This window comes from Bos mutus, chromosome 14, assembly GCF_027580195.1.
Source record: "Bos mutus isolate GX-2022 chromosome 14, NWIPB_WYAK_1.1, whole genome shotgun sequence".
Classification (NCBI taxonomy): domain Eukaryota; kingdom Metazoa; phylum Chordata; class Mammalia; order Artiodactyla; family Bovidae; genus Bos; species Bos mutus.
Window position 1 is genome coordinate 34271607 of NC_091630.1, and position 121896 is coordinate 34393502.

Below are 121896 nucleotides of genomic sequence, written 5' to 3' on the forward strand. Positions count from 1 at the left end.
TCACATCCAACAACTCTTATTTGATTCAGAGATCACAGTCTATGACTGAATGATACTTACATTAAGAATGATGATACAGAAACCATTATGGCTAATATTATCCTTTAAATGATTGGAAGCATCTCATAGGAACAAGAAAGAATACCTTTTTCTATTTTAAATTTATCTCAGTAATTGGATATGATAAAATTTTATTTTTTTTTCAAGCAGAAAGAGGATAACTGGCAAGTGAACACTTAATGGGGGGAATATATAGCTTGCACAATTTAAAAATAAAATCTAACAGTTTGCATGTTTAGCACCTTTCATGCAAGAATTTCAGAACGATTTTGTAAAAATGATTTACACTTCCTTCCCGTCCTCTACCACCCATGAAGAAGCTTGACTTTACAACTATGAGAAAAGGCTCCCGTGAGAGCATGACAAACCTGGAGTGCCTGGGGAAGTGGAGGTGAGATGCGGAGGCCCTGAGTTGAAAGGAGGGCTTGGGTTGATCTTTTGAACAGGAGCCACTCACACATGTCAGCCCGTCTCCAGGGAAACAAAGCCCCTCCTTTGGGACCTGCTCTTCTCTCCCCACTTTGCCTCAATCACTCTAACCCTCCTCTAGGATCCTACATCTTCTTCCCCCTCAGCACCTGAAGTCAGATTATATCTGGTTTATCTGGTTTCTTTTGAATAGTCCTCAGAGAAATGATGGGAAGAAGTTCAGCAGGGATACAGGCTTTGAAAATCATGTCCTTGAGGGAGCACCTACAAAAATAATCAAACCTTCAAGTGGCCATGCTAGGCTTCATCTCAGCCAAGCTAAAGTGGGCTCCATCCATTTGCCCAACAAATATTACTGAGTAGTTATCTAGGCAGTACTGTTCTAGAGACTACAGCAATGAATGGAACAGAGGAGAATCTCTGCCTTTATGCGTATATATTCTAGTCAAGGGAGAGCTGGTAATCCAAACAGATTTTTTAAACCAAATTATATGATATATTAGAATGAACTAAAGATTATGGAAAGAAATAAATCAGGAAATGGGGCTAGAGATCTTAGAGGTTATTTTTTTATTTATTTTAATTGGAGGTTAATTACTTTTGTGGTGGTTTTTGCCATACATCGACATGAATCAGCCATGGGTATACATGTATCCCACCATGCTGAACCCCCCTCCCACCTCCTTCCCCACCCCATTCCTCTGAGTTGTCCCAGAGTACCAGCTTTGGGTGCCCTGTTTCATGCATTGAATTTGCACTGGTCATCTATTTTACATTTTAAATTGGAGGATAAATGCTTTACAGTGTTGTGTTGTTTCTGCCACACGACTTGAACCAGCCATAAGTGTGTGCGTGTGTGTGTGTATGAATAAATACATATATATGTATGTGTGGGTATGTGTGTGTGTGTGTATATACCCCCTCCTTTCTGGGCCTCCCCCGCACTCACCCCCATACCACTGCTAGATCATCACAGAGTGCCAGACTGGGCTTCCTGTGTTATGTAGCAGCTTCCCACTAGCTAGCTACTTTACACATGGTGGTGTACACGAGTCAATGCTACCTTCGTAATCCGTCCCAGTCTCCTTCCCCCACTGTATCCATAGTCTGTTGTCTATGTCTGTTTTTCCATTCCTTTCCTGCAAACAGGTTCATCGATACCACTTTTCTAGATTCCATATATATATATGTGTTAATATACAATATTTGTCTTTCTCTTTTTGACTTACTTCACTCTTTATAACAGGCTCTAGGTTCATCCACCTCAGTTCAACTGACTCAAATTCATTCCATTTTTATGCCTGAGTAACATTCCATTGTATTTATGTACCACAACTTGACCCACTCATCTGCTGTTGGACGTCTAGGTTGCTTCCATGTCTTGGCTATTGTAAATAGTGCTGCAAATGAACACTGGGATACATGTGTCTTTTTGAATTATGGTTTTTTCAGGGTATATGCCTAGTAGTGGGATTGCTAGGTCGTATGGTAAATGATATTGGAGCAAAGATCTGAAGGAAGTGAGCAGGGAATGAGAGAAAGGAATAGTCTGGAACGATGGGCTATAGGAATAAAGGTCTTGAGTCAGAAGGAAATCTAAAGTTCCTAGAGTGTGGCTGAAAGAGAGAAAGTGAGGGGAGCAGCAATCATAGAGGTAAATGTGGAACAGGAGTTGGCAGATTGAGTAGGGTCTTGTGGGTCACTAAGAACCATAACTTTTCTTCTGTATCAGATGCAGACAAACTGGAATTTTTGAAAACAGCAGTGACATCATCCTAGAATTTAAAGAAATCTCAATGTAAGGTGAGAGTGGAAGCCAAGGGTTCAGTGACTGCAACCATCTACATAAAAGATGATGGTGGCTTGGACCATCACCTTCAGAGGTGAAGGTGGAGAAGTATTAGGATTCTCATTATGTGTTGAAGGAAAAGCCAGTAATATTTGCTGACAAATTGGATATGGGGTATGAGAGAAAGAGAATAACTGAAAATGATTCCAAGCACTTTGGCCTGGGCAATTGGAAAGATGGAACTGTCAATTCCCAAGATGGGAGAGACGGAAGGTGCAGCACTTTGGGGAGTGCACTTTTAGCAATGTTTCATTTGAGATGTCTACTAGACATCCAAGAGGTGATGCCCAGAGTCAGCTGAACATATACATCTAGAGTTCGTGAAGAGGATACAGTTGCAGATTGACAGTAGTGAGAGTGATGAAACTAGATGGGAGCAGTGAGAATGGATGTGGGTTACTGAGAAAAGGAATGAGCACTGAACCCATTGTATGCTGGGGAGATGGTGAAGAAGCAGTAAAGGTAACAGGAGGAGCTATCAGTGGTATAAAGACCAAAAATGAGTAGGATCTGAGAAGTCAAGTGAAGAAACTGTTTCAAGGAAAGGAAAGTGACCACTGTGTATAAGCACGGGCTCTAAAAGAGGACCAATGGATTTAGCAATACAAGGTCATTGGCAACTTTGAGGAAAACAGTTTTTGTGGCATGATGGAGGCTTTTATTGGAGAGATAGCAGTATACTTGTATACTGATGGGAATAACCCAAGAGAGGGGAGAAAACAATGATATGAGAAAGAAAACTAGTGGAGCAATGACCTAGAGTAATGTGAGAGGCTATGGAATCCAAAACTACCTGAAGTGGCTGTCTTTAGATAGGACTGTAGACACTTCCTCTCTGTGGTAACAGCAGGGATGCAAGAATAGGTTGGTACACGTGCTGAGAGGCAGGTAAATACGGTGGTGGAAGTCTGTGGGAAGTTATCTTTTGATTGCTTCTAGGCTTCCAGAAAAGTAGGAAGCAAAGTCATCTCTGCTGACATGGAGATGCTAGAGGTTTGAAAAGGAAAGAAAGGACGATAAATTAGCTGTCCAGAAGAGTAGGGTGAATACATTAAGAAAATGTAGTATGATCATTGGGAAGTATTACATATTCACATAAGCTTAACGATTAGACCAGTCGGGGTGTGTGTGTGTGTGTGTGTTTTCCAGCCACATTCAAGGCACGGGTATAGGCATAGAATAGGCAGAGTTGGATTTAATCAAGGATAGGTTCTTTCCAAGTTAGCTCAAGGAAGCCAGAAATGCCAGAGAACTGAAAGGAAGTACAAGCGTATGATTACAATGACTGAGAACAGGATTTAAGATGGGAAGGGAGGAATGTGATTAGAAAGGAGGGTAAGGGGAAAGGTTGTAAGATGCATGAATTTGAAGAGGAATTAGGATTAGAAGGGAGGCAGGGGGGAAACGTGGTTAAGATCAATAGACTGCAGATCCCAGAGAGTTCAAGGAGTGATGGCGTCAGGCCTCAGAGGAATTAAGCTGAAAAGATAGGAAGTGGTGGTCAGATGGTAGGATGTTTGAAACTGAAATTATGGACAGGTCACTGGAAGCCTAGCTCCTAGAGTAGAATCATGGGAAGGAGTAGTTTAGAGGAAAAGTGCTAGGATGAGATGACTGGAGAAAAGGTCAAGGAATTGAGTGGCTAGGATGTTAGAAGAAGCATCTGGTTATTAAATTAAGGGAAAATTAAGAGAGAATGACAGCCAACAGGAGTTTAAGTCTACAACAAATGCACAGGAGTGATCCAGGGGTTTACAGACAAAGAAGGTGGTGGCTACGATTGTCTGATGACAAGGGAGTCAAAACTGCAGGGATTGAGGGAAGAGGGAGGGAGAATTAATGGTGTGGAAGTGGAAATTGTGAACTAAGGAGATACCCAGATGCACCTCCAGGTCCAGTGGTCCAAGAGGTGATAGAGAAAAAGAGTTATAACCAGAGAGGGTTTCAGGGAGAGTGGTAGGCTCAGAGGAAGTCCAAACCTAAATTAGTCTAGTGCACACACCGTGCATACAGGCATACATTCTCATGCACACACACACACACACACACACGCGCGCGCGCGCACACCTGGAACCATACAGATGGATGGATGTTTAAATGGGTGGATGTCATAGCATGTGAAATATCCCTCAATAAAGCTGATTTTTTTAAGGAAGTACATAGAGATCTTTAAGAGCAAGGGAATCAGATCCATTTTAGGGGAGGTCAAGAAAAGTTTCTTTAAGGAAGTATCTGATGACAACGTCCCAAAATGAAAAAAGAAAATCTTATATTTGTAACATATAATGATTTTACCTTTTCCTTCTTTGGATTCACTGTGCTGTGAATTTGATTCATGGCCCTTCCATCATAGTCATTTGGGTCTTAAATTGTCTACAAGCTTGTAAGGCCCCATGTGGAGCCAAAGAAGGTCTTCCTCGGTTTGATATCCTCTACAGCAAGGGTCCCCAACCTCTGAGACCTAATGTCTGATGATCTGAGGTAGAGCTGATGTATAATAATAGAAATAAAGTGTACAATAAATGTAATACGTTTGAATCGTCCCAAAACTAACCCCTTGTGGTAAAACTGTTTTCCAAGAAACTGATCCCTGTGCCAAAAAGATTGGGAACTGCTGCAGTCCAGGATGTAAAACCATGTCTAACTCACCAGAGGCTCACGTAAATATTTCTTCAAATGTGTTGAATTAATTTAAATATTTATTATTTCAAAGTATCTAAGTAACACCTCATGAAGGCATTTTCAAAAGAAACAGGAAATAGTTTTACAAAATTATTTATATGCAAAGTACATTTTCATATTTATTCATATGAAAAGTAAATTAAACATAAATGAGAATATTTTGTGTGTTATTATCATTAGCTAATAGTCATCTTATAGTCAGAGGCAGAAAGAAATGGTTGAAGTAAATATCAAAAGTATGTCCAATATGCAACTTTCAGAATTATATAGTGAAAAAAAACTAGTATATAATTGCCAGGAAAGCTATTTAAAGCAGAAATATGAGATTAAAAATGCCAAAGGTGTAAACAACTTTAATCTGCTAATTTATTACACATGCCTCTTAGAGCCAAGTTTTATTTTAAGCTTAGATCTTGGATATTTTCACTGTGTTGCTGCAAATGAAACTAAAATTTTCTAAACTCAAATGCTATGCATGTTTCATCTTTTCAATGTCACTCATTTCCTCTGAAACTAAGTTCATGTGTACAATTCAGGCATTGTGACTATATATATGCAATCTTTTCTCATAAGGACATTCTTCTAGAGTCCAAAAGGCACTATGACAATGCTTACCCACGTCTGTATTCCATCAACATTCTGCATTAGGGAACAGGCAGGCTATAGAAATAAATAAAAGTTCCTTTTTTATTATTAGAATAGCAAACAGGGCTTTAACTAATAAAGATGATTCAGGGCCAGTTGCTGAGGAAAATCATCCTTTCAATCATAAATGCAGGAGGTGTGAAAGCGTATTATGGACCCTATATTACACACTGGACCCAATTACCTGCAACTCTTTCCCCTCTTATAACCCAGATCCCACTTTGGTTTCTGGACATATCTAATTCTGACTGTTCACTTAATCCTCTAGCTATATGAGGGAGCAGTCACAATAAAAAAACAGGTCCAATCAGTTATTGAAGAAGTGATTCACTACCGAAGGTAAGTGGCTTTTGACTAGGTCTATGTTCTCAAACTTTCCAACAAGGCTCTGCTACCTCTATCCCTAAGAAACACAGTTCTCCAATTACACCACCATGAAATGTGACCTTTCCCTCCAGCTGGCACTGAGGTTTAGCCGTCATCATTAAAAAAGTACAGGTGTGCTGACAATTCAAGCCAGCACAACAGTGGCATGGTATGAGACTTGGTGGATGGGAAGGGGAAATTTACAGGAAGGCTTGCACAAAATTGAATCCTTAATATAATCGTAATAATGTGAGCTCTTTAAGCCAAATATTTGGCCTCCTCCCACTTCCCCCGTGAAATATCATGATTGACTGCGAGCTTATATAAAACTGCCGTTTAGGGATATTGCACGATTTGAATGCATGAAGTGCAAGTATTTGCTACATGTATGACGTGTCCAGTTGGACCTTGCCTTGTCTCCTTTGGCAATGCAGTCCCCAAAAGGGTGTTGAGTACCCTGACCAGTGACTGTTAAACACTAGAGAAGCTTCCAATTGTCCAGGTGACAAGGAAGGGCAAAACTAGGACCCGTGATGAGAAGAGAAGATGGATTCCATTTCTTCCTATGGAAGGACTACAGTGGGCAGCTTTCCATCACAGGAGGTGCTGAACAGAAGATGAGGGATCGTTTGATAAGACATCTCGAGGGGCTGAGACTAGTTGACCTAAAAGGCCTCTTCAAGCTCTAAGGTTTTATTCCAGATCCCCAGGCAAGACACTAATGGTGCTGGCATGTTTCTTGTCCGATGCACCATCTTCTCTCTCACTTCTGGGTCTTTGCACAGCCCATTCCCTGGGCCTTCCACCCCCTTACCACTTCAAACATGAACTTAGATGTCACTTTCTTCACTTCCTTTACTTCCTTCCAGGAAGCCTTCACTGTCCCAACAAATTTAGGTAAAGGCACCTTGCAGCATGCATTCACAGCACTCTACCCCTCTGCTGCCATAGCACCTACTCTTCTTGACCACAGTTTAATATGGGTAGGGAACATGTCCTTGTCATAACTGTATCTTGACTACAATTTCATATGGGTAGGGAACATGTCCTTGTCATAACTCTATGTCCATCACCTACACAAGGGCTTCTTAGGTGGCGCTAGTGGTAAAGAACCTGCCTGCCAAGGCAAGAGACATAAGAAACGCAGTTTCTATTCCTGGGTCAGGAAGACCCCAGGGAGGACATGGCATCCCAACTCCAATATTCTTGCCTGGAGACTCCCATGGACAGAGGAGCCTGGCGGGCTATGGGACATAAACTCGCAAAGAGTTGGACATGACTGAAGCGACTTAGCACACATGCACCTACAAAAGGCCTACAACATAGCCAGTTCTCAATGAATGTGTGCCAAATCGTTTGGGTTGGCCATAAGTTTCTTTGAATTTTTCCATAAGATGTAACAGAAAAACCCGAATGAAATTTTTGGCCAACCCAATATTTTCTCATTGAAAACCTTGTTGTGTCTTCCCCAGAAATCCATTGCATCTAGAAATAGTTTAACCAGAGATACTTTATCTTGTTCAGTTACTCTATTTTATGGGTCTCAAGTCCTTATCCCACCCAAGAAGTATTCCCAATAGAACACTGTTATCAGCTATATAGCATCACGGACTCAATGAACATGAATCTCAGCAAACTCTAGGAGACAGTGGAGGACAGAGGAGCCTGGCATGCTATAGTCCATGAGGTTGCAAAGAGTTGGACAAAACTTAGTGACTAAACAACGATCTATACACCATAGACTTGTGCACTGTCCTATTTCAAAGGTATCTTGGGGCTAAAGCTGTTAATGACTACTTGCTAAGGCTGCACATGCTTCAGTTCAGTTCAGTCACTCAGTCATGTCTGACTCTTTGCAACCCCATGAATCGCAGCACGCCAGGCCTCCCTGTCCATCACCAACTCCCGGAGTTCACTCAGACTCCCGTCCATTGAGTTGGTGATGCCATCCAGCCATCTCATCCTCTGTCATCCCCTTCTCCTCCTGCCCCCAATCCCTCCCAGCATCAGGGTTGTTTTCAATGAGTCAACTCTTCGCATGAGGTGGCCAAAGTATTGGAGTTTCAGCCTCAGCATCAGTCCTTCCAATGAACACCCAGGACTGGTCTCCTTTAGGATGGACTGATACGATCTCCTTGCAGTCCAAGGGACGCTCAAGAGTCTTCTCCAGCACCACAGTTCAAAAGCATCAATTCTTTGGCGCTCAGCTTTCTTTATAGTCCAACTCTCACATCCATACACGACCACTGGAAAAACCATAGCCTTGACTAGATGGACCTTTGTTGGCAAAGGAATATCTCTGCTTTTGAATACGCTATCTAGGTTGGTCATAACTTTCCTTCCAAGGAGTATGCGTCTTTTAATTTCATGGCTGCAATCACCATCTGCAGTGATTTTGGAGCCCCAAAAAATAAAGTCTAAAGGCTACTAAATAAAAGTGATTTAAGCCCATCCATAGCAAAACTATCTTTATGGCCACCATCTATATGACCCAGGTTCTCATTTTGAGTGAAAGGGGCAGGGTTCTAATTAAGAATCTTCATGCTGCCTTGCCAGGGCCAGGCCCTACAAGGACCTACCACTCTTATCACAAAATGCTCTGATGGGTGTGGAGTACAAGACCCCTTGCTTGTACTTCCTGAAGCTCTCTCCTGGGGCTCACATGGATACATCAAAAACTGCAAGGAGTGTGTGGACACCCATCTAAGACTCTTAACTAAAAGAAACAGTTCAAACCACTTTTCCACAGGATATTAAAGCCATCCATTAGCAATAATGATTTAATATCATCAAACAAACTCAAAATTGAGTCACTTACTTGACTAATAGTCAAATCAACAATTTCATCATTTCTCATCTACTTCCTCCTTTTAAACTAAGACTTCTTTATGGCTATTATGTGAAAACTACTCTAGTCATTTGAAACTCAGTAAGTATAGGTGGTTGATAAGAAGAATCAGGCCCCTGCCCACTGACCAAGACTAAAGATGAGAAACATTCACAGTTAACTGCTCCAGGTCCAGCCTCCAGCCATCTGCCCATTTCCTGATAAATCTGAGACTCTGTTCTATCCCATTCTTCCTCTTTAACCACAGTCCTCACTATCTTCATCCTCTGACACTTCAACAGCTGCACACATTCATTCCCTCTTGGCTACTGCCTATTTAGACTAAACTTTCTCAAGCTGTAATGTGCTCCGGCTTCATCTGGGCATCTTGTAAAATGCAGATTCTAATTTGATAGGTCTTGAGTGGGGCCTGAGATCCTTCTCTTGTCAAAGCTTATAGAGATCACCGATACTGGTGGTCTATGGACCATGCTTTAGAGTATCAGGGACTAAGGGCAAAAACTCAGCATAGAATCTGCTAATCTCAGCAGCTTCAGCAGGTCTGAGGTTTTTCAGCAAATTTTCTAGGGACAGGGTCTGTTAACTTCCATCTCAAATGACTTTATGCAAAGGTTAGGAACCATTGGCCAAGGCTTCTACTGTTCTATTCCATGTCTCCTTCTGGTCTTCTTCCCCACTCTGTCCCACTAGCTGTTCCACAACCATTCACTCAGCAATCCCACCAGCAGCTGGGTTTCCATGCCTAAGCAGATTTACATTATTCGAGGTACTTGGTCTGCTGGAATCATTCATTTTAAGGAACACCAACAAAAAATGAGATTTGGGGTCAGTGACTCTGAGATATAAGGGCTACGACAGCATGATGCTGGGCAGTGAAAATCATTTTGAAAAGCAGAAAGACCTGAGTCTGACTCTTGGGTCTGCATCAACCTAATTCTATGACCTTACATTAGTCAGCTTCTCCAAGCTTCGATTTTCTCCTCTGTAATGAGATCTACTTGTAGGAACATAAAGTAGCCAAGACAAACTTCCAGGCACATAGCGTTTACACAATCAATTGGTTATCTGTTCCTTTCCTTTTTATCATAGAGGAAGAGCAAGGATAAATTAAGAGCTAAATTATTAATAAATACTTTTAAAATAAGATCTCCTAAGCTAAGACCGCATTTTAAAAAGATCCATCTAGACTTGGATTCTGAATAATAAGAAAAATGACTAGTTTTAAAATACATTTAGGTTGGGTTTTTTTTTTAAGTATTTTTCCTCTCAGATCTAAAATAGACAAGAACTGAAAGTTTTGGAGGAATTTTTAAGGGAAAATAAGGAATTCTAACACCGTATTTCAACCTTTTTTTGGTTTAAGTAAATTGTGTTAGAAAATGCCTGCTAACCAAGAACTCACAGCAAATATGTATCCAATTTTAATACAACACTATAAAACTGTTCTGGAAAGTTAAAACTAGTTATTAAGAGAGTCTGGGTGGGAAAAATATTCTCTAGGGGTGAAATGATTTCCCATGTGAAGAACTCGGCTTAGGGACTCTTGATCATAAGCCTTTCAGATATTACATAATAAAAACGCCATTGGTTCCTTATCAAAGGACTACTCAGCCCTCCCTAGCACATTTTCATTGAACCTCAACGCAGCTAATCACGTAGAACTAATGTAAAACATCCCCCATTTCATGCTCAGTGTGATATTACACCTTCACTTGTTTGTCCCAGAAAGTTAAGCATAGAAAAGATTTCATGGCCCCTACACAGGCTCTTAAGGGCATACTTATTATTTTATCATAGTCTATTTTTAAAAACTACTGGAAGAATTTGGAAGAAAAGCTCTCTCTTTGGTCCAATTTGTCAAATAACGAGAGTTCAAAGCTCTAGTTATCTCTTATTCTAAAATACTCTGTTATCCCTCAAGGATAAATTTTCCATTTCTGATAAGGTCCTTGTCCAATTCAAATTACAAGCAAAGGAAGTCTCCGGGGGAAAATGTGTTTACTTATTTTTCCACGTAACATCTTCAAAGAAACTGAAAGGAAGAAAGAACTGTTCCTAAGGATATCTTCCAGAAGTAAAAAAATTCAGTAAGACATTCTCCTCATCTTTCTAAAACAATCTTTATCTCCAAGGAAATTGAACCAATACTCAAGATCTTACCTCTCAAAGCAATGTTTTTCCAAAAGAGTTGTCCTTATTCATCTCATATAAATATCATCTGTGGAGTCATTCTGTATACCCCCAGAATTCACATTAAAGCCAGTTTAAAAATAATTTGCCATTTACATACGTTTTCACTAGATTGAAAGTTGAAAGCTCTTCAACCCTTGCCATTCCGGCAACAAAAGACAGAACCACATTATCTTCAGGGTCTCATTCAGCAAGATAGAGCCCTGGGCCTCTGAAAAAGATACGTTTCTCGTGGTGAAGGGTTAAAAGAGGACACGGAGCCACCCTCTGGAAGTCATTAAGTTACAAAGCCCCAAGAAGATAAAAGTTTCCATTTTCTAAAATGTAAATCAAAAACATATTCATTAGTATTGCAAAACAAACATGCAAATCTTCACCACTTGAAAAGCTCGGCTAAATATGTACAAGGGCTAAACCCAAAAATACATCTGGTCCTCGGTTACAGAACTTGCTTTTTTGGTTTTATCTAAAGAGTTTGTCTGTCTTCCATGGTTGGCTTCTTGGATTATTGCAATTCATAATAAGCCTTTTAGCTAAGGATGAAATAAACAAAGATAAAGTCTATGTCCTAGTTTTAAATGGCCCAGATGGGATGATTTTTCCATATGTTTAGCACACCCACTGTTTATTAATCATTGCTAGCAGAGCTTAGAGGATTACTGGGTTTATTGCCTGGGCAAGGGCTGAAATTTACAGTTTGTATAATCTCTGCACACCTTTTTAATATTCCATCCTTTCCTGATTGTCCTTTGCGTCTCACTCAGGTTGGGTGTGCATCCAAGTCTCTGTGTGTGTGTGTCTGTGTCTCCGTGTGTGTGTGTGACATATTATACTGCAGGGAATCTCAGCCAACTGATCAAGAGGAGGTTTTTGTGCCCAAATTTGGATACAATATCAGTCTCCAGGAATGTGTTACATCATAACAATGACAATGTGGGTAAAACTGGCAATACTTGACTCACCACCCTTTATAGTGATTTACTTAGTGTCTGGCAATCTGTTTTTCATATGCTGTTTGTTTCTCATAAACAGTTTCAACATGGGAGAGTATGGTGTCAAGATAACAGTTATATCATTTGTCACTGCAGAACATCTATTGGGCTTGCCAAGAAAACAAGAGTCTTTTATCTTAGGCTTCTTACAAGTGCTTGAGTTCTGGTGATTCTTTCTCATCAACGTGCTGGATTACTTCTTTGAAAACTGACCATCACCATCTCAGTTACATTATCATTTCAATTTCTTGTAAGTAAAATGAAATCTGCAGAAAAGTTAGCATAGGGGACTGTGGAAAAGAAAATACTGAGAGAGAGAGGAAGAGGAGGTGATTCTCAGACAAGGCACAGTCCCTGAGAAAGGAGCATCCAAAGCAATGAGTTAATAATATTAAGTTCAAAAGCACCTTGCCTGTTTCCTGTCATGTTTTAAAAGGAAACAGTCTCGGATAAGGTATATGACCTCCATTTTCATCAGTGTACCAAATTCTTAGGCACATTTTTAGTTGTCAAATGGCTTTTGTGTGTGTTGGGGGGGTGGGGAGGGGAACAAGGAGAATCTTTCTATCTTTTTATATCACGATCATCAAGCCACCCTGTCAATCTGAGGGAATTCTGACAGAAGGCGTCCATATTTGGAACATCCCCTAAAACTTGGAAGGAGAAAAAAGGGGGGCAGATATTCTTTAAAATTTCTTTTAATAGAATTGGTTAAGACAGTTAATGTAGAAAACATTCTATTAATCATGGATGCTTTTTATAGTATTTTTACATGGGTTTTGAGATGTGGTTTTATATCTTCAACAAATAGAGGAAGGGAAGGTCTCCGTAAAGCATAAGAATAGACAGCTGTGGGCTCAGAAAACTGAATATTCGGTCATTCAAAAAGGCTTTGAAATCACTCTGCTGGAGTCTTGTGTACAATAATTAAACTCTGAACAAGAATCTTTTATGACATCCTACCCTATGCTGTGGGCATACAACATTTGTCCCGTAAAAAATAAAGAATGTGCTCAGGAACCAGCCATTTTCAAACAACTTACCTAACAGAGGAGCATTTCGCTTATTATGTCCATGAATGGAAATGATCTGACTTGTACTTGGAATATCAGTTCTGTGACCCAGACAATGGTCAGATATTCTGGGAAATCTACACACACAATCTCCTCCTGATAGCTCGCCTTAGTCTGTGTAGCCAGGAAAGCTGCTCCGTTTAAAGCATAGTTGGCAGGCAAGTTGGTACCTCAGCCTCATCCAAGGTATTTAGGCTAAGCCTACTTTTCTATTCAAAGAAAAAAAATGTGACTATGACTAACCAAGAGAGGAAAATATTGTTCCTTTTAGGGATCTGGTGCACAAAGCACAAAGGGTGGGCTGGGGTAGGAGGGGGAGCAAAAGATGGACGGGATGGATGTACACCTAGAGCTGATCCACTTTGTTGTACAGCAGAAACACAATGTTGGAGCACAGCTAGACTCCAAATTGTAAAAAAAAAAAAAAAAGAAAGAAAGAAAAAAGAGCAGGTCTAGCCCATTACCCTACCAACTTTGGGGCCCACTGCCCCGCATCATGCCATATCACTTTCTCATTCCCCTTCTCTTCACCTGTCCCAATTCTCCCTAACTTCAGTTCTAGTTCAGGCCATTTCTACTCCATGAGACCTTTCCCACTGCCAAAGTCCATATTGATGTCTCCTTTCTCTGGACCACTAATGCTCAGTCTGATTGACTCTAAAAACAGATACATAACCATACACAGCCTTGCATCATTAATAATAGCTTCATGTCTTTTTTCTGTTCACTTTTCTTGACTATATGCTCCTGGATGACAATGATTTTTTTTTCTGAAATGTACGAGAAACTATTGCAGGGATTCCCAGGTGGCTCAGTGGTAAAGACTCTGCCGGCCAATGCAGGAGATGCAGATTTGATCACTGGGTCCAGAAGATCCCCTGGAGGAGGAAATGGCAACCCACCCGTTCTCTTGCCTGGAAAATCCCATAGACAGAGGGGCCCTGGCAGGCTACAGTCCATGCGGTCTCAAAGAATCAACATGACTGAAGTGACTGAATATGCACACACAGTAACTACTGCAATGAGCACTTGTTATATGCCCAGCACAATGGTAGGCACCTTCCCTAAGTGATGTCACTAACTCTGAAGTACAGATTTCATGGAAACATATCTGTGCTGCCCACACACTGCCCAGAAATATGAACAGGGCTCCAGTGCCTAGATCAATGTGGAAGGCCCAATTTTGAGAATAATTCAAATATAACACAGAAAGTCTTAAATATATAGACACTTTGGAGCATTATAGTCAATGACCAGAAAAATTATTCTGGTAGAATGAAATTATTCTCTCCTCAGAACATTGGTTCATGTTGGGTTACTTTAAATGATCTTTTGTGACACTTCATTATTTGGCCGCAATTTTCCATGGCTCCACCTAGGAGTTTCAGTCACTTGTTAGGACTTCCTGAGAGGACTGGCTAGAACTCCAAGTTTCTGAGTGGTCATTTTGTCTTTTGAAAATACCTGACTGCAGTATACCATTTAATAAGTTATTTTCCTCTCTCCATACTTTCAGGAGTTCAGTTATACTTGGGAAGAAAATAAGGTTCCCCAAAACTGCTTCCACTGTTTCGTGCCTCATTCCTAGGTTCCATTCCTTTGGTGTTGAAAGAACCTTTATACCCCTGAGGAAATGTAAGAGGGGCCCATCAGAGACAGTCAAGCTGCTCCCTGACAAGCAAAATGTTAAAAAAAAGAAAAAGAAAAAAGCTGAGGCTCAAGGCTCCTATAGGATCAAAATGGAAGTTCAGAAGTCTGGATGATTCAGATTATAGATCTACACTGGTAAGGCTATCCACACAAACCCCACCCAGGGCTGTACTTACATCTCTCAGAAAAGTGAAAGCCATGGATGCCAACTGAAATGAGAAATCATAAAGCCAACCTTGGCCCAGCACAGAGATATATTTTATCCTACCACATTTTTACATTTGCATACATGGCACCCTTCAAAGCCAGGAGTTTATATTTTCCCACCAAGGCTCAGCATGTGTGAAAAATGCTTTCCAAGAAACAAAGGCTGGCAAAGATGCAAATGTGAACTTGTGGGCAAGCAAATGCAGTTGAACTTAACAGAGATCTTGCCTCCATATCTTTGGATGAGCTTGGTAACAACCCAAGTCTCCACCAGATGAGAACCTTGAACCTCAAAGTCAAAAAGAAAAAAAAAATGGCACAAGGATAGAATCACTGGAAAAGCAAACACATTTCTCAATAAAGAACACTCTATTTAACTTGAAAAGGGGGGGTGGGGGTGGGCGGGGATTCGGCAAGAGATAAGCATGCTCGAGGCTGGGAATTATTTGCTAGTTCATTCTTCCTATAAAAAGGATTATCTCTGTGGCCACAAATAAATTCCAAAGCCTCTGATTCCATGAGAGCTTTTTTCCCTTGGAAAAGAAACAGGTCTAGGATTCTACCCTACTGCTTTCCAACTCTAAAAGAATTCTCAAAGCAAGGATGTAGACAGAGGACTTGTATCAAAGGAGGTGGCTGTATTATACAGAGTGAATGAAGTCAGAAAGAGAAAGACAAATATGGTATATTAACACATATATATGGAATCAAGAAATATAGTACTGATGATCCTACCTGCAGGGCAGCAAAGGAGACACAGACACTTTGGACACATTGGGGGAAGGAGAGGGTGGAATGATGTGAGAGAATAGCTTTGAAACATATATATTACCATATGTAAAATAGCCAGTGGAAGTTTGATGTATGACACCGGGAACCCAAATTCAGTGTTCTGTGACAACCTAGAGGGATGGGGTGGGGAGGTAAGGGGGGGCATCAAGAGGGAGGGGACATAGGTATACCTAATGTTGATTCATGTTGCTGTATGACAAAAACAATCACAATACTGTAAAGTCATTTTCCTCTAATGTAAAAAATTATAAAAATAATACAGGGGGTGACTGGATTCACCTATTTAGTTTCTCTTCCCACCACCCTAATAAAAAGTTTTTCTGTAGGTTGTCAAATGTATATACAGGTGTAGGTCTTAGAGGGTATAAACTTGTATACAATACATATCAGAACCAGAAGGAAGCAGCTTATTCTGGCTAGAAGATGTGGAGGAAGTCGGGACCAGTCTGAGATTCCTGCTATACTGAACTCCATCTTTCCAGGGCACTGAACCTAGACCCACATTATGTCAGCCTTGAGCAACTCGAGATGATTTATGCTCAGTGGCATTGACTCTTTCTTTTTGTGTTTTTGGAAACAAAAGAAAAAAAGATGTCCAAGAGAGATTACTTGGAGATTTGAAAAAGTTATTTAATGCATGGTTATTTGCCTACATATGGCCTAGGCCTGTTGGGCATAATCTGCCAAGTATCTTAAATGGTTCCCAGGGATCCCAGCTTGGGCTCCACGGCCATGGCTTTCCTGTACCATTTTAATTGTTCCAATAAGATGCCACATGATGAACAGCCAAGCACTGATAAACCAGTAATTTCCCAATCTGGATGTAAAAACCAAACAAGAAATACAGAGATATTCCCTCCTCAAAGAATGTCTTTTCAGTGATTATTCCGCTTTTAACTTTTTTTGCAAATAACATTTTATTTGGATCAGCTTCAATTGCCACACATTTAAAAAAAAAAGACAAAAGCAGGCAGGGGAGAGTGGCACTGTGCCTCTCGTCTCAGGGTCCTCAGAAGTAAACCAACATTTCTGCGGTATGGTACCATGCCAATTCACGCAGGGGGAGCCAAAATCCTAAATGATGGCTGAGCTCATAAAACTGTTCTCTCTTATCAAGATGAGGTTTTAGGCTCTCCGATTTCAAGGGTTTGCTTTGATTTTTATTTTTCTTAGACCAGCACATGTAGCTCTCACATGTTTTGCCTCGGGTGTTAATTAATCTGGGTAACCAACACCTCACGTAGGAAAAAGCAAAATCAATGAACAAATAGGAGCTATTTATTAACTGCACACTCTGTGCAAGGTTCTAGGCTAGATGCTCAAAGAACACACAATGCAGCTGCATCCTGAGCTTCTCACAGGGCTAATTGAAGAACAGAGATGAGAGATAATGACAATAAAATACACGCTAAGTGCCAAAACACAGTCAGACAAACCAGTGTTTTCAGAGCTGGAGAAGGGCCTGCATGGCCAGTTAGGAAAGGCCCGAGAAAACACTTGCGATCTGGGCTGAATCTGAAAAGGAAGAAAACTCAGACTAGCGGAGAAGAGGATAGACCTCCCTGACAACAGTAAACATGTTAAAAAAAAAAAAAAGGTATTGCTGAATCTGACATTGTAATAGTTAAAGCCTATACATCTTCTTCTTTTCTCTAAACCTGATATAAAATTTTATGTTTATGCACCTATAAAGGCAAGCAGTCTTCAGGTAAATCAACAGTAAGCAGAAGGGACTTCCCTCGTGGTCCAGGGGTTGAGAACCCACCTTCCCGTGCAGGGACTTAGGTTCAGTCCCTGGTCGGGGAACTAAGACCCTGCATGCTGCAACTATGATCTGACACAGTCAAATATAAATAAATAAATGTTAAAAAAAAATAAAGAAAGAAAGAAAAGAAAAACAATAGGTGGAGATTGACCAAGGCCAGGTAAAGAGTTTGTAGATCGTATGGGAACTATGAGAACACTAAAGTGAAAAAAAAGAATAAAGAATAATCCTTGAAGGTGGCTCAGCTGGTAAAGAATCCACCTGCAATGCAGGAGACCTGGGTTCAATCCCTGGGCTGGGAAGATCCCCTGGAGAAGGGAAAGGCTACCCACTCCATATTCTGGCCTGGAGAATCCCCATGGACAGAGGAGCCTGACGGGCTGCAGTCCAGGAAGTCACAAAGAGTCAGACACGACTGAGCGACTAAGCACAAGGAATAATCAGTAAAATGAAGGAAGGTAGTGACTGTGACATACATTTGACCTGAAAACTAGATTCTTTCACAACCATGTTAAGAGTTACATGTAGAATTTTTCATCCTTGGGAACAAAGCTTCTCATGAGGTCTTTGAAGATGGCCTCTGTCATCCAGTTCTACATACTACATGCCTGGTAAGCTTTCTGGGTTTACTATAAAGGTGCTCAGTTAGTATAAAGGTGCTCAGTTCAGACTGAACCGGTCTAAATCACATTTCAATCTGATCAAAATGTAGATATTTGTGAGCTGTCATTTTTCCAGTATTAATTGGTATAAAGTAAACTGTGCCTAGAATAACCTCAGTAAGTATTTTCTTATAACGTTATACTTTTAATCTCCTCGTGTTAATACTCTTTTACATTGTGGTTCAGTCGCTAAGTTGTGTCTGACTCTTTGCAACCACACGAACAGTAGCACACCAGGCTTCCCTGTCCTTCACCATCTCCAGGAGCTTGCTCAAACTCCTGTCCATTGAGTTAGTGATGCCATCCAGCCATCTCATCCTCTGTCGTCCCCTTCTCCTCCTGTCCTCAATCTTTCCCAGCATCAGGGTCTTTTCCAATGAGTTGGCTCTTCGCATCAGGTGGCCAAAGTATTGGAGCTTCAGCTTCAGTATCAGTCCTTCCAATGAATATGCAGGGTTGATTTCCTTTAGGATTGACTGCTTTGTTGATTATAAACATTCAACCCATTTATGCCATCTCTGGACATAGAGAGAGGAGTCAGAATTTGTAGGATTCCCCTTATCTTCCTGGGTCCCTAATATATTCCTTAAGTTCTTATATAAAGAAGAGCATAGCCCATGGCCTAGGGTGCAGCTGACCTCAGCATGATGGCATTGATTAAAAAAAAAAAATGATAAATTAGTGGTGTGTTGTCAGGGTGGCATTGGCTTACAGAGGGTGTAGACGCAAATGAGTTCCAGTCTCTCTCAAAGCAATAACAATTCACAATAGAAATTAGACAACCTTCTGAGGAGTAATTGAGCCAGTCAGAAATTAAAAGAACTATGTGTACACAACATAATGAACAGATTTATTAGAAGGAAATAACACAGCTGACAAGAGAACTCTTGAGCCAGCAGGGAAACTATGGAAAAGGTTGCCCAACACAGTTTCAAGGCTTCACACTCACTTCTGGACAACCTTCTTGGTCTCCCAAAGACATAAGCTCTTCAGATCCTGCTTTTGGCTACTTGGAGATCCCAAGCCTGCATGTGCTACCAGATGACATGGGGAGCATATCAAAGATAAGAAAGTTCAAGAGCAAAGCAGAAACTCAGCTCATCAGTAGCCCTGCACTCATGTGACCACCGTGAATTTCCACCTGGGTCTTTAATGAACATATTCATGATTCATGACCACTATTTTTCACTTTCCTGGCATACCCAGAAGTCTGGCATCATTCAATTTCCTATCCTCTGAGTCTTCATTGAGCAACAATGCGGTACCAGAGCAGTAACTCCACCCCCAGGTCCCACGGATGCGATCATGAATGAGCCTTTGTCACTCCTCTCAAGAAGCTCATTATGATAGATACGATCAAATCAAAAATTATCCTCCTGGCTGTGGACTTACAATCAAAGAGAAGATATTCGCTTAACACACAAATGGACATAGAATCAACACAACAAATTATGGCAACCTGCATGGATTCATATCAAGAGAAGGTTTAGCCTTTGGGACCAAAAACTGAGTGTGATGATCTTGTGAGAAGAGTGGGTTCTGGGACTGTAGAAGGGAATGAAAGCTCGAGCAGGCAATCAGTGAGATGGACTTATTCCTTCTGGGTCCTGTGTAGCCTTTGATGACTTTCCCACGGGTGTTATCTCGTTACCTCTGGGTGAAGCGCAGGGGGGAGCCAGGAGTAATGTTCATCTTTGTCTCCACAGCCACACCTAAAACCACAGTGAGAGAACTCCCAGGCAGAGGGACCCACCTCAGACACAAAGGACAATGCAGTAGATACAGAAACAAGACTCCAGAGAAAGAGGAAAGGGCTGGTCAGCAGATGGGGCCAGGACATGCTTTAACAAAGCCAGCAACGCCTCATCCAGAACTTTGCGGGGTGACTATCAGTAAGGATGAAATCATCCCCAGGCTGCCCTGAGAGACAAGAGGAACACTTAAGCCACCGACTCTTTAATAGATCACACTGACCCTCATTTAAACTAAAAACAGGGACTTCCCTGTTGCTTCAGTGGCTAAGACTCAATGCTCCCAACACAGGGGGCCCAAATTTCTGGTCAGGGAACTAGATCCCACATGCCGCAACTAAAGATCCTGCAGGCTACAACTGAGACCTGATGCAGTCAAATAAACATTAACTAACTAATTTAAAACATATCTATATGACCCCGCAAATGGTTTGGCAAAATCACTAGATCTTCCAAATGCATATTTGGCCCTCAAATATAGATGAAATTCCGCCAAACAATGGTGCTTCCTCACCTCTCCTGGTGTCCCCTCTTCTCTAGGTAAGATGTGCTCTTAGCCAATGGACCTATACCTCTCCATCAGACTTCCATGGGGATTAGGCATTTCAGTTCTTTCAAATCTTCAGGTTATTCCTGTTGTTTTGCACCGCTGGCTTTTCAGCCTGGGGATTCTGAGCCAGTGCTAACATTCATGACCCGTTCGGATGCACCCTTGGCCACCATGAAAGAAGGAGCTTACATTCTCAACCCTCCACTAGGCCTCCTCCCAGCCTTCCCTTTTCTATTTATCCCTGGAGTAGGGGATGACAGAGACCATCCTAAACTTCTGATGTCATTTCTCTCCTCCTCTTTCCTCCACCCCTACATGGCTCCCTACCTCCCCAATCTCCTAAGGACCCCTCCTTATGATCATTAGTTTGAACTGACAAAAGAAAGATTGCTCTCAGCTTAAGGCTTACTCATTTGTTAATTCTCTCAAGGTACTGATTTGATTCTTCAATTATTTTATTTAAGTTCCCCTTGCTGGTACTCTCTCTCTCTCTCTCTCTCTCACACACACACACACACACACTCACAGAGATCATCCATAGCCTCCTGCTTTTAAGGAATGAACAATCTAGCAGACCTACCCAAAATTAAATATAAAACGAGATGCCACCATCACAACTAATACCTGCACAATGCTTTGTGATGTAACCAGCATTTCCTCTTTTATCTCATTTAATCCTTAGGAAAACGCTACCTGATAAGAAGAGGACAGTCAACAGCAACCAGCCTTGATTCCAGGAATTCCAACCCCAAACCCTTTGTTCTTTCCCAAGTGAGATGATATAAGCAAAGTACAAAGAAGGTGCTGTTGGAATTCAGAGGAGGAAGTGCCATGAAAAACCGAAACCTTCTCAAAACCACATCACAGAAGAGTTTCTCCCCCGAGCATCTGGCTGCGCTGTCTCTAGTAACTAGTTTATCAAACAGTTGCTGCAAGTTCAGCCAACAGGGTCCTTCCCTTGAGCTGCTTCTGTCACACAGACGGGGCCTTTGTGGCCTCACCGTTGTTCTCAATTGCTTTGGAACATCCAGTTCATCTCTGTAATTGCAATGATGCTAAGGTTGCCAGATTTCTGTACTGAACAAAAGCATCATGAATTATCAGATTTTTACTAGAAGACATGGGAGGAAAAGAGAGGCTCACAGGCTTTGGGGCTGACTTAACCATCTCTAAACCAGGAATTTACAACATCAGAATTTCAATCACTTTATTCATTCATTCATTCAATAAATATCACTAATTCCCTACTTCATGTGAGTCAGTGGGCTAAGCACTAGGGTTATTACAGAAGTGAGCTAGCTAACGTGCAAGGTACATGCACAGAGCATGCGTACCTACCTCTGCAGTATTTACTACACATCTGAGACATTCCACTTTCCTGACAATGGGAGAAGCCATTGACAAACCATTTCAATTCAAAATAACTCTGTCTGGGGACTTCTCTGGATCCAGTGGCTAAGACTCCACACTCCCAATGCAGGGCACCTAGCTAGGTTCAGTCTCTCGTCAGGCAATTAGATCCCACACACCACAACTAAGACCCAGTGCAACCAAATAAATAAAGAATTTAAAAAAACAAAAATAAGCCTGTCATAGACTCCTGGCAAGGTGAACCCTGTTACTCAGTCAATGGCATTTTTTGTTCAACTTTCTATTTTGTACTGGGGTAGAGTCCATTAACAATGTTGTGATAGTTTCAGGCGAGCAGCAAAGAGACTCACCCATACATATACACGTATGCATTCCTTCCCAAACTCCCCTCCCATCCAGTCTCCCACATACGACATCAATGGCATTCTGTTCTCTGAAAAAACTTTGTCCAGAAGTTTCCTGACCATGCACTTTGGCAATTCCCACTTTGATGGACTTCTGAGCCTTTCAGGGCTTCCCCTCCTTGGGAGGAAGGGACACCTACGTCAGATCTGTCCTTCCCCTGCCCCTGGGAAGCTCTCTCTCTCTGACCTTCCCAGGAAGATGGTAATCATACATTTGAAAAACTAAACCCAAACTCACCATAGCCTCCCAAAACAACTGCTGATAAGAAAGTTGAAAAGCCATGTTTCAGGCTCTTCCTGTTTCTGCCAAGAAAGAAGTGTATGCTGGGAGGGCCTCCCACCACGCAGAAGTGGAACGGAAAACTCCATGTCCTGGCATTTTCCATCATGCAGGTGAAAGCTTTCCTGTCTTCAGGTCCCAGCAACTGGGCTCTGGAAAAGTAGGTTCATTATTCCAAGGAGCCCAGCTTTTCTGTGATCTCTCTCTCTTTCCTTCTTTCTGGTAATTTCGGTTTCTGCATTGCTCATGATGCAAAAGGAATTAGGGTGAAAAAAAAAAAAAAAAAACACTTTACTCTAAAAGCTCCTTTGCAAAACCAAAAAGTCCTCAGTAATAAGTGTCATTTTTGCTGAGTTTACAAAAGCACCAAAGCCTCTGGATCAGACCTGTGTGTGTGTGCACTTAGTCGTATCTGACTTTTTGTGACTCCATGGACTGTAGCCTACTAGGCTCCTTTGTCCATGGGATTTTTTCCAGGCAAGAATACTGGAGCGGGTGGCATTTCCTCCTCCAGGGGAGGGTCTTCCTGACCCAAGGGTCAAACCCACATCCATGTCTCCTGCGGCTCCTGCACTGGCAGGCAGATTCTTTACCACTGTGCCACCCTGGAAAGCCCCGGAGTCAGACCTACTCTGTTCTAAAGTGGGAAGACATATTTACCACAAAGACGCTCTGAAAAGCTGCAGGGGAAAAGAAAATGAAAGGTGTAAGGGGAGATCTTCAATGGAGCTGTTGTCATATTAGCAAATAAAATGAAATGACATGAAGTAAAATAAAACAGATGTGATCTTGGGTAAATTATCTGACTCTACCTGGGTGTTCATTTCCTTAAGTTCCAAGTAATATTTACGTGTGTCTAAAGCTACTGTGCTTACTGATGACTATTATAGAATGACTCATTCTGATAAATGCAAGAAGACAAACCCAATAGAAAAGTTTCCATGAGAATTCAATTCTCAAGGCAGGAAAAAATTATCCCAGGAACCCAAGGAAACATTCAAGTGGCACATGCTTAATGCAGGGAGGACACCAAAAGGCTGCTTCTAAACCTGTGTTCCTCAGAACAAGGATCCTCCACCACACTCTCCCATCAAGTGCTCCATGGTCTTGTAAGACCAGGATACTCAACAGAGTAAATGCCCAAAGAACACAAGAACACTACTGTAGAAAAACCATGAAAACCCTCATTTTAACCTCTTTAAGTTCACTGAACCCTCCCTTTTAAAAATTTATTTGACCCAGATATCAGATTTTTTAAAAAGCATGTATTAATATTTCATAGATGGGGAACACTGCAGAGAAGGAAATAAATCCACCTTGAAAGAAGAATGGTTTCCCAAAACTGAACTGACTTCCTCAGCATGTAACTGGCTTAAGGGTACAGCAATGTCGTTATTACATGTCTGTCTAGAGCCTGCCAGGCTGAAGTCATGGCTAATGCATTTTTCTTTCTCTAATTGGCATTCTAAGCCTTGGCACCTGGTCCTTAATCTGAATCACAAGACCCCACCTCCCTTCAATAAAGTAACCTTACTGAAGCCACTTCTGCCTTGCACACAGCCAGCCCTTAGACTATTTTTAATATCCTTCCACACTTGTAGTTCCTACCCCCAGATCAGGTGACCACTGCTCCAGCCATATTTCATAGAAACCAGTATTTGTCTAGAACACATTAGCCCCACGTCAGGAAGCAAGGCTGTCAATCAAAATCTAACTGCCTGGAAATCAGCAGCCATTGAAGGTGCTTGTTTGAAAGATGGCTAATGGGACATGCAGCTGGCTAGGAAGCAATGGCGATGGGAAGTTGGACTGGAAAACCAATGGAGGTGCCTTCCTCCTGCTCAGGAAACCAGCCTGTTAAAATCCCATGACTCCGGCTATTGCAGCCTAGTAGACTTGGAAAAATAGTTGCAAGGCTTGACATGTGTAGGAGATGCCTCTGTAGATGGGGATCATGTCTGGGTCTCCACACTCTCTCATCATCAGCACCCTGATGCCATGCCCCATTCACCAGGAGAAGGATACGCTCTGGTGTGTTACAGGTTTAAAGCATTGTCCTCTGGGTTTGCATCTTAGTTCTGCAACTTCTCAGAAGTCACTGTCCTCAATGAACTTTAGTTTTTCTCGTCTGTAGGGGAAGAACACTGGGCCATGCGACAGCTAGGATTCCTTTTTGCTTTTCATTCATTAGATCTTTCAACACAAGAATTTGCTGAGCCCTCCCCAAGTGCCAGGCAGGGTGCTGGACACAGAGAGGTGGCCCCTACAGTCTGTAAGGCAGGTGGATGTTCGATAACATAAACTAACCGACAAACACAACCTTACCCGATCAAAATTGTTTTCAATAAAATATATAGGGACTCTTTTAAAAAGATTTTTTTGATGTGGACTATTTTTTAAATCTCTGTTGAATTTGTTACAACATTGCTTCTGTCTTATGCTTTGGATTTTTGGTCACAAGATATGTAGGATCTTAGCTCCCTGACCAGGGATTGAACTCACACCCCCTGCATTGGAAGGTGAAGTCTTAAACACTGGACCACCAGGAAAGTCCCTAGAGGGACTTTTAAGAGGAAATGGGAGAGAGAGAGATCTGAACTCCACAGTGCTCCCAACCACCATGAACAGAAACAGATTGGGAAATTTAACTTGTTGAGATACTAAGCTGGTCCCAGGCTGTCACTTTCTCCTCCAACCCAGGGACATAATTCACTGCTTGTAGCCCAGCAGGGAGGATGTTCAGGTTTTGAAGCTGCAGCTGCAAGCACTGTGATTGAGAAAAGATGAAAAGGAAAGGGAAGGGGGAGAAAAAGAGAAAGAAAAGTGCCAGCGCCCCCCCTTCCAAAACCAAAAAACAAAACCAATCAATCAATCAAACAAATAAAAAAAAAGCCTCTCCCCATCTGCAATCTGGTTTGGCCTGACAGCCAGATTGAAAATCTAGGGCAGAACACAGGGGACCTCCCACCAAGAACTATAGCTGATTATTCCATTCTACATAAAAAAAAAAAAAAGAGGGGAAGAAACTTCTCGGAAGTGCGAATGAGGACTGAGTTGCAATAAAGCACAATGGGCCACCATTTCTGAGCAACAGGGATTTCGTTCCCCGCATGGGAATGCAGTCTGACAAGACAAGTTCACTGCAGTTCACATCACGGTTGAGCACAAGGGCCCGGGAGGCTCACATCTGGGACTCACCGTGCACACGCTCTATCACCGTTACAGCTGCGGGTCATTATTAGCAATAATAATAGATAATATTTACATAGCCCTTTTCAACTGAAGATCCCAAGGCAGACGACGACCCCTCCACATTTAGGTATGCACAGCTGCCCCCAACGACCTGCTGAGGGATGAATTCCCTCCACTGCCATGCAGGTGAAATGTGGCAAATTACCACCAGACACTCCCAACTCGGCAGCAGCTCAGGATGGAAAGCTAAAGCAGTGAAATTTAAATATTAATTTAGGGTTTGAAAAAGAACATGGTTTCAGTCCTTAAGAAGAAGCAAAGAGGATGGTGGATGCAGGTCGGCACACATGTGCACGTTCAGTCGCTCAGTGTCCGGCTCTTTCTGACCCTGTGGGCTGCAGCCCACCAGGCTCCTCTGTCCGTGGGGATTCTCCAGGCAAGAATACTGGAGTGCGTTGCCATGCCCTCCTCCAGGGGATCTTTCTGACCCAGGGATCAGACGTGGTCTCCTGCGTCTTTTGGCAGCCGGATGCTTTACCACTAGCACCAGGTTGTCATACGTTTGTCCAAATCCACAGAATGGACAAAACACCAAGAGGGAACCTGAAGGTAAACTCTGGACTTTGGGTCATGAGGACAAACTAACGTAGGTTCCTTGATTGTTACAAATGGGCTGCTCTGAGGCAGGCTATTGAGAGTGGGGAGACTCTACTTTCAGTGCAATCTTCCTGTGAACCTAAAATATGAAAAGTGAAAGTGTTAGTCACTCAGTTGTGTCAGACTCTTTTCAACCCCATGGACTGGAGCCTGCCATTCCATGGAACTCTCCAGGCAAGAATACTGGAGTGGGTTGTCATTCCCTTCTCCAGGGGATCTTCCCAACCCAGGGATTGAACCCGAGTCTCCTACAAGGCAGGCGGATTCTTTACCATCTCAGCCACTAGGGAATCTAAACATGCTCTCAAAAATATAGTCTATTTTTTTAAAGCAGAGTCATAGAATTTCTTCATGGGCTGGGCTGGCTGGTTCAATGTAACTCCGATGCATTCTACTTGAATCCCCAAATTACTTCAGAAAATGTTCCTGAGGATTTCTAGATTTCTTCAGAAACAGATTCTGGGATTCAAGTGCCAGGAGAGTGGTTGGGAAAACATCAGTCATGAGCTGGGAACTAGGGCAGGGAAAGGGAAGAAGCATAAAGAGTGCTTTGTATGGGGAGGCAGCATCTGGAGCTTGATCCTATGCAGGACCCTGGCAGACAGTGAGCATTCTCCCTGAGAGTTATCTTAACTGAGGAACAAGGAGGCTGTGGCTTTTATGCACCAATTCCTCCTTCTTCATTGGTTGAGGGTGCCTCTGGGGAAATCAGCTCCCTAGAACTTTCAACTTACCCCCCAGACCACAAGAGAACTTCTGCAGCCCGAAGAAAGAGTCCCCAAGCAGAGAGTGCACAGATGCCCCAGTACAGATGCCCCAGCCTCTTGGAATACAGGTGAATACCAAAGAGGGCATGGGCAGGGTGGGCCCTGAGAGCCTCTGCTGCTCTGCTTCAGCACCCAACAGATCATCCTTCCACCAACTCCAGCTTCTCTGGGCAGAGGGACTCAGATGTCATAAAAGACAAGAACACTCAGGTCCCGCTCTTAAAAAAATAGAAACATCTAAACTGTAGATGACAAAAGGCTTCTAATATCCATGATGGCATACTGTCATGCCTATCCAAAAAGGGTGGTAAGTTATTTGTTTTAGTAATTAACAGAGATCTCTGGTAAATCATTAATCTCATTCTGTAAATAGAGCAGGGTTTGGCAGCATTGCACATGGAAATTCTCACCATGGAAATATGTGGATGCCTTTAAAGCATTTCAGATTTCCAGGAGATATGTAAGCGGCCCTGGTGGCACATAATGAGATTGGTCTCACGATGTCCCCTTAAAACCACCGTTTCCTTCAAGGGGGTAAACAGTAATGTGAAACACGTTGCTTTGTGCTGTGAAGCTTTAAAGAACAGCGTTAACCACAATAATACTGAGGATTTTCCCTTCATTAATATGCTAGTTAAATATACACCAGTGACAAGCTGCCTTGCCTTGTGATGTCCTGGGACAATGTTAAAAAAAAAAATTTAACATTGTCTGCTCCACCGATTGTGTGTTGAGCACGAAAAAAATTAAGGAAAAGGCTTTTGTTATTAAGAAACACAACAAAAGAGATTTAAAAAAATTCTTCTATTTATAATACACATTTATGTTAAAGTATTAAGGTGCTGGGCTTCCCTGGTGGCTCAGTGGTCAAGAATCTGCCTGCAATGCAGGAGATGTGGGTTTGATCCCTGAGGTGGGAAAATCCCCTGCAGTAGGAATTGACAACCCACTCCAGTATTCTTGCCTGGAGAATCCCACGGACAAAGGGGCCTGGTGGGCTACAATCCATGGGGTCGCAAAGAGTCGGACACGACTGAGCAACTAAACAATAACATTCAGGTGTTGCTTAGAATGAGCCATTTGATATCAAAGCAAGATCCCAGGTTGAAAGTGAAAGGGTCAAAGGGGACCTAACTGCCCAACTAGCTCTTCCAATCAAAAACAACCTTTTCTCTCCCTTTATCTCTGCTTTCCCTACCCACCCCACTCCAAACCTACCAAGCTGAGGCATAAATGAGAAAAACTGACAGGTCAAGGACACACGAAAAAGAAATGCTGTTTAAGAGATGGTGGCCAATGCTGAGTAGCCTAAAGAAAGAGAGACTCTGGAAATTAACACGGAATTTGACTCTTCTTAATGTAACTAGACATACCTGGGTTTCTAAACTACACTTTGGACAAGTGCAGAAATCTCCAGTGAAAAATGCATCTCAACATGTTTAGCTTGTTTTGTGTCTTCTTGCGCTTCCCTTGTGGCTCAGCTGGTAAAGATTCACCAGTTCGACTGAATCACTTCCAACTTCAGTAAAGAACACTCCGCTCCCCTTTAAAGACTTAAATTCATACACTGCATTAAGGGATTGATTTTTGGTTTTGATTTTCCTACTGTGGAGGCCAAGGATTTGACAGGAAATAAACAACCTTATAAAGGCCGGTCTTAAAAACTGCAACTTAACAAAGAGATGGTAAAGGTAAACATCATACCCATATGATGCTTCTGCTTGAAGCCAGTGTGGGTACCACTCATTACTTCTTTATCTTCCTCAATAGTATTAAGAAGGATGCCTACAACAGAGGGCAAAGAGCACTGGAGTCCTTTGTCTTGCAACAGGTACTTATTCCGTTTCAGAATCGAAACATTAGAATAAATGTTTTTAATCAATCGTCTGTTTGTACACCCAAATGTTTACTGGGTGCTCTTTCTAGACCATGCACAGTTCATAGTATGAACACAAAGACTCCACCTTTTATGGAGTTTGTGTGCTGGTGGCTCAGGTCCTACAACAGCTCCTGTAGATACCTGACTGATGTTGGGTCTCGGTTCACAATGGAGTACAGAGGTATTCTGAACACTCACAAGCTCTCTCTCACCTGCTTCAAGGCCATTCTGCACTGACTCTGACCTGTATCCACCCACCCACCCCCCGCCACCATCCCCACCCTCGCCTGGTCCATCTTCTCCTGGCCCCCACTGTTTCTTAACCCTGGAACCCAGCATTGCTTGTCCCATGGCCCAGGGAGTCTCTTCTCCAGAAGGCACATTCTTTTAGAAATAAGCAGCCTAAACACAAACCTCAAATCTTTCCCACAGATCCACTCCATGAGATTTAAAAGAGATTTTGAAGTTAGATCTGGATTCAAATGCAAACTCAGCTACTTTACTTTCTAGTTTTTTATCCTTTGGGAAAGTTACTTAACTGTACTGAGCTTACTTCTTCTTCAGAAAGGATAATAATACCAACCTCATACGTATGTTGTGAGAACTGAAGATAATATTTATATGCATTTAGAATAGTTCCTGTCACTTAGAATTCTCTCAGTTAGTGATGTTACTATTAAAAGGTAATTTTAATTTAGAGAGACCAATTCATTTACATTGACTGGTCTTGTAATCTGGATAAGTCATTTTCACAATATTATAGAGACATTTTTGGTCAATAGATGTGCAGCTTTCATCATGGGTGCTGGTCAGGAAGGATATTCATTTGCTTATTACCTAATATTCATTTTTATGTGTAAACTATTGTGATTGGGCTAGAATTTAAGATCTACATATATAAAGCATGTATTCTAAGCCAGGTATTGTATAACATATTACATCCATCAGTTCACTTAAATCCCATTGGCCATGATTATTCCTATTTTACAGATAAGCTAGAGAACTCACCCAAAACCAGTCCATTGGCTGGAAGTCAGAGTGTTAGTCCAGAACTACCTGACTGCCCAGCAGAGGGACAGATTCATCATGGCAAAATTGCAAATTTACATTCTTTAGCTCATGATCTGAGCAAATTCAACCCAAAAAATGGATATTGAGAGAAGTTCCAATTGTAGCCTAAATCCACAGGCCTCAATTTGAAGGAAACTGAGCTGAATTGCAAAAACATGAGGTTTTAACCAGGAGAAAATTCTATTTCAAACTGAAAGGTAATAGCTTTAGATTCTTTCAGACCACATCTCTCTAGGACCTGTGTTTATGATGCAGGTAAGGGTGGAAGGAGCTGGGAGATATGAATCTGCTGATGAAAACGACTTCTAGCTGTTCTTCAATAAACCACAGATTTAGGCTCTGGTATTCGCCGCAGCTGTTGGCAGAAGGCAAAATGTTCTTTTACAGGCTGTTTGCTAGATGTGAATCAAAGTGACTTAGACTCAAGGCTGTCCCCTGGAGAAAGCAGAGGATGGTGAAGAGCCACAAAGCCATCTTATATTATCAAAGGCCACATGTGTTTCCCATTTAGAAGCAGGCCAGACAAGTAACACAAGGTAGAGTTGTTCTCTTGGGTTGTGGGATCTTGTCTGGCCTCCAGAAAGCTCTCATCCCCCCTGCCCTGATTCTATAGGGTCTCTTGGATGCTCTCAGCCTGTGCATTAACCAATCCTTTTATCTGGAACTCACCTCGGCTACTTGCCATCCCTCTAAATAGTAGACTCCACTCTTCTGCTAAACTCTCCTTTAGAGAGAATTCTCCCTGCTTCTCTAGCAACTCCCTGGCACGAACTCCTTCCTAATTAATGGTCTCTGGTTTTAAACTCTCTTTTGTCACTCACGGGCCCTTGTATGACTCTGGCAAGTCTGGCTTTCCACCGTGTTTTAAGACACCGTCTCTGGCTTAAGTTCCAGACCCAACCTGGATCATCTCTTCAGTTGAAGTTATAGAAACAGGAGAAATGTTTGAAGAAACAAAGATGTACTATAATACCTGGAAGAAAGAGGGTCCAAGGAACCCACACCCATTGTCTTTAGATAAGTTAAAGGCTACTGAATGGAAGAAAGTCTAGACTTCTCCAGTGGCTCACAGTAAAGAATCCACCTGCAATGTAGGAGACTGGGTTCAATCTCTGGATCATGAAGATTACCCTGGAGGAGGGCATGGCAACCCACTCCAGTATTCTTGCCTGGAGAACCCCATGGACAGAGGAGCCTGGAAGACTACAGTCCATACGGTTGCAAAGAGTCAGAGACGACTGAAGCGACTGAGCAGGCACGAACGTGGCTACGGACAGAAACAATGAGGGAAACAGCCCTTTACTCAACATAGAGAATTTAATGGCACCCAACTCCAGTACTCTTGCCTGGAAAATACCATGGATGGAGAGCGTAGTAGGCTGCAGTCCATGGGGTCGCTAAGAGTCAGGCACGACTGAGCGACTTCACTTTCACTTTTCACTTTCATGCATTGGAGAAGGAAATGGCAACCCACTCCAGTGTTCTTGCCTGGAGAATCCCAGGGACGGTGGAGCCTGGTGGGCTGCCGTCTGTGGGGTCGCACAGAGTCGGACACGACTGAAGCGACTTAGCAGCAGCAGTAGCAGCAGAGAATTTTCTAGTAATTATGGTTGTCCAACAGTGGACTATGCTGCCGCTGTAAGTAATGTTTCCCTATAGCTAAAGACACTCAAGCAAATATTTTATGATCACTTCTGGAGAATGTTGTAGAAGAGATTGAAGAATTAAATAAGAACTGGTGTAAGTACAACTGAGTCCCCATCAAACCTTGCAATACTGTGATTTTAGTACTGAAATTGTTCTTCTCAGCTAACAGGTAACAGTACAATTCAATAAAACCCCTTATTGCTGCAACATTCCACAAATTAATCTTTTTTTTTCTTTTTATGAAAAGAGTTCAGCATGCTGGGGAGTTCCGCTTATTTCCAGGGCAGTTGCTATTGTGAGGAGGGTGGAAACTCACATCGCTCTCCCTGACACAAACAAGGGCTTTCAGTGCCCTTTTCAAGAAGGATGAGGCAAAGGAGTCCCACAAGGGCGCTCTGTTAGAATCTCAGGAGAGAGTTCTGAGCATCAAACCCTGAATCCTGGCTATTGTGGGAGACGGCAGTTTGTTTGTTGCCTGGTTCCCACCTACAGTGGAAAATGTTTTTGATTTCAAGTTACCATCACTTAAAATGTCAAAACTATCTTCGCAGCACATAACCTGAGGCTATATTCAGAAAGCAAATGAAATTCCACGGAAGCCACTCACACCGCTCAGTGGATGGTGAACCCTCCCTTAAACAAATGTTCCTTGCTCAGGGAATTTAGAACACAAGTAGAAACACTTCTCTTAAGTTAGTCACTCAACTTTACTGCCTGCTCTCTGCCTCAAACACCAAAGAGGCCACGTGGCATTCCAACACCTCAAGCTTTAAGATGCTTATAATGATTCTTTAAGCTGTTATTTTACGGCAAAGGTTTTTATTACCACAGAGTATCTCCCTAAAGAACTGCGCCACTTCCATCTGATGGAATATTACACAGGCATTAAACACTATGTTCCAGACTTCTCTCACAGTCCAGTGGTCAAGACTTTATTCTTCCAACACAGGGGGGCGTGGATTCAATCCCTGACTGGGGAACTAAGAACCCACATGAGGCATGGCATGGCCAAAAGACAAAAAGAAGAAACATCATGTTCATAAAGAGTTCATAATGACTTGGAACTACACTAATGTTATCTTTGTCAAGTAGACAAAAACCAATGATGCATATTTACTAAGGAATAAAATCTATGCATTAAAGACAGATTTCTGGTCAAGATGCCATGGTAAGTCCATTCATCATGCCCTGTGCTCTAAATGTATAAAATGATTAATAAAATATAAGAAAGGAAAATCAAGAAGGCAGAGATGCTTCAAACACAAGATAAAGACATCTGTATATCTGTGGACTACAGATGGGGCAGAAATGCAAAATGCAGTCCTAGGAGGGACTGAAATCATAGGTCTGGTGGGATCTGGGTTCAAACCAGGCAGCAGTAGGTAGGTAGTAGGTAGCAGTAGGTAGTAGGTAGAGGTTTGTCTCCTTAGGGGTAGAGGGGGATGGGATCACAAGTCAGGCTCACTGCTTGATGTCAGGGATGGACTAGAGTGGCTTCTCTCAATCTTTTCACTCTAGAGGAGGCACAAAAGTAACAACAGTTCAGGCCAAACTCTGGAGCAAGTGCATATCCATAAATGTGAGTCCAAGAAGGCTGGAGGAAGCAGCTGCCAACTCATCTACCCTCTGCCCCTGTGACGGAGCCACAACACTGCCAACATCACCCCAAGAATAACCCAGTGTCCTAGGGCTATCATAACAAAGTATCACCTGGGGGGGCTTAAACCAACAGATATGTCTTCTCTCACGGTGTTGGAGGCTAGATGTCCAAGGTGTCAGCAGAGTCTGCTGCCTCTGAAAGCCCTGGGAAAGACTCTTTCCTCGCCTCCTCCAGCTTCCAGTGGCCCCTGAAGTCCCTCGGTTTATGGTGGTATAACTCCACTCTCCGCCTCCATCTTCACAAAATTATTTTCTCTTGTGAGTGTGTCTGTGTCTAAATCTGCCTCTCTCTAACAAAACATCAGCTACTAGATGACCTCATCTTGAGTACATCTGCAAAGACCTTATTTCCAAGTAAGATCACACTCACAGGAACCAGTGTTAGGATTCCAACATATCTTCTTAGGGGACATGGTTTTACTCACAAAACATCATGAGGCAGGAATCCATACAACCACCTTCATCAGGCCTGGCTATGGCTGGGGGACTCAAAGAAATGAATGAAGGAAACTGAAAACCCATAAGAGAGAAATAAACAAAACTAAAATCCCCTCTACTGAGAAAGAGCACAGAAAAAGATTTTTCAAAGTGCATGGGGAAATACAATGCCAAAAATGACAGCCAACAGATAAATAACTTGAACACAAATGTACTCCAGTATGAAAATAATTTTATAGAAATATCAGACTTTAAGTTGAAGTACATTAGAGAATAAAATGGAAGCCAACATGTCCATTAAAAACTATAAGGACCCAATAAGCAGCCAGAAATCAAAAAAGAGTAAGAAGCTATGAAAAAGGATCAATGAAGCCTAAAAAAATAAAAATTGTGGTCATTGAAATAAAAATGCCATGACAGAACAAACCTTGGACTGCTCCTAATCGAAGAGAGAATTCATTCATTAGAAGACGGTCTTGAGGGAGTCACCCAGAAGATGACACAGAAAGACAAAATGTTTTCTTTTTTGTAAATTAGGACAACTAAGAGCTTTTGAAAAGAGAATGAGAGTCTCCAGTATTTAACAGCAGTCCCCAAAGTAGGGGCCTCCCAGGTAGCTCAAACTGTAAAGAATCTGCCTGCAATGCTGGAGACCTGGGCTTGATCCCTGGGTCAGGAAGATCCCCTAGAGAAGGGCATGGCAACCCACTCCGGTATTCTTGCCTAGAGAATCCCACGGACAGAGAAGCCTGGCAGGCTACAGTCCATACTGTTGCACAGAGTCGGACACGACTGAGCGACTTTCACTTCACTTCACTTCCACAAAGCAGAGAACACAGGCACTGGCAAAGAAGCAACATCTGAAATGACATTTGCTGAGAACCTCAAAGTGAAACAACGTGAGTTCTCAGAGCAATAATGCCTTCTGATAACATAAAAATAAATCCAGCCTGGCAGGACATTAAGGATCAGGGAATCATCTCAAAAGGGGCAGAGAAAAGATACTGAGTACACAGAAATGAGCAAGAACTTGCCCTCTAAAGGGCTTCCAAGCAACCAGCATAGATGGCACGGAACAGAGCAGTGGCGCCCACAAAGCGCTGAGGGTGGAGTAGCACTGATCCAGACAGGAGAGGCTTCCTGTGGTCCGGCGTCTAGGAGCCCACCTGCCAATGCTGGGGACACGGGCCTGATCCCTGGTCCAGAAGGATTCCACACGTCACGGAGGAACTACGCCCATGCGCCACAACTACCACGCCCACACCCTGCAATTAACTACTGAAGCCCGCACACCCCCGAGCCTGTGCTCTGCACCAAGAGAAGCCCCCCTGCTCGTTGCAACTAGAGAAAACACAGCACAGCAACAAAGACCCAGCACAGCCAAAAATAAATGGAAAAATAAAATAAAATAAATCCAGACAGCAGTGTAATGGTGGAAGGTTGAAAATGGTTGGCTTCTGGAGATATTTTGAAGGTAGAGATAAGGAGTCTGTTGATCATTACCTATAAGCTGAGAGAAAGAGACTAAATTCTACACTTGATTTTTACCCAACCCTCCAGGACATAACCAATGTTTCTCCGTGTCTTCCTAATCGGCAACCATGCTCTAGGCAGAGCGGCCCCTTCTATGGTCCTCTGGGACGCAGAGCTAGGCTGCCCCTCACCCAGTCCTCACGGCTGAGAGAGCCTGAGAAACAGACTTGGAGGAAAAAAAATAAGCCTTAAAAAGGTTCAAACTCTGACTTGTGTAACACCATCTGCCAAATATAAAGACAAGCATGAGAGAAGTTATTTCTATCTCTTCAATTGCTTTTACTTAAACGCACAGAGGTCCTGGAGGAGAAATGCTACCTGAAGCGCCCTGTATAATCTCTGTCTCTCCCGTCTCCACTCCCTGCATGATAATCAAACATTTCCCAAGAGGAAGAAGAGCACGGTGCAACGAAATACAATATACTCTTTGAAAACTCTATCCCTCTCCACGATCCTCTGAAGGATGCACTGCACACATCTGCTTTATCAAGGCGCTTCATAGGCAGTAAGTACTCTAGCATTAGAGATTAAAAACAAAAAACTAGCTACATCCCTATCTGGTTTTTGGTCCTCAGAATTTCTTTTTCCTTAGTAAACACCCTGGTTAACTGAGGAAGGGAACGTTTTATTTCAAACCCTAACCAGACCTCAGTACTTGGAACTAAAGCTATAGTCTAAAGAAGAAGAAAAAATCACATTATCGTTTTATATCTTTTTCATTTGAAAGCATGTTCTAAAATGGATAAACTAGCCAAACAGTTTAATATTTCAGAGGGGAAAAAAAGACAAAGAGCCATTTTAGATAAGGGGGAGGGGAGAATACTTACTATAGGTTGTTGGCAGGCAGCCACGCTGTGCACGTTTTTACATTTTTAAACAGTACTTACCCAATGCTCTCCTTAATCCCATTAAATGAAAACTTTCTCTAATTTTAAAATTAAATTTCCTGTATTTCCTGATAGGTTTCCAAGTTCTTCTCCCTCCCTCCTCCTCTCTGAGTCCCAGGGTATTTCTACAAGAAGAGGGGTATTAGCCTCCTGGACAGATTCCACTTGGCATAATTGCCCTTGGCGTCGCTTTACCCCTTTGGGGTTTTCCACTGGGCACAGGCTGTTCCCTTACTTCCTGTCCGGAAGTAGTGGAAGTATTGCCCTGAAGCTGAGGCTAGGAGGCTGTGACCATTCCCCCCGCCACTGGGGGGCGTGCTTCAGACATGTGCTTGTCAATAATTCAAGCATTGTACTCCAAAATTATTTAATCCCTCACTCCAAACATAAATAGATTTTGAGCACACAACTTCAACATGTATATATTTATTTATAAACTACATCCTTGTGAACTACATCTTATACAAATAAGTTGCATGTTCTTGCTCAGTGGCTTCAGTCGTGTCTGACTTTTTGCTACCCTATGGACCACCAGGCTCCTTTATCCATGGGCTTCTCCAAGCAAGAATATTGGAGTGGGTTGCCATCCCCACCTCCAGGGGATCTTCCCGACCTAGGGATAAAACCGCGTCTCTTATGTTTCTGGCACTGGCAGACAGATTCTTTACCACTAGTGCCACTTGGGAAGCTCCCATAAGTTGTATGATTTTATAAAGTATAATGAAAAAAAATTAAATAGTGTTTTAATATGTTTTATTTTAATAATGGAACCAAATAATTCAATTATTATTAATAATATTTTAACGCAAGCAAAGGGATTGAGAATCTGACACTACTTTTTAAAATTTTAGTGATATTGAAACTCAATGATGTATTTGTCAGTTCTGGGTATTTGGGTTCCTAATTTATTGCTGAAAATGATGCCTCCCACAGATACATACATCCCAGTGGAAGAAGGGCATCACTGACTACACTTGTATAGCCATGACTATTATTTATGGTATTAATTATACAAAGGTTTTGATTGAAATTCAGCTAGTAAGTTTCATCTTCCCTGATGCCACTCATTTTTGCTTGCAAACTAATTGGAAGATACTTCATTTTTATGTTTCACAAATGGGTTTAAAACCCAATGAAACTCTAGAGTTTCAAGCAGGTTAGAAAATTCTGTTCTAAATGTTGTTTAATAGGCACATATAAGAATTTTTGTAGACAAAACATGTAATCATTTTGGAGACAAAAACATACCAAAAACAATCTAGCTTCTAAACTTGCATCTTTAAAACACTCCATGGTAAGAATTTATTTTGAAAATAGGTTATTTCTTATTTATTTTCAAAATAAATAACACTTATTGAAAGGGTCATATCAAATATATTTCCAAAAATATCTCTTTGGTAGCATTTTAGTGAGGGTCACTTGATATAAATTTGAAACTCATATGACTTTGTAAAAACAAACAAAACAAATATTAGCAATTTATCTTTATAATTGATAACAAAAAATCTGTAACAATAATTCTTGAAACTCTGCAGTACAAAATATGGGCATTCATCATCTCAATAAAAAATGTTTAATTTCTACTGTGTTGTATTACTCAAGGTTTTCCAGAGAACTAACAAAATACATTGAGAGAAAGAGATTTATTTTAAGAAAATGGCTCACACAATTTGTGGACCCTGCTTATTTAACTTATATGCAGAGTACATCATGAGAAACGCTGGACTGGAAGAAACACAAGCTGGAATCAAGACTGCGGGAGAAATAACAATAACCTCAGATATGCAGATAACACCACCCTAATGGCAGAAAGTGAAGAGGAACTAAAAAGCCTCTTGATGAAAGTGAAAGAGGAGAGTGAAAAAGTTGGCTTAAAGCTCAACATTCAGAAAACGAAGATCATGTCATCTGGTCCCATCACTTCATGGGAAATAGATGGGGAAAACAGTGGAAACAGTGTCAGATTTATTTTTCTGGGCTCCAAAATCACTGCAGATGGTGACTGCAGCCATGAAATTAAAAGATGCTTACTCCTTGGAAGGAAGGTTATGACCAACCTAGATAGCATATTCAAAAGCAGAGACATTACTTTGCCAACAAAGGTCCATCTAGTCAAGGCTATGGCTTCTCCAGTGGTCATGTATGGATGCGAGAGTTGGACTGTGAAGAAAGCTGAGCGCCGAAGAATTGATGCTTTTGAACTGTGGTGCTGGAGAAGACTCTTGAGAGTCCCTTGGACTGCAAGGAGATCCAACCAATCCATTCTAAAGGAAATCAGTCCTGGGTGTTCTTTGGAAGGACTGATGCTGAAGCTGAAACTCCAGTACTTTGGCCACCTCATGGGAAGAGTTGACTCATTGGAAAAGACTGATGCTGGGAGGGATTGGGAGCAGGAGGAGAAGGGGACAACAGAGGATGAGATAGATGGATGGCATCACCGACTCAATGGACATGAGTTTGGGTGAACTCCAGGAGTTGGTGATGGACAGGGAGGCCTGGCGCGCTGCGATTCATGGGGTCGCAAGAGTCGGATACGACTTGAGCGACTGAACTGATGCTAGGAAAGATTGAAGGCAGGAGGAGAAGGGGATAACAGAGGATGAGATGGTTGGATGGCATCGCTGACTCAATAGACATGAGTTTGAGCAAGCTCCAGGAGTCGGTGAAGGACAGGGAAGCCTGGTGTGTTGCAGTCCATGGGGTCACAAAGAGTTGGACATGACTGAGTGACTGAACTGAACTGAATTTATGGAGGCTGGCAAATCCAAGATTCATAGCACAGGCAGCAGGCTGGGAATTTAGATAAGGGCTGATGTTCAGTCTGAGTCTGAATTCTACAGTCCATTAGGCCTGAAACTCATGTAGGTTCCTAGGCTAGAGTCTTGAGGTAGAATTCCTTCTTTAGAAAACCTCAGTCTCTGTTCTTAAAGCCTTCTACTAATTGTACAAGACCCACCCACATTACGGAGGGTGATCTTGTTTACTTGAAGTCTGTTGATTCACATATTAATCACTACTTTAAAAATGATGTTCATAGCAACATCTACACAGGTGTTTTGACCAAACAACTGGGCATCATGTTCTAGCCAAGTTGACACACAAAATTCATATTATATGTATAGAAGTCATTTTATTTTCTATAAATGCATGTGTTCAGTTCAGTTGCTCAGTCGTGTCCAACTCTTTGTGACACCATGAATCGCAGCACGCCAGGCCTCCCTGTCCATCACCAACTTCCAGAGTTCATTCAGACTCACGTCCATCGAGTCAGTGATGCCTTCCAGCCATCTCATCCTCTGTCATCCCCTTCTCCTCCTGCCCCCAATCCCTCCCAGCATCAGAGTCTTTTCCAATGAGTCAACTCTTCACATGAGGTGGCCTAAGTACTGGAGTTTCAGCTTTAGCATCCTTCCTTTCAAAGTAATCCCAGGGCTGATCTCCTTCAGAATGGATTCGTTGGATCTCCTTGCAGTCCAAGGGACTCTCAAGAGTCTTCTCCAACACCACAGTTCAAAAGCATCAATTCTTTGGCGCTCAGCCTTCTTCACAGTCCAACACTCACATCCATACATGACCACAGGAAAAACCATAGCCTTGACTCGACGGACCTTTGTTGGCAAAGTAATGTCTCTGCTTTTGAATATGCTATCTAGGTTGGTCATAACTTTCCTTCCAAGGAGTAAGCATCTTTTAATTTCATGGCTGCAGTTACCATCTGCAGTGATTTTGGAGCCCAAAAAAAGAAAGTAGAAAGTCTGACACTGTTTCCACTATTTCCCCATCTATTTCCCATGAAGTGATGGGACCAAATGCCATGATCTTCATTTTCTAAATGTTGAGCTTTAAGCCAACTTTTTCACTCTCCTCTTTCACTTTCATCAAGAGGCTTTTTAGTTCCTCTTCACTTTCTGCCGTAAGGGTGGTGTCATCTGCATATCTGAGGTTATTGATATTTCTCTCAGCAATCTTGATTCCAGCCTGTGTTTCTTCCAGATGCATGTGTATGTACATGTAATTTTATAAAATTAAATACTTTGATGCAACTCCCCATTAATGTGAATTCTGTGGCCATACCTGGGAAGCAAATAAAAGTCACCTGTCTGCACTGACAGGTTCCCACCATGACTGCCATCTGTGACTCATGAAATGAGACTCTATGACCTAAGCGTGCAGTGCCAGCCCATGTATTAAATGTAAGGAAAGCTTTCTTTCCACCTTAATTTTTCAGATACAAAAATGTAAACAAAAATCGAACAGTTTTTTTTACTACATGCCCGTCTGGAATGCATTGGTCTGAAGCTTTAGGAACTTATAATGAAGAACATCTCAGAGTAATAATTTTCAGGATACAAAAAGATCACCTAGAAATTGTGTTAATAGTACATACTTCTAGGTGATAGCCCCTGAAAGCTTTACTCAATAGAACTGGGATAAAACCCAAGGATCTGTGCTTTTAACCATCATCCCAGAGATTCTGATGTAAGGGTTCATTGCAGGCATCACCACTGGCCTGTGTTGTCACAGACCAAACACTCAACTCCAACCACTGGTTGAGTGTCCACCGAGGACCAGCTACTGTACCCAAGAATACTGTGTGTTCCTTCTCCTCCAAAGGCACAAACTGGGACTAGCCTCAAAGAAGCAAGTCTACTGGATTCTTGTCTTTTGAAAAGTACAAGCTATTATTATCAAAACCAGTAAACATATTTTGTATGTAAGTCTGTAAGGTGGCAATTGTTTAGTAAAAATATCTCTCACTTCTGCACCCTTAGACGCAGAAGAGGGTCAGAGAAGTTACCCTGACTGAGGACTGGAAGAACTCAGCTTCCAGTTACAGCTCTGCCACCGACTAGCAATATGACCTTGAACAAGTTATTAAATCATTCTCTATCTCAGCTTCCCTAAACATAAAGTGAGGGGCTGGAGTATATTATTTGTACTAGTCAAACATGCTATGACTCTGCCTGCACCTGGGAAATCAAAGTAGATCTTTCTTTCTAACAAAAGGAGGGTGCATATTCAAATAATCAAAAGAGATAGATGTCTTCAGTACTTTTTGTTCACTCAGTTAAAGTTCATCTGGTTGAAATAAATGAACCAAGCCAGTGGTGCAGGTCTGTCCTATTTCCGTAGTGGCCCCACTCTCCAGAGATCAACCATATCTCAACCAAGTCAAAGAAGGATAAAGTGGAAAAATGAAAATGACCCCAGACAAATCTAATCTGCCAGCCTTAGGCACATGTGCTTTTTTTCTGAGTATGCCCCATGCCAAAATAAATAAATTGTATCAATTTCATGGAAGGGGTGGGAGGTAGAAAAAAATCATCCAAACTAGTTGTTTAATATCCTAGCAATAAAGCAAACCACTCATACATTAAATTTATTTTTAATAAAAATAATATTCCACGAATGGACTCATTTTACTACTGTGCACATGCATTTTAACTTTCTTCCTCTTATCTGCATAATGATATAAAACTCTCCATATAGATAAGGATTCATCAGACAGTTTCTACATTCATAAGCTGTAGTCCAGAGCAAAATTGTAAAGTAAGTGATTTGTCTCCAACGGCACTCCATTTTTCATCACTTCCAACAGTCACTATTACGATTCAAATAAATGTAACATGTCTGATTAGTCCTTTAGATTATTTGAGGCAGTTTCATATACATCATTCTACGAGGTCCTCAACCACCCTGAGAGTTATACAGAGGAGACAGTATCTCCACCTTACAGATGAGAAAACTAAGTTCCAGAGAAGTGAAGTGTCTTACTAAAGTTACATAAGAAAAAGCAGCCATTTGTGCCTTGCACACAGATTCCCTGGCTCCAAGATTTAAGGGGGTCCCGTGATGATGGTGCTTAGGCCAACGAGTGCACCCATCTGTCCCCTGAAGCTTTTCTCCAGGTGTGGGACCATCCTTCCACATCATCTCTCCTTTGTCCCATTCCTTAGGGGCCTTCTTTCTCAAGCCATGTATCTAAGTGAATTCTTACTAAAATGTTAATGAATGCCACTGAGTTTGTATTTTCCTCTAAACCAGCTTGTTCAAACCAAAAAAAAAAGTCGCCCATTTCTAAGACCAAACAAGACCCAAAAGTCTACCCTGAAGTGGCCACAACCTTCGAATCCACCCCTAACCTTTCAGAACATGCTAAAGCTCTCCTTTAATCAGTTTTCTGGAAACAGCAAGTCTGGCTCTCAAAGTGGTATCTTTGACTCCAATATAGGCCCAAGATTCTGGACCCAATGACATGAGCTATCAGATACAAAATTAGCCTCGTGGGGTTAACATCAGACCTGGTCAAAGCCCCAGTCCTCAGCGCTCTCATTAACTATGTCTCTGCAGAGAAAAATAAACAAAGATGCTTTTAGCGATTCAACCCAAATGCTGCTCTGAAGCCCGGAGTTGTTTACATTGAGAAGAAAAGACTGCTTCTACAGCACATCTGAGCAATTTCTCTTGTTTAAAGTACACTGGATTCAGAGTTGCAGAGTGTAGTAATTAGCATGCTCTTTTAATATGTGCTTTATTAAAAAAAAAATCTCAGCAGTAGCAATTTTCTAACACAGGCCAATAAGTCTTTCTTCATAGCGAAAAATAATACAGATTTCCAGCTTTAATAAAGCTCTGAGAATTATTTACTGATATTTTTGGTAACGAAATTGTAATAGTAATTTGTTATCATGTAGTTCCTTTCGTATCAGCATAGGGAAAACCTAACGTAGTGAAAACCTATTAAAACTGTGGCAGAACTTATATGCTCATTTATGAACCAGAGACACTTTTTCATGAAATAGGTCATGGAAACTGTTCACTGAAAGAAATATATAGCACGAAGCTAAGGCTCTAAGAACTTAAATGACCCAAGATTACCCGGTTAGTAAGAAAAAAAGCTGGGATTTTGAGTCCAGATTTCTCAATGCTGGCCTGACTCTCATTCTCTCCTGGCCCCCCTCCAAAAAAGGCAAACAGAGGTTATCACTGTGTGGTCAGTAGGCCTAGAACTAATGTCAACTAATGATGCCTGAGGCAAAATGACAAGCCACAAAGGTCATCTTTTGTCTCCTTGCTCCTCAGGGCTCCCTTTCCTCTTGCCTCCAAGTTCTGTTCTGGAAGCTCTCCCGGGGTCTGTTCTGGAAGTTCTTCTAGGTTCTTCTCTAGAAGCTCCTCCAGATTCTGTTTTGGAAGTTCCTCCAGGATCAGCTGTGGTACTATCTGAAGCCACAGGGAGATCCCACTAAAGCCAGCTCTCGAGGGGCATCTCTGGTGTACATACAGTGATGCAACATGGAGCCAGGGACACATCCCAGGGCCACCGCAGGACAGAGGTCCCAGTGCTCTTCCTCACACTTGCTTGATTGAGCTCTGTACCTTCTCCAGCGTAGTGACTCTGCCAGGAGTAACTCCACGATAGTACAAATCGCCCGACCACTGTCTACTCGGCCATCTTCCCACCAATTTCCTTCCAAAAACTGCTTAAAAGAGGGGGAAAAGCCTAACTTAACCACATTTCTTCTTTGTAGTCTCTCCTTCTTCTCCTTTCTAGCCTCTCCTTTCTTGTCATTTATTACCCTCCTGTTAGAAATACAAGTGAAGGTGTCCACAATACATGAGCTTACATGCCATGAGATCTTCATTTATATTCTCTTTAGGAAGTATACAGCACAAAGAAGAACACAACTTAATGCTCCAGAACCTCTAAATCAGCAAAGAGAAAGAGAGAGGGGATGAGAGAGGAAGCTGAACAGGGAGCCAGAGAGCAGAGACAGAGGGAAGGGAGAAGGGAGTGGGCTGGAGAACATCAGCCTTTATCCTGCAGTCCAAACACACAGGACTTCACATCCTGCCAAGTAACCCACCCCTACTAGGGATATTAGTGAATCGTGTGAATTTTACTACAGAATTCATGGGAAGCAGGGAGAGAGGTAGGAGGGAAGAGGTTAAAGAGTCTACATCACATGCCCCAAAGCCTACAACTTCATGCATTCAACAAACCTCCTCTCCTAAGCCTCTCTGAGATACCATACTAGATAGGTAGATAGGTAAGTAGGTAGGTAGATAAGAGATATAGATACATCAGTTCAGTTCAGTTCAGTCGCTCAGTCGTGTCGTACTCTTTGCGACCCATGAATTGCAGTACGCCAGGTCTCCCTGTCCATCACCAACTCCCGGAGTTCACTCAAACTCATGTCCATCGAGTCAGTGATGCCATACAGCCATCTCATCCTCTGTCATCCCCTTCTCCTCCTGCCCCCAATCCCTCCCAGCATCAGAGTTTTTTCCAATGAGTCAACTCTTCGCATGAGGTGGCCAAAGTACTAGAGTTTCAGCTTTAGCATCATTCCTTCCAAAGAACACCCAGGACCAATATCCTTTAGAATGGTCTGGTTGGATCTCCTTGCAGTTCAAGGGACTCTCAAGAGTCTTCTCCAACACAGTTCAAAAGCATCAATTCTTCGGTGCTCAGCCTTCTTCATAGTCCAACTCTCACATCTATACATGACCACAGGAAAAACCATAGCCTTGACTAGATGGACCTTTGTTGGCAAAGTAATGTCTCTGTTTTTGAATACAGTACATAGATATATAGATACATATCTTTTCTGATCCCAGGATCCCTATCATCACCCCAGTCCTAGTATCTATCCTCCCTGATAGAGAAATATGGCTTTACCCTAACCTTTCCAAACATGCATACCACATTACACAAACACTTAGGAAAGAGCCCTCCAAGATTCAGTCTCCCTAGGAGGCCACAGGAGATTAAAAATGGCATTTCTGACATGGATGGACATAGAGACTATCACGCAGAATGAAGTAAGTCAGAAAGAGAAAAACAAATATCATATATTAACACACATATGTGGGATCTAGAATAATGGTACAGATGAGCCAAAGCAAAAGCAGAAATAGAAACACAGACATAGAGAACAAACATATGGATCCCAAGGCAGGTGGGGGCGATGGATTGGAAGACTGGGATGGACATAAATACACTACTACGTATCAAGTAGGTAACTAATGAGAACTTACTGTTTTAGCACGGGGAGCTCTACTCAATGCTCTGTGGGGACCTGAATGAGAAGGAAATTCAAGAAAGAGGTGAGATATATATACAAATATATATATATGTATGGCATTCACTTTGCTATACAGCAGAAACTAACAACACTATGAAGCAACTATACTTCAATTTTAAAAAATAATAAGAATAGCAATTTTCTCCTGTAACTGATAGACAATAGCCTAAGTATTTAGGGAAGAGCGACAGAAACTTGAATTTTCAAGTACTTATGCTTAAATACTCCGGTGTCGTTAGATATGTCTGGCCCAGTGGCAATACTTAAAGTTTTTATACTTGGTTAAATTGACACAATAAAGGACCAAAACCATCTACGCTTTCATTGCCCAAGTGGAATTTCCATCTCCACCCCTTTTGTGAGATGTGGAATATGCCTGCAACGAGAAAGTAAGTAGCACTAATTTAAAGGGTGTTGACATGACAAGAGAGATCAGGAATGCACTGTGAGGTCCAGCCAGCCCCAGCCACCTTTTGAGGCTTCAAGATAATTCAGGACAGGCTTCCAATTAGATGTGAAATATTCCCTAAAAGAAATGTAAATGGATGGAGAACTGGGTAGGAAGGAGATGCCATATCAAAATCTATCCATTTCCAATGGCGAACAAGGGGGTTTTTTTACTGTTGCTGTTGGCTCCAAATGGCAACTAATTCCCTCCACCTAAAGAAGTTCTCTAATTGCCTGTGCCATCCTCCACATCGACATTTGGCAGAGCCTGGGAAGCACGTAGATGGAAGCACTGTAGTGTTGGCAGGCAGGGCGGGAGCTGAGTCTTCGGACACAGACGGAATGACCTCATTTGCAGAAGGCTTTGGTGGACAGGAATAAAGACTGGTTCTCTGAAATCTGGGAAGGGACATTTAGCCTCAGAGAGTAAAGGTTATTTTATCAGGAAATAAATCAGAGGTCTGTACCGTGACCACTTTTTTCCAGGCACATCTTGGTGATGAGGGTGTGGATTCAGACCACAGGAATCCCAAAACCACCCGTCCTCCCCATCAGCTCTCTGGGACACCAGGCGCATGGCTGGTGAAAGCCCCAGACAGCGGCGTTCTTGAGTCTTCGCTTTGTGTCTTTCTGAGTGTGTGTGGTTTCTTTCACTTGTGTTTGTATTTGGCATTTGTTTTTTTTGTTTGTTTGTTTGTTTGGACAGTCCCATTTGGAGGCTGGTGGTTGCTGTCCTTCCCTCTGTGGGAAGTAGCTGCCAAGGAACCAAGTGTCTGCCATGCCCGGCTTCAGCCCCTCTGGCCAGCTGCCAGGCCTGAGGTGCCGGCTGGCGCTTCTGCTGGACTGGCTCACAAGATGCAAAATTCCAGTGGGCATCAGGGAAGCAAGGAGAGGCGCACTTGGGGGCAGGAGTGAGGCAGGACTCTTCCAACCTGTCAGGCAGTCCCCAGGGAGTGGCAAGTGCCTGTCACAGAGATGTCCATTCAGAGTGAAAATACTTAAGCTTATGAAAATAGGCAGAGGCAGCGGATACCACACACTTGCGGCCGATCAATACATCCTGTTGAATAAAAGTAACACATGCTCTTTTTTTTTTCACTGAACAAGTTGTAAACTTTATTTTTTTCAACTATGAAAGTATTAAAACACATGAACAGGAGACTTGAAAAATATAGAACAAAATTACATATAGGTCCACTATGATATTAGTTGCTCTGGTGTGTTCAGCTCTGCAACCCCATGGACTGTAGCTCACCAGATTCCTCTGTCCATGGGATCTCCAGGCAAGAATACTGGAGTGGGTTGCCATTCCTTTCTCCAGGGGATCGTCCTGACCCAGGGATCAAACCCACATCTCCTGCATTGCAGGCAGATTCTTTACTGTCTGAGCTACCAGGAGAGCCCAGTTCCACTATACATTACAATTAATTTTTTAAGTAGATAAATTAAGATTTTTAGTTGGACTTTCAGTATCAAACTCTCAAAAATTAATAGAATGAATAGACAGAAAAGTAGAAGGATACAGTAGACCTGAAAACCTCTATGAAGTAATTCAACACAGTTAAGACTTATACAATTTTCACATAAAAGCAAGGTACAAATTCTAGTCAAGTTCCCATAGACTATAAACCAGGAGACACTGGGACATATCCAGGGGCATAAAACAAGGTGCAAAAATTTCATGGTCTAAAGGTATTGAAATCATACGGAGTCTGTTTTCTTATCACTGGTAACACATGTTCTTATGATGGGGAAGGGGAAGTAGAGCTTGGGGTCCTAGTGGACGGACATCTACTAAACGACAAAAAGGAGGGATACAACTGCCAAGACCGTTGGACATCTTCCCTCCTGTGGCCCAGAGGTGTGTCCCACCTCAAAACCTGAAATAAACTCGAACACCCCACCTTCAGAGAAAGAAGATGGAGTTATTTTTTTAAAATAACACAGGCTCTCACTTTGAAGCTATTTCAAAAGCCTAAGATATAATTTAGTTTTGAGGGGGGGAGAGCTACGAGAGAGGAAAAGAAGTAAAAACACAAGTTGTAAAAAATAAAATAAAAGTAAAGTCCTAGAATTAAACTTTGCAACCAAAACATAGGCCTTTGGATTTCTCATCAATCACGGCTCTGTGTTGCTGTTTTGGTGAATAGATTTCTGAATTTTATTTTGAATGGTATAATTTTCAGATTAAGATGTTAAAAGAAGAACAGGCTCAAAAGGGAAAAAAAAAAAAGGAAACGACTCCATGCAGCTACTTCATACAAGTGAGGCCGTGGACACAGATGTGCCTAAATGTTTCTTCTAACTTTTCACTATCTCCCAGCTCTTTGCGCTGAGGTCTGTAAATTCACTCTGCTCAGAGAGCTGGGCCTGTCTGCATATTATCAGAGATAACATCAGGTCAGCACTTCAATTACCAAAACCCTGTTTTCAGAGACTTAACTCAGGTATAAAATGTGTTTGGGGCTCCAATGTGGCAGATAACATCTCAAATCAGCAGTTAATTCTCTAACATGTTTTTCAAGAGCAAACATCTTCTAACTGCTTATTTTCTGATCCCATAGTGCAAATAAACACAAAGTCATACATTAAAATTATCCATAGCAAGTCTCACAGTCAGCAGGCCCTAACTAATTGGATCCTGTGAAAGTAGTATGTGGAACAATGCTACTTTTCAAACGGGACATTCTTAGTAGGGAAATATTCAACAGGAGAGCAGGGTGATAGGGGAAGGAGAAAGCTGTTATTATGGAAAATTCCTTGGAGTGTATCTTTGGAATATCAAAAAGAAATCTGAAAGGAAAAGGAGAAAATAACTTCTTCATTAATCCTCCTCTAAAAGCTCTGAGAAGGAAATGGCAACCCACTCCAGTACTGTTGCTTGGAAAATCCCGTGGACAGAGGAGCGAGGTAGGCTACAGTCGATGGGGTTGAAAAGAGTCAGACATGACTGAGCGACTTCACTTTCATTTTTACTTTCAAAAGCTATGAGAACTTCCCAGGTGGCGCTAGTGGTAAAGAACCTGCCCGCCAGTGCAGGAGACATAAGAGACATCAGTTCAAACCCTGGGTCAGGAAGAGACGTGGGTTCGATCCCTGGGTCGGGAAGACCCCCTGGAGGGGGGCGTGGCAACCCACTCCAGTATTCTTGCCTGGAGAATCCCATGGACAGAGGAGCCTGGCAGACTAGAGTCCATAGAGTCCAAAAGAGTGACTAAAGCGATTTAGCATGCATCCAAGCAAAAGTTCTGTAGGATGTTTGTATTCATGTCTAGAGCTGTCTCTTCCTCCTTTTATTCTTCCAGTTTTATTGAAATATAATTGGCATTAATATGTTTGTGTGGTGAAATAACTATACTTGTGGCGATTATTTTGAAATGTATAGAAATATTGAATCACTATATAGTGTAACAGGAACTAATAGTGTTGTAGGTCAATTATACTTCAAAGATAAACAAGCTTATAGAAAAACAGATCAGATTTGTGATTACAGGGGTAGGGGGGTGGTGGGCAGGGAGGACTGGATGAAAGTGGTCAAAAGGTACAAACTTTCAGTTATAAGATAAATAAGTACTAGGAGTGTAATGTACAACATGATAAAGATAGCTAACACTGCCATATGTTGGATATAAAGTTGAAAATAGCTATCTGATTTTTGAAGCACAAAATATGATATTATGATCATGTACCACCTTTACACTGAGCATTCATTCAGGAGCTTGGATGACTAAAACACAGAAGACATGGCCACTGGCTTCATGGTGTCAGGCTGAGGATATGGAACAAATAAAAAGATAAAGTATGTGGTGGTATCAGTCACATACTAAACACATTGGCAATAAGCAGAGGTGGTGGAGAGAACAGAAGTGGCCTAGAAGGCCAGGCTCGCTAAATGGGGTTATTAGTGTCAACTTGAAAGCCGAGCTGCTTGGGATTAAACTTGACCCTGACTTGGGCAAGTTGCTTAATCTCTGACACTGGCTTTGCTGGAGCAGTGTCTGGCACACGGAAGCACTAACCGTGTAAACCGGTGAAAACTGATACGAGAAAGGTTGATGTCAAATGAAACAGATTCAGGGAACAGATATGAACACTCTGCTCCTTCATTTTTTCTTCCTGTGTCATCACTGTTTCCTCATCTGTTGCCTGAGATTCCTCGAAGACCACGGACAGAGTTCCCACCTCCCATCGCAGTTCCTACCAGGCACCTGAGGAGAGGACAACTGGACTCAAGCCGTCTTCTCCTCCCTTGGTGTTGCCCTCCCTGACTCAGACCTGGGGGTGGATGAACATGGCTCCCCAGAAACCCTAGCTCTGCTGCTCCCCATTTCCAAGCATGGCAACTCCAAGCCGGATTCTTTCAGATGCAAGTAGCAAAACTCAGACTCAAACCAGCTTTTGCAGAAGAAGGGATTTTGCAGGAAGGATGCTAAGGAGCCCCTAGAATGCCAAGGGGCCCTCAGACCAGAAGCTTGGGAAAGGCGGGGACAGGAGCAGTTCTGGGGGCTTCCAGGCCTCAATCTGAAATGGATTTTCCTTTTTCTTCTGTTTTGTTTTGGGGTTTGGGTTTTTTGGGGGGATTTTTTTTTTCTGGCCACATATGTAAGATCTTATTAATTCTTCTCTGACCAGGGGTAGAACCAGTGCCCTCTGCATTGAAACCTCAGAGTTTTGACCACTGGACCACCAGGCAAATCTCTAAAATGCATTTTCTTCACTTTCTGTTTCTGCTTCTCTCTGCTATGGCTTTGTTCCTTCAGTCTGGTTTTCTCAGGAGGAAGAAAGCAAGGCCACCAGCAAGCAGCTCCTGGCTCACTTCTCTCTGTTTTGTCATGAGAGAGAAAAGGGTCCTTATTCTCTTAGTTTCAAGCTGCAAAATCCCAGAGGATGACTCTGGGCTTGGATCCCATGCCCAGCCTTCTGCTACTCCCTCTGGGAGGAAGTGAGGCCGAGACACTGTGTTTGGGCCAGCTGTCTTTCCTAGGACAATTTCTGTGGTCAAGTACATGGAGTCCAGTAAGAACATGCCAGCTCTCATCACATGCAGATGTGTTAGGGTTGGGGGAGATGGAAGCTGTTCCCCAAAACAATGAAGTGCCGTTATGTAGGGACAAAGTGGTGCCAAGAGGACAGATATCTTCAACATTATAGAACGGTGTTGGGGAGATAGTACTTTTACAGATGATTCTCAGACTGAGTAAAATATGTCATTTTCTGCTTTCACAGATTCTTCATCTCTCATCCTTCATGATATACATCAGTCCCTTCTTATACACACTACAGTATTTAAAATGGGGCTTCCCTGGTGGCTCAGACAGTAAAGATCTTCCTGCAATGCAGGAGACCCGGGTTCAATCCCTGGGTTAGGAAGATACCCTGGAGAAGGGAATGGCAACCCACTCCAGTATTCTTGCCTGGAGAATTCCACAGACAGAGGAGCCTGGTTAAAATAGATAACCAAGGAACTTCCCTGGCCATCCAGTGGTTAAGACTCTGAGCTTCCACTGCAAGGAGCACGGTTTGATCTCTGGTTGGGGAACTAAGATTTTGCAAGCTGCATGGATCTTTATTTCGGTGCAGCCAAAATAAATAAATAAATATATATAAACATACATAAAACAGATAAGCAACAAGGACCTACTGTATAGCACAAGGAACCCTACTCAATGTTCTGTAATAACCTAAATGGGAAAAGAATTTGAAAAACAATGGATATACGTCTAAGTGTAACTGAACCACTTTGCCGTACACCCGAAGCTAACACAACATTGTAAATCAACTATGCTCCAATGTAAAATAAAAATTTTTATTAAAGTCAATCAAGCCCTTCTATTTCATAAAGGCAAAATGCATCTGTGTAAGGACACCACATCACGCAGTTCTAAAGACCTCCACTCCCTCTGCATTCTGGAAGGCAGAAGACCGAGTCAGTGTGCCCCTCGGCACTCTCTCCCTGCCTTGCACACGGTGCCTTCTCAATAAAGTGAATGCTGCTCAAACTCATGAGTGAATGATCACGATGCAGTTTTCTTTTTCAAATGCAACAGTGAAGTTACAAAACACATCAATCATATGCCTAGGTTAAAATACAAGTTCTTTATTTAAATTTATTTATTTTTAATTGAAGGATAATTGCTTTGCAATATTGTGTTGGTTTCTGCCACGTATCAACATGAATCAGCCATAGATTTATGTATGTCCCTCCCTCGTCAGTCTCCCTCTCTAAAATACAAATTCCTTCGCTTTCACTGAAGGCAAGCTATGTTATCCATGTAAACCCCAAACTACGCCATATTTAAGATACAAAAATAATAATACCTCCCTCAGAGATTGTCATAAGTGTTAAACAAGATAACATACATGACAGTGAATACATGTGACTCGGATCACTCATTTCCTACTTTCCTAATAACTCTGTTCTTTCTGTTTTTTCCTTCACTACCACCTCAGCCCCTTGAGGAAAAAAGGGAGCATCTTATTACTGAAAGAGGAATTTAAAATAATTTAGTTCAGTGTTCTCATATGCAAAACACTGACTGTTCATAAGCTGAAGAATGTATTTCTAGGGGCCTTTGAGAACTATGAAAAAAAAATCAATTTTATTTGCTTTCCTTTCAAGAATTATGTTAAATTAATATAAGCATATTCTGGGTAAATTCAATGACCATCTTAAAAGCAAGCACTGCCACCAAACTCATGCTAACACTTAGGACTTTATTGATGATAAATAACTGAAGAGGCTAAACAAATTTTTATTCAAACCTCATTTATAGGTGGAGACATAGACAGACATAGATTTGGACATACATATATACCAAAGCAGACACTACATTTGTATTCAGCCCTCTGCCAGGGACTTCACCCACACACACTAACTCAGTTCACCCTCTCCACAGCATTCAGATAGCTTTACTACCCAGATTCACATTTATGAGACTGAGATTGCTGAGGATCAGCAATTTAAGCAATTTGCCCAGGGTTTCAAAAGCAGAGAGAGGTGGGAATCAGGACAAGTCTCATCATAGCTATTGTCAGAAAGCCCTCCTTCATTGAACAGAATCAACTCTGTGTCCCTTCAAAAGCCTCTCCAGCTATTTCTCTTATCAAAAATTCTTTTCTCAGCCTTTCAAAATCTTATCTAACACAAGGAAATAACTTCCAGTAAAGAAAATAGAGAAAAAGAGCTGTGTGTTCCTACTGGATGGATGGATAAATGAATGAATGTGGATGGATGGACAGATGAACAGAATAGCCAAAGAAGTGCTCTCTGGCAGCCTCTAATTCTTTTTTTTTCTTAATTATTTTTATTGAAGTATAGTTGATTTACAATGTTGTTAATCCTGTTATACAGAAAAGTAATTCGGTTACGCCTATATATATTCTTTTTTTAATATTCTTTTCCATAATAGTTTATCATAGGGTGCTTTTTAATTGGAGGATAATTGTTTTACAATGTTGTCTTAGTTTCTGCTGTAGAACAATGTGAATCAGCTATATCACTTAGGTGATTTTCTACTTTTCTCTCCAGGACACCTAATCCAAGAACAAATTGGATTACTAGAATTAACTATTTGACTTAGAATTACTTACAAAAAGGAAGAGACTTATAAGAATTAGTAACTTCTTAGCAGCCAAGCACTTTTTAAAAATGCTTTAGGTTGGCAATTGCTACCACCCTTAAACAAAACAAAGAATTTTCAAAAAAACTAGCATTTCCTATCTTACAGTTTAGCATGAGGGCACTAAATCTGTTCATACGTGTTTTTGTGTTTCATCCTCACATCAAAGCATGAAAAACAGATATCATTAGCCCCAGGTATTCTTATTCCTCATTTTCAAACAAGGAAAGTGAGCCTCAAAATAAATCCCCTGCCCTAGGTTGTGTGTCTGCTTGACATGCATGCTCACTTGCTTCAGTTGCGTCCAGTGCTTTGCCACCCTGTGCCCACCAGATGCTTCTATCCATGCAATTCTCCAGGCAAGAATAGTGGAGTGGGTAACTATTCCCTTCTCCAGAGGATCTTCCCAACCCACTGATTGAACCCAGGTCTTCTGCATTGCAGGCAGATTCTTTACCATCTGAGCCATCAGAGAAACCCTTATCTTAGCAATTATGAATAATGCTGCAATGAACACAAGAGTACAGATATCTCTTTGAGATCCTGATTTTCATTCTTTTGGACATATACCCAAGAGTGGGATTGCTCAAGTCATATGTTGTTTCTATTTATAACTTTTTGAGGAACTTTCATACTGCTTTCCATAATGGCTGTATCATTTTAAAATCCCGCCAACAGCATACATTCTATTTTAACATCAAATTTGCCTTTTGTCTGCATCACCACTTTTTGTCTATGGAATTTATATACAGTTCAGTTCTCTCACAAAGAAAGTTAAGGATTATCCTGCATCCAGAAGACCAGTAAACGGGATGATAAATCACATGACAACACACGATACAGGTGAAGCTCCAGCTCTCAGGGAAGTTTTATCCTGGAAAAAGATGAACAAATCGATTTTTAAATAAATTCTTACAGCACAATATAGGAAAAACAGAGCGAGTCATATCAGCTTACAGAAGTTAAATTCCTGCTTTAGAGGCAGAACAATTTGAAAACTACTGCCTAAACTACTTATGGAAGCAAAAAGGCTTTCATGTTCCAACTTCTCCCTTCCTCCCAAGCTCCATCTTTTGATATTCTTCAACCTGTACTCAATGTTCCAACCACTGTTTTTATTTCCCCAAACACTACACGCTGATCTATGATTCTGTGCCTTGCTTTATTCTGTTAACTCCTCCTGGAACAAGTTTACCACACACCACACAACCTATATTTCTTGCCTACCTAGAAAACTTCCAGAGAATCCAAAGAGATGAATCTGAGGAAATTTCCAGACCCTCCACCTCCCTATCATAGGGTCATGCCTTTCTCTGCACTACCTCCAAGCCTTGAACCTCTTATGCAGAGATAATTATGATGTCCTGTTATAATGTGGACACTCATTCACTCTGCTGGGCTGTGGATACTTTGAGGACATATTCAGGGTTTTATATTTACTGATGATGCTGTGAAAGTGCTGCATTCAATATGCCAGCAAATTTGGAAAACTCAGCAGTGGCCACAGGACTAGAAAAGGTCAGTTTTCATTCCAATCCCAAAGAAAGGCAATGACAAAGAATGCTCAAACTACCGCACAATTTCACTCATCTCACTCGCTAGTAAAGTAATGGTCAAAATTCTCCAAGCCAGGCTTCAGCAATACATGAACCGTGAACTTCCAGATGTTCAAGCTGGTTTTAGAAAAGGCAGAGGAACCAGAAATCAAATTGCCAACATCCACTTGATCATGGAAAAAGCAAGAGAGTTCCAGAAAAACATCTTTTCTGCTTTATGACTATGCCAAAGCCTTTGACTCTGTGGATCACAATAAACTGTGGAAAATTCTTCAAGAGATGGGAATACCAGACCACCTGACCTGCCTCTTGAGAAACCTATATGCAGGTCAGGAAGCAACAGTTAGAACTGGACATGGAACAACAGACTGGTTCCAAATAGGAAAAGGAGTATGTCAAGGCTGTATATTGTCACCTGCTTATTTAACTTCTATGCAGAGTACATCATGAGAAATGCTGGACTGGAAGAAGCACAAGCTGGAATCAAGATTGCCTGGAGAAATATCAATAACCTCAGATATGCAGATGACACCACCCTTATGGCAGAAAGTGAAGAGGAACTCAAAAGCCTCTTGATGAAAGTAAAAGAGGAGAGTGAAAAAGTTGGCTTAAAGTTCAACATTCAGAAAACTAAGATCATGGCATCTGGTCCCATCACTTCATGGGAAATAGATGGGGAAACAGTGAAAACAGTGTCAGACTTTATTTTTCTCGGCTCCAAAATCACTACAGATGGTGATTACAGCCATGAAATTAAAAGACACTTACTCCTTGGAAGGAAAGTTATGACCGACCTAGATAGCATATTCAAAAGCAGAGACATTACTTTGCCAACAAAGGTCCGTCTAGTCAAGGCTATGGTTTTTCCAGTGGTCATGTATGGATGTGAGAGTTGGACTGTGAAGAAAGCTGAGCGCCGAAGAATTGATGCTTTTGAACTGTGGTATTGGAGAAGACTCTTGGGAGTCCTTTGGACTGCAAGGAGATCCAACCAGTCCATCCTAAAGGAGATCAGTCCTGGGTGTTCATTGGAAGGACTGATGCTAAAGCTGAAACTCCAATACTTTGGCCACCTCATGTGAAGAGTTGACTCATTGGAAAAGGCTCTGATGCTGGGAGGGATTGGGGGCAGGAGAAGAAGGGGATGAGAGAGGATGAGATGCTGGATGGCATCACTGAGTCAATGGACATGAGTTTGGGTAAACTCTGGGAGTTGGTGATGGACACGGGAGGCCTGGCATGCTGCGATTCATGAGTTTGCAAAGAGTTGGACATGACTGAACAACTGAACTGAACTGAACTGATATTCCCCCATAGTATTGTGGCCTGACTTTAAGCTTTATGATTGCCGAGGCATCCAGTTCAAAGATACCCATCTCAAAGAAGCACCCTGCCAGTCATAGTACCCATCTACTAGCAAACCAACCAGATAAAGAACCACGCCACCCCCACAATGAAGCTCCCTGTTTAAAAGCCCTTAGTAACCCAGATAATTGACCACTCGAGTGATCCCACCTCTCCCTTCCCCACTCCCTAATTTCCACTCATATTTTGTGCGTACACACATGCTAAGTCGCTTCAGTTGTGTCCAGCTCTTTGCGACCCTATGGACTGTAGCCCACCAGGCTCCTCTGTCCATGGAATTTTCCAGGCAAGAATACTGGAACAGGTTGCCATGCCCTCCTCCAGGGGATCTTCCCGATCCAGGGATCAAACCCACGTCTCTTAAGTCTCCTGCACTGCAGTCAAGTTCTTTACCACTAATACCACCTGGGAAGCCCCAATTATATTTTAAATTCCCAGTAAAGAGTAAACCTGCTAAACCCTAGACACCCCACATTCAGACACTAATGAAAAGAGAGCCTCAAATCGGCACGCTCCTGCTGGACCCATGACTTCACTGTGTGACCCCTGGGCATGCCATGTACCTTTCAGGATCTGTGAGCAATAAATCTTGTTCCTCAGAGTCCCCTGATGGTTGTTGCTGAGGTGTGTCCCGCAGTTGTAATAAGAACCACAGGCTTGGTCCAGCCACAACATTGGCTCTGGTGGGGGATGTCCACCGGGGGCTCAAAGTAGTACAGACTCTGGTGAGTGCTTCGGGCATTCCTAGCTGATAGCATCACTATTAACAGGCTAACTCCACACAGTGAAGACCACTCAATTCAGCTCAGTTCATGTCTGACTCTTTGCGACCCCATGGACTGAAGCACACCAGGCCTCCCTGTCCATCACCAACTCCCAGAGTTTACTCAAACTCATGTCCATTGAGTCGGTGATGCCATCCAACCCTTCTCCTCCCCTTCGGCCCCTTCTCCTCCCGCCTTCAATCATTCCCACTAATGATGTTTAGTATGTGACAGATTAAATCAAACTGAGTCGATTGAAAAACAACTGAGAAGGTGTAAACTTGATGTTTTCACGACTTCACCTCCTTCCCATTTCTTTTGTTCTATGTTTGTCTCCTACACACACCTATTTATATTCTGGAGAGCTTGCCTCTGGCTAAGTTGTGTGTGCTCATAGTCCTTCCTTCTCCATTCTACTCCTTCATTCAGCAAGCATTAATTCCTACTGTGTCTAGACACTGTTATGAGCTAGGGATAGAAAGATGAGTGAGCCAAGATGCGCACTTCAAAGAATCCTAAAACAAAACTGAGGGAATATTACCACGTAAGAAGTGCAACAAAGTGCCCGAGGGGTCAGAGAAGAGAGAAAAACATCCAAAGTGAAGAGTCAGGAAACACCATCCTGGGGTTTTTTTTTCCTTTTCCATTACCTTTTATTAATAAAAGAATCACAATTTATGTCATAAATGAACAGGCAAATTATTAATTACATGATTTGAGATTCAGGACGAAAACCTATAAAAATGAGTTTGATATCCAGCAAAGTGGGCTTTCCAGGTGGAGCAGTGGTAAAGAATCTGCCTACGAATGGAGAAGATGAGGGTTCAATCCCCAGGTCAGGAAGATCCCCTGGAGGAGGAAATGGCAACCCACTCCAGTGTTCTTGCCTGGAAATTCCATGGACAGAGGAGCTTGGCAGGCTACAGTCTATGGGATCGCAAACAGTTGGACACAATTGAGAATTGAGCAACTGAGCACAGCACACATACAGCAAAGCTATATATATATATATCAGTTAGTTCAGTCGTTCGGTCGTGTCTGACTCTTTGCAACCCCGTGAATCGCAGCACGCCAGGCCTCCCTGTCCATCACCAGCTCTCAGAGTTCACCCAGACTCACGTCCATCGAGTCAGTGATGCCATCCAGCCATCTCATCCTCTGTCATCCCCTTCTCCTCCTGCCCCCAATCCCTGCCAGCATCAGAGTCTTTTCCAATGAGTCAACTCTTCGCATGAGGTGGCCAAAGTACTGGAGTTTCATATATATATATATATATATATATATATATATATATTTAGCAAGCACATGGTCTCCCTGATATCAATATGCCTTTATTAGGATCTGTATTAGCCCTTCATTCATTAAAATTGTTTTTTCTCTTTCTCTTGAAAAACAAGTTCCAAAATATAGTTTATTGTATTAGCTTGTTCCTTTTTCACTATGGGCAGTTCACACAAGGCCTTGGGTTTTGAAATCACATGCTGCTGTGCTGTGCTTAGTCACTCAGTCGTGTCTGATTCTTTGCAAATCCATGGACTGTAGTCCACCACGCTCCTCTGTCCTTGGGGATTCTCTAGATAAGAATACTGGAGTGGGTGGCCATGCCCTCCTCCAGGGGATCTTCCCAACCTGGGGATTGAACCCAGGTCTTCCACATTGCAGGCAGATTCTTTACCATCTGAGCCACCAGAGAAGCCCTTTAAATCACATATATGTTCTCTAAATTCCCCTCAAAAAAAGATTTTTCCAGCCGTTTTTTACAAATAAAGTGCCCTGATCTTGGGAGATTTTTAATCAAAGCATTGCCAAGTTCACTTCCCATGTTTTCAAAGTTTATCTTGAAATCCCAGAGACATTTTCTGCCAACTCTGGCAGATCCAGAGCTTCTCCATGTTAATGAACTTTAGGACACTGGGAGCATTGAAATCCCACCATTATGCTACTATTGTTGTTGTGATTAATAATCTTATAATAACACTGCCATAGAACATAGTCTGAGTGAACTACACCTAAAGGTATTTAAGAAAACAAAAAGGGTTTTTGCATCTCATTCAAGTAAGGCAGAGAAACCACAGAGGTTTAGCCATGCTGAATCAGAAAGTATCAGCAGATGATATTCTCATAGCACCTAAAACATATCACATAAAATTCTGCAGTTACTGTTTATGCTATATGTTTGCTATTTTAAAAATGGGAGAGACTGTTAACAAAGCAGGTCACTAATATAAGTGATTCAAGTCTCCATGCCCTTAGTGAGTTTCCTGAGGAAACAAGAGAACCCCTAAGGCAATGCTGTTGGGGATTTCTAGGGGAAAATGGGAATGGGGTCAAAAACATTTGGTTAACATCAGAGTCCTCAGCTTGAGGCAAAATCATGTCCACCAAGCATGATTCAGATTTACTTTGGTGTATCTGGTGAGGTCGATCCATCAGAAAAGCGTATTGGTTGACAGTTTTCTAGAAGAGAACTCATTGTAAGGGAAAAAGGAGTCAGGATGACAAGTTTGGCCCCATCAAAATGCTTTGATTTCCAGAGGTAATAAACAATTGCCAGGTGTGAACCCGTCACTTGACCTGTTGAGAAATGGGCAATCTCACATATTCATGGGAGTGTGTCACGTGCTGCTACCAACTTGGGATCTCTCCTCCCTTTGAAAGAAGGAGCAGAGTCCAGGAAAAAGTAGGACTGAAGGATGGATGGTTCTGTGTTTTTGCTTTTGTAAATCCATTTTCTGAGCTCAAACTGCATGCCAACCAAAAGACACAGATTAGAACTCTGAATGCTGAAGGGAATTAAGAATTGCTGGTTGTCCCAGCTTCTAAAATTTGCAAAGGATGGCAGAAAAATTCTAGTGGAATTAATATATTTCTTATATTTGTTCCAGATGTGTTTAATTTATTTTTCATTATTTTCCCCTCCTGATAGAAGAATGCTCTAGCTCTCCATTTGTAATTTCTCTCAAAACCCCAGCCCTGAGCAGAGATTCTGCTAATGATTTTAGCCTGCTGGGTTGGGAGACTGGAGCAACTGGGCTACAGAAGTTGTTTTGCTCTTTTTGGGAAACGAGGGCCATTTGGAAGTCTGTTCTCCCTCCTTCCCTTGCCCTAGACAGAGCAGAAACTCAGTCACGCTCAACAGCTCTAAGTGAGGCTGATGTTTGTCAGATACACCTCAATGTTATGTCTGTTGTGTTTCTTAAACCCAATACTTCATGGTGAATGCAATGAGAAGGTGCGAGCATTTGAGCTTTGCCTATGGGGTTAGACTTAATGACCTTTGGGATTTTTTCCAGCTCTGCACTTTGTTGGTCTTGAGAGTTGTATAACCTCTGATGAGATATAGAGTCATCACAGAAGGATTCAGAACCATTTACAAATCTGTGTTGAATGTGGTAGGTCAAAGAATTGTAAGCATTCTTATCGGTAAGTCATGTGTGAATAAATGATCGAATTTTCTTGAGTTTTCTTAGAATGAATCAAAAGTTTTAAAAACATACCTACCCTTTGACACAGCAACACCACTTCTAGACCAGAAGGCTACCCTACTTCAGATGCCAGTCAAAAGTCCAGGCTGTTACCAGTGCTTCTGACTCACTGCCTATAAATCAAAGGGTCACATAACCTCCTCCTCAGATTCAATTAATTTGCTAGAATGGCTCATACAACTCCAAAAAAAAAAAAACAAAAACTGTTTGCTTACTAGATTACCAGCTTTTAATCTAGTAAAAATATTATTATCCTTAAACTATTACAAAGTATATTATTAAGCCTATCAATAAACAGCCAGATGAAAAGTAAGTACCTAGGGTGAGATCCAGAAGGGTCCAGAACAGAAGAGCATCTATCCCTGTGGAACTAGGATGTGTCATCCTTCTGACATGGGGATGCTGTTCACTAATCCAGGTGTTCATCAGATCTCACTGTTCAAGAGTTTTCATAGAGCTAATCACAGTCCTCCCTGCCCTTTCCCTTTTCAGGGGTCAGTGGGTGGGGCTGAAAGTTCCAACCTCCTAATCGCTTGGTCTTTCTGGTAACCAGCTCCATTCTGAAACTAGGCAGGGTCCCCATCCTAACTCACCTTATCAGCATAAAGTCCGGTGTGCTTTAAAGGGCCACCTTATGAATAAAGATGCTCCTGTCCCACAGGAAATTCCAAGGGTTTTAGGAGTCCTGTGCCAGGAGCCAGAGGCAAAGACCAAATACACTTCTTTTATACCACAAAGATTTTCAAAGAATTTAACACTAAAATGTTCATCTGGTGTTTTTAAACATACTGTTTAAAAGGCAGGAAATATTTAAATGCCCAGCAAGAGGAGATAGGTTCAGTAAAACACAGTGCCTGTGTGCACTAGAATACTGTGCAGTCATCAACAGTGAGGCAGTAATGTCGATGTATCAAAGTGAAAGGTGAGATTATAAAAACAGCACCACAGTGTGCTTCCAGGTTTGCAGCAGAAGTACCCACATATACACTGAAAAAAAAAATCCTAAAGGAACTATGACCAAAAATGAACAATTATACATAATTACCACTGGTGATAGAATAAAAAAGGATTTCTATTGCCATCTCTTTATATCCTTTTTCTAAATTTCTACAATAAGTAATATTTTTATGTTGCAAAAAATGTTCAAAAGATCTATGTATTAATACATGTTATCAATTTTGTGTGCCATAGTTATTTATTGAATGTCCATTATTTAACAGGCCTGTGGATATGCAAATTACCCCATAAAATCTTCATTAACTACTCAACATTGCTTTCTGAGGGATGTAGAAGCAAAAGAAGACTAGTACAGTGGTTAAAATCAACAAAAAGGTGGGAAAACATTTAAAATCACATTAACAAATGCAAAACTCCAGCCAGGACTTGCAACCTCAAATTCTTAAAACTGAACTCAAAAAAAATAGATGCTGTTCACCTATTAGTTCTAATTCCTATTCATTGTCTTGATGTGGTAGCTTGGAGAAAATTTTGGCCACAGTACTCTGCAGCTGTGCCCGTTGAGAAGTTTCGTCTATTTCCCTGCCCTCCAATTTGGGCTAGAGTGTGCCTCCATCATACCATTCTGAGCCTAGGTCTCCAGAGACCTTGTAGTTTCCACTTTTTTTTAATAGAAACTTTGACCACCACGTGAATCAGCCTGGGCTAGGCTGCTGGAGGATGAGCAAGCTCAAGAAGAAAGGTTCCAGTCATCCCATGCTCCAGACGTGGCCATCATAAGCGAGCTGGCCCCAGCTGCACCCCCCCGCAAGCTGACCGCAGACACATGAGCAAGCCCAGCTGAGGTCAGCAAAGCCCAGACTCAACCCACAAAACCACCCAGAGGAGGCCAATCCTAAATGCCAACCCACAGAACTGCGAGTTAAATAAATGTTAGCTGTTTGAAGCCACAACGTTTCAGGGTGGTTTGTCACGCAGCAAAAGCTAACCGATACACCTCCCCATCTCATCCACTCCTCCTCATTTCTCAAAGGAGGAAGCCAGTGAGGAGAATAGAGTACCACTGAGTCACATGGTAACTCAGAAGCCAGGAGAAAGACTTTATTCTCCTGGCTGCCATGCCGCTGTCCTGGCCACAGAATGCTCCAGCAAGGACAAGGTTAGCAGAGTTCATATGCAAGGACAGAATGAATACCTTGGCCAAACAAGCATAGGGAATGGGCTTCAGGTCAGTGTGAGCTCCATGTCTTCTTGCCAACTCAATAGTTTGGCTGCAGGAGAAAGGCAAAAATACCACGTTCTCTTCTACCCTGGCCTCAGCCCAGTCAATTCCAGTATTTCCCAAGCTCAGAGACCACCTGGGAACTGGGTCCTCAGAGACCTATGAAGTGTTTACTCTCTCTTCTCTTTACTTCTCTTCTCTCCCTCCTCCTCCTCCTTTTCCTCCTTGTTTTTCTTCTTGAATCCCTTTCTCTCTCTCTCAAAAAACCAGGAGACCCAGGTCTCTTGACCACCCCACCCCAAGTCTTTCCCTGACCTCTCCCACTTCCTACTCACCCAGAAGAGGTCACACTTACAGAAAAACGAGTCACAATTCACAGCCTAAACCTAGCCTCAGGTGTGTCCTACAACCACTCATAAGATACTCCACTTCAAAGTGCTTGGCCCCAGACACTAGCCAATTAATCCTCACAGCCACCCTGTGTGTTAATTAGACCTCATTATTCACAAGTTATAGGTGAGGAAAACAAAAACCAGAAAACCAGGGAGCATGGCTGGCATCCCCAAGGCCCACGAGGCAGGATGAGACAACACCCCCCCCACCCCACCCCCAGCCCTCCTGGCACTGGGGCTGAAGCCAGGCAGGCGCTGACCACGAAGCCACAGCAGCTCCCCCCATACCCCCCCACCCCCCGGGGAGGCTCAGGCTCCAAGGCCACTGCCAAGGGCGGCTCAAACTTTTCCTTTTCCATTAGCCACAGGTGTGTTTTACCACAGCCTAACTAGCAGCTACTATTTATTCTCTGGGATTTTCTAAAAATGTGCTTTTGCAGACTTTCAAGCCAAAGCCATTCCCAGCATCACTCTTTATTAAATCGAACCGCAGAAATGTATTGAAAAATCACGAGCATTTTGAAACATACTGAGTCCTTTATGGCCGAAATAATCTAATAGACAAGCTGTTGTTAATTTACAACCTTAATTTTCAGACACACTTCTTGAGTCAAAAGTACTTCCTGCTCTGTAATTCCTGTAGGGATACAGGTGGTCTCGGACTAAGTACACATCTACTGTACATTAAAATGTATTTCTTACTTAACTTAAACATTTCTGAAATCTCAAGTTTATGTCTAGACTATTTTAATCAGCTAAATGTCATAATAAGCCATATGTTGGTCTTGATCGGTTACATACACCAGCCCTACTCATAAAGTATCAAAAGGTGTTTTTAAAGAGAAGTCTGTGTTTGTTTTACCAAGAAAATGGTGCTTTCAGACTATCATATCAGACGTGCTGGCAGGCAGAAAACGACCTTACGTAACTAGTGGGAAAAAAAACGGGTTTTTTTCCCTCTTTCCCCACCCCAGGTACCATTCCATCAATGCCACTTTTAAATTTCAGAGTTTTGAAGCCATAAGCTTATATTGGTCCTAACTGTCCCTTGACCACTATTCACAAACATCAACACCAGGAGCAAGACAGTGCTGAGCAGGTACTTCTGTTGCTGCTGCTCTCTTTACTGGGGTTCTCTGCTGTCTCTTCATACCCATCTGAGTTGCCTGCAGGTCTCAACTCCCCTCCAAAAAAAGCCACCGGGTCACCCAAACATAAGGATGGTGGCAAGGAGAGCACACTGCTGACTACATAGGTATCGAAACCGTGCCTGAGCACCTGCCACAATCCAGGCGTAGTGCTTGGATCTCTAGACACAGAAACAAACACGAGATCCTGGGGCCTGCATTCACGGAGCTGACAGTTTTATTAGAAGAAAGAGGTTGAACAAATAACTCCGCAAATAATCAGAGAAATACGTTTCCATTACAGCTCTGAAGAGAAAGTACTTGACACTGTAGAAGTTTATTCCAGGGACACAAACTGGCATGAAGAGACAAGGAAATGATGTGAGGCACTGACCTTAGGAAGAAATAAGAGCTGGTCTGTACAAGGTGGATTTGGAACTGGTAAATGGCGACTGTGTAGGAGAGAGGGAGGGATGGAGGGGTGGAGGGAGAGAGAGAGGAGGGGAGGTGCATGAGGCCAGGAAAGGGAAGGAGATGAGGGGAGGAAAAAAGAGGAAGGGAAGCGTAGCTGGTGGTCCAGCGGCTAAGACTCCTTACTCCCCATGTATGGGACCAGGAATGGATCCCCGGTCAGGGAGCTAGATCCCACGTGCTGCAACTAAGTGTGCGCATGCGCAACTGAAAAAGATTTTTGTAATTTAAAAAGTCCTACAGGCCACAATGAGGATCGGAGATCCCCATTAATACTAAGGCCCAGCATTGCCAAATAAGCAAATATTAAAAAAAGAAAAAAAAGAGGAGGAAGAAGAAAAGGGAGGAGGATGGATTCAAATCCATTTTCTTCTTATTTTGGGGGCTTCCTTGATGGCTCAGACAGTGAAGAACCTGCCTGCAATACAGGAGACCTGGTTTTGATCTCTGGGTCGGAAAGATCCCCTGGGGAAGGGATGGCAACCCACTCCAAAATTCTTGCCTAGAGAATTCCATGGACAGAGGAGCCTGGAATATAATTAAAAAAAAAAAAAAAAAAAAAAGGAGAGGAGGAAGAAAAGGGGAAAAAATGGATTCAAATCCATTTACTTTTATGACAAGCCAGGAAGCATCAGAAACTGTCTAAAATAATATAGTTTCCAATTCTAAAGAAACATGACTGAAAAAGCACTTATTAACCAAATTGGGAGAGGCGGGGGCCAAATCCTCGGGGCACTCTCAGTGGTCCCAGCACCTGTCTGCCTTGTTGGATGGCATCATCTGACTCAATGACATGAGTTTGAGCAAGCTCCGGGAGATGGTGAAGGACAGGGAAGCCTGGTGTGCTGCAGTCCATGGGGTCGAAAAGAGCCAGACACGACTGAGGGACTGAACTGCAACAATCAAATTGAAAATGAAAGCTTTCTTTTCAAACTAAAGAGGGTTCTTCGTTCAAACTTTGTAGAGAGGAAAAAAAAAAAAGCCACAAATGATACTTAAAGGGAAACAGGTAAATTGGTTTTAATGTTGGCATTTAATAAAGTTTTATGAACTGTGGATTGTGAATAAGAGATCTTGCACATGGAAATTTTTGGAAATGAAAATGGGCCGAAATCTTGTGTGTCCCAAGCCTGGAGAGAAACACGAGGGGAGTCTGCTTCCCATGATAGCACACAACCACATAATTGCTCTTGGTCTGCGTAATCAGTTGTCTGGGAGATCCTTTTTATGATGGTATTTTTAAATGATGGTGTTTTTTCTGGACATCTTCTCAGTGAATTCTCTGCATTTCCCCACTGGAATGAGCGATCCCTGAGGGGAAAAGAACGTGGTAGCTCCACTTGTGTCTGCAACAGAAGCACTGTCCTTTGTGTCTGTCACAATCCCAGGGCTGAGTCAGGATCCACGCTCTGATGAAGCCTGTCCAGGCACTGGGGTAGCTTGGGTCCTGTGCAGCAACTACTTCTGGTTCTCCTCCCTCCAAAAAAGATGGCTTCATTACACTTTCCACCCCCTTGATATGAGGCTGGCCATATGGCTTGCTTTGTCCAGTGAAATGTCAACCAGAATGGTGTAAGTCACTTCCAGGTGAAAAAGTGCTGGTCCAAAATTCACCTCTTTGTCTCCTCCTATTGCCCATGATCTGGCAAGTGCTTATCAAGGTGGAGCTCTGTCATTAGAAGCCCTGAGTGGTTACAGTGCCCCCTGCTGGCTGCACTGCACATGTCACCCGAGAAATAGAATACGGTTCATTAAGCTAAGCTACTGAGGAGAAGGCAATGGCACCCCCCTCCAGTGCTCTTGCCTAGAAACTGCCATGGACGGAGGAGCCTGATAGGTTTCAGTCCATGGGGTCGCTAAGAGTCGGACACGACTGAGCGACTTCACTTTCACTTTTCACTTTCATGCATTGGAGAAGGAAATGGCAACCCACTCCAGTGTTCTTGCCTGGAGAATCCCAGGGACAGGGGAGCCTGGTGGGCTGCCCTCTATGGGGTCACACAGAGTCAGACACGACTGACGTTACTTAGCAGCATTAAGCTACTGAGACCAAGGCGGGGTTGTAATTATACTGTAACCTAATCCATTCTAGGTCCACAGGGATCAATGTTGGGATCCTTTTTTTTTTTTTTCATTTCTGCCTTGGCTCTCTCTCCCCTTGTGCCACCCTCTCACACCAAATTATCACTTGGAAATGCGTTGACATCCTGGCTGTCATTTCCTTGCTATGTGATCTTGAGAAAATTAATTTGCCATTCAAAACCTGTTTCTCTACCTGGAAAATGGGGCTAATAACATTACCTACCTCATAGGGTTGTTATGATAATGCCTGTAAAGCACTTAGCGCAGTGACTGGCCTGGAGAAATCACTCAATAACCATTCATTAAAAAGGAAGCGTGGGTGGGTGTATAATTTCCAAAAGGGCTCCAGTGAGGAATGAGAATATTCCTCAGAGGATGGAAGGATTTTATCTGAATGTCAACTCCTGGGAGTAGGGGAGGAACTCAGTGAGCTGTGAGAGTTAGGGAGAATAGGCTGGGAAGCTCATGAGTTTGGGGAAACATAAACAGACATGTCTGGGTAGATTGGAGGATATGATTAGGGAGACATGGAAAGACAGATTAGAACAGTAAGTTGAACTTGGACACTCGATCCAGACCCAGAAGCCAGACCAAGAAGTTTGGGTTTTGTCTCACATTCTACTTATTCAGTAAAATTGGGCACCTTGTCTTTAGTTCTTATGAAAAATGTTTTAACTCAAAGTACATTTTCCTAATAAACCCAGATACAATCATGAAAAAACATCTGTTTTTCCCTTCATATTGTTCAGGAGCAAATCCCAGTTTGATTTTCTATTCAGAAGCTTGTTCAGTCCTAATGTAAAAAATACATAATGGCACTCAAGTGCTACATAAAATGATTTCAAAGGAATTTTCATTTAAAAAAATGTTTAAGGAAGCCCCTTATAAGCCCCAAAGACACCAAAGGTAAGTGAATTCTTAGCCTTTTCTTCCACTTTCCTTCCAAGATAAAAGCTTTTCTAAAAGAGTAAGTTGGAGTGTGAGGCTTATTTTAATCTAACGGGTAGAGATAGTGAAGGACAGGGAAGCCTGGCGTGCTGCAGTCTATGGTGTCACCAAGAGTTGGACATGACTAAGCGACTGAACAACAGAAGTCATTTAGAGTTAGTGAAACTTCTGAACTTTTCAGTATTTTTAAAGTTACCTTAATAATTTCTAGAATAATACATTAAATCATAGATTGTCAAAGTGTTTGCCAGGTGGACACCTTAATGAACAGGTAGTCACTGGTAATGCATCTTAATGATTAGATGTAAATGTATTCTGTTACAAGGACTTAAAGAATGATTGGAAAGGTTCTTTCTCCCTTTAAATGCAATCAGACATACAATTAGTCAGTAACAGGCACAAAACTGAATGAGATGGACTCCCCGTTCTCCAAGAGATCATAGTCTAATGTAAGCAAATGACAATATGCTTCAAGAGGCTATAACGGAAGTAAAACCAGAGTCTTATCAACAGAATACCTAAGAAACCATTTCCTTGGTTCTTACATATGGTTACTTTGTGTAATAAATTTCACTTGAGAACAGTAGAAGGTCCTGTTACTATTCAATCTAAGATTTAATTTCACTCTCATTGATTCCAAATTGGCAGATTCCAAACACATTAAAATCTCAATGTGTGCAATATATTACACCCATCTTCTTCCAAAATCTTCCCAAAAGAAAGTATCTTTTGCTCCAAATCTACCTCTTTGCCCTTTCCTTACTTGAAACCCTGATGCTGAAACCTTTGGAGGAAAACAAGCATCTGCTTACGTGTCACTAAGCTGAGAGCATCTTGGTGATGAGGACGGGAGATTTAGTTGTTGTTTTTTTTTTTACTCCCTAGGCCTTAAGACATACTAATAAAAAGTGAGAAAGAAAATGACCGAGTGAATGAATAAATGAGTGAATGAGTACATGAGTAAAAGGATATTTTAAGAAAAAAGAGCTTTGTCCAGAGAACAGTCATTCTATTGAAGAAATTTCATCTAAGAACATACTGTAATCATAACATAATCACTGAATGCTCACCATCTGCTACATTTTGTTCTGAGCGCTTTGTATTTGTTCATTTAATCCTCATTGTACAAGGGATTGTCTTTATTTATTAAATAAGAAAAATGGACTCAGGTTACATAATGTAGGGAGCTGGAACATGTTTAAAAGTTCTTCACTTGGGTACATGGTCTCATAGGGGCTTTCGGGAATCTGCACCTAAATTCACATGATAATTTATATACATATATATGTATGTGTGTGTGTGTGTACTTTAGGCAAGACGGGTCATATTTGATTCAGATACCCAAAGTGGACATGCCCTCTCCTCCAAAGTTAAAATATTTTATATTTTTCAGTCTCAACTTAGATATTAATCTTTAAGGAATGAAGGAGTCACATTAAATTGACTATAAATCTAGTAGTAATATTTTAAAATAAGGGTTTTCCATGCTCCAACTCAATTTCCTCCAGGTTCTCTCTTAAAAATAAATGAACACGCAAAAAGACCTTTAGAGCAACTAATTCCACCAAACTTCCTAAATGTCCAACAGACATTTCCATAAAAGAGACAGAATTAATAGTAAAACCAGGAAAGCTCAACAGTGACCACATGCTTGCCATCTCACAGCATTTTCTAGGGTCTCCTTTATCTTGGGGGTGGTACTAGATACACTCCCCACCTGCCTGGAAATTGGACTCCTCCTCCCCCTTCTAACTCTACTCCTGTCTCTCATTCTTCCTGTCTCCTTTGTTGGCTTCTCCTTGACTGATGGGCAATCCCCAAATCTCATTCCTCAAGGCTCTGCTGTTCCTTCTTCTCACACTTTGTCAAAGTTCTCATTCTGTCTCATCACTTCAGCATGAACCTCTAACCAGGCGACTCCCCAGTCTTTGTAATTCATGACCTTCCCAGAGGGCTAGTTGCACTTTTAATTGCACCTCGGACATTTCCAATGCATGTCTTGTTGTCCTCTCAAATTCAGCGCATCTGAAAGTTAACTCAGCATCTTCTCCATCAGCTCCATCAGACTGACTCTATTAACTGTTTTCTAGTTCCATCAGTGATACCACCATGATTAAGAGGGTCTGTGTTTAAAATCAATCCACCACTTGGTGTGACTTTTTCTCTCATTACCCTGTAGCCAAGATCTACCTTTCACAATATTTGCTTCCTCTGCCCCTTCAATTCCTTCTGCACACATCTTAACCTAGAACTTCCTCCTAACTTCCTCCTCCCAAACACCACTAGTCTCTTGGATTTGTAGGTATCTTTCTCTCTACACTTATTCCCTATGCATCGTTTGGGAGTTAACTCAAGTCCCATCTCTTCCACAAAGCCTTCTCTAGGAACTCTGTAATGACATCTTTCTTCACCAAGTGAACAAACTACTTATTTGACACTAACCATAAAGACTAATAGAGTTTAGGAAAGGATGGGATAACCTTGTATGACCCCCTATTTGGGAGAAACTAAAGTCAGAAAATTTTCTGTGACCTGCCAGAGGTCATACCACTACTCTGTGACAGAGAAGTCCTGGAAACAAGGACTCCTTTTTCCTAGATAGGGCAGGTTACAGGTACAAGGCTCTCACTCTTTGGAAGACGAACGCATGCCTTTCACTTCTTTGCAGCCTCCTAAATGTCCAGCACAGTACTGAAAGTAAAGTGTTAGTTGCTCAGTCACGTCTGACTCTGCAACCCCATGGACTATAGCCTGCCAGGCTCCTCTATCCATGGAATTCCCCAGGCAAGAATACTAGAGTGGGTTACCATTCCCTTCTCCAGGGAATCTTCCTGACCCAGGGATCAAACCCAGGTTTCCCACATTGTAGGCAGATTCTTCATCATCAGAGCCACCAGGGAAGCCCCAGCACAGTATTAGGTAAATACTCAACAAATGGGAATAAGATGGAAGGAGAAAGAGATAAAAAGTGGGAAAGAAGAAGGGAGAGAACAAAGACTGTCTGGCTAAACTGGGAAAGCTAAGACATCCACATAGATCTTGGGCTGGCTGGGAGGCCAGGACCCACCACCATGCCAGCCCTCTCCTGAGAAGAGGAGAGAAGGCCAGCACCTGGATCCTACCTGGAGACCACAGGGACGCCCTGTCCCGGCCTCGAGTGGCCGCCCGCCTGCACCCGTACTGAGGGACTTTCCCCAACCTCCGGCTCCCTGTGTGGCTGGTGACTCAAAACTTCTCCTGTTGTCCAAGGTATCGTTTGTGAAGTGCTTTCTTGGAAGAGAAAATGTTTGGGGCAGCAGGGAGGGGAGCTCCCTGTGCTGGAGCCACAAGGAGGCCTGTTGTGTATGGTGTGAGAACACAGGCTGCTTATTGCCCTCTCTTCCCCTCGCCTGTGTTTATTTAAAGCTCCCACCGCCGCTGGAGCGGGTGTGGTGTGTGCGCGCACACGCGGGCCCAGGACGTCAGGCAGGAGGGTCGGGGCACAGGCCTGTCACTGCCTGCGGGACCGCCGTCCTCACGAGCACAGGCCTCGGGGCCCGGGAACCAGGGAGTCCGGCCAGGACAGTGGGAGGCATTGGGAAAGAGCTGTTATTGTGTCTTTGGCAATCCTATAATTACTGTGCTTGCTGTTGTGATTTCTGTCTCTATTGCCATTGCTCTCGGTAAATCTGTTCCCACTTGTGTCTTCTACAGAGAGACCTTTTTTCAAAAACTGTATTAGATAGCCGGGCTGCCTGGTTTACTCTGCAAAGAACCTTGGGGGTTCGGAGAGGCTGGTCTCCCTGGGGTAACTCAGGAGATGGTGGAAGAGACGATAGACACCCCCAGGGGAGACCTGCATTCCTCAGCAAGGCCAGGACTTCACTGCTGCCCTCCCCCACCCACTGTCCTTTTGCTCAACCAGAACCTCAATCGGTAGATCAACCGACTGAGTTCATCTACCAGTGGATTCACTGTCACGGACATCCTGTAGGCAGAGGGTGTCCCAATGCACTCAGAACCCTCTTCACTGCCCTCTGCATGTTAGCATCTGCTCCATCAAGAGGTGAGGAGGAGGAGGGAAGGGGGGCCAGAGTCTCTATGCCCCCAGCAGAGGGGCGCAAGCATCCCACCTCTCACATCTTAGGACAAAGGGTAAAGCCACAGAGATGTCTGTGACTTACAGGAAGCAGCCAGACTGTTCTCCCACTGTTGGAGTCTTCTGCACACACACAAGTCATGGCCCACATCTATCTCATCCTCACCTGGGTTCCTTCCCGGGGCATCTCTGTTTGCCAGGGGCAAACATGAGTGAGGCTGGGCTTCACTTTCATCTCATTTTTCTTTTCTGTTCCCCCAAGAGAATCTCCAAAGGCAAGCAGGATTGAGGTTTTTTAGAGTTAGGAAATTGTCTTAATAATGACCATGGTGTGTTTTCCAGACATGGGAGAGAAAAAGAATCTTATGCTTAGATCTACAAAGGCGATATGATTTCACAGTGGTGAGCAGATATTCCATTACAGCCATGCTCCGCCTCGGCTTTTTCTCATCAATTGAAGGCAAAATTCTGTTTTTCAGCTCTTATTCTACCAGGGGCTGGTGAGACACTGTATTTATAAAAAGAGGAGCACTCTCATTAAAATAACTGTTAGGTATTTGTAAATTTAGCACCAACCTTTTCCCCCATTAAGAATAACCATACAATGAATATATTCTTATATATAGCTTTTTTTTTAGCTTAATTTTTTCCTTGGAATAAAGTCCTAGCATCAGCATTACTGGGTCAAGTGTAGGAACATTTTTACAGCTCCAGATAAATATATATAATAAACATATATCTCCCCACATTGCTTTTTGAAAGACTTGTATGAGATAACAATGCTACCAGCAGAGAATGAACTTATTCATTTTTCCAGAAGGTCACCAGCACCAGTCATTACCACCTGGTATTAAATGGTATCTCAGCTGCAATGTGTTATTTTCTATCCTTTCTAATATCTAGTGGAAACAGATTTCTACTTTAACTGTTCTTCCTGCCCAAAATTGTCTTTGGTTATATGCTCCATTATTTTCCCAAATGAATTCTGGGGAAAATTCCCAGGGCAAGAATCCTAGGTTATTTTGATTGGAATTGTGTTATCTATCCATTAAAATTGTTGTTATTGTTGTTCAGTCACCAAGTCATGTCTGATCCTGTGACTCCGTGGCCTGTAACCTGCCAGGCTCCTCTGTCCGTGGGATTTCCCAAGAAAGAATACTGGAGTAGGTTGCCATTTCCTTTTGCAGGGGGTCTTCCCAACCCAGGGATCAAACCCCCATCTCCTGCACTGCAGGTGGATTCTTTACCACTGAGCCACCTGGGAAGCCCATATGCTAAATCCACAAAGTAACTTTAAAAATAATAGACAAATAGAAACATTGTGTTCCCTTTCAAAAAGAGTGTCCATTCATTCTGTTGTTTTTTTCCTACCCTTATCTGTCTGCAGCCATGTTGGCAGTTGTCAAGTGTGATGAGAAAGCCCAGTGCTCTCTAAGACACGCTCTCTTTTCTGGACTCTCCCAGGAAGACATGTTCCAGTGTCCCTGCAGCCATGGGTGGTCACGTGGCAGAACTCTGGGACACTAGAATATGGAGAAAGTGTGAATCTGGCCTCGAACATCCCTGGTGAGGACCTCCACGCCCACTGCCTCCCCTCCCAGCCAGATGCAAAGGATCCAGGGAGTACCCAGGACCCCTGAAAGATGGTAGGGCCACTGGGGAGAAGCCTGGTTCCCTAATCACCACAGAGACGGCCAACCTGCCAACACTCTGTTGGATCATGATATGTGGGAAATAAAGTTTTAACTGAGTCCAGCCCACTGAGATTTGGGAATTGTTTGTTTACAACAGAGAAACTTCCTACCTTTCAAGCTGAAGCTCAATTTAACTTAAAGACTTGTATTAGTCAAGGTTCTCTGTAGAAACCAAACCAATAGAACAGTGAGAGAGACATTTTTTTTAAATTGGCTCACACGATTGTGGGAGCTGGCAAATGCCAAATCTGTAGGGCAGGCTGACAAGCTGGAAATTCAGGTAAGAGTTGATGTTGCAGCCTTGGGTCTGAAATCCACAAAGCAAGCGAGCGGGCAGCGAGCGGGCTGGAAGCTCAAGCAGCTTACCATGCTGCAGTCGTTTTTAAAAAATAATCTTATTTATTTATTTATTTTGGCTGTGCTGGGTCTCCATTGCTATGAAGGCTGTTCTCTAGCTGCAGTGAGAAGGGCTTTTCTCTAGTTGCAGGGAGAGGGGGCTTTTCTCTAGTTGTGGTGCAGCGGGCTTCTCACTGCAGTGGCTCCTCTCGTTGCAGAGCACGGCCTCTAGGGCGCACGGGCTTCAGTAGTTGTGGCGAGTGAGTTCAGTTGTTCTGATTCCTGGGCTCTCGAGCAGAGGCCCCATAGTTGTGGCCACAGGCTTAGTTGATCCACAGCATGCGGGATCATCCCAGACCAGGGATAGCACCCATGTGTCCTGCCCTGGCAGGCGGATTCTTTACCCCTGAGCCACCAGGGAAGCCCCACGCTGCAGTCTTGAGGCAGGATTTATCTTTCTTAGAGAAACCTCAGTCTTTGCTCTAAGGCCTTCATCTGACTGAACGAGGCTCACCCAATAAAGAGAGGGTAATCTGTTTCACTCAAAATCCCCTGATTACAATGTTAATCACATCTAACAAATACCTTCACAGCAACTCCGAGACTCGTGTTTGACTACACAACTAGGCACTGTATCCTAGCCAAGTTGACACATAGAATTAGCATCATAGGGACCAAAGCAATAACATTAAAAAAAAGAAGAAGAAATTGGAGGCATCATGGTGTAATAAAAAAGCAATTGGAGTTTGCATACAGGCAGAACTATTTAAGTAAACAAGTTCTTATCACTGCCATGCCCTTGATTTTCTCATTTGTAAAATAAAAATAGTATGACGTGTCAGCCAAGTCTGTAGTGAAAACGAAAGGAGACCATGTGCGTCAAGCTGAACCCACGAGGTTTGTCCCATGAGAGCCATGATTCTCCTCCCCTCCCGCTCAGACAGGAGCGGTGCCCTCTTTTGCAGCGGCAGCCTTAGAAGGAGAGCCCTGGCGTCAGCCCTCCACAGCCCATTCCTCAGAGCTGATTCACTGGACTTTCCAACCACTTAGTACACGTAGTCCACTTAGGCTACAAAAGCTACTTCATTATAACATGGGGAATCACAACAATTCAAGGACAGGAAATCTATTTACAGGTGGGCAAATTACAGGGACAGTAAAATTCATGAGCTCTTTCACTTGACCGGTTTACCAAAAATGTATGTAACTCATTTCCAAAGTCCACCCTGTTTTGCCCACTTTCCACCTGAATTAGATTCCTAGGGTTACCATAACAAAGCACCACAGACTGGGTGACTTTAAACAGCAGACACTTATTTTCTCATCATTCTGGAGGCTAGAAATCTGAGGTCACACTGTTGACAGGGCTTGTTTCTTCTGAGGCCCTACCCCTTCGCTTGCAGATGAACTGTCTTCTCGCTGTGTCTTCCCTGGTCTTCCATCTGGGTGTGTCTGTGTCCTGATCACTATTTTTAAGGACACCAGTCATAGTCTCATTTTAATTGCCTCTTTTTAAAATTTATTTTTAATTGGAAGATAACTGCTTTACAATGTTGTGTGGGTCTCTGCCATACAACAACATGAATCAGTTGTAAGTATACATATATCCCCTTCCTTTGGAGCCTCCCTCCCACCACCCCACCCAAGACCACTATCTCCAAATACAGTCACGTTCTGAGGTGCTGGGGGTAGGACTTCAACATGTGAATTTGGGTGAGGGGATGGGCATAATTTAGTCCATAACTTACCCACTACCTCCATCCCAAGCACCCTCCCATGGTAATACACCCAAACCTATCAGCCTTTGTCCCTACCCCCCTGGCTTAAAGGGACAGACTATGACCTGGCCTGCTACCTACTGAGACCATGAGAAGGGATGAAAGATTAGAAGGGACACACACACATACTTTGTGATCAGTGTTCCACACTGCAAAGTCAGAGCACAACTTTGACCATGGAACTGAGTCCTCTAGGAATTGAATTGGAGACCTTGTTCACAGGATTAGCTAACTACCCACAAATGGAAAGGGAGCCTATTGCAAAATAATCACAACAGGTCAGGGTATTCCTCTTAACCTCTTTATCTAGAAACACCAACCATATTGCCTTTTACTGCTGCTGCTGCTGCTGCTAAGTTGCTTCAGTCGTGTCCGACTCTGTGTGACCCCAGAGACGGCAGTCCACCAGGCTCTGCCATCCCTGGGATTCTCCAGGCAAGAACACTAGAGTGGGTTGCCATTTCCTTCTCCAATGCATGAAGTGAAAAGTGAAAATGAAGTCGCTCAGTCGTGTCTGACTCTTCGCGACCCCATGGACTGCAGCCTACCAGGCTCCTCCGTCCATGGGATTTTCCAGGCAAGAGTACTGGAGTGGGGTGCCATCACCTTCTCCGAATTGCCTTTTACTAGAAATAACCAATATCTAAATTAAATGATTCCGAAGTATATGAACTATATCAATAATGAACATGTATATTTCAGATGAAAGAAGTATAAGCACTTAATTATCATCAATTTAAAAAAAAAAAGCAAAGGAAAAGCATCTCAAGGCTCTGCTAACAAAGAGGCAGGCACCACTCCACATTTTGAACAGGTTTCTAAATCAAAAAGGGCAGTAAATCATGTTACTTATCATTTAAAAATAACTAAGTTTTAAGAAATGAAATTAGACAAGTGATTAATGTGTCAACTTCAGCCAGAGTTCCTTTGATAGTTGGAAGAAAATAAAAGCCAGCCAAGAAATAAACATTTCAGATTCAGGTGCTTCGCAATCTGTGCTCCAAATGTTTCCCCTGGGCTCGTGAAGAGGTGGCTTGCTCCGCATACACAGCAGCCAGACTGCCGGCACCAGGAAACTATCTTCAGAATAAGAGCATCGGCACAAAAGAGGAGAAGCCACAAAGCACAGTGGTCAGAAGCCCATTTGAGAGACATGGTCTTGATAGTCAAGGGGCTGGAGGGGTGGCGTGCCACTGCCTAAAGGGGAGGAGTGGCCAAGGAGCTGTTGAGAGAGGTTCCAGGTTTTTGTCTTGCTATTTCTGTTTATATTGGGAACTCAATATGGGGTAGTGTCTTCCATACTGAAACTGAAATATGCTTACGATAGAGTTAGAAATAAATGTAGGTGACAGGACAGTGTGCACAAAGAGAGACAGAGAGAGACAGAGTGAGAAAGAGAGAGAAGTGCATGGTAGGTTAGAGCATACACCCTAGGAGCCCCTCTGAGAGTGAAAGTGTTAGGCACTCTGTGTGTCCAATTCTGTGCAACTGCATGGACTGTAGACTGCCAGGCTCCTCTGTCCATGGGATTCTCCTGGAGTGGGTTACCATTCCGTTCTCCAGGGGAATCTTCCTGACCCAGGGATTGAACCAGGGTCTCTGGCATTGCAAGCAGATTCTTTACCATCTGAGCCACCAGAGAAGCCTCCAGGAGCCCCACCAGTCGACTCCAAATCCACACACAGGCACTTATGGGCTGTGTGGCTTTGAGTACTCTAACTCTGGATGCCTCAGTTTTTCTATCTGCAAAATGGAAGTGATATAACAACACCTACACCATTGGACTATTATGAGTCCAATAATAGTGTATTAATAGTGTGTTAACACACATCAAGCACAAAGATGCTACAGAATTATATAGTACGTGCTGTATAGATGTGTAAACTCATCTTATTATAGTATGATTGTTTTATTTTGTAAAACAAGCTCCCCAAAACACTTTTTAATAATAATGTGTGTATTCGAGGGCCAAGGCTGGACAGGAGAACAGTAGACTCCACTTTAGGTGCAAAATTTAAGGGGTGCCAGAAAGTCTAGTGATCAAGATAAATAATATTTCAATGTAATGTTTTAGAAATCAAAGTAATGCCAAAAAAATCCAAGAACAGAATATCAAAATGTTAAACAAAGTCAAGATGAATATCATTGATATTTTTTTGCCTCAGGCTTCAGTATAGAGTCTGTTCATATCACAGTAAACTATCTGGAAGGTTACACACCAAACTTTTATTTCTAGAGTGGGAAATTATATCGAATTTCACTTTGCTTTTCATTTCTGTATATTTTTAACTTCTTACCATGAGAATATATATAATAAAATAAATGAGCCTTTTAAAAGTTTCATTTCTTAATGAAAACTAGAGAGAAAATCACGGGGTGATGCAAAAGTAGATCCAGGCAATCGACTGATTAAAAGACAATGAGGCCGCATACCCCACAGAGAACCCACTGGCAAACCATTCCCCTGCACTGCAGAGCTCATTTGTTAAAACTACAAAAGAGAAAGAAAGAAGAAATTGGGGATATAAGAAATAAGAGTAAAATTCATGTAAGCCTGCTGGGCTTCAAGCTTAAGCTTGGGCCCAGGCTGGGGCTCAAGCTGCCTTCCGTAAAAGGAAGGGGTTGGGGAAAGACCCCTAGCAGTACCAGTGGAGGGTCTAACCAGCATCTCCCTTGGGTTGAGTGAGGATCTCCCCTTGTCTTGTGTCCAAGGAAAGGGCAGGCCTTGTCCGGCTGTCCTGCTCCATCTCACCATGCCCCAAAGCCTGGAAGCTCAAAGGCCCTGCAGAGTCGGGTCGTGAACACTGGCAGCAGCTGGGATGAACACGTGCCTCTGAATCCACAGGCCTAGTAATGCAACCTGGATGCACCCATACCATGGCTGTTAGACTTTGACATTGTCCCTTAACCTCTCTGATTCTGTTTTCTCATCTGTAAATGGGAAATAGTAACACTTCATTGGGTGGCTGTGTGGGTGATGTGAAAAATCTGTCAAGCAATGGTGCTCGGTCATCCCTCAATACATGTCACTTCTTCCTCTTCTTCTTTCCTTGGGGGGCAAAACTGAAACTATTCCCATTCAAAGGCCTCTTCACTCCTCAAGGGAAGTAGTAGCATGTGGATACCCAGCAGTACGCAGTGGAAAAATGGTGGAGATTTCACTTTAGAGGAAGGTGTGTGGCTTCTCCTTGGGGGTAGGTTTCCCTCCTCATTACATGGCCTTTGAACAAATGTTTAAACTCTTTGACATTTAATGAACAGGCTGATGATCTGAGGTGACTCAGGAAACTGCTGGTAACAGAAAGTGGGCTGTGATTAATAATAGGCTATGTCTAAATCCCTAAAGCAGATCAATAGAATGTAGATACGAGTTGATAGTAACCTCTTTTTTTTTCTTTTCAGTCTATTTGTAGTAAAGAGAAGGTATAACATTTTCCTAAAATAGGTAAACTTCAAGAAAACTTTACAAAGCAAAACAATACCAGAAAAGTGGGGAAGGGACCATGGGTTATGAAACTTCATAGAAGTTTTTTTTTTTTTTTTTCTAAGACCATTGATAGATCACAACACACTGAAAACAATGAAAGTTCACCATAAACCACTAATCTTTCCACATACAGGCCGCCCATTATCCTTTGGGTTTTTTTTATTTTTTTAGAATATTTTTTAAATTTCAATAGTATTTATGAAGCTTTTCATTGAAAAAAATATAAAGCCCAAAGTTACAGTGACGTGTAATGCTACTATCTGGGTATCCCTTGTTGGCATTTGAATAAGAAAATAAGAAGCAATGCTCAAAAAAGAGGGGATGTATGTATGTGTATAACTGAGTCACTTTGCTGTACAGCAGAAACTAATACAACATGGTAAAGCAACTATACTCCAATAAAATATTTTTAATAAATAAATAAAATAAACATAACCCACGGAAGCTCTGCCAAGGTAGTAAGAAAACAGAAATGAAAGTTTTACCAAAGTATTTCTTATAATTTTATTTTTGTCAATTCCATTAGTTTTCTTACAGAGCAACTTTGCTTCTGCATGATTAAATATTAAATACAGAAAAGTATAAAAGTAAATTAGGAGTTTACCTTCAACCACACTTCAGATTCATCCAATTTTTCACCACAAAAGAAAGTATAAGAATTCTTTGGAGAGCTTTACAGACAGATTTTCAATGCATATATCAGCTCTTCTACATCTTAAATTGCACATTAAAGATTATACTAATCACAAAGCAACACATCTTTCTTTCTCACCCAGGTTATGGTATGAATTGTGCTCCCTCCAAATTCCTATGTTGAAGCCCCAACTCCGAATACCTCAGAATGTGACTGTATTTGGAGATGAGGCCTTTAAAGAAGTAATTAAAACAACACTGCAAAGTAATTTCCCACCAATTAAAAAATAATAAAAAAAGAAGTAATTAAGGTAAAATGAGGACCTTAGAATGGACCCTAATCCAATCTGACTGGTGTCCAAAGAGAAAACGAAGACCCACAAAGAGACACCAGGGTTCACGTGCACAGAGGAACAGCTGTGTGACGAGGCAGCAGGAGGGTGACTATCTGCAAGCCAAGGAGAGAGGCCTCAGAGGAAACCAACCCTGCCAGCACCCTGACCTTGGACTTGCAGTTCCCACAACTATGAGGAAACACATTTCTGTTGTTTAAGTCACCTAGTCTGGGGTATTTTGTTATGGTGGGCCTAACAAACTAGGGTAACATATCAGTAAATGTTTGTGATATTTCTGCATCAGTGCTCACAGATTCACATTTCATAAAATCATCACAGCTTCTTTAAACTCTGCCCTATTGATTGGCACTGACATTGACTTTGGGTTTTTGACTAATTCAAATAATGTTGCAGTGAATATTCCTGCACTGGTATTTTGGCAGAATTTTATAAGGAAGTGAATTTCCAGAAGTGGAATTGTTGGCTCAACGTATAAAAGCACACATACTTAATTTCAACAGATATTATCCAATTGCCCTTCAAAAGTTTCCACTTCCACCAGAGGTGTGTAAAAATGACATTTTCCCCACATTCTCAATATCCCTAGCTTTTTCATTGTTATCAATCCAATAGCTAAAAATTGGTGTACTGTTCTGGTTTCTACCTGTGGACAAGTCTGAACATCTTAGAGGGCTGTCAAGAGTACAGGCTCAGGGGGTTGAATTCTGGAGCTGTCTTTTCCTAGCTGTGTGACACTGACCAAGTTGCCTAACTTCTCTATGTATCAAGCTTCTCTTCTGTCAAATGAAGCAGTGGTGGAAACTACCTTGTCACAGCCTTCCTATAAGAACTTCATGAGTAAAGAGACATCAAGGGCTTAGAACAATGTTTGGAATAAAGTCATCTCCAAATTAATGTGAGCTATTATTATTTCTACTTAAAAAAATTATACGTGTTTTCTATTTGTATTACTCTTAATGTGCCCTGTGTTATGGACTGAATATTTACATCCCTCCAAAACTCATATGTTGAAGCACCAGTGTGGCTGAATTTGAGACGAGGCCTCTGAGAAGGTAATAAAGGTTAAATGAGGTCATAAGGGTGGGGCCCTGATCTGATAATTAGTGTCCTTATAAGAAGAGACACCAGAAGGATCTCTCTTTCCATCATCATACATAGATGGGAAGAGATCATCTGAGCACACTGTTAGATGGTGGCCACCTACAAGCCAAGGGAAGAGGCCTCAGAATTAAACCTTACCTTGCCAGCACCTTGATCCTGGACTTGGCAGTCTCCTGAAATACAAGAAATAAATTTCCATTTTTTAAAATACCAAGCCTGATATTTTGTTACAGCAGCCCAAGCAGACTGATACTCCCTGTTTACATCTTTTACTCATATTTCTGTCCAATTAGTTTTTTGCTTATTGATTTGTACGAGTTTCTCTCATCTATACTACCTTAATTTGATTTGTAAGGACAGACGTGTTGACCAAAAGACCGTGATTGGGTGATATCTACTAGGGTCTTCCCACCAGGAAAAGATTGAAAACGTGAATCAGGCAGCATTTGAGGTAAAATTTGCAGGCTAAACAGTGTAGATTTAAGGAGGCATGTGAAATGGTGTTCTTGACACCAGCACAAGTGTGGCATTCCATAATCTCCTCCAAAGACTAAGTACCAGGGCACCTTCACTTGACTTTGATTTTTTTAAAACACATCTCCCTCTCTTAAAGAAAAATACAGAGGGTATCAGTTACTTCTTACCATTGTTCATTTCCACATTAAAAATCTTGGGACTGAAATGCACTTTTTCAAATTTAAATCCAAAATTGTAACTTAATGCAGAGCAATTACAAGTAACAGATGCTGGAAGGTTAGCACTTTTTGCTTCCACAAGAAAGATACATATTGCATCCAAATTTTGGGATATGATATCCAAACTAACTTAGGAGCTGGCAGTGAGAGATCGCTAAATGTAAGCTCAAGCATATAAGCATTAGAGCTGGAAAGTATGGGGCAATTGGGAAACCAGACACATAAAAACTGCACTGTATTTGACAGACAGCCCCCTCCACTTGATTGGCACATCAGACCCCAAAGGTAAGGGGATAGAATGTCCCAGTAGAAGCATAAACCTCAGAATGGAAGTGCGGTGGATTCAAAACCCAAACCTACCATCTAACTAGCTATGTGATCTTGACCAGGGTAATTTAACCTCTAGGATTCAGTTTCCCCTGCTATAAAAGAAGAATGATGTTGCCTACTTTACTGAGTTGTAAAGATTCTATAAGTTAATGACTAGAAAGCACTCAGTCCCTTGCCTGATAAATGCTAAAAGTCCTGCAAATGACTAAATGTCTCTACGACTCTTTCAGTACCTGAACCCTTTTATTTTCTGAGTTTTTGTGATCCGTCCAACCCAATTCCGTATTCACCAATTGACTGTTAAGTGATTATGGAGTTCTAAGTGCCCAATACCACCCATACAAGGAATAAAAGAGTAAGACCCTCGAGAAACTTCCAGCCTCATTAAGGAAGCCAAATGGGTACCTATGAAACAATTCGTGAACCAAACAAGGCTGGAAAAATCAAGTATGTTAGACCATAAATGGCCCTGGAACTTGAGCCTGGAGGTGTTTGGGTGGAGCAGGAGGAAAAGTGGTTTCAAGCTGTCAAGGTGGGAATCGGTGCCCAGGTCGGCACTGCTAACGAGCCGTGGCCAGCCGCTCCACTGACTACAATACTCCATCCCCAACAACCACTCAGCAGGACTTATTCCTCACAAAGAGCATCCCAGGCACAGAGTGGCCGTGTGGACTCAGGCCAGATAGGTTCCCCTGAGTTTTCTTTTCCCTGTGGCCTGGGAGAAGAAGGTGGATGTTTCCTTTCCTCTGAAATACTTCACAGGTGACTTTCATGAGGCATCCTATGAGCTGTCATCCCTTCTCCTTATTGCACAGGTTCCCTAGCCAGGGGCAGGGCTCACAGAGGCAGGGGAGATGCCTCCTCTTTTTCAACTCCCCACAGCCAGGAGCCCTGGGCTCCCAGTGACTGACACAGCCACAGGTAAACACCTAAACAAATACACGAATGAATGCAGTTCACACATTCCCATGTGTCCTATATCAAAGTGTGGGACAGGCAGAAACAGGACAAAATGGGAAATAAGGAAATACAGCCCCCAAACGTGCTCGTGAGAGACGTGGACACCACTTCCCAGTAGTCTACCCCAGCGAGACTGGTCACAGCCATTCTTTGTTTCTTCCATGGCTTGGGTTCCTGGTAATAAAGCTGCAGAAGCAAAAGAACATTCCATTTGAAACAGGGTTTTGTTTTCAGAGGAAGTGGCAGGAGGTGGGGAGGGTATTTTACTTGTCATGGCAGCAAAATAGGCCCACCTAAAACTTGGTGGTTTAAGATGACAGCGTGTTCCCTCTCACGATCCTGTGGGTTGACCAGCTGCAGATGGACAAATCCGCCATGGGGACCCTTGTGCGGGTGCAGCCTGAGGACAGCTGGGCTGTTTGAAGACGGCATCTCCACGCGGGTGTCTGTCTCTCCCTCCTGTACCCCATGGCCTCTCTCCTAGGCCTGCTTTCACGTGGCCTCTCCTCCTCCAGGGCCTCCCCACGTGGCCCGGGTGTGTCTCACACCTTGGTGGTCACACAGGAGTCTCACTCTCTCCATGGCAGCCGTCCTCCAAGAGGCTGAAAGTGGAAGCTGCCAGGCCAGGAAAGAAGGGCCATCCTAGGAGTGTCCGTGTCACGCCCACCGTGTTCTACTGGTCAGAGCACTAGGGGGACTCCAGGGAGAGAGAAATGGACTCCATTTTCTGATAAGGGAGTGAAAAATCCACATTTAGACGTGCATGCAGGACAAAAACACTGCCGCAGCCAGACTTAGAAACTACAATCTGCCACTGTTTGCTGTCGCCACTGTCACTGTGGATGCTGTAAGAATCCCTGCTTGGCCCAGAAAAGGCAGAGAACACCTTAAGCCCAGTCCCACTGCTGTCGTATTTGACAGCTGAAAGGCAGTAAGACAAAGATGCTCCTTGCAACAAAGATTCTTCTATGGGCCCCCAGGGCTCCTAACCAGTACCCTCCACCAGCCAATGAAGCCTCTCTGTGTAGACTAGACAAAGGCACCCCTTCCTCCAGGTGGGTGCACAGCGGGGGAGGGAGGCGCCTCCCCAGGGCACAGCTGCACAGGCCACAGCCCTCCTTCTGGCGCGAGGCTCCCAGTGAAGCAGAAAGGCCTGCAGAGAACAGGCGATAACGACTGAACAACACTGCCAACAAGGGGCCCACAGAGTAGGGAGGGGAGAGGGGCTGGGTAGCTGGATCAGAAAAGAGAATTCCCCTCCCATGCCCAGCCCCTCAGCTCCCATGTGGGCACCTGAGAGCCACACCCCACAGCATCCCTCAAGGTGACGAGAATAACAGTGCATTTATAACAGGACAGAATACAGTTACATTACAGCCGGGAACCGAAGCTCATGGCAGCCGGCTAATCTAGGAAAAGAAAAGTAAGAAGGACTGTGTTATTTATAACCTTAGTGAGGTGACAGGGCCAAAACAATAGTGTCTAAAGTATTACCAAGGAACATAATTTTTCAGATGCGTAGTTCCTTTTTCAGAAACATATAATTCACTAGGGTGATTTAAAAGCACTGCCCTTTGCAGCTGTAAATTACCATTTGTGGGTGTTTGACTTCTCTGTCGGCTTATTAAGTCAAACCTTCGTTTTCCCCTTTCCAAGCTACAGCTATCAGTGTATGACTAAACTTTGGCAGGGTGTTTGCTCTGTCTTCGAGATGGCTCAGAAAACTACACCAGCTGCAGGTAGAAATTTCTAGAACTTGCATTCCTTCAAAATTCCTTAACATATAAACAAGAAATTTAACCATTTATATATATAGAAAGAGAGACTGAGACTTCCCTGGTGGCTCAGACAGTAAAGAATCTGTCTGCAATGCAGGGAACCTGGGTTCAATCCCTGGGTCAGGAAGATCCCCTGGAGAAGGGAATGGCAACCCAAGTACTCTTGCCTGGAAAATCCCATGGACAAAGGAGCCTGGTAGAGGCTAATATGTGTATCTACATATCAGTTCTCCCTCTGCTTCTATGATCAAAAACTTGAGGGACTGTTCACTCAAAGTGCTGCAGGAGCCTCTATTCAAGCTCCCCTAGAGCCGGTGGTGTCTCCTGCACCACCACCACCCCCCTCCCCCCAGCTAAAAATAGGCAGTAAAATGTGCTTTCCATGGAATCTATGTAGTATCAGTTTGCATCAGGTAAAGCAAAACCAGAATCCCCAAAGCCTCGTGGGTTTGGAAACCCACCAAATCACTTTACTCTACCCACCCAGTACTGCTAGGTATGTAAAAATGTAAATATTTTATTTTATAGTTTATATGGGGTGTTTTATAGAGCAGAGAAATCAGAACATGCTTAACGTGACACCATAAACCCACCAGGCTCTCATATCACCCGGCTCTGTTCCTCTCTTTCCTGCCCTTATCAGGGATGAGGGCAGCTCCTGCACCCATGAAAGAGTCTGACGTTCCTCACAGAAGATCCTGAACAAAACTGGGTCATTAGAGAGAGAGTGTGGAAGGGAGAAGCAACTCCTGCCTCTCCTAAACTAGCAAACGTCACCTTAAGAAGCTCACATGGAACTGAATGCAGTGTCGCACATGTTAAGTTGAGCCAGGATTGTAAGAACAGCAGCTGAAATTCACCATGTGCCTGGCAAGCTCTCTCTCTGCTTCATTCTCACATGGTCTGTGAGGTGGGCACTAACGGCAATAAGGGCTTCCCTGGTGGCTCAGACAGTAAAGAATCAGCCTGCAATGCAGGAGACCTGGGTTCCATCCCTAGGTTGGGAAGATTCCCCTGGAGGAGGGCATGGCAACCCACTCTGATAATCTTGCCTGGAGAATCCCCATGGAAAAAGGAGCCTGTGGGCTACAGTCCATGTGGTCACAAAGGCTCAGACATGACTGAGTGACTAAGCACAACAGCAATAAAATCCATAGTAACAGCAAATACCCCTGTAGTGCTCACGCTGTGTCAGGCACCATGCTTCTTGTGTATCAGCTTGTGTCATCTTTACAACAGCTTGATGATGTCAGGAGACTTTATTCTGGTCATCATTTGATGAGGAAACAGGTGCAGGAACCTGCTCAAGCTTACAGAGATAGTAAGTGACAGAGTCTGACTCTGAAGTCAGTGCTCTTAACTATGATTCTACCCATTTCACAGATGAGGAAATCGAGGTACAGAGAGGCAATGAGACCTATGCTCACAAACCTAGCAAGGGATCAGATGGGGCTCCACACCAAGTATGCCTGGCTCCAGAGCCCACGTCTTTCTTGTTGGGACTGACAAATGGACACAGACAGCAACCCAACTTCCTCTTCGTTGAAGAGTGATTCCTTGGACTCTGCTTCCTGGCACAGTTGCTGCTGTTGGCCTCGGCTCTGCCAACCCCAACAGTGCCAAGCATAGTTTGAAGAAACAGCTTTAAGCATGGGTGAGAGGGAGCACTGCCTAAATTATGTGATTCAAGCAGTAAAGCATCTGCCTGCAATGCAGGAGACGTGGGTTCAATCCCTTGGTCGGGAGGATCTCCTGGAGAAGGAAATGGCAACCCACTCCAGTATCCTTGCCTGGGAAATCCCAAGGACAAAGGAGCCTGGTGGGCCACAGTCCATGGGGTCGCAAAGAGTCGGACACAACAGCACACTCATTCACATGCCTATGTAACATGAGTTCAAGGGCATCCAAAAATATGCTCCCTTCCTACACTTAACGCGTCATTCCCTTGACTTTTGGGTCTGTCTCTTGCACATGTAAAACATTATGCTACATCAATAATCTGTGTCTGAAATGCTTTTCCCAGACTTTTCCTCAGACAGGGAAGAAAAAAATAAAGGCTTTGAGGGGTTGAGGTAGGAAATGAGAGCAGACTTGGACCTACCAGGCATCCCAGACGGAGCCTACACGGTGTTCACCGCTGGGATTCAAATACATCTAAACAGACTTAATGAGCTCGTGGGGCCGGGCTGCCAGCAGAACATTTACATAAAGGAGTAAGAGGCCTTCTGGGAAAGCTTTCACCCCAGTTGCGAAGAGGGTTAGCAGACAGGCTTGGCCCGGTGACAAGGCCCTAGTCACAGGGAAGCAGATGCAGTTCTGGGCAGAGCACCGGGTTCTATCACTCAGCAGTCAGTATCTGAGCGTAAGGTGGCTGTGGGGGAGATGAGGAAGTACCCCACTTGAGTGGTAGTCTGACAATCTGAGGTGAGAGAGTGCTGACTCGCTACCCATTGGAATAGAGCATGACCTAAGGTGGGGAGGGGAGTGCTCTCCCAGGTGACAGTTGGATCCTTGAAGACCCCAGTTCATCAGTCCTGTGATTGGGCGAAAGAGACAGGCACACAGTATTCCCTGAGCTGGCAACCCTGTCCTGGGGAAGCCAGCACCCAGCCCAGGGACCTGGATGAAGATGAGTAACGAGAGCCCCAAAACTCATTCAAAGAAAAGCACTGCAGGAAACACTCTCTTACCCTGTTACAGCCCAGCTTTTCACTGAGGACCAGGCCTGATGTCAGCCTTCCAATTACACATTCATTCACTCAACAAGTATTTCCAGAGGATACAGCTGTTTCTCCAGACACACCCTTTGTTCTCCACCCTTCAGCCGTATTAGCTTTCCTTCAGCTCCTTCTTTCACTCAGGCTCCACACCCCCCAACTGCCTCGACTTACGACACTTTACCCCACCTTCCCATGGTTGACTTCTCTTTGTCTTTGGTCTCAAAGTAGAAGTCACCTCCTTACAAAGGCCTTCCTGGCCCACCTATCACATGGATCCTCTGTTATTCCCTCTCACACCATATATCACTGATTGTAAGGAAGAACAGATGTGTGTGTTTCCCTGTCTGTCCCTTTTCTAGATCAAAAGCTGTACTCCATCCTCAGCACTGGTTCCGTGCCTGGCACACAGCAGGAACTCTATAAGTATTTCTCAGATAAGTGTTATTGCCTGAACCCCACTTAATAAATGATTCAAGTGCAGACCCAATGGCTTCGGATTCCAGCTTATTGCGCCACCTCAAGGATCTCAAGTTCAGTTGTGAAAGAGACACATAAACACTAAGTAGAATCATGTGACTCATGTCATCATAAAGCTCTGCCCGAAGTGCTGTGAAAACATGGAAGACAGTCTGATGAATCTGGCTAGGGAATAATGAAAGCTTCTAGAGAGATGACACCTGGACAAATCTTAAAGGAAGAGGTAGCCTGGGGCTGCAGAGGCACAGTGGGAGCCTGTCCTTTGCAATGGAGGTGGAAATGGCTTGATGGTGTTCTCCCTCTCTTCCTTATCAGTAAGGGTTGCTTATTCTAGGCAGCTGCACGAAGACTCTTCCCTCATTCATACAGTAAGAGTGAATGGCACTTAGCAAAACACACATGGTCCCTGCCCTCTGAAGGCAAAGGGATAAAGAAACATGGTTGGCCCACAGGGTCCATGGACAAAGTACTGAGGAGATTATCAGAGGTCATATCATGGAGGGTCACACTGGGGAATATCCAGGAGATCCTGCTGACAGCCTGTCAAGCCCTAGACAGGTGAGTGATGCTGTTGCAGTTCACCCAGCCTACAGGCTGCCTGCCTGTGGTCCACAGGGAAAAAGTGGGGGATTAATGAGGCTTGATGTAAAGGTTAGCCACTATTCCAGAAGCAGAAACCTCAGTAAGGCTAAATGACTTATCCAGGGTCATCAGTTAGCAAGAGAGAAAAGGCTAGAGCATGGGCCTTCTACTTATGAGTCCAGAATTTATTGGGAAAAAGGAAAATGAAAACTATACAGAATTCAGCTAATCCATGATGTAAACTATAGACCACATATATCTTCCTATTAAAATGGTTAAATGTACACAAATATAAATATATAAGAAAAGAACAGGTGGGAGAGGGGAACTCCAGTATTTCTTACCACCAGCTCTCCACCTACAGGTAGCGTGTCTGTGCGTGCTAAGTCACTTCAGTCTGTCCAACTCTTTGCGACTCTATGGACCGTACCCAACCAGGTTCCTCTGCCCATGGGATTTTCCAGGCAAGAATACTGGAGGGGGTTGCCACACCCTCCCCCAAGGAATCGTCCCAACCCAGGGATCAAACCTGAGTCTCTTAAGTCCCCTGCCTTGGCAAGCGAGTTCTTTACCAAGGTAAAGGAGTCTTTACCTTGGTAGCAGGTTTAGTGCTACCTGGGAAGTCCCACCCACATGTAGGTACATTCTTAACAGAGGCAGAATCTGAGTGTCAATGTCCATTCTCTAACCTCTCACTGATGTCAGCACTTGACAGTTCTGGCTGTTCTCAAGGGATTTCACCTGTATTTCACTTGCTGGAGTCATCACTATGCAGGTCTCCTTCCAGGACACACGGTCAACTTCACTTCTAATCTGCATCCCCTTAGGCCTCAAAACGATCTGCTCCGTGATTTCTGATCTATGCAATTAGCTTGAGCGATGTTATATATTTATATCCATAGGCACCATCTTAATTTGGAAGTAGAAAGTGGAGCTAAGATAAGGAAAGGAAGACCAAAAAACCCTTCTTTTTGATCTGTCACACTCTACTGTTGTGACCCATTCTCTCCATACTGGTGTAAGGTCAGTGACTAAATTAGACAAAAATTTAGAATGAGGCAGCCTGCTCCTAATATTTCCAGCAGCAGTAACGCTCTTGGCTTTCCTTTCTTCATGGGTTCGTTGCCAAGCATTTCTATCAGATGAGGTGAGGAGGCTTCCTCTTAGTCAAATGCTTTCCTCTCTCCCCCAGCTGCCAATCTTGTTTCTTTTTTCTCATAGTAAGTTCCAGGAAGCAGCCCTCTTGTGTGAAAACTCACAGTCATAAAAGGGCCATCCTTTATTTGATACAGCCAACAGTTAAGAAACGCATGGGCAGCACGGACTAGATTATCCAATTATGGTCAGATTTGAGAAGCAAAGCAGAGAGGTGACGGTTGGTCTTACTATAGGACAAATGGAGACTTAAGTGGTTGAATAAAATGATGCCTGCCAAGCATTATCACGTTGCCTGGCATGTTCTCAGCATGCCTGTCTGAACTCCATACGTTAGCACACCCAGCTCTCTTACAGCCTCGACTCTTGATCTCCTCTTGGTCTACACTACCTCTTCAGGGGTGATCTCCTGCAGGCCTGAGGCTCTAAATGTCCCAATGTCTTCACAACTCCCAAATTTACCATCTAGTCCTGACCTCCCCTATTAGCTACAGTCATACATGCAGTTGCCTGACGCTTCAAATTGTATCCCCTGCAGACAACCCCAAATTCAGCATTCCCCAATGAAAGCTCATGATTTCTGGCTCTGCTTCCACAACCTGCCCCTCCTCCATCTCAGTAAAAGGAACCATCATGTATCCAAAAACTTAAGAGTCATCCTCAGTCAACTCCCTTTCTTTCATCACCCCTGCCCTTTCCACACACACATCCAATTTGTCACCTGGATCCATAAGCACATTCTCCAAAAGATGTCATGAGTTGGGTAACTTATATTCACCTCTCCAGTTACCCTCCTAATCCAGGACACCATTTTCTTTTCCCTGGACAACTATAAACTTGCAGAATGGGTCTCTCTGCTCCCATTCTTGCCTTCCCATGATCCACTCTCCACAGAACATCCAGGGCAAAACTCTAAAATAAAACTCAGATCATCTCACTCCCCTGTGTGACAAATGCCCACAGCTTCCCCCTGAACTTCAAATAAAACCTAAACTCCTTGTTCTTCCCCTGGTGATGGAAGGCTCTATACTGACTGGCCACCTGTTTCTCTCTCTCAATCATCCTCCTGCTTTCTAACTACCTCCAGCCACATTCCCAGCCCATCCTTAACTGGTGAACTTCTGCTTTTCCTTCAAGACTCAGACACTGCTTCTTCCAGAAAGACTCTCCTGAGACCTGTAGCCTGAGTTGGATGCTCTTCCTCTGATGTCTGGTGACTTATTCTCTCTCTCTCACACACACATACATATTCCGCTCACACTGCTCACATCACACTGGATTTTCTTCTCTGTTTAGGAATGATCAACCCACCACGTCGTGAGCTACCTGAGGATGAAAATCATGTTTTGTTCATCTCTGTGGCCCCCCGGAAGTGCTGTGCTATTGATGTTTATTGAATGGAAATTCACTCCTCCTCCTGGCAATATGAGCACCAGCATGCTATAACAGAAAAGAGGGAGGTAGGTGGGTAGCACCTGTTTTGCAAACTTTACTTCTGTCTGGACCAGTCCCCATTGGAGACCCTTTCCTCCTGTATAGGACACCCAGGCTGAGCCCACGGGATTTCTGGGTCTGGAGAACCCTGGGTAGTCACTGAGCAGAGGACATGTGTGTGGCCACTACGAGGCTTGAGTCTCTATGAGTCCCGCCAGGTGTTCTGAAGATTACATGTGAGGGTCAGACTCCACAGTACACAACACGCTTTCGTTCCCATCTGCCCTGACTCAAAGGAACAAGCAGAGAAATATATGGAAATCCAACGATAAAGAATGAGCCACATGCCTCTAGTTGGAATTTGCATAAGGTTTCACTTACTGCAACTTTCTAGAAAATGTCAGTGAGCTTAGCCAGCCATCCTGTGGGAAAAGGACAGGTGATGTGATTGCTTTGATCCCATGGTTTACCTTTAGGGCTACATCTATCGGGTTCAAAGACTGGACAGATCTCTGTCAAAGGGCACCTCGATTGCTTCCACTCAAAACCCACTTTGAAGTCATCAGAAATGGAAGACTCAGAGTCGTCTCAGTTCCCAAACAGAAATATACCTATCTGCCTGTTGTTACTGTTGTTTAGTTGTTCAGCAGTGTCTGACTCTTTGTGCCCCCATGGACTATAGCCCTGTAGGCTCCTCTGTCAATGGGATTTCCCAGGCAAGAATAAATAGAGTGGGTTGCCATTTCCTTCTCCAGGGGATCTTCCCAACCCAGAGATGGAACCTGTGTCTCCTGCTTGGCAGGCAGATTCTTTACCACTGAGTCACCTAGCTGGATGCACACAAGTTTAAACAGTATTTAGGATAAAATGGGTTGATGGAGGATGAGTGCCAGGTGTGGCAGCCATGAGACCCTATCTTGTAGATCTCTAACTACAGGAAGCATCATTCACTAAGGGAAGCAGCTCTGAAATCCACTGCTGCTGACACCACAGTTGTGCTGAGGCCACAGTTCCCGTGAGCTGCTCAAGCACTGGGGATATCAAGGTGAACCTACTGGGAAACACGGGAAACTCCTGTTCTAACTGTGGTTCAGAGACTTCCTAGCAGCCTTGTCCAGGGCTCCTTAGGCTAGACAGTGGGCTCGGACATTTCCACCCAAACTTCCTCCCTCTTTTCTTCACTTGGAATCAGGTGAAACAAACAGGAGCATGCCTTATACTGCACCATATATGGAGCTAATTCAAGTTCCATATTATTTGATGTTGTTATGATTCAGACATATTTTTTAGTGCTTTCTCTCAGAGTCAAGATGTAAAGTCACAACACGAGTGGGGCAGATCTGTGATATCTGAACTGGGCAAGCTGTTCTCTGCACACCCCCTACCATTCCCACCCCTCCCACCAAGACTGAGATGCTCTTATGACTTAGATTCCCTGGTCCTCAAGTTCTTCACCTGCCAGATAAAGAGAGTAATGCCAGGATGGGCTACACGAGGATTAACAGTAATGTTTGAAGAGCATCCATTGCAGGTCTGGCCCATGGCTTTGTGCTCAATAAAGGCTTTTCTATTTCTATATTATTATTTCTGGTCTCCACTTCTAGGTAGAGGTTTCCAGAGAGGAAGAAGTTGTCTTCTTTGTATCTCCTCCTTTTTTGGTTTATTGCATTATAACATTGCAAAAAAAAAGTTTTTTTCTATTTAAAAAACCTAGTAGTACCCCATTTAACATTTTTAAGGCTACACACACAAACTATTTTTAACAAAACGCAAGCAGGCTTGGAAGGGAACTGTTGGGATAGCTACTTGCTTGTTCACTTATTCAATGTTTATTTGAGAACCAAGCATTGCAGACACAAAAATGAAAATGACACAGCTCTCCTTTCATGATGATTAATCTAAGAGAAGGCACAGACAGAACAAATCATGAGATGCAATAATCACTACAGAGAAATGTAAACAGTGCTATGGAGCACGGTGGCGGGGGGCAGGGAGGGGCGGGCAGTGATGCGTGCTCAGGAGTCAGAGCTTCCCTAAAAAAGGTACAATTTGAACTGGCATTTTGAGGGAGAAATAGAAGTTTACTAGATGGAAGAGGAGGGATTAATAACTAATCTTAAGTATTCGACCTAGAAATCATAAATAATTGGGAGGGAAAGTTTAGTTAATACACTGAATCACCAGATAAGCAGAACGATATCTAGTTAAAATAGTACAGAAATGGGACTTGTGGCTGTCGTTATTACCATCATCATCATCATTCTCTCTCTCTCTCACTTCATGGTTCGCAAGCCAAGTTGGTGGCACCCAAGGCAATCAGCCCCTCACTAGGAAACAACTTCGCTGGTGGCTCAGCTGGTAAAGAATCTGCCTGCAATGTGGGAGACCTGGGTTCGATCCCTGGATTGTGAAGATTCCTTGAAGAAGGGAATGGCCACCCACTTCAGTATTCTGGCCTGAAGAATCCCATGGACTACACAGTCCATGGGCTTGCAAAGAATCAGACACGACTGAGTGACTTTCACTTTTTACTTTTCAGGAAACAGCACAAGAGCTGAGTTATTATTTGCATGGTCTGAGCGCTTACTGGCAGAATAAGATGACAAGACTCTTGAAAAGACCTTTAAAGACGATGCCATGAAAATACTCACAGTTAAAACATCTTCCCAGTGCAGGGGTTCATATAAAAGCCCCATCCTACCAACCACCTGGTAGCAAGAAAAGAAGAGTCCTCGGCAGTGAGAGCTGGCCATGTGATCACTGGGTTCAGAAATGCGCTCCCACTTCCATAATCCCCACAGTTCAGAACACTGCAAACCTCTGGAGGAGAACAGTGTGGAAACTATGATATACTCTTTGAGAAGAAAGGCAAACCAACCAGTTAACACACATTCAATAATTTCCCCTATCAAACTGCTCCAGCAACTTGTGAAAGTGGAGGAGGTTCTCTGGAACTAGAAGCCAAGGCAGTGCCATCTTAGAGAATCTAGGGCTCTGCAATGTAGAAAAACCTTTCCCAGAAAGCCCCTATGCAGTGGATATGTCACACTGGGGCCAGCAATGACTCTTACCGTAGTAGAGGGTTTATCAACTCGAGACTACAATCATTTAGGAAATCTAAAAGTCAGTTAACCCAACTAGCTTTTCTACAATGATGAAATAGAATGGAATGAAGCAGAATGAAACATGAGGGATGGAATGAAATAGAATAGCACATAATGGGATAGAGTTGCATCAGGTTGAGTAGAGTTGAGTAGAACAGAATAATAGACTCTATGAGAAGTACATAACATGTAAAGCTGATATTGCTTTGTAAAATGTCGCGAACCCAAGGGTACCTGTGTGTGCACATGCGTGCACGCACACACACAATCTGAGTATTAAAATGTATTTTTAACTTTGGGTTCCAGGCAAAAGAAATTCTATACCCACTCTCTTAGCATGCCTTCTCAAACTGCAGAGACTGAAAAACTAAAAATGGTATTTCCCACAATCTCTTGTAGCTAAGGGCTTCCTTGGTGGCTCAGCTGGTAAAGAATCCACCTGCAATGTGGGAGACCTGGGTTCTATCCCTGGGTTGGGAAGATCCCCTGGAGAAGGGAAAGGTTACCCACTCCAGTATTCTGGCCTGGAAAATTCCATGGACTATACAGTCCATGGGGTCGCACAGAGTCAGACATGACTGAGTGACTTTCACTCCACTTGCAGCTAAAATTTGAACATGATTTAGGTTGGCCAACCATATACAACTGTCTGACATTTGTTTAGTGTTGTTGTTCAGTCACCAAATTGTGTCCAATTCTTTGCAGCCCCATAAATTGCAGCATGCCAGGCTGCTCTGTCCTTCACTGACTTCCAGAGTTTGCTCAGACTCATGTCCACTTAATCAGATGCCATCTGATCATCTCATCTTCTGTCGCTCCCTTCTCTTCTTGCCCTCAGTCTTTCCCAACATTAGGGTTTTATTCTAATGAGTCAGCTCTTTGGATCAGGTAGCCAAAGTATTGGAGCTTCAGTTTCAGCATCAGTCCTTCCTGAATATTTAGGGTCAATTTCCTTTAGTAATGAAGGTCAAAGTCTCACTTCAGGTCCTTCTGATATTGCTGCTGATCAGCTTCATGGGGGCACTGGGTTGCCTGCAGTAGCAATGCCAGAAGGCCCAGTGTCCAGCTGCTGACCTCACAGAGGTAAGAAAGAGAGTTGAGTTCTGGGGTTCTTGTTTTGCAGAGGTGGATCTGGAAGCTATAGCATCATTCTGAAGGCAGTGGTTGCCTCAATTATAACTCAGACAGTGGGTCCCTGCTCCCATCATTGCTGTGTCTGACTCCTCATCCTCTAGCATCATGACTGTGGCTGAGGTGGCAGCCTCCCCAACAGGATCATTCTGGAGTCACTCCTGAAGTCTCAGGCCACTCTTTCAGACATTGACAGATTTTATAAGCACCTAATTCCCTTTCTGATTAAATATAGCTAGGTTGGCTCATGTTAGCTGCCATTAAATCCTGTCTGATCATGGAAAACATTCATAGGCATTAAATAATTCACCCAAAGTCTCATCTCTGAGTTGAATTCATGGCAAGGCTGGTACTAGAACCAAGTTATTTCAACACTAAGCTCTCTGTGCTCAGTATTCACTCAACTACACATTGTAGGAATGGAAAGAAGGAATGAAATTAGCCTAAGGGAAGGGCTTAGGTTTGGGGTGAGGTTTGGTACCCAAATCTTACTCCCAAAGTCCTCCTCCCCTCTGGAGTTGTTGGCTAAGAAAGCATTCACACAGCAACAAATAACAAAACACTATTATTTTAAAAATATTAAAAAAGAACAAGCCTCTGAGATTCCCATTAAGTGGCTTCTTAGGTAAATTGAGGCTTTCCTGGTGGCTCAGACTGTACACAATCTGCCTGCAATGAGCGAGACCTGGGCTCGATCCCTGGGTTGGGAAGATCTGGAGAAGAGAATGGCAACCCACTCCAATATTATTGCTTGGAGAACTCCATGGACAGAGGAGCCTGGTGGGCTACAGTCCCTGGGGTTGCAAAGAGTCAGAAACAACTGAAGGACTAGGACTTAGGTAAACTGGAGAGGCACATGAAATTTAGGTTTCTTCCCATTCCAGCAGAGATGGTAAGATCTGTGACCAGACTCCAAATGTCTGACCTAAGCACCCAAATCAATGAGGATGAACCTGTAACAGGGGTGCTTGGGTGTGGTTACCATCTCAGAACAGGACCCATGGGAGAGTTTACCACACACATGGGAATCAGGCAGAGAGAGAATGAACCATGAGCACCATCGATTCCTCAGGCTCTGACCATCCAGTTGCAGCTCTTTCTGCAGTGAGAAAAAGGAAGCTAGAAAATGGGTGGGATGAAGAATGGAAGGGCAGGCAGCTCTGCGCCACTATTGGGCAGAGGTGAGAAGATCCTGAGCTTCATCTCCTCTCCCTACAGAAAGGAGACCTGATGGGGAACTCCAGGTCCTGGGTTCCAGGGTACCCAGACAATGAGGGGAAACCTGAGGGTACCATGTTCTGGAAGAACTGGGAAAAAATGTTTGAGGAGAGAAAGGTTAACCAAAAAAATGCAGGGCATTGCAGAGATCACTTGCTCTGTTTCACCATCACACTCAAGAATCTTTCAGAATTTAGAGCTCTCATATCCCGTGGCTGTAACACCGCCTAAATGTGGAAACGAGCATCTTCTCTGGATTGGTGTTGCGGAATGCAAACCTCTTACACCTCTTGCTGGCCCAATTTAGCTCCATTCCCTTCTAAGTGACGTTTGCTAATGGGCTGGCATTCATCTTACTCTGGTGAGTTTATTTTATCACAGACGCACTGAGGAGGGAAAAAATTGCAACTTACCACAATAAAGTAAATATCACAAGATAAATGACATTGTTGGAATGGAAACCACTTAGGGACTCAGAATGGTCAGATGCAAACAGTTTTTAGACTATTAGCTGTTAAAGGTTATGCCTTACGTCACCCAAAAGGGTTTTTCCCTAGATTTATAGCGTGATCTCCAGGAAGATTTATTGCCTTCTTAATTTTTTTCCCCCATTTTAACTTTATGAACCATCAGCCTGAAATTCCTTCTAAGTCGTTTAGGAATGAGGAGTTGCAGGTTTTTAAGAAATGCTGGTGGTACAGGTTCTGCAAAGTTAATATTCTTATCATGAACCTGATTATGATACCCTTGAGTAAGAACTGAATCATCTTCCACTTGCTACTCTAGATTTACTTTCTAATGTTTTCCATCCCGCTGTCCTTCCCAGGAAACTGACCAGCAAAGATACAGAATAAGTGTCCGTGCCTTTGGTTTCCAGTTGGGTACAGACACAGGAAGGGCTGGCCAGAGACAGCAGGGAGGCAGGCATTTACCACCACCACCCCCACCTCCCTCCTCTCTGCTCCCTAGCTGACTTCTTCCTTGTTGCAAAGTCACAGCTCCTGTCAGGCAGCTGTCTCCTCATAGTTCTCCTCTCCAGTTTCCAGTAATCACTCCCTCCCCGTGACCAATTGTACCGTTTTTGACAAATGTTTTGTTTTCACTCTCAAAAGTGTAACCTTCTGCTGATGCTTTGGACTCAGCCACTTGCTTTGGTCGATGGAAGGTGTGCAGGTATGACATTCATCTCATCAGAGCAGAGGCATTCTATGTGCTCCTGCATGGATTGGCTCTGCCCCTCCTATTCTGCCCTCCATCCTGAGAGCAGTCTCAGTGAAAGACTACTCTCAGCCTGGGTTCTCAAATAAGAAGACATATGGAGGTCACCCAAGCCTAGCTAAACTCTGTTGAGCCCAGCTGAACCCAGCTGAGGCCAGCAGTGTCAAGCAGAAGCACCACCAGCCTACACTCATCAGGGAACATGCATAAGACATGGACGCTAGCTGTCATAAGCTACCGAAATACTGAGGTTGTCTGTTATCACAGCAAAAAATCAACTCATACTCCACTCTCATTATTCCTTCAGGTCTAGGGGTTTGACCCAGGACCTACTGTTACTAGCTTCAGATATTTGCCATTCTCCTTGTGGTTGCCCTACACCCTGCCCAAGACTTCGTAGCTTATTTATTTAAAAATGCCTCCATCTGCCTGATATGATTTACATGATGTTTCTTGCTGAGAAACTGGTACAAGTCACATTTAGAGCTGAGAATATTTTTAAAAAATCACAAAGAGGCCTGGTATGGAGTAATATTTACCATACTCTAAGAATAAACAATAAGGAGAAAAAGAAAGGTGAGAGGGAAGAAGAGGAGGGGAAGAACACAAGAAGTAGGAGGAGGAAGGAGAGGAGGGAAAGGAGGAGGAGGAGGGAAAGGAGGAGGAGGAGGAAAAGAGGAGAAAGACAGTGGCAGGGGAGGAGGAAGGCAAAGGAGAAAAAATAGAGGAGAAAGGAGAGGTGGAGAGAGGGAGGGGAAGAGAAGGGGCAAGAGAAGGAAGCAATTACTGAGGTTTCACTGTGTGCCAGACACTGCACTGAGAACTTGAAGATAATCTCATTCTGTTTCTACAACAATCTTGCTGCTGCTGCTGCTGCTAAGTCGCTTCAGTCGTGTCCGACTCTGTGCGACCCCATAGATGGCAGCCCACCAGGCTCCCCCGTCCCTGGGATTCTCCAGGCAAGAATACTGGAGAGGGTTGCCATTTCCTTCTCCAATGCATGAAAGTGAAAAGTGAAAGTGAAGTCGCTCAGTCGTGTCTGACTCTTAGCGACCCCATGGACTGCAGCCTACCAGGCTCCTCTGTCCATGGGATTCTCCAGGCAAGAGTACTGGAGTGGCTTGCCATTGCCTTCTCCAACAACAATTCTAGGTACTATCAATTATGCCCTTTTACAATTAAAAAATTAGATGAGAAGAGAGAAAGCAGCTTTTTCAAGGTCACCCTCAGAAAAGTCCAGATAAATTCATCCATGGCCTCAACAAAAAAAGCAGAACAAACATAGTAATGGGTGATGGGAAGGCCTCCTGATGAGAGCATCTTGAAGGATGCTGGAGTGATGCAGGTTATCCAAAACTCTTGACCAAGGGAAAGACATCAACAAGTATTTTGCAAAATACCAAACATCTTGTCTTTATAAAATGTAAGTCTCAGAGTAGAGAGACTCATGTGGATTCTGAGAATTTTGTGAAAGAAGTTCCATGAAACTGCCAAATATGTACACAGGTGAATCCCTTGTGGTACTTGGGTCATCCACGGGATCACCCACTGCAAACCTAAAGAAAGTGAATCCCAGGGCTCTCCTCTGAGTGCGGGATTAACATACCAGCTCCAATTGTTTCTTAGGGCTTTATTTCTGCCTGGAGTGTGTCCTCACAGAGGTGACAGTTTGAAAGAGGCTTCCATTCTGCATGGAAGTCTGGTGGTTCAGACAGTAAAGAATCTGCCTGCAATGCAGGAGACCTGGGTTCGATCCATGGTTGGCAAGATCCTCTGGAGAAGGGCATGGCAACCTACTCCAGTATTCTTGCCTGGAGAATCCCCATGGACAGAGGAGCCTAGCGGGCTACTACGGTCCATGGGGTTGCAAAGAATCGGACGCGACTGAGCACAGCACAGCACAGCTGCCTCTAGAAATGCAGGCGGATCATTCAATTCTAATTCATCATTCAATCTAATAAGTCTTTTGGAGGAAGCCAGGCACAACTAGCTCTGCAGCAGCACCAATAACCACCTACAAACCATCAACATGTTATCTACCTACAGATTCAACTGTTGGATCCTTTAATCTTTCATTCCTATCAGTTTTGTCTCCTTGCCTGTAAAAGGGCTTTCAAGTACCTGTACATCTGCCAAACTCCTTCACCTTCAAAAATGCAAACTCCTCCCTTGTTTAGTCTTTGCTGAGTTGGGATGAATGGCTGGTTGAGAAACACAACATTTCTTAACTGCTTGATACCTGCAGCCCTGTATCTAGTCTCCCTTAATCCTCAGCAACGCTGAGAACAAGATATTATTACTCCCACTTTACCAGTGAAGAAGCAGGATCAAGGGGTTAAGTAACCCCTTGGTAATATAGTTCTTGGTCTTAAGAAATCTGGCTCTCTTCCCATCTAATGTTTCTATCCTGGTATAGACCACCTGGAACCAGCTATGCGCCAGCCATGCCAAGGCTAGAAGTGCCTCAGGGAATGGTGAAGCCTTACGGATACCTGATGGCTGTGTGCAAATATAATGATATTCAAAAGCATCCAGTGCCCTCCCTGAGGGAAGATTTACTTCCCTGCTCTGTTGGCAGCAGCCTTGGCAGGACCCCTTGATTTTGCCAGAGCAAAATGATGAGCAAAGGAGATGTGTTCCTGTTTCCAAGCAGAGACTTGAAGAATCAGCTGAGAGTTTGCCACATTCTATTTTTCTTTCACTACAAGTAACACAGCTTTCAAGGTAGAGGCTGCTCCCGCGGTCTGAGTCACAGACTGAAGCCGCCCCCAATGGACACAAAGCATGAGTGCAAGATAAACCACTGGTTCACAGGCCACAGAGATGGTGTCACATGTCACTGCAGCATGACAAACGAGCCTATTTAGAGCTCTGAAACTCCAAGGGGCAGATCCACTGCCCAATGACTGTTAGCTTTTTAAATGTATGACAAATACTCAAGTGGCCATGGGCCTACAGTCAGAAGGGGTCGGGATTGAATTCTGACCTTGTCATTTACAACCTGGCCATGTGTCTTGGTGATCTGCTTAACTTTTCTGGGCATTCATTTCCTTCCCAGGTGGCGCTAGTGGTAAAGAACCCGACTGCCAATGCAGGAGATATAAGAGACATGGGTTTGATCCCTGGGTCAGGAAAATTCCCTGGAGGATATGGCAACCCACTCCAGTATTCTTACCTGGAGAATCCCCTGGACAGAGCAGCCTAGCAGGCTATACAGACCATGGAGTCGCAAAGAGTTGAACATGACTGAAGCAACTTAGCATGCAAAACTGAGACTAATGAGGACTTCCCTGGAGGTCCAGTGGTTAAGACTCTGTGCTTCTTGTCAATTCATCCCACCTTCTCCTTCCCTCACTTTTTCCACAAATCTATCCTCTACATCTGCATCTCCATTCCTTCTCTACAAATAGGTTCATAGGTATCATTTTTCTAGATTCCATATATATGCATTAATATACAAGATTTTTTTCTTTCTGACTTACTTAGCTCTGTATGTCAGACTCTAGGTTCATCCACATTACTACAAACGACCCAATTCTGTTCCTTTTTATGGCTGAGTAATATTTCATTGCACACAGATAGCTAGTGGGAAGCTGCTGTGTAGGACAGGGGGCTCAGTTCAGTGCTCTGTGATGACCTAGAGGAGTGGGATGGGGCGTGGGAGGAAAACTCAAGAGGGAGGGGATGTGCTTGGTTTGGTCCAGCCCCTCAGTCCTGTTCGACTCTTGCGACACCATGGACTATAACCCACCAGGCTCTTCTGCCTATGGGATTTCCCAGGCAAGAATACTGGAGTGAGTTGCCATTTCTTTCTCCAGGGAATCTTTCCCACCCAGGGATAGAACCCGGGTCTCCTGTATTGCAGGCAGATTCTTTAACAGCTGAGCCACCAGGAAAGAGGGAGGATATATCTGTATACATATAGTTGATCCCCATTGTTGTACAGTAGAAACTAACGCAATATCGTATAGCAATTATAGTCTAATTAAAAAAAAAAAAAAGATTTCATGTTTCCATTGCTGGGAGCACATATTCTACCCCAGATTGGGGAACTAAGATCCCACATGCTGCGAAGCTTGGACAAAAAAAAATTGAGAAGAATGCCTACCACATACACATTTGGAGTGAAATCTAAAAGAGATAACAAATGTCAAGACCCTCACTGTCTTTCTGGTAATCCATAAACATCCCTCCAGCCAGTCACCATCCTGAAGTTCAACCTGGACACACAAACAGATGTGATCACATGCACCCAGCACATCTTCTCCAAGTCCTCGTCGCATTCCCCACCCACTGTGAGCCTTTTCTCCTGTTCCTGTCCTCATTCTGTTACAACCAGTGTTTAGACTATCCTGTCTTCCCTTATACATCTAGACGTTCTCTCCTTTTCCCCTTTCCCTCTCTCCAGCACCCCGCCATCTCCTGTACCCACACCTAGACACTCATCTTCCTTCTGAAACCTTCCCTCCCTCCTCCAGTAACAACTGCCTTATTCAAGAGCCTCAACCTCCTTCCCTGCATCTGTAATCATCACTGAAATGCTGAGCACAGCTGGATTTTCAAAGCCAATGGTTAATTGCAGGGAGCTGAGGGTAACCCAATGGCGGTTTCAAGTATTTAGAGTGTAAAATAATGAAGGTACTAGTGAGCAGACAGCTGAAAATCATCGTACAACCCCCTGAACAGCTTCCAAGGGTTCTGATGAAAGTGCCTCTCCCCAGCTGGTTAGGTTTGTGCTTGAGCTTAGAGGCAGACAAGAGCCAAAGACCACCCCAGGGAGATGCACAGTGGGGAGAGTGTATCCTCAGACCTACAGGAGGATGCTGATAACTTCCCCAGTTACCATGGCAGCTGGGCTCAGAAAGGATTACACAGGAAGTAAGCAGCAAAGTCTTTAATGAGGTGATGACCTTGAGGGGCTAAGTCCCTCCTTACCAGACACAGCAGTCCTCTCCACCCCATCCCCATTAATGAATGACCCCCACTAACACCCCTCACACAAAGAATAGGCCTAGCCTCCCATGGATGAAGAGGGAACCTGATCAAATATGTCATAGCCCAGCTGAGAGGTCTTGTCATTCTGTGCCCCCATCATGCCATTTATTTAGTTACTTATTTTGGCTGTGCTGGGTCTTTGTTGCTGTGCACAGGCTTTCTCTAGTTGTGGCGAGCAGGGGCTACTCTGTAGTTGCTGTGCACAAGCTTCTCATTGTGCTGGCTTCTCTTGTTGTGGCACATGGGCTTTGGTGCACGAGCTTAGCTGCCTTGCATCATATGAAATCTTTCAGATTGGGGATCAAACCTGTGTCCTCTGCATTGGCAGGTGGATTCTTAACCACTGGACCACCAGGGAAATCCCCTAGTATACCATTCTTTGCCTAATCAGCAAATTTTCAGACCACAATGGATAGAAAATATCTAAGAATTATTAATATATTACTCTACCAGCCATCATGTATTGTATAGATTTATCTACATGGAGGGAAGTTTGCTGAAGAGTCTTCAACTTTTAAAATGCAGTTTTTAAAGTATTTACTCTTTGTCAGCCCTGGGGACAAAGCAATGAAAAACTCAAAGCCCCTGCACTCAAGGAGTTTATGGTCCAAGGAGAAGAAATTGAAACAAGCAATTTTAACAGTGAGGTAGGACCAGCAAGAGTAGGGAGTGGGGAAATGAGAAGTGCTTGCCTTGTGACAAGTGCTCAAAAAAAGATTTAATATAAATGAATTTTTTAACTGTGGAAATAATCAACAACTGGAACAGAGCACCAGGTACCTCCCTAGGACAGAGCATTTGTATCTTCTGTTCCTCTGCTGGGAATACGCTTCCCTCAATGACTAGCGTATGAGCTTCCTGTTGCTGCTGTAACAAATTTCTATAGACTTAGCAGCTTAACACAACATAAACACATTCTATTACCGTTCTGGAGGCTGGAAACCTAAAATCAAGGGATCAGGGACTTCTTAACCACTGATTCAGTGGTTAAGAATCTGCCTGTCAATGCAGGGAACACAGATTCCATCCCCGGTCTGGGAAGATCCCGCATGCCATGGGGCAATTAAGCTTGCATGCCACAACTACTGAGCCCATGCTCTAGAGTCTGTGCTCCACAATGAGAGAACCCACTGCAATGAGAAGTCCACAAACCCCAACAAAGACCCAACACAGCCTAAAAAATGAAAAAAAAAAAATTGTTTAAAAGTAAATATCTTTTAAGAAAATACAAAAAATCAAGGAACCATCAATGTTGCATTCCTTCTGGAAGCTTCAAAAGAGAACCTGCCTCCTTAACTTTATCTGCATTCCTGGCCCCTCTGCACATCTTTCCAGCATCTTACTTTGATCATCATATCTCCTACAGCTTACTCTGACTTTTTTGCTTCCCTTTATAAAAATCCTTGTAATGATCTTGAATCCACTGAAAAAAAAAACAAAAAACAAAAATAACAGCCTCAAGATAACCTCCCCATCTCAAATCTTTAATCACGTTTGCAGAGTCTGTTCCACCAGCTAAGGCAGCACAGTCCCAGGTTCTGGGGAACGGGGTGTGGACATAATTGTGAGGCAATTATTCAGTCTTTTGCAACCCTCATGACTCCTGTTCTTAAATTCTCTGCTTAGACACTACTTACTTTTGAGAGTTTCTTGGCCAATCCATCAAATAGACATACTACCTGTACCTATGGCACTCCCTATCTTCTTTACCCTAATTGACTTTTCCCCTTTATTTATCCCCATCCCCACCATCACCACTAAAATATAAGCTGCATGAAGGCAGGAACCTTGCTGACCCTGATGTCACCAGAGCCTAGAACAGTGCCTGGTACTTAATATGTCAAATAAATGAAAGACAGTAACCTACAGAAGAGATAACATTGATAATGAGAAGTCAGCCAGACAAAGGGGTAGTAAAGAGAAGCCAGGGGTAAGAAAACATGAACAAGGCAAGACGCTCGGTTAACTCCAGAATCATTACTCTGAAGTGGACACTGTTGTGCTCAGTCGCTCAGTCATGTCTGACTCTTCGCCACCCCACAGACTGTAGCCCATCAGATTCCTCTGTCCATGGACCATATGGATTCTCCAGGGGAGAATACTGGAGTGGGTTGCCACTTCCCACCCCAGGGGATCTCCCTGACCCAGGGATAGAACCAGGGTCTCTTGCATCTCTTCCATTGGCAGGCAGATTCTTTACAACTAGCACCACCTGGGAAGCTGGACACTGATGGCTACCCAACTAATAATCCATTCTTCCATTTCCCTTCAAATGGGACCCCAGTTTTGAGCATAACCCACTACTCAGGTACACACGTCCCATACACACTGACGTGATGCTTGGTTCTTTGTCACACAGCCCCTGGCCCCAGGGAGCTGCATTTCCCAGGTTCCACATCAGCCATTGACTTGACCCATGGAGGTGCTGGTAGGAGATAGGAAGTGTAATGGATTAAATTATGTCCCTTCAAAATTTGTATGTTAAAGCCCTTACTCCCAGACTGGCTGTATTTAGAGGTGGGGCCTTTCAGGAGGTAATGACGGTAAAATGAAATCAAAAGGGTAGGGGCCCTAATTTGATAGGACTGGGGTCCTTATAAGAAAGGAAGAGACACCAGATGCAAGCCCTCTCTCTGCACACACAGAGGAAAGACCACGTGAAGACACTGCAAGAAGGCAGCAGTTGGCAAGCCAGAAAGAGAGGCCTCACTAGGAACTAATCTTGACAGCACCTTGATCTTGGACTTTTAGCCTCTAGGACCATGAAAATAAATGTCTGTGGTTTAAGCCACCCAGGCTGTGGCATTTCCATTATGGCAGCCTGATCTGACTAAGACAGGAGGGAAAGACAAAGAAAAAGCCAGGGCATTTCTCTCCCTCCTTCCCTGACCCAGGCAGCTTTGTATCATCAATGGTTCCAACTGGACAGGCCCACATGGCCCCTGCATCTGCCAGGTGACCGAGGTCCCATCTGTGGTCCCTACACCTATGACTCTCTGCTAATCTCTGGGTGGCCACATCATCAGTGTTGACTTCTCAACTCTTCTTTACCTGTCTGATCAGTTCCCTGCATTGAGTCCCCTCTGTTTAAGAATGCACAAGGTTCCTTATCTCCCTGGTGGGACCTTGCTTGGCATCTCTTACGGCATAGAAGGAAGCAGCCCAGAGAGTGTTAGAGGGCACGTGGGGGCTAGTTCACCCCTTGACCATCAAATTGCAGGGGGCAGTGTCAGAGCTCAAGGTGGGACGTGTCCAGGGAGCAGTGGGAGCCAACACAGAATCATTTGCAGGAAGAGGAGGGCCATTTTCAGGGCTCCATTTTAGAAAGATCACGTTACAAAAGCCATCTACTCCAGCACCTGGAGAATTATTCTCTGGGGCTTACATGTTTCACATGGTTTCTCTAACACTGCATAGACACTACCTAAGATTTCTCTTCCAAAAGGAATGACAGTGGGAAGGAGAAAAGAGACAACGTATTGTTCAGAAGGTGAGAGCTGGCCCTCCCACTGGCTCTGGACTAGGCATCTGACTCGTAAATTGTGTCTAACTCCTAAATCTTTCCTGAACCACAGCTGACACAGTAGGGCATGCTATGGAAACTCTTGTGTCCCCATATACACCCTTCTTTGCTTTGCAAACCCCAAATCCTCGTGCTTAAAAGCCAAGAACAGTAGGGGTTGACACATGCAAGTCAGAAACTCCCTAGTCAGCAGTTTGAATACAGGATTTATCGATTCCAAGTAAGGGGGTCATATGGGTGATATAGCACATACCAGCTGGTAGCTGTAACTCAAGGGCCAACATCTTGATCTGAATCATCAATCATACGAAGCAAGCAGAGGCCTAGTTGTTCTCTGTCATCCTTCAGCAAAAGTTCTCCAGCTTTTCTCCCTCTCTTCCTTCAACTCTTTCTTCCTTACTCTTTTTGTTTGTTTGTTTGTTTGTTTTTGAATATTCTTGGAAACACTTCTCTGCCAATCACTGTCAGCAGCTACTCAGGCCTGGAGAAAGCAACATCAGATGCACAATGAGATGTACCGACTTGGAGATGAGCCACGGGGAGTGCGTGGGAGGGGGTCCTCCTTGGGAGAAAGAGCAGATAAAACACTAGATGCTTATCCAGCCCCCAAACACATTCTAATCTAGTAAGACTCATTCTTCAGGTGCGTGGACAGGCAAACACCAGAATTGAACGCTTCATCAGGCAGAACTGATTTCTTGTAATATTAGAAATGTTATTTTCCTCCAAGAGAAAGCTGCTGAGATTGCTACGCATTGCTAATATATTTGAGGCAGAAGAGGACAAGACAACAGCCTCCAACAGGGCACGGGAACTAAATGGAAACAGACAGTGTCGGAGCTCAAGGTGGGGCCTCCTGTCCCCAGAGGCCAGGAATCATCCGAGAAGCTCTAATGACAGATGTCCTTGATTATCAAGGTCAGAGGGTCCAGCTGGGGTGAATAGGTGAAGGGAAACAGGTTTCAAGGACACTGGCTTATTTTAGAAATCAGCTAAGCTTTGTAGAGTTTAAGAAAAGCCATGGATTTCAGGAAGAGGTTCAAAGGAAATTTGGAAAATCTCCTGGTCCCTCTCACTCAACACTGATCTCACAAATCTGTTTGTCAGAGCACAAGAGGCATCCTCCACTGTCTACACAGGGTCACTCGCATACCAAGGACTCAGCAGGGCCCGTGGCTGGGAGGCAGCAGGCTTGGGTGGATAAGACATCATTGGTCTAATGCTGGGACTCCTGCTGTCAGTTTCCATATTAGAGTGTCACAGAGTGTCCCTGAGACACACTCACAGGACTAACTTCATAACCTGTTTTGGTATTTCATTATTTTTAATACAGGAGAGGTGACTGGGACCTCTCTGAATACTGAGAGGCCCTTGATATCAAGGACTTGATACAATCTCATCAATAGGACCTGCAAGTCCCAATGCTCCCCCTAAGGAGCAGACAGACCCAGGCTTCTCTGATACTTTATATATTGGGTTGGGCTTCCCTGGTGCCTCAGCTGGTAAAGAATCCACCTGCAATGTGGGAGACTTAGGTTCGATCCCCGGGTTGGGAAGATCCCCTGGAGAAGGGAAAGGCTACCCACTCCAGTATTCTGGCCTGAAGAATTCCATGGACTACAGTCCATGGAATTGCAAAAAGCCGGACACGACTGAGCGACTTTCACTTCACTTTATATTGGGTTGGCCAAATGTTCATTCAGATTTTTCTAGACTATCTATGGAAAACTTGAATTTTTTAGCCAATTCGTTTCAGTTGGGTCTCCTTAGAATGTATGCTTGGGATAGGAGTGGGGGTCTTTTTCCTGAAAAAAAGAATAGAAACATTCATTCCCAAAGGACAGAACATGAGGAATGAACAGGAATAATTCTTTTTTAAACCCCTAGAATTTCTATGACTTTGTCAGGCATTTCCACCACCCTTCTCCCTCTCTGGAAGGTCCATAGCCCCAGACTCTCACTCTCTCTCAAATACTCTTCTAGCCCTTCTTTCCGTGACAACTACTGCTGGTCTTTCCAGCCTGAGCCCCAGGAAATCCATCAGTGAGCCTTCCTGACTTTCACAGCAACAGGCTCTTGCAATGTTGCCCTTCGACCTACTATCCTTCTCCTCCACGGCTCTCATCACAACTGCAAGTCACCGATTGCTTTTGTGACTATGCTTAACGCCTGTCTCCCCCTCCAGACTGTCAACCCCAGGAAGGCAGTGACGGCCCCTCAGGTCTCCTGCTGCAGAAAAGGTGAGTGACCGCAGGCCCCAGCAGCCACGCTCATCTGCATCCACCATGGCGTTAGGACAAGACCTTCTTCCTTCCCGTGGGCCGTTTCCAGCCACTGACCAAGGTCAGCTCGGAATGCAGGCCATTCCTGCCAGGTGTGGGACTTCTCCAACAGGCAACTTCAAGGGTTCCCTGTTCACTTGGCCAAAACTTTCTCAGAAACGGGCTGCAGTCTAAGACTCTTGCTACCCAGACTCCTTCCTTCTCTCTCTCCTTCATACGCTCATAGGAAGGCTCTCCCCACCCTTTTTTCTCTCTTTTCCTCCCCTTCTCTGTCCTCTCTCTTCCTAAGGACCCGGAGGACTCACACTAACACCGGCAGTAATGTCTGCTTTTTCCCCAAGGCCTGAAACAAGGTCTGGTGTACAACAGGCGCTCAATTAATATGTGTAAAATGAATATGTGCTCTCAGACAAGGAGAAGATCAGCCAAAAGAGTGTGGATGAATCAGCATGGATTGAACTCATTCTCTGGGAAAACAACACCAGGAATACGCCCTAAAGAATTGATACTAGAGCCCCATTATTCCTCAGAGCCGTTCATCACGAGCCATGCAAGCTCCAATCATCAAGCTTTCCTCAGAGCCTTTGTATTGAGAATGACCGTATCAATGGCTAGAGGAAAAAAGCTGTTCTTAATACTGCATCAGCACCAACATAACTACATTTCACTGAGCATCTCATGTGTGTTAGGCATTGACCACACAATTTATAAGCATAGATTTACTGAATTCTCACGATAGTGGTACTTTACTCCCATTTTACAGATAAGAAAACTGAGGCTTAGTAAATCAGGATATGGTTTAAAAAAAAAGTCAAAAACTATTTTTGGCTTAAAATTATTGTATGTAAATACAAGTCCTATTCCTGACACCCCATGCCTTCTTCTAGCTTTCAAAGGAGCTGATAAAACTCAGTGTCAGGTGCTGAGTCTGACTTGTGCATCTGAGTTGCTACTTAGCTTGGACCTCGCATCAACCAGGAATACCCACGACTTACTTGATGAAGTTGGGCTTCAGGGACCCAAGGTCGTAGAAACAGACATGCTCTTACACAGATACTCCAGTTCTTACCAGTTTCAGGAAAACTAACTCAGTTGTCTTTCCCACAGTACAAAACCCACTTGCTAACCTTTCCTGTCCCTGATGAAAGCTGGCATCAGCCCTTTCTAAGATGAGGCATTTTATTATTTTTAGTCTTCACATTATCTCTGTGACTGCATTCAGAATCCCCTTACTCTGAGCTTATTGTTTTAGCCAGGCAACTAGGAAAGAGTCTATTTTTATTTCAGCCTTCCTTTTCTTTTAAAACTTATAAATGTGAAAATCTCTCTATCTCCTGACAATTTTTAGACTGACTAGTTATTACAAGTGACCAAGAAAATTTGGTTGAGCTTCCCTTTCAGCAAGTATCGAGATGGGCAAGTTACAAAACCAACAGATTCCCTTTTTTTTAATTTCCCCCAAAACAAAACTAAACCATAATATTAAAAAGTGTATTCAAACAAAATCTAACACTCCCACTTCTCAAACTCCACTGTGGATACTCCTGGAAATCCCGCTGTGCCCACCCAGTTGGTTCCCACTCCTTAGTAAAACTGCCAGTGACAAGTGATATCACAGCCCTCCAGACGGGAATTCCCAGTTGACATTAGTGGTAAAGAACCTGCCTGCCAGTGCAGGAGACAAGAGATGCAGGTTCCATCTCTGGGTTGGGAAGATCCCTTGCAGTAGGAAATGGCAACCTACTCCAGTATTCTTGCCTGGAAAATCCCATGGACAGAGGAGCCTGGCAGGCTTCAGTCCATGGGGGTGCAAAGAGCTGGACACGACTGAAGTGCCTTAGCACCCACACGCGCTAGTGGGAATCCATTTGGTTCCAGGCTTATTTTGCCCCTGCGAGACAACCTCAATACGAGCCACTCAAGAGATGGAAGAAACCAGCTCACGAAAGAAGGAAGAGAGACCCTGTTCCCACATTGTTCCGCTGGTCTTTGACAGACTGCAGCCTTCCAACTCAGAGCTCTGAGGCTGCCAGACTTCTTTCGCCCTGAAGCCACATCTGGTTTCCTGATTCAAGTCTCTCCTTTGTCAGAACGGGTTTCTCTCCCAGCAGGGTCTCAGGTCCTTCTAATGCTTCTTAAGCCTAATTGGAGTCGGGGGTCTGAGACGTCTCAGCCGCGGTGGAGAGTCAGGTAGTCCCAGGGAGGGAGACCTTGGTCCCATTCCTAGGATTCGCCAGTTGTGTTGGCCAGAATCCTATGACCAGTGAGGTGAGCCAATCCCATAACCAGTTTCAGTACCTCAGTTTCCCCACTCATAAAATGCAGCTCTGGGACTCGGGAGTCTTAATGAGCATTGGCCCTTCCTGGATAAATTAACCAGGTGCCGGAAACATCTGTGGCTGAAAGCGGAGTCTGCTGTATAAACAGAATATAGTATTCTTATACACAGAACTGGAGCTAAAGCTCAAATACCAACTAAGCCTGACTTCATCCTTAGTCCTATTTAGTGAGCCTCTTGGGAAAAGTCAATCTCTTCTCCTCTGGACTAGGTTATATTTGAAGAACTCACCTTCTCATTTAGCTCACTCTCTTAGACTCAGGACAAAGGGTTTTCTGTAAAAAATAGACGAACCAGTCATACTTAGTGCACCACTCTCCATTTAAATCATATAACGTCATATAACAATATTCCAGAAATAGATACCCCCAGGAGAATGTGTGTTCCATAAGGACATGGACAATATCTGTCTTATTCACCATGAAATCTGCAGAGTATTGATTCACAGAGGATACAAAAAAGGACTATTTGAACAAATAAATGCATAGATAATAGCCCTAGAAAACGAATACTATGTATGTTTGCATAGGAATTGGACTGGGCTTCCCAGGTGGTGCTAGTGGTAAAGAACTCACCTGACAATGCAGGAGACATAAGAGACGTGGGTTCGATTCCTGTGTTGGGAAGATCCCCTGGAAAGGGAAATGGCAACCCACTTCAGTATTCTTGCCTGAAGAATTCCATGGACAGAGGAACCTGATGGGCTACACTCCATGGGGTCACAAAGAGTTGGACAAGACTGAGAAACTAACACTTTCACTTTTATAGCTTCTCCTTCCACGCTGTCTTCAGTTTATGACTTGTTAGGGCAGAAAATACTTGATAAACCAGTGAAGGCTCAACAAAGTCAACTAGACACAGCCAGTGGCAGATCAGGTCTCCAAATACCCAATTCAGTCTTCTTGCCTTTACAACTCATTGCTTTCCTTTGTCTAAAGTAATGGTCAGAAAACTATAGCCCTGGAGCCAAATCCAGGCCATTGCCTGATTTTTTTGTAAATAAAGTTTTATTGGGGCACAGCCACACCCATTTCTTTACATATGGTCTAAGGCTGTTTTCCCACTACAGAGACCACATGGCCCACAAAGCCTAAAATATCTGCTATCTAGCCCTTTACAGACAAAAATTTGCTGACCTCTGCTCTCTAATGACCTTTGCCTGGAAGTCCATCAGTCCTCAAGGCGCTAGTAGACAGCTGCTGCTAGACAGCATATTAAAAAGCAGAGACATCACTTTGCCAATCAAAGTCTGGATAGTCAAAGCTATGGTTTTTCCAGTAGTCATGTATGGGTGTGAGAGCTGGACTATAAAGAAGGCTGAGTGCCAAAGAATTGATGCTTTTAAACTGTGGCGCTGGAGAAGATTCTTGAGAACCCCTCGGACAGCAAGGAGATCAAATCAGTCAATCCTGAAGGAAATCAACCCTGAATATTCAGTGGACGGACTGATGCTGAAGCTGAAGTTCCAATACTTTGGTCACCTGATGCGAAGAACTGACTCATTGGAAAAGACCCTGATGCTGGGGAAAATTGAAGGCAGAAGAAGAGGGCAACAGAGGATGAGATGGTTGGATGGCATCACCAATTCAACAGACATGATTTGAGCAAACGCCAGGAGATGGTGAAGAACAGGGAAGTCTGTCGTGCTGCAGTCCATGGGGTCAGAGTTGGACACAACTGAGCGGCTGATCAACATGGAGTTACTGGTAGAGACAAGGCCTCTGGGGTCACATGATTCCAGTCACAGCCCACACAGTCAATCCACCCTTCAGGAATGCTTGCTCCCAGGAGTGCAAGAAGCTTTACCCACGTTGATTTAAAACAAACAGACGACCAGTTATTTGTCCAGCAAAAATAGGTTTATTTGGGATCAACAAAGAATTGCAATTCTGCAACCATAGAAAGCTGTACGCAAGTCTCCACAGAACAAGGAGAAAAGTCTTTTACAGAGGGGGAAAGGAAGTTGGAAGGGCTGTAGTGAACAGAGCCACTGGAGCAAGTTAAAGTTCAAAGTATAGTGGCTTTTCACTGGCTGAGTTTTGACAGTCTTATTGGCTGAACTCTTGCCAGGCAAGAAGAGGAAGTCCCTCTTCTTCCTGTTGCTCTATGAGAAGGCTTGACCATGGTCCTTGGATGTGACAGCCCCTCTTCTGACCTCCTGACTCTAACTGAGGGTTCTATTTATTTATTTTTACACATTATCTTATTTAATTCTCCCAACTGCTATGAGGTATGCATGCGTGCATGCTAAGTCACTTCAGTCATGTCCAACTCTGTGTGACCCTGTGGACTGTATGTAGCCCACCAGGCTCCTCTGTCCACGGGATTCTCCAGACAAGAATACTGGGGTGGGTTGCCAGGACCTCTTCCAGAGGACCTTCCCAACCCTGGGACTGAACTTGTGTCTCTTCTGTCTCCTGCACTGGCAGGCAGGTTCTTTACCACTGGCGCCATATGCATAGTTATATAAAGACGTGTGATGCTAATACCACTGGACTGAGCACAATGAAACTGCTCATTTTTTGTAGGTCAAATGTTGGCAATTTCACGTAGGTCCATCAAGCTAATACTCTCCATTTTAAAAATGAGAACACAGGCGCAGTGGGCCCACTGGCACTCAGGTAAGTGTTCAGATACTCACCAGCTCTTTGGCTAGGGCAGCCACTGGCTATACTTCTTCTTAAAACTACACTCTGTGTACCAAAGGCTGTGCTAATACTGAAGTAAAGAATTAGTCTAAGGCTGCTTAAGCAAAGCTTTTTCAGATTTATTTGACCAGAAAAGCTCTGGGATCTTACCCCTTTCCCCCTGCCACCAAGTAGCACCTATAAACATCCTACAAAACTAGTCTTGCTTGGCAAAACACATTTTAGGAAACACCTCCACTCCTTCCATCCTCATCAAACACCTCACAGGCGTTGCCCTCCTCAGTCTTCTGGCTGTAGCTACCTCCTGCCTCTCCAGAATGCCCACACAACTGCTCCGGGCATGCCCAATTTAAGACACACTGTACCTTGCTCCACAGGCAAATGGAACTTCATTTTCACTAAAATAATCTGAATAGTTCTTGCTGTTGCTGCTAATTCCATTTGCAGAACAGTGAAGCTCCATCCTTGGGTGACGTTGGATGTTCATTTAATACACTTTCATCATCCCATACCTCCTATTTGTAATGCAAATAAACTGCATCTTCCATTAAAACTGCTTGCTCTCCCTCTAAACCCAAATTCTTTATAGGATTTATGTGCCGAATCAGTTGCAGGCTTTTTTCCAAAGGCAGAATCCAAAATCTGAGGCTGACTTTTAGTCCAGGTCAATCAAACAATGTGGTATTGTATATATGCTCAGTGGAGTTTTTCTTTCTGCTTTTTAAAAGAAAATAATGGATAGTATAAAGTTTACAGTCAGGGCCTCATTTATTACAAATTTTCTTCAGGAATAATATAAGTCCATAATTATGACATGCGTTCCTCCCCTGCCCCCTCTTAAAATATTAATTTGGTGAGGAGGTTAGAAATCTATCATAACCAATGACAGGCATCAGGGCACAAAAATAGCAAGGCTCGAGTGTAATATTTTATTGCCATGTTTTGAAACAACTGGTTAGGCAGATGCCACTGTTATCTTCCAGTTACTTCTCATTTTTCCCGAGTTTTAAATGCAAGCTGTGACAAATTAAATTCCTATATGCTTTTCTAAAAAAAAAAAGACAATTTCAGAAAACACTGCAAAAAAAAAAAAAGTTGAAATAGAGAGGAAGAAAGGGATATTGGCAGCAAGCAAGATGAGAAATCTACTTTCAAGGTCTCCGATGAGTTGCTTCAATGGCCCCAAGGCATGTAGATACACCTTCCCCACGCTGGCCATGCAGTCTCCATCCAGAAAAGACTCTTTGCACCCTACAATTGGCAGTTGCTAAAAATGCACTCTGCCGGCTAATTTTATAAAGATACTGAAGAAGAAATCCCATCACCAAACGCTGAATTTTTCTCATTCTCTGGTGTAACACTTAAATATGACCTATTATATCATCAACTCTCAAAAGATATAATGGGTCATATTTCGGAGCTATTAGCTCAAACAGAATTGTGCATGATTTCAACTGACCGTGGAGAGAGTACACAAGGTGGTTATTTTTTCCCCCAACATCAATATGCTTTTCATCATCAACTATGGGGTCACTGTTCAGTAATTATATTTTTGCTAGAAAAATATATTTGAATCACATTAAAAGAAAAAAAAAATCTGACTCCTTGACCCTAATTAGGGGGAGTTGGGGATGAAGGTAGAAAACAGATTATCACGATTCTTTTACTTCCTGCTGCTGGGATTATAAACAGAATTCAGTCACCCAGCCTTCACTCAGTTTCAGGACGTTAGGTGGCACAGGCTTGTTTCTCTGAAGTGTTAATACCACTGCCTCTGCTGCCATCGGGAGTCAGGTAAACAAGCTCTGCTATTGCTACCCTCTGAGCTCCCTGTGCCTCTCACCTGCCTTTGCCTTCTCCATCCCTCTTCCTGCTTTTCCCCATCCCTCTTCCTCCTTTTCCCCCACCACCTCCTTCCCCTTCTCTCCCACCTTCTCCTCTGCTGGTTCTGGCCAAGCATGCCTGCAGCCTTGGCTTCTCTCTGCTCTGTTCAGAATCCTTCTCCAGGACCTGACACGACTATTACTTTTAACCTCTAAAAAAGGTGGCTACTCTAAATTTATTGCATTATTTTTTTCCAAAATCATCTTTAAAAAAGTTCCCCAGGCCTATTTCAGACCTGAATTTAAACTCCCCAGGCGATAATGACATACAGCCAGATTCAGCCGCCACTGTTCCAGAGGAATCTTTCACAAGGCTCTGAAGCCCCTAGATGCTTGTTAAAACACCAGTTCAGCTCCACCCTCAGAACTCCCAATTCCTAAATCTGGCAGGGGGCCTGCAAATTGGCATTTCTGACAAGCTCACAGGTGATGCTCCTCCAGGGACTACACTTTAGAGAACTATTGCCCATGGCTAAGTCCCTTAGGGTCAGGACTGCCTGCAATTCCAGCCCCAGGGTTGAGCACCAAGTGCTACACCTCTGTCGCCTGAATGACCACCAGAAAGTGCTCCAACGTTAGTATGTTCAGTACGGAGGAAACACACAACAGTCACCGTGTGGAAAGTGTTAAGTCTGTGATTCCACTTTCATCACACAGAGATGCTCCATTGATAACTCTGAAACCTACTTGCCTGTGGTGCTGGGAAAGACTCTTTAGAGTCCCTTGGACAGCAAGGAGATCAAACCAGTCAATCTTCAAGGAAATCAACCCTGAATGTTTATTGGAAGGACTGACGTTGAAGCTAAAGCTCCAATACTTTGGCCAACTGATGTGAAGAGCCAACTCATTGGAAAAGACCCTGATGCTGGGAAAGACTGAAGGCAGGAGAAGGGGATGACAGATGATGAGATGGCTGGGTGGCATCACTGACTCAATGGACATGCTGCTGCTGCTAAGTCACTTCAGTCGTGTCTGACTCTGTGCGACCCCATAGACGGCAGCCCACCAGGCTCCTCCACCCCTGGGATTCTCCAGGCAAGAACACTGGAGTGGGTTGCCATTTCCTTCTCCAATGCATGAAAGTGAAAAGTCAAAGTGAAGTTGCTCAGTCCTATCCAACTCTTTGTGACCCCATGGACTGCAGCCCACCAGGCTCCTCTGTCCATGGGATTTTCCAGGCAAGAGTACTGGAGTGGGGTGCCGTTGCCTTCTCCGTAATGGACATGAGTTTGAGCAAACTCCAGGAGATAGTTAAGGACAGGGAAGCCTGGCGTTTTGCAGACATGACTGAGCAACTGAACAACAAAGTTAGACACAAAGAGGGATGCAGAAGAGCTGAACTGATGGAGTAAGCACCACTCAATTCTTTTAAAGGAAAATGCCATTCTTAATTGGCTGTCTGGTTGACTTTTCTTCCAAAAGGTAATGAAGCAGGCATCCAGGACATAAGAGCATCAGGAGAAAAAAATCATTTTGTCCGATTTGTCCGAGTGTGGTTAAATTGGGAACAGTGATTTACTTACTGCTGACACTAAATATATTTGGAAGCTATGGAGGATTTGCATGGCCAGCCTCTGATCCCTTTTAGCAGAGCAGCCCACAATTGCCACAGTCCGTGCACACAAGATGGGAGATTGTCATCTGAGATGTGTCACATAAGGGCTTTGTCAAAATGCAAGATCAACACCTTCCCTTTCTCCCTCTCTTACCCCAGATGATTTCTGAATTTCTGTACATTTGTGAATTCACAGAAGCAGCAGCAGAATGACATGAACATCACAAATGCAAATGTCTTTGTTTCTAACAAATTGCTCCAGTTCCCTGCTCTCCCCTAAGTATGGGAAGAAGAGGTAGTGGTCTCCTCAGGCCATTTCACCCTAAGATCTGAAGGCGAAGCAAAGCTAAGTTGTGGTGTTCCAACATGTCTGCATGTTTAAAACACACAGACACACATACACACACACACACACATGCCCTGTCAAGTATCCTTTTCTATTGCTGATTTGTACTTTTAATAAGACTGACATCTGCATCTCTAAAGAAATATTTCACTGTCAAAAGAACCTAACTTAATTTTGTTTGCTTGAAGTGTTTTCATTTCAGACCAACTGTAGAATCCCCAGCCACCTGCTTACACCGCTCATCTCCACCAAGTGCCAAAAGCACACCTCTGCCATCCTTTTCTGAGCTGGGTCAGGGCGGCAGAGAGACAGTTATCAGAGGTTCTGAATTAGTTCCTAACATCTTGCTCGTTCCCGAGAATGTGTGACCATAATGCTCCAAATGCTCAGGAGGACATACGTGAACTCCACGGGGCAGCAGAGAGCATCTCACAAACAGAAAGGTGGGAACATGCAGGATCAACACTTAACACTCAAGCTCTTTTAAAATTGTTGAGACACAGAATAATACAAGAGTGAATGATCTAGGCTATTTTGGAAACAATATTTAAAGGTCTTGGAGCCTGTTTCCTCATCGGTAAATAAGAGTGTGTGAGGTGGCCAACAGCTCAGGCTGGGTTCCCTCCTGTTCTAGAATACTACTAATGTATCTGCAAAGGAACTTTGATTCCTCTATTACCTTGCAAGGCATTCTCAAACCCACTAAGGCCTAATAGCAAATAAGCCTTGGTATATACACGAGTTGGATTAGGTATTTTGAGGTTAAAAGCAACAGAAACCAACTCAAATTTGAAGGGGGAAAAAAGGCAGTGCTATTAAGATTCAAAAGTGTTTTTCTAAGACCCAAGGGCAGGAATACAAACAGGCTTCAGAAAAGGACTGGAAATAGAAAATCCAAGTGTTAGGAACTTGGAAGCTCTTTCCCACCTTTGTACCTTTCTGCTTCTTCCCCCAAGCTCCTCTCTGCTATTCACCGTTTTGTAACCTATACTACAAAATGTTTAACAAGAGGTTAGATAGTCCCTTGTGAAGAAACGAGCCCAAATGGACATTAGAATCCTTTCATCCCAATTACTATTTACCAGAAAAGGATCTCTAATTGGGTGAGGTGTCCAGCCTGGTCTAATTATAAGGATGTTGGGGGTTCACCACTGGGATCCTATGAATTTAGGGGGTGGGCTAAATTAGGGGGAAACAGTTCCTCAAAATTGGTGAAGATGGGGAGAGAATGGCTTACCACAGCAGAAGTGAAGATACCATACAAGCCGGAAGCTGCGTGAGTTGAGAACAATTTCCTTAGTGTTGTGCTGAGCAAAGAGGTTGTGCCAGGTACTCAAGAGAGAATTTAAGACCTGAGCTCCAGTCCTGGTCCTGCCACCTAGGAGTATGTGAGCTTTAACTAATCACACCTTTTTCAAGCTTGATTTCATCATCCCTGAGCAAAAACTACCAAGTACCAGATACACTGGCTTCATAACACCTTTCCTATCCCAAATGAGAAAACACATGAACAAGTACTTTGCAAACTGTAAAACAATTTATTAATGTAAGAAATTGTTTTAAAAGCTGTTTCAAATGCAATGTCATCAGTCTATTCACTTTCTTTTCCACGTGTCTGGGGCTTTCGCCTCCAGACAGGCAGGCACAGAAAATCAGAGGGACTGGAAGCCAAAACACCACCACTCAACGATTAAGACCAGACTAGGTATCTTGTGTAGTAGCACATGCATTTTTGTATTTCTTACGCCCACTGCCTCCTGAGAGTGCATTTGTGTTATAGCACAGTGGGCAAGAAGTGGGAATCACCAGCTGTAATTCCTCTCTGTATCTCATTAGAGGCCTAGTTTCCCCTTAATGCACATGAAGACCTTTCATTAGCAGTAATGGTGGCTGTACGCATCAATGAGAAAAATAGACCCTCACCATTTTGATCCAGGAGATGAGGTTACTGGGACTCTTGCCTGACTGGAGAATTATGACATTCAGAGATGCGTGATTCCGTCAGGGGAAAAAAAAAATTAAAATCTTTAAGAATGAAGTGCAATTTTAAAAGCCTCAAAACAGAGAAGGGCAAAAATCAAAACCAAAGAATCACAAGCAGACTGAGTCCAGGAATGGGTTAAGGAAATGAAAGCCAAATGACAAGATAAACAAAGGTGGGGAAAGATTACTCAGGGGATCTGACAAAATAAGAACAGTTTCCAATACATACAAAGTAAAACGTTGGCAAGAAGACGACTCCGGCCCAAGAAGAAAAGGCAAGGACCATTTACCGTCAGGAGCAGTAAACACTGCTGAAAGTTAAACAAATCCTTTGCCTTCAGGTCTACAAAGGAAGATGGAAGATGCCAGAAATGGCTGTGCCCTGGAAAAGGGTCAATGAAAAAAAATATTACTGAAGGAAATAAAAGTGACATCTGGGCTTGTGCCTCGAGGTTGACACAAATGCTAGAAGCAGGAAGAACATTCTCCTACTGCAATCGACTGTAAACAAGGCCCCTCGGAAATCGGACACCCTGCATTGTTAAGGGTCTGATGAAGTGGCCCTTTGCTTTTGTCCAAATGTAAAAACAGCAATTTTTGGATTAAAACAGGAGAAAAATCATTTTTACGTTTCTCCACAGTACAGCATCCATGTGTTACAATTTCTTTATACAGAGGAATTAGAGGGGTTGGTAGGAGAGAAGGCACATGGAAAGAAACTTTATCTGTTCATAGGTTGCGTTTAGTTCAACAAGTCTATGGGTTCCCAAAGAGCTGGACACGACTGAGTGACTGAACCGAGTACAAGTCCTACAGTAAGCATGGATTCAGCATCCCACTGCCATCCCCTCAACTCACAAAGGTTCCTTGCAATACTTAAGTTAGTGAGGTTCTGAGGCTGCACCCAGTCTTTGGCAGTCTGCTGGCCATTGATTTAATGAAAAGATTGAAAATGGGCTGCCTACCTCATAGTTGTAAAAAAAAAAAAAAAAGCAATTGACTTCAAAATCAAGCCCACCAAATCACACTGATTGTATTAAACTGATCACATGAGTTCATGTGACAGCTTAACAGCCTCTGAGAACAAGGAGGATGTAGGTATTTAAAGAATTATCTGGGACAGACCAAATCCCCATAGAAAGGCCCAAACTCTGCAAGTTGGGGGTGGAGGCTCTTTGAAACCATTCCACATACAGGGACTGTATTCCTAAAATCATGACTGAGGTTTCAGTATAGCCATTGTGGGTTACACTGCAGAGCCAAGCAGGCTTAAGATGCATCTGGGGACTTCCCAGGTGGCGCTAGTGGTAAAGAACCCACCTGCTAATGCAGGAGACTTAAGAGACATGGGTTTGATCCCTGGGTTGGGAAGATCCCCTGGAGGAGGTCATGGCAACCACTCCTGTATTCTTGCCGGGAGAATCCCACGGACAGAGGAGCCTGGCGGGCAACAGTCCATACGGTCACAAAGAGTCAGACACAACTGAAGTGACTTAGCATACACACACATAGGGAGTGTGCATCTATGTAGCAAGAAAGCTCAAGGCAACGGGTATTAGGCCACAGCTGTTTGCTTCCACAATCAGTAATTTCCCAACAGCTCTAGCTCCCCAGGCCTCCTTTTCTACCTCAATAAGTCACATCAATCCCTGTCCCAATGGGTCCAAAGAGGCTCACACTCCAGTCTGGGAGTCACTGCCAGATAAGCAGGTTCGAACTTCTCCACAGCACATTCTCAGGCTACAGGAAGCAGAAACCACTCACTGCTTTTCCTGTCTTTATTAATACTGATAGACTCAGATCTTCAGCCTCTCCTTCATTACGTACCTATTAACCACCCCTTCCATACATGCCAAATAAAGAAGGAATCCTCTGCTGGCAAAGATGACTCGGATATGCTCTCTATAGATGGACACTTAAGTTATTTACTAAAATAAGCCCTAGTAAGCATTTGAAACTCCCAATACTTTGGCCACCTCATGCGAAGAGTTGACTCATTGGAAACAACTCTGATGCTGGGAGGGATTGGGGTCAGAAGGGGACAACAGAGAATGAGATGGCTCGATGGCATCACTGACTTGATGGACATGAGTTTGGGTGAACTCCGGAAGTTGGTGACGGACAGGGAGGCCTGGTGTGCTGCAATTCATGGGGTCACAAAGAGTCGGACACGACTGAGTGACTGAACTGAACTGAAGCATTTTAAAAGTTAAAAGTCACACAGTCCATGTCCGACTCTTTGCGACCCCATGGACTCTAGT

The 121896-nt window shown here is 43.4% G+C and overlaps 1 long non-coding RNA gene across 1 annotated transcript; it reads right to left on the reverse strand.

Annotated features, from left to right (window-relative positions):
* Positions 1-47027: 47027 nt before the first annotated feature.
* LOC138990690 (uncharacterized) lies at positions 47028-112139 on the reverse strand. Its single transcript, XR_011466749.1, has 4 exons — positions 111796-112139; positions 111452-111495; positions 81419-81453; positions 47028-54322 (listed from the first exon to the last, which is right to left on the reverse strand). It is a non-coding gene; the product is annotated as an uncharacterized lncRNA (long non-coding RNA).
* Positions 112140-121896: the final 9757 nt, after the last annotated feature.